The 144,179-nt window shown below is 43.8% G+C and overlaps 2 protein-coding genes and 1 pseudogene across 5 annotated transcripts; 1 reads left to right on the forward strand and 2 right to left on the reverse strand.

Moving 5' to 3' along the window:
* Window positions 1-2,251: 2,251 nt before the first annotated feature.
* nsl1 (NSL1 component of MIS12 kinetochore complex) lies at window positions 2,252-22,916 on the reverse strand. Its single transcript, XM_078557036.1, has 6 exons — window positions 22,659-22,916; window positions 17,544-17,628; window positions 13,695-13,825; window positions 10,379-10,436; window positions 5,418-5,488; window positions 2,252-3,415 (listed from the first exon to the last, which is right to left on the reverse strand). Exons 1-6 carry the CDS (start codon window positions 22,899-22,901, stop codon window positions 3,134-3,136), a joined length of 870 nt encoding a protein of 289 aa, XP_078413162.1. The 5' UTR covers window positions 22,902-22,916; the 3' UTR covers window positions 2,252-3,133.
* A 197-nt stretch (window positions 22,917-23,113) lies between these two features.
* On the forward strand, window positions 23,114-119,092 carry tatdn3 (TatD DNase domain containing 3). Of its 4 annotated transcripts, none has more exons than XM_078557037.1 (10): window positions 23,114-23,212; window positions 43,649-43,681; window positions 47,387-47,460; window positions 55,348-55,432; window positions 56,169-56,231; window positions 89,182-89,291; window positions 107,033-107,088; window positions 109,478-109,590; window positions 111,591-111,671; window positions 118,910-119,092. In XM_078557037.1, the coding sequence occupies exons 1-10, from the start codon at window positions 23,114-23,116 to the stop codon at window positions 119,051-119,053; spliced, it is 858 nt and encodes a 285-aa protein (XP_078413163.1). In that variant the 3' UTR covers window positions 119,054-119,092. The 4 variants fall into 4 exon arrangements, with proteins under 4 accessions (XP_078413163.1, XP_078413165.1, XP_078413166.1 ...); XM_078557039.1 differs by having other exon boundaries at window positions 111,594-111,671; XM_078557040.1 differs by having other exon boundaries at window positions 111,597-111,671.
* Window positions 119,093-136,555: 17,463 nt separating this feature from the next.
* On the reverse strand, window positions 136,556-137,301 carry LOC144689326 (alpha-(1,3)-fucosyltransferase 7-like; annotated as a pseudogene).
* Between the last annotated feature and the right edge of the window lie 6,878 nt (window positions 137,302-144,179).

Raw genomic sequence — 144,179 nt, forward strand, 5'->3', positions numbered from 1 at the left:
AGCCTTCAATTGTTCCCACAGGAACCTAATTCTGAACTCATAAGGTGAAAATGCTTTTCCTGGTGTCTGGTTAAGCCTATGGGTTGCTGTTGCCTTAATGGAGGTTAGCTTGGAAATTTGTTAAAAGTTAAACTTCTCATTTACAATCTGTACAATAAGAAAAAAAAATTATAGCAATGGAAGAATGGAGATCCAGAGCTAAAACCTGAACAAAGTAGTCAGACTTGCTGAGTTTTTTCAGCTATTTTTTTGTTTCAGATTTCCAGCATCCGCAGTATTTTGCTTTTATCTTAGTGTTTAATTGACTGCCACTTCTCTTCCGGGAATGCCTACCTTGAAGAAGTATTGCTCTTTTCTCCGACAGGATTTCTCCATAGATGCTGTCAGACCTGCTGAGTTTTCCCAGCTATTTTTATTTTTGTTTCAGATTTCCAGCATCCGCAGTATTTTGCTTTTATAGAAGTGGTTCACAGACTATGTTTACAAGTCAACACCTGTTGACAATGTAAAGTCTCGATTCTAAAGAAGAGCAATACCACATACTGAACCCACATGAGAAGAGATTTCTTGTGGTATTGCTTTTCAGGTAGAGTCTAATCTGACGTGGTTGTTGCATTCTGGATTCAACCTGACCTGTCCCTTTCAATGAGCACTTAATTCTCTTGGAACCAGTCCAAAGTCGTTTACGATAGTTCACTTTTTTCCCCCCCTTTTCCAGGTGGATAGTTTCTAATCCTCAAAACTCACTTGCACGGTGAGGGTTGCCCCAGAGATTCCTCCCTCCAACCAAAGAGCAAAGAGATGGAGAAGTTGGTGGGCATATTGATATCCGGGGTGGGGGGGGGCAGTAAACTTACAGAAAGGACAAAAACAAGAGTAATTGCGGAAACTATAGGTTTTTTAAAAAATGGAGCTAGGGAGATGGACACCAAAAGTAGCAAGTTTGAGTTTTTATTTAAATTCTATATAAAATACATCTTGGAGCAGTTACACACCAAACATATTAAGTACAAAATTATATATTTTGAAGTTATTGACCTGTAATTTATTGATCAGTAATTAACCTGAGCAATTCTCATACATTTGTTTGCTTGGATTGCCAAAGGGAGCACATGTAGCACTGGTCTTAAAAGGGATAAATTTGGTTGGCTCCAGAACAGAACCATTTCAGACTCTAGAATAACTAAAAGCAAGGCCACAAGTCCACTATAGCATTGTGTACTATATGAGACGACAGTGACTGTCCTTGACATAAAGACAGCATTTGATGTAGTGTGGCATCAAGGAGCCCTAGTAAAATTGAAGTCAGTGGAAACCAGGGGGAAAATACTTCAGTGGCTAGAGTCATATCTAGGACAAAGGAAAACTGTTGGTGTTGGAGCGCTATCATCTCAACCCCAGGACATCAACTGCTGGCTTCCTCAGGGTAGTATCCTAAGCCCAATGTGCCTGCTTCATCAATGACCTTCCCTGTAACATAAGCTCAGAAGTGGGGATTTTTGCTGATGATTGCCAGGCAATGACCATCTCAACAGCAATACCATTTCTGAACACCACCACTCTCCTCCCACCTCCCTGCCTGAAAACACCACCTTGGGAGTCACCATTGACCAGCCATATAAATACTGTGGCTCCAAAGGCAGGTCAGAAGCTGGGAATTCTGCAGCATGTGAGACTCTCCAAAGCCTGTTCACCATTTACAAGACACAAATCAGGAGTATGATGGAATACTCTCCACTTGCCTGATGAATGCAGCGCCAAAAACACTCATGCTCAACACCATCCAGGCCAACACATCCTGCCTGATCAGCACCCCATCCACCAACTTCAAAATTTTCACTCCCTTCACCACCAGTGCAGTGTGGCAACTGCAGCGACTTGTCAAGGGTTCTTCAACTGTAGCTTCCAAACCTAAGACCTCTACCACCTAGAACAAGGGCAGCAGACGCATGAGAACATGACCACACACCATCCTGGCTTGGAACTATATCGCTATTCCTTCACTGTCAATGGGTCAAAATCCTGGAACCCACTCCCTAATAGCATTGTGGGTACACTTACACCACATTGACTGCAGTGGTTCAAGAATGCAGCTCACCAGCACCTTCTCAAGGGTAATAAATGCTGACCTTGCTAGTGATGCTCACATCCCATGAACAAATAAAAAAAGCTACAATGTTCCTGTTATAAAGCATTGCGCCCTCTAAAAAATCTGCCAGCTTTTAACTAAGAAAAATATAGCTTTACAATATATTTTATATTTCATAAATTTATTTAAAATTACAAAAAAAGGAAACATACAATCAGACAGACATTGGGAATATACAATTTTTGATCTTTATAATATTTCAAAAAAATTAGGCACAATTAAAGTTATGCCATTTTTTATTAAATAAACCTTATCTTATACAAAAGACATCTGAGTTAGAAAGTCACCATTCAACACTATTACATTTCATAGCGTCCATTTATATTAACAATTTTCATTTCTTTAGATTTTCCATACATTTATACAAGCTTACTTTAACCGAATCAATGTTTGCTGAACGTGAACTGGCATGAGTCACAATTATACATTGCTTGAGAACAGAAAATCACATAGGTTCAGTTAAAAGTGAATAAACTGACAAAGCAGAGTAAAAGATAAAAAGTAATCAATACAAAAATTAAGCCATTTTATACACATTAAAAATCTTGTCTACAGGGGATTTTGTAGTCTTAAAATAGAAATGGATCTCTATAACATTATACAGAATTGAATCAAGGGATTTTTGAAATACAAAAAACCTGAAGTTAAACTTAATGTTTAATTCAAATCTAAGTCAATCTCCTTTTGCAAATGTAAATAAGGTGGGAAATTTGCTTTAAGTTGCATCTATTTAGACAATTCTTAAAACTACTTAATTTTCCATTTTCTCACTTTTAGACCTCTGCCTAGTGTTGCACACTATCACTTGGCTAACATGAATAGGATATTTTGGTCATATACCTCTGCTGATAGTACTCTAACCACTTGCAAACTGAGCTACCTAACTTTTGTTGAACTGGGCTAGAAACACCTAAAAAAAAATGTAATTGTATGCTATATACAGAAATGGACAAGTTGTCTTTTGACATTGAATATTTTGCAGTTTTACTGGCTGAGATGCAGTCTTCGCTTTGGGTATTTTTGATTAATGCAAGAATCCGCTTTTCTTTTCTGTGACCTACGATTCTTCAGCAAATTCTTATTATTAGTCTCTATGGGAGTGACATCGGTTTTTCCAAATGGAAGAGCTTGTTCATTGCTATTTTGGAAGCACACCTTTGTGTGGGGTGAGAAGATTGCCTTATTTGTCTGGGATTGCTTCATAATGGGAACGAGACTTAGGGTTTGCAAAAATCCTTCCGCTTTCTCCATAAATGTTGGTAAATGCTTGGGGAACAAAATGGCATAGTTATTAGTACTTTTACATCACAATTATGTACACCAGAAAGAACTACATAACACTTCATCCTCACTGTGTATACAATTGCACAGGTGTCAGTCACATTCAGTTAGCCTTTATTCACATAAGTTTCAACAGCATTTACAGAAGATCATTTTTTTTTGTTCTTGAGCTGTGGGACAACACTGGCCATCTGTTTACTGCTCATCCCTTTTTGCCCCAGGGACACTGAGAATTAACCACATGGTATGGGGCTGGATATAAGTGTATAAGCCAGTCTGGACAGCAGGTTCCTTTACCTGACCAGTGAACTAGTTGCATTTTTGCGACAATCACGCAGTTTATCATTAATTTGTGGCGTTTGCCAACAAATAATTAGATTTATTGAATTCAATTTCACAACCTGCCACTATGCGATCTTAATGCTAGTTCAGTATTATAACCACTAGTCCATTGCATTGCATGGGACATCATGGCCAAACACATTCCTATCTACATATGCTTACTTTCAGCAGGAGCCATTGAACAACAGTAGGAAGCCATGCCAGTTTATGCCATTGATGTTGAAGCCAATTGATGCGCCCTAGCTGAAATTAGCTAATTCAGTAACGATTAGGGACTGAACCTAGCACCTTATTGGTCAGAGTGGCCCAACTACTCATTGAGCTAATGAGGGTTCTCATCTAATTTACTTTCTGTATTTTTCAAACTTTTCATTTCATTTTAGAAGAATGCGCCTTTTGAAATGATCCTATTCAGGAAGCTTTACAAAATTAGTACTCAACTCTTGCCACTGTAACAGACTTTAATAATGAGATATGGGCTGAGCCATAACTTACGATGGAGTGGAATTGAGTCGGATTGCCACTCACTCTGCTCAAAATTACTTCCAGGCAATCCTATCTCACCCGACCTTCTGACTCAGACCGGGCGAGATCCGTGTAGTGCAGCAATGTCCCAGGGTCTAAAGGCAAGGGCAGCTCAGTCGCAGGTAAGGAAGCCAGGCCCCCATTTTTATGGTCGGGTGGCGGGAGGGTTTAGTCGGAGTCCCATGGGAGGGTGGTGGGGCGGGGGGGTTGGAATGAGTCAGTGCTATAGTTATCCAGAAGCTAGAAATGGTTTTAATTCTTCTAACTTTTCTGCGTAACTATTGCAGACAGTTGGAACCACTAAACGTTTGTGGTTTGAATCTCATTTTCGGATGGTTTCCAGTGCAGGGCAATTGGAAGTTTAAATTTCCCGGGCAATTGCCATGCAATCCTTACCTGGACTTCCCGGGCAGGGGGTTTCCCTAGCACATCTTCGGGGCACCCCCTCCCCACCCAGATGCACAGCCCTGGAACATGAAAGTTATGGCTCATTGTTTCACTATACAACCCCAGTCATTGGGTGGAGCTGTACATGGGTACAGTTGTAGTTTCTGATTTCTTAAAATTACCACTTAGTGGATAAAATTATTTGTGCAAATTTTTTAAAATGTGAATGCTTCTAACTACAGGCAAAATTATGTACTGCAAAGGAAGAATCGGCTCTTAATTCAAACCAAACTGTACATCCTGGACTCAAGACAACCAATTAACACACACACAAAATTTGGAAGTTTCTTTTGCTACATCCACTACAAGAATGTATACATACATAGTTATATCACTGGACACAGTATGTGAACACAGCCACTTTAATTCTCAACTATCCATTTCATTTTAAGGAAATCTTAGCAACCTAATACACATTTAATAGTGCAGTATTATAATTAGCCAAGAACACTGTACTGGAGAAGGAATTAAAACAATACCAGATTAGAGGTAGGGTGATTTGTCTAAAGTTGTCTGAAACTAAATGCTTGTAAATGGTTCCTCCAAAGGCTCCAGTTAAGATCTTACAGTCCAAAAAAAATTGGAACTCCTGAAATTTGTTAAGCTGAACTACTAATCGAACCTCCTTTAGATAGATGAAGAATTAATAAACAGATTGCTCTTGAATTCTTACCTTCATAACATCACTCATATCTTGAGAAAGGTTTGATGCAATTCTCACCAACTCTGTCTCCTTGGGCGCTACTAAAAATGCATTTGCAAAATATATTAGTTAAAAATATATTACACATCAGGTATATAAAAGTTGGCAATCACCGTGGCTCAGGATTTTTCTAAAATCAGGAGGAAACTACTCCGCAAAGCCTCAAGCTCAAATCTTTCCACAAAACACATTATCTACCCTGTAAGGGTACTTTATGGATCCATTTAATCACCTGAGTAAGTAGTTCTTGACCCCAAAGATAATCAAACAGAACTCCATAATTATCCATCTAGCCCGTTTATATTTATTCTACAACAATTGCTACAGTTTACACACAATTTTTGTCCTAGAAATTACATATTAAAGTTACATCTACAATAAATGTGCTCAAAACCACGTGTCAAATTTTTGTAACAAATGCTCACTATACAATTGACAGATCAGACACAATATTGAATATTATCTGTGCAATAAGCAAATTTAAACTTAAACAAAAACAAAAATATCACCACCGTCAACACCTCTTGGTCCTTTTGTCTATGACATCTTTTGGAAATCCCCACCTATCACTAGCCCTCTATCAAGCTCTACCGGTCCCACCCCTCCTTAAACCATCTTATATTTCACCTCTTTTCTATTTTTCCTTAGTTCTGGTGAAGAGTCATACGGACTTGAAACGTTAACTGTATTCCTCTCCGCAGATGCTGTCAGACCTGCTGAGTTTTCCCAGGCATTTTTGTTTTTGTTTCGGATTTCCAGCATCTGCAGTTTTTTGCTTTTATCTTAAAGTTAACTTAAACGTAACTATTTAAGAAAAAATGATTGCGCTATCATTGTTTTCTAAAAGGACACCCCAATAGAATAGTGGTATAATAGAGCACCAACATTTGCCCCTAGTGCCCCTATTTCTCATTCACACACTTTCTCTTGGCCACACTGCCCAAAAATGTGAAGTTTTTCAAGTATGCTGATGATGCTCAGGTCTGCCTGACTACTTGGGGTGGCGGTGGTGTCGTGGTAATGTCACTGAATAAGTAATCCAGGGTACCAGGCTGATGCCTGGGGTTTTGGTTCAAATCTCACCAGGGCAGCTGATGGAATTTAAAAAAATACTTAATAAATTTAATTAATAAAAGAATCTGGAATTGAAAGCTAATCCCAGCAATGGTGTCTTGAAACTCTCTCTTCGATTGTCATAAAAACCCATTTGATTCACTAATGTCCTTTAGGGAAGGAAACCTTACCTGGTTTGGTCTACGTGACTCCAGACCCATAGCAATGTGGTTGACTCTTAGCGCCCTGTGAAATGGCCTACTCAATCATACCAAACTGCTACAGAAAATTCAAAAAAATTCAAAAAAGAATAAAACTGTACAGACTGCCTGGCATTGGCTTAGCCATCAGAAATGACAACAGCACTGCCAGCATCATCGACCTGCCAATCCCTCTTCACTAATATTTGGGGGCTTGTGTCAAAATTGGGAGAACTGTCCCACACATTTGTCAAGTAACAGCCCATCATTGTCATACTTGTAAGATCATATCTTACAGCCAATGTCCTGGACACCACCATCACCATTCCTGGTTATGTCCTGTCCCACTGATTAAGGAATGGGCTACAAATGTTGGCTTTGCCAGCAACACCCACCAACCCATGAAAGAATTAAAAAATAACCACCTTGTTCAACCCCTCTACTGTCTCTGATTTGCCAGATGAGTGGAAATATCCTCAAACTAAATATTGGAAAGATCAAATCCGTTGTCTTCAGTCCCACCACAAACTGCACTTTACAGACACTGTCTCAATCCCTCTCCCTGGTCACCATCTGAGACCCAAACAGAATGTTGGCATCCTATTTTACAGAGTTAAGCTTTTGAACTCATGTCCTCTTCGGTGCCAAGACTGCCTATTTCTGCCTCTGTAACATTGCCTGTCCCCATCCCTGCCTCAGATCATCCACTGCTGAAATTTTCCTCCATGTCTTTGTTACCTTTAGCCTCAACTATTCTGATGCTATCCTGGTCAGCCTCTCACCTTCTACTCTCTCTAAACTTGAGCTCATTCAAAACTCTGTTGCCCAACTCATTCTATTTCAACTCATCCTAACTCCTGGTCACCAATTAACTCTGTTCATTGTACATTAATTTATTTAATTGCATGCAAGTGGTGTGCATTAACTAGAAATTCATTAATTTCCCAATAAATGCACATTTTTTGTGAGAAAGGCCTAAAATAGGTAAAAGCAAAATACTACAGATGCTGGAAACCTGAAATAAAAACAAAAAATGCTGGAAAAATTCAGCAAGTCTGGCAGCATCCGTGGAGAGAGAGAAACAGGGTTAACATTGAGTCCATATGACTCTTCTGAGCTAAAGAGAAGTAGAAATGTGATGGATTTTATACTGTTTAAGGTGAGGTGGAGCAAAATAGAAGGTCAGGGGGAGGTGGGAGCTCAGGAGAGATTGACAAAGATGTCATGGATACAAAACAAAGGGAGTGTTGATGGTAGCGTTAAAGACTAAAGAAGGTGCTGGCAGTGCCATAAAGGTAGTATAGCAGAATGTGTTACTAGCAGAACAAGTGTCAGTGCTCTGAAAGAACAACATAGGGACAAGTGACTGATGACTCTGTGGGGAGTGGGGGTTGGGGAAAAAGGGATAAAAAAAAATGAATAAATAGATTAAAATAAATAAAAATAAAACAATTGGATTAAAAAAGGGGTAAAGATGGAGAAGAGAGTTCATGGTCTGAAGTTGTTGAACTCAACATTAAGTCTGGAAAGCTGTAAAGTGCCTATTCGGAAGATGAGGTGCTGTTCCTCCAGTTTGCATTGGGCTTCACTGGAACATTGCAGAAGGCAAAGGACAGACATGTGGGCATGAGCGCAAGACGGTGTGCGGAAATGGTGAGTGACAGGAAGGTCTGGGTCATGCTTATGCACTGAGCGAAGGTGTTCCGCAAAGCAGTCACCCGGTCTGCGTTTAGTCTCCCCAAAGTAGAGACGAGCGCTGCTTCACCTGAAAGGGGTGTTTGGGGCCTTGGACGTTGAGAAGGGGGAAGGTAAAGGGACAGGTGTTGCACCTTCCGTAATTGCATGGGAATCTGCCGTGGGAAGGAGATGAGGAGTGGACCAGGTATAAAAAAGGAACAGACTAAAACGGTGCTTGTTGGGTTAGGAGATGCCTGTTAGTAATGTGTATCTCTTGTAAATAAATACTTATGGAAAGAGGTAAAGAATGGCTTCAGTTTTTACCTTATCACCTGGTTTTCTGGAGTGTAACATTCTGTACTCATTGACCTACATTAACTCCTAGTCTTGCAATGCCTTGAATTTAAAACGATCACTTTTGTTTTCAACTCCTTCCATTGATCTCACCCCTCTCTTCTCTGAAATCTCTAAGATCGCTGCACTCCTCCAATTCTGGTCTCTCCCACATTGCTAATTTTATTTCAAACTACCATTAAAGACCTTGCCTTCAGCTTCCTAGACCTGAAGTTCTGCAATTTCAGCCTTAAATGTCTCATCTCTACCTCTCTTTCTTTAAAGATGCTCCATAAAATCTACCTATTTATCAAAGCTTTTTACCATTGGTTCAAATTTTGTCCGATAACACTTCTGTAGATGTTTGCACTACATAAACGCAAGTTGTTGAAATGTATGATTTTAGCTCTTATTGGACAGGGAGGTGCTGGGTAAAGGCCAAACATTTTGCCCCTTCGCAAAAGAACGAAGGGAAGAAAAATGTCATTTAGTAGCTGGGTAAAAGAAAGTTAGTGTCTCGAGAAGCTGGCAATCTACCATACACATGGTTCCAGAAGATTATTTCAGAAGAGCAAGAGACACAACACCAATCCACAAATACAGCTAATATTCATTCTTAATTTTTTCTAATAAAACTAATATTAAAACTAATAGGTTATAGTTTAGCGGGTAGCAAATAACTAGGGTTTTCCTGATATATATTAATCAATCATCTAGATCTTGGTGTGCAGGGAACAATTTCAAAGTTTGTGGGTGATACTAAGCTTAGGATTGTTGTGAGCTACGAGGAGGACAGTGTGGAGCTTCAGGAGGACTTAGGCAAGTTGGTGGAGTGGGCAGATAAAGTTCATTGCGGAGAGGTGTGGGGTGATGCATTTTGGTAGGAAGAACATGGACAGACAAGGGGTGAAATTTTGAAAGAGGTGCAGAAGCAGAAGCCCGGGTGTATATGTACATAGATCATTGAAGGTGGCAGGACAGGTGGAGAGAGCAGTTAATAAAGCATATAATATCCTGGGCTTTATTATCAATAGGTGCATAATGAACAACAGCAGGGAGGTAATGCTGAATTTGTATAAGACACTTGTTAGACCTCAACTGGAGTATTGTGCACAGTTCTGGGCGCCACATTATAGGAAGGATGCGAACACATTGGAGAGAGTGCAGAAGAGGTTTACAAGTATGGTTCTTGTACTTCAGCTGTGAGGATAGATTGGAGAGGTTGGGACTGTACCCCTTGGAGAGAAGGCGGCTAAGCGGAGATTTGATAGAGATGTTCAAAATCATGAGGGGGCTGCACAGAGTAGATAGGGAGAAGCTGTTCCCACTCATAAAAGGATCAAGAATGAGAGGGCGCAGATTTAAAGTGATTTGTGAAAGAAGGAAATGCGACGTGAGAAAATTTTTTTTCACACGAGTGGTTGGAGTCTGGAATGCAGTGCCTGGAAGTGCGGTGGAGGCAGGTTCAATCGAGGCATTCAAGAGGGCATTAGATGATTATTTGAATAGAAACAATGCGCAGGAGTACAGGAAAAAGGCAGGATAATGGCACTAGGTCATAATGCTCATTTGAAGAGCCAGTGCAAACACAATGGCCTCCTTCTGTGCCATTAAAATTCCATGATTCTGGAGCCTGAAAGAAAAACATACAAGTGCTCACATGCTTACCTTGTTCTAGTTGGATCTCTGGTTTCATTTGGGAAGTTGCAGTAGGCTGATAAAGCTTCTGCAAACAATGAAATATGCATTGTATTATCAATGATAAAACTAAGTTAAAACATTAATTATCAAAATAACTCCTTTCCTCTGGCTCACTTTTAAGACCCTGCAGGTTGAACAGTTGAATGGTCTAAATTGCAGCCCCTTCTGTCATTCATACAAGCTAACAGGAATCATAGATTCTTACAGCATGGGATGCCATTGTCCCATTGTGCTTTAGCTGGATTACTGAAAGAGCTGTCGACTCAGTCGTCCTCCTTCTTGCAACTCTCCTTGTAACTCTTCTACATGACCGTTTCGATTTTTCTTTTTCAACTATTTAACCACTTCCTTATAAAAGCTATTACACATTGTTTTCTTCACTGATTTGGATAAGGCATTCCATGCGCACACTACATAACACACTACATAAGAAATATTTTTGTAACTCTCTCTTTCAGTATCACATGTAAGAACAGGAAGCAAATTGGATCAGTTTTTCCTCCCATAAAAGCAGTGTTCTTAATCACAAAGACCCAGGTTTTATGGTAATAACGGTGAGTCTATCAGCACTCACCATTACTATGGGACAAATCAGACAACAAATCCTGGAGCACACGCATACACATTTAAATGTGGAAACTCAGAAGTTGCTCTTAGAGATATCCTGCACCTCAACAGGGTGTGCAGTTGAAGTTCTCACAAATAGACTCAGCAGTGAGAGCACTGTAATAATATTAACTTGCTGTACTTGCCTACTGGTTCTGCATTAAGACCTTGGAAAAAATTAGGGCTAGCACAATCAAGAGTAAATGGAGATTTTCATGGTGTAGAAGTTGAAAATTAGTGCTGTACCAACTTTCTGGGACATAAAAATAAATTTCAGAAGTGAGAGTATCATTCCCTCAGAAAAAAATTAATATTGCAGATTTAAGAAAATTATTTTTACATTTTCTGCCTGTTTAATCCCATCTGTCCTTCACATTCTTTATTTCCAGGTACAGTAGCATAGTGGTTATGTTACTAGATTAGTAATCTAGAGGCCTGGACTATCAACCTGGGGAGACAAATTCAAATTCCATGTGGCAGCTAGCTGGGGAGTTTAAAGGCTGTTAATTAAGTAAATCTACAAGAAGCTAATAGCAGTAATGGTGACCAGGAAACTACCAGGTTGTCATAAAAACTCATTTGGAATCAGAACAGACCTAGCAGCTCAAAAGTGGGCATCAATGAGATGCTGTGGGCCATCAACAGCAGTAGAAATTGTATACTACCTCATGTCCTGGCATAGCCCACATTCTACCATTATAAAGCTAGAGGCCAACTACTGGAGAAGATCCATGGACATCCCCATTCTCAAATGATGATGGAGCCATTATAATGAGTGCAAAAGTCAAGGCTGAAGCATTTGCAACAATCTTCAGTCTGAAGAGTCAAGTAGATGATCCCCTTTGGCCTCCACCATCACAGAAGCCAGTCTTCAGTCAATTAAATTCATGCCATGTGAATCAAGAAACAGCTGAACACACTGGACACAGCAAAGGCTATAGCTGCAAACATCCCTGCTGTGGTGCTGAAAATTTGTGCTTTTTAAAAAAATTCTTTCATGGGGCATGAGCATTGCTGGCAAGGCCAGCATTTGTTGCCCATCCCTAACTGCCCTTGAGAAGGTGGCAGGAACCACCTTCTTGAACCACTGTACTGCACCAGTGCAATTACACTCAGATTGCTGTTAGGGAGTGCCAGGATTTTGATCCAGCAGCAATGACAGAATGGCGATATAGTTTAAGTCAGGATGGTGAGAGGTTTTAGGAGAACAGCATGTGGCGCTGTTCCTATGCGCCAGCTGCCCTTGTCCTTCTAGGTGGCAGAGATCACAGGTTTGGAAAGTGTCTTAGCGAGTTGCTGCAGTGCATCTTGTATAATGGTACACACTGCTGCCACTGCGTGTCGATGAAGGAAGGAGTGAATATTTAAGTTGGTGCATGGAGTGCTGATCAAACCAGCTGCTTTGTCCTGATTGTGTTAGGACAATCAGTTTCCCGAATGTTGTTGGAGCTGCACTCATCCAGGCAACTGGAGTGTATTCCATCATGCTCCTGCCTTGTAGATGGTGGGCAAGCCTTGGGGAGTCAGGTGGTGAGTTAATTGTTATAGAATTCTCTGCCTCTGACCTGCTCTTGTCGCCACAGTATTTATGTGGCTCGTCCAGTTCAGTTTCTGGTCAATGGTAACCCCCGCCCCAGGGTGTTGATAACGGGATTCAGCGGTGGTAATGCCGTTGAATGTCAAGGAAAACGATTAGAAACCCTCTTGATGGAGATGCCTTATGTGGCAAAAATGTTACTTGCCACTTATCAACCCAAGCCTGAATGTTGCCCAGGTCTTGCTGTGTATGGACATGGACTGCTTCAGTGTCTGAGGAGTCGCAAATGGTTCTGAACACTGCAATCATCAGCAAACATCCCCGCTTCTGATCTTCTGCTGGAGGGAGGTTATTGAAGAAGCAGCTGAAGATGGTTGGGCTTAGGATACTACTCTGAGGAACTCCTACAGCAATCTCCTATTGTTTGATAGCGCTGTTGACAACACCTTTCATTCACTTTCTGATGCTTGAGAATAGCTTGATGATGGTAATTGGCCAGATTGGTTTTGTCAAATATTGTATGCAATTTGAAGCGAGTGATGGAAGAAAGTTTAAATAAAAATAGTGGACAATTTGAAAGCTTAAAATGAAAATAGCAATATAGAAGAAGATAGCTATTTGAGCCTAATAAGTTTTAGATACTTTGTTTTAGATTTGGAGATAAATGCTTGTACCAAGAGTTACCCACCTCCTTAGGAGTACATACAAAAAGGTTCTGTTCTAATTTACGTAGCGTCCGTACCCACAATGTTAAGCTATAATTTTCTCTTAAATTCAAACATCCACTATTTAGCTTTTTAAAAAAAAATCAATGTATTTATAATGGCTTCCAGTGCCAAAATAGGGTATTACAATTTGTTACTGCCTTGACAAAACTGCTTTGCTTAAGTGGTAATTGAGTTTAGAAGACTGCCCCCTTTTAACATGTATACCCATGCTTAAGTGCAGAAAGGATTTACTGCTATACAACAATTGAAGCAGTTCTCCTGTCATGTTTCAAAAAAAGTATGCAATTGAATTTATTTACCAAGTACAGGAATTAAATGCTATCATATATAAAGCACAGTACTCAAAACACTTGTAGCAAACAAATACAAATTGAATTCCAAGGCAAATGATACCAAAAAAAGGTAAACATACTAGTGACTCCCTTTCTGCTTTCATGGTCCTAGCAAGATGTCCAACAATCTTCCTTGGAAACTGCTTACGTTTTGAGGCTGTCTCTTTAATACATTCATCCAAGTCATCATCTAAACTCCTTATGTCGTTACCTGGAAATAAAATTGTGATACAGGGTATTTCATTAAAAAAAGTACAGTATTCATTTGCCAGACATTAATGTGTTATTGCCTTTTTGGAATTGGTGAAATAACCTGTTGAAATCAGGTTCTAGAGACATAACAAATACAAAAAACATGTGGTTTTTAATAATGTGATAAAGTATGGAGGTTTAAAGATTAGAGGGGTCAGTATTGGCCTCTTGAACTTCCAAAAGTAGAACTGAATCAAGAGTGGTTAACAGATTCAGTTTAGTAGAAGTAAGAGTCAGGAAGAAAGAAAATAATGTACTCAGGATATTATAGTGGCACTCAACTGAACATTTTAGCTTACAAGGTAATTCAAAATTCATCTAAATAGATTTAGTTACAACCAGGAAACTCAAATTCTGTTCTAATAGTAATTTTCTGCTGTTGGACATTAATATTCATTTGTAGTTACTTCACTGTTAAAATGTATAAAAAACATACTAGCTACACAGCAATTGCAGACTTTATGGACAGACCAGTCACCTAAGATTTGCTGCACAGAAACTGGCCATTTGGCCCAACTGGTCTCTGCTGTTTATGCTCCATGTGAGCCTCCTCACACCCAATCTGCAAATCCTATTACTTTCCCCCTCACTTATATATCAAGCTTCCTCCCACCACAACCACTCTCTGGGTAAAGAAATTCCTTCTAAATTCTTTATTGAATTTATTAGCAACCATCATATTTATGGCTTCTAATCTAGACGTCCCTCATAAGTCCAAACATCTTTAAAATTATGAAGGGATTTGTTATGGTATAGACTACTATAAGGTCACCCTTTAGCCTTCGATTTTCTGGAGAAAAGAGCCCCAGCCTGGTCAGGCTTTCCTGATAGCTATAACCTCTTAGTTGATATCCTTGTAATCTTTTTAGCACTTTGAGTACCTCTAAATCCATTTAGTAATATGGTGACCAGTACTTTAAATGTAGTCTAACCAAGGTTCTGTACAAGTTTAAGCAGAACTTTTCTACTTTTCAATCCTTTTCTTCCAGAAATGATCTTCAGTGCTTCATTTTAATTTTTTTATTGCCTTGTTAAATCATTTAAAGTAGTAATGCAAGTTGTGAATGTGTACCCCTAGATGCCCTTGCTCCTCCTCAATTTAGATGCTATTTACCAATGAATAAGCGGCCTCCTTACTTGCCTTATCAAAATGCACCAACTTATATTTGCTGGGTCATTAGTCATTCATGTGTCTGCTCTGTAAGTTTAACATAATATTTTGCAGTTTTGTTCAGTACTTATTGTTAATGTTGAAACATTATCAAGAGCTAATGGCTAAGGGAGTAAACCTGACAAAATCTGGATGGAGTCCCCATTAGGTGATAGGCGCTTCCCTCAAATTAGCAAATTCTGGCAGCTCCCGCAACCGACTGGGCCTCACATGTACAGGCTTTCACCTTTCCTGTGGAGACCAGCCCATGAGGTCGACAGGGAAGTACAGATGTTAGGCAAGTCTGCACCTCATAAAACCATGGCTAGGCCGAAAACAAAAGGTAACCTTTCAGCTTGGAAGCTGGAATGTGACAACCACGTGGCCTGACATGAACAACAACCCACAATCCACAGCAAGTGCACGGAAGACAGCCCCGAGTGATCGTGAGTTACATAAGCTTGGTGTCAACATTGCCACTCATTGAACCAGGTTATCTGCCAGAGTCTATTCAAGAGGCTAATTACACTTTCTACTGGCAAGGAAAGAGCATTGTAGACCGCTGAGAGCAGAGTGTCGGCTTCGCAGTGAGCAACCAGCTGACACAGTCAATTGAGTCGCTAGTAGTGACCTTGCAGCGCCTCATCTCCCTGCAGCTATCATCTTGAAGTGCAATCAACATCATACATGCCTATGTACCTATGTTGTATGCCAGCATCTCAGAAAAAGGGCATTTCTATGATTCCCTTGGTGATGTTCGGAGGAACATTCCAAACGGTGATAGGCTATTCATTCTGGATGGCTTCAGTGCACGAGTTGGGACAAACTGTAATTCATGGTCAACGTGCCTCAGCCTTAACTCCACTTTCCTGCCAATTCTATATATATTTCTCAAATCCCAGAAAGGCCAAAACCCTGTCTTTCTCAGCCTTAAATATATTCAACGATCAAGCATCCACAAACTTCTCAGGTAGAGAATTACAAAGATTCACAACCCTCGAGTTCAGAAATTTATCCTCACCTCTGTCCTAAATGATCGGCCGCTTACCCCGAGACTCTGTCTGTGTTCTAGATTCCCCAGCCAGGAGAAACAACTTGTGTCTACCCAATCAAGTCCTTTCAGAATCTTGTACGTTCCAATGAGGTCACCTCTCATTCTTCTAAACTCCAGAACATTTAGGTCCAATTTACTCAGCCCCTCATACCAGGAACCAATCTATGCTGCACTTCGGTGCAAGTATGTCCTTCTCTAGATACAGAAATCAAATTAAAGCACAGTGCTCCAGGTAAGGCCCTTGTGGGGGGTTTAGTCATTCATTGAGATTAGAGAGTTCCTTACAGCAAAACCTACACCTTGATCACTCATTTCCTCTGAACTTTTCCTCTGCCAGATGAACATGTAATGTTTTTCTTTCAGTGATCCACTTTCGGCGAGCCTGGTCACTGGTAGGGAAGCTATGTCAATGTTCAGCCTATCAAGTTCCATGGCGATCATGCTGTCTTGTGCACATTATCAACCAGCTGCAAGTCACCCAACAAGTCTCATGCACATGGTCCTGACATTCCAGTTCGTTAGTTGAAGAGTTGGCATCTTTTTCCTTTTCATTTGTTTCCCTAGTGTGACAGATCCCATCCACTTGTTTAGTGGACACTCTAATCTCAAAATATTGAAGCAGATGAACCAAGGAGGGTCAGCACCAATCTAGTCCTGGTGCCCACCTTGAGGTGGGTGGTGACTGACCAGTGGGACATGATGGTCCCTCCCCCCGTCAGAGACAGCACGTAGCACCCATTCTCTAAACCAATTGATATTGAAAACTTTACTATTTGCCTCAATTAATATAAATATATTTGTACCGAAGACTATTCACTCGTGCATAATGTTAAATAAATGTGAAATGTGTCTGCTCATTTATAGACTGAGCCTCAGCCTGCATATTTACATATCAAAATGAAAGCAGCTAGTAATATATTTCAATAAACTGGAATACAGTTAAATAGGTTTTCTAGTTCAACCTTAAGGTCTTGCTATACTTACCTCAACATTGGGCAACTGAAAGGAATTTAAGAATGATTTACTTCTATTCATTCACAGGACGTGAGCTTCGCTGGCTGGCCAGCATTTATTGCCCATCCCAGATGCCCTTGAGAAGGCGATGGTGAGCTACCTTCTTGAACCGCTGCTGTCCATGATTAAGAGAAAATGTCTTTCTCAATTTATTTAAGTGAACAAAACCAAAGATGGACTGATACAGGAGAATTGTGATCAAGTTGCATAGGAAGGTTTTGGTTTCTCTTAAAGCAGAACATCTGATGGTTCAATTTGCACTAAATATTTTGATTATATACGAACATATGAATTAGGAGGAGTAGGCCATTCGGCCCCTCGAACCTGCTCCGCCATTCAATAAGGTCATGGCTGATCTCAATGTAACCTCGACCCCACATTCCTGCCTACCCCCAATAACCTTTCTTTACTATCTAGAGATTACAAAGAAAATTGGGCTGAATTTATTTTGTTCCATACCATATCTCAGCTCCTCTTCCTCAGAGACCTCTTGCCATAACAGCCCATTGACAAGGATATTCTCTTGAACAGCAGTTTCAAATATCTGCAAAAAAAATTATTGCACATGTTCAAGCCGAAAAAAATCACTATATAGGGACAGAATTTGCTGGAGAAACAACAGCAAGTCTCACGCCCTTATTAATATGCAAATCAGACAGCAACTTGTGGTGAGGAAGATACTCCATGAATTGTGAATCACCACAAGTTGTTGGCTGATTTGTGCCGCTCCGTCATTAGCTTTACAAAAACGGAATCTGGTCCTTACTTCATGATTTTTGTGAAGTTGGTGCTACTTGCGCATCGTTTCCCATTAAACTTGCCAAGTATCTCTGGTAGGGTGCATATATAAATTCAATATATGTAACAATAGGGAAACAAAATCAAAATTAAAATAGACTGAACTGTTATCGTGTTTTTTGACATTTTTACTCTGATTTTGTCAGTATAGTCATCTTTAAAACAGGCTAACTTACTGTGTGCAGAATGAAGGTAAATTTTTCAGCTATTGTATCTCATGATGAAAAATAGCTTTTAATAGCACATTCAAAATAATTTAATTTTAGGCTGTTTCACGTTAAAGCAATCCAACGGGAAAAGATTGGGAGCCGCAAACGAGATGTTAAAAAGCCAGATTGCTGACCCCTTGTCTATAAATTATATAGAGACTATACGGATTAACCAAGCATATTTTGCATACAGTGCATTATACAGTTCAAGAACAAAGCTGGCATTGCATTTATACCAGACATTATATATTACACTGAATAATACACTAAATATTATATATTGATTGGGTTATGCACATTGTATATATTAGGCATTCTATTATGTACGTTACTTAAAGCTAAGAGTATACAGATATTGCTTACATTACAGATTATGTTACACAGGACAAACTACGTATATTTTAGGCATATGTATTATAGAATGTCATATATAGTTTCATGTGCCACACAATGATAGATTACATTACACAACTATAACCACAAGGATCCTCAAACACTTTCACCCTCTTCTCTCCCACCCAATAGTATAAAGGTTCCCTATAACATTTATCCCTCCTCTTTGCCCCACACAGGGTACACTAAGAAACGTCTTCCATGAAAATATCGCACCGATGAATATTATTTCTTTGTTACCCCATGCTCAGTCCATTACATTCCCTCCTTCCACATATGGGGTTTACTACAACAGTTCATCCACAAAAAAACATTGATTATTTAACTCTTGTACTGTTTGTGGGATCTTGTATGTAAACTGGTCGCTAACAATTACTTACATTTAATACTGCCTTTAACATAGAAAAACATCAGGCACTTTACAGAGGGCCCTGAACCTTTTGAAAGGGTGGCAAGTTAACTTAAATCTTGAGTGGAGATATGTTTGGAGAAGGCTTTTTAAAGGTGATCACACTTCCTCTCACTCAGTTTTCTGAAATGACCCTAATCCATTCACCCAAGTTTTTCATTCACATCTGATCTAACAATGTGCCTTTCATACCAATGCCTCAGATATCTTTTGCCCTCAGCTGAAGATTACCCTCCATTGTGGTTGATAAGACTCTTGACCACATCCAGAACATTTCCTGCGCTTCTGCTCTCACCTCTTCCCCTCCCTCTCAGAACCACAATAGAGTACCCCTTGTCCTCACCTTCCATCCTACACCCTTTGCCAGTTCTGCCTCCAGCAGGATTCCACCACCAAATACATCTTCCCCTCTCCTCCCAGCATTCCAAAGGGATCATTCACTCAGACACCCTGGTCCACTCTCCAATCACACCCATCTGCCTCTCCCCATCCACAGCACCTTCATGCAGAAGTGCAGATGCAACATCTACACTTTTCCTTCTTCCCTTGCCACCATTCAGAAGCCTAAAAACTCCTTTCAAGTGGAGCAGCAATCTACTTCTACTTTTTTTCAATTCAGTATACAATATTCATTGCACATGATGCGATCTCTACTTTGAGCGAACCAAACAGATTTGATGATCATTTTGCAGCACACCTGTCCAAAATTCAAGTGTAACCCTGAGTTTCTGGTCCATAGTAGGAGCAGAAGTAGGCCATTCGGCCCATCGAGTCTGTACCATTCAATGAGATCATGGAGGATCTGATAATCCTCAACCCCACTTTCCTGCCTTTTCCCCATAACCCTTGATTAAAAATTTGTCTATCTCAGCCTTGAATATACTTAACGAACCAGCCTCTACAGCCCTCTGTGATAAAGAATTCCACAGCTTAACAACTCTCAGAAGAAATTCCTCCTCATCTCAGTCTTAAATAGGTGACCCCTTACTCTGAGATTATGCCCTCTGGTCCTAGACTCAACCACAAGGGGAAACAACCTCTCAGCATCTATCCTGTCTAGCCCCCTAAGAATCTTATTTGTTTCAATAAGGTCACCTCTCATTTTTCTAAGCTCTGATGAGTACAGGCTCAACCTATTCAACCTCTCCTCATAGAAAATCCCTCCATACCCGGGATCAACCTAGGGAACCTTCTCTGGACTGCCTCCAATGCCAGTATATCTTTCCATAAATAAGGGGACTAAAACTGTTCACAGTATTCCAGGTGTGGTCTAACTAGTGTCTTGTATAGTTTTAGCAAGACTTCCCTATTTTTATACTCCATTCCCTTTGAAATAAAGGCCAACATTCCACTTGCCTCATCTATTACCTGCTGAACTTGTATGCTAGCTTTTTGGGATTCATGCACGAGGACCCCCAAATCCCTCTGCGCTGCAGCTTTCTTCAGCCTTTCTCCATTTAAGTAACATTCAGCCCCTTTATTCTTCCTGCCAAAGTGCATAACCTCACATTTTCCCACATTATATTCCATCTGCCATGTTTTTGCCCACTCACTTAGCCTGCCTATATCCCTCTGTAGACTCTTTTTGTGTCATCCTCACCACTTGCCTTCCCACCTATTTTTGTGTCATCTGCAAACTTGGTGATAGTACATTCATTTCCCTCATCCAAGCCATTAATATATATTATAAATAATTGTGGTGACAGCACTGACCCCTGTGGCACTCCACTAGTTACAGTTTGGCATCCTGAAAATGCCCCTGTATCCCAACTCTCTGTCTTCTATTAGTTAGCCAGTCCTCTAACCATGCTAATATACTACCCCCAACACCATGGGCTCTTATCTTATTAAGCAGCCTTATCTGTGGTGCCTTATCGAACGCCTTTTGGAAATCCAAACATATTACATCTACTGGTTCCCCTTTATCTATCCTGCTTGTTAACTCCTCAAAGAATTCTAATAAATTTGTCAGGCATGATTTCCCCTTCATGAAGCCATGCTGACTCTGCTTGATTAGATTATGCATTTCTAAATGCTCTATTACATCCTTTATAATAGACTCCAACATTTTCCCAATGACAGATGTTAAGATAACTGGCCTATATTTACCTTTTTTTGTCTCCATCACTTTTTTGAATAATGGTGTTACATTGGCAGTTTTCCAATCCTTTGGGATTTTTCCAGAACCTAAGGATTCTTGGAAGATTACTACCAGTGCATCCACTATCTCTGCAGCTATTTCCTTTAATATCCTAGGATGCAACCCATAAGGTCCAGGTGACTTATCTGCCTTTAGCCCCATTAGTTTCCCTAGTACTTTCTCTCTAGCGATAGTTATTGTATATATTTCCTCCCCCCACTTTTGCCCCATGATTATTTAGTATTTTTGGTATGCTATTAGTGTCTTTTACTATGAAGACTGATACAAAGTATTTATTCAACTCCTCTGCCATTTCCTGGTTCCCCATTATTATTTCCCCAGCCTCATTCGCTAAGGGGGCTATATCGACTTTGGTCTCTCTCTTCCTATCTATATATTCAAAAAAGCTCTTACTGTTCGTTTTTATATTACTTGCTAGTTTACCATCAAAGTTTATTTTCTCCCTCTATTATTTCTTCGGTTATCTTCTGTTGGTTTTTAAAACTCCCAATCCTCTGGCTTACCACTAATCTTTGCCACATTGTATGTTTTTTCTTTCACTTTGATACTATCCTTAACTTCCTTGGTTAGCCATGGTTGGTTTATCCCCTTCCTACAATCCTCCTTCCTCATTGGGATATATCTTTGTTGTGAGCCATGAACTATTTTCTTAAACACCTGCCATTGTTCATCAACTGTCTTTTCTGCTAAACTCCTTTCCTAGTCCACTCCAGCCAACTCTGCCCTCATTCCTTTGTAATTACCCTTACTTAAGTTTAGCACAGTTGTTTCCAAAATAAGTTTCTCACTCTCAAACTGAATGCTAAATTTCACCATGTTATATCACTGTTTCCTACTCTGAGATCATTTATTAAACCTGCCTCATTACACATTACCAGAGCCAAAATAGCTTGATCCCTGGTTGCATCCACAACATATTGTTCTATGCTGGTTTCGAATTCTCTGTCCCACTTCCACTAATTTCTCTGGCTTCAACCTCCTACCCGAGGGACTGGCAACCCTGTTTTAAATCTGAAGAGCATTTTTTTAAAAATTGCCCAAAATAAAAGCTATTAGGAGCTGTAGGATGAAAATTCAGCATTCCTAAACCAAATACAGGACACAGGGCAAAGTGCCAAGTGGCTCTGGTAGAATGCATAATTTGCACATACAATAAATAAAATGCATATATTGAATTTATGTATCAATTGCAAAAAAAGAAAAAAATAAAAGAGGTCTAACAGAATTATTGCATAGACTTTTTAAACTATAATTTTGACAGTAAATTCACCTTTAAAACAAACTTTAACTTAAGATCTGTAGAATTAAGATAATTTTTTCAGCTATTGATTCAACTGATTTAAACAAAGCTTCCAATAACACATTCAGATTAATTTATCATCTCAGCAATACTAGAAACAATGATGGTTGCAACTATAAATCCTGTTCCTTGAATCAAAGGGATATCTATAGTCATGGCACAGCTTTACTATTGAAACAGGTATTTAGAGTGCATTATTCCTGGTCCCTCCAAACCCCCGCCCCCCGGTCCCCATTCCTGCTCCCTCCAAACACTCGCCCCCAGTTTCCATTTCTACTCCACCCCAGTCCCCGGTCACACTCACCTGCCGGGCCTCCCACTCCCCCTCCTGTGGGATATTTTCTAGCCGTTTCTGTAACGGTCCCACCAGCCGCTCAAGCGCTGCCATCACCGCGCGCTTGGAGTGACAGCGCACGCGCCCGTCCCGCGCCTCCATCCTCCCTCCCGCTCGGTTCAAATCCTCAAACCGCCAGGGCCACGAACCGAATTTCCCGCCGCTTTCTCCCTTTGTGCCTCTTTCAGTCAGACTTACATCCGCCCGAATCATCACTCGGCAGTTCCGATGGGAAACACGTCCTGTGATAACCGTTCCGCCCGACCTGACATTACATTCATTAATGAACTAACGTACGTCACGTAGTACAGGTTCGACCTAATTTTGTGGGAACTAAATCCAGCGGTATATTAGCGGAACAGAATATAAGACACAGGCATCAGGAAAGGATGCTGCATCTTGCTAAGTATAAAGGACAATGAAAGATGTTTCTGAGGCGGAAGTGCGTCAGTTTTTGTAGTCCGGGCAACATGAGTGGATTCATCGATTGTCACTGTCACCTTGCAGCACCGGATTTCCTCACAGTAAGAGCCGGGTCTGGGATTCCGGACCCTTTCACTCACAGTAAAGGCAATGTTTTCTCAAAGTGATTACAGTGCTATGTTTCAGATCTGCGCTTCCTACCGGCAGAGCAAAGGGCCCCAGGCTTTATCCCTGATCTATTTTGTGTCAGTGTGGTGATAGGCGCTGCAGTTTCGGAGGGGCTAGGGTTCCTGCTCCTGGTGTTCCGCAACTGCTGTAGAATAACTTCTTAGTAGATGTCGGGCAAGGCCAGACTGAGCTGTGATTCTTCCTTTGGTTGTAGAGGTTCTCCTACCATTCGGAACGTAAATGAACAATGAGCTCTTGGTGGACTTTAGCCGAGAGACGACCTTATTGAAATATATAAGATTCTTAGGGGGCTTGACAGGGTAGATGCGGAGAGGTTGTTTCCTCTTTTGGGACAGTCTAGGACCAGAGGGCATAATCTCAGAGTAAGGGGTTGACCATTTAAAACAGAGATTAGGAGGAATTTCTTCTCTCAGAGGGTAGTCAATCTGTGGAATTCTTTACTGCAGAGGGCTGAAGAGGCTGGGTCCTTAAGTATATTCAAGGCTGAGATAGACAGATTTTTAATCAGTAAGGGAATCAAGGGCTATGGGGAAAAGGCAGGAAAGTGGAATTGAGGATTATCAGATCAACCATGATTTCATTGAATGGCGGAGCAGACTCAATGGGCTGAATGGCCGACTTCTGCTCCTACGTCTTAAGGTCTTATGATCAATTTATCAATGCCTTAAGGAGAGGGAAGAAAAATCTGCTAGTTTTCCTTCGCTTCAATTAGTACTGCAGTTATCTACACAATGCCATTTAAAACCATGCTCTAGCATTGGCGATATTGCATTTTATTTTCAAATAATCCCAAAATATGTTTTTATATGGATTCAAGGCAATTTACAGACTGACACTTGCTTTAAGAGTTTTCATTTTGTTTACGTCTGTGCTATGACAATATTTTCATGATTTTAAATTCGTTTTTGAGACCAGTAATAGCTCCACAGATAAGTGCGCAGCCTGCCATAACACTGAGTCATTTAGACCAGAATGGCCCAGCTGGATGTAAAAGATCTTGCAGCACTAGTTCAAAGAGAAGGAGAGTTATCCCCAGTGTCCTGGCAAATATCTGTCTCTCAAACAATATCACAAAAATAGATTATCTGATTGTTGTCAGATTGCTGCTTGTGGGAGCTTGTTTGTGCATAGGTTGACTGCTGCATTTCCTACATTACAACAGTGCTATACCTAATAAGCACTTCATTGGCTGTAGAGGTCCTGAGGTTGTGAAGGGCGCAAGAGAAATGCAAGTCTTTTTATTTTTTTATATATGCTTATTATATATATAATATATATATAGTAAACAAGAGTGGCACAAACACAGACTGCTGTGAATCATCACTTACCGCACATTACTATTCCTAGAAACTTTCTGTTTACCTCTAACCTTTGCCTGCAACGACCTATATATCCTTATGGCCACATTTGCCTTAGACGCATGTTCCATTATCTTTGTCACAAATCTCTTCTACAGTACCTTGTTACATGGATGTACAACCACTTTGACCAGATACTTATATGAAAACCAGTGATTAAGCAACATCCACATATGCAGTAATGAGAGTTCCTGCTCACAGAAATGTAAGTCCCAACATCCTATTTGCTCTAGCTATTGCTTCATGGCATTGCACATAAACGTTTACAGATCTGTGCAATAGGACACCCAGATCTCTTTCTGCACCTTCTTTAATGCTTTTCCCTGAAGAGTGTAGGTACAATAACAAAACGACATATATCTATATAGGGCCTTTAATATAATAAAATGTCCCAAGGCACTTCAGAGGAGTATTTAAAAACAAAATGTGACACCAGCAACATAAGGTGATATCCAGCTCAGATGACCAAAAGCTTGATCAAAGGAGAAAAGCAATGTAAAGAGACAGAGAGGTGTAGGGAGAGTATTTCTGAGCTTAGGGCCTAAGCAACTGAAGTCACAGCCATGAATGGTGGAGCCATTAAAATTGGGGATGCTCAAGAGGCCATATTTAGAGGAGTGCAGATACTTCAAAGGGTTGCAGGACTGGAGGAGATTACAGAAATTGAGAGGGGCGAGGCCATGGGGGAATTTGAAAACAAAGATGAGCATTTTAAAATAAAGATTTTGCTTGACAGGAGCCAATGTAGGTCAGCGACCACAGGGATGATAGGTGAACAGCACTTGGTGTGAGTTAGGCCACAGGCAGCGGGATTTTGGATGATCTCAAGTTTATGGACAGTAGAATGTGGGAGACCAACCATGAGTGCATTGAAATAGTTACAGTTAACGAAGGCATGACTTAGGGCATCACCAGCAGGTGAGCTGAAATGGGGCAAAGTCGGGGAATATTACAGAGGTGGAAATTGGCTGTCTTAGTGACAGCGCAAAAACAAGATCGGAAGCTCATTTTGGAGTCAAATGAAATCAAGGTAGCAAACAGTCTGGCTTAATGTCAGACTATTGCCACAGAAAGGAATAGAGTTGGTAGCTAGGGAACAGATTTTACAGCAGGGACAGAAAACATTGGTTTCAGTCTTCCCAATATTTAATTGAAGAGGTGGTGGTGAGCTAGCGCTGGGTGTCCTCAGTGCACATGTGAAAACTAACGCTGTGTTTTCCGATGATGTTACTGAGGAGCAGCATGTAGATGAAAAATAGAAGGAGGCCAAAGATAGATCCTTGGGGGACACCAGAGGTAATGATGTGGGAGCAGGAAGAGAAGCCATTTTAAGTGATTCTCTGACAACGATTACATAAATATGAATGGAACAAGGTGAGACCAGTCCCACCCAGCTGGATGACTGTAGAGAGATGTTGGAGAAGGATTGTGTGGTCAACCATGTCAAAGATTGCAGAAAGGTTGAGAAGGATGAAGAGGAAAAGTTTACCTTCATCATAGTCACAGTGGAAGTCATGTGTCACTCTGATAAGAGCTGTGGCGGGGTGGAAATCTGATTGGAGGAATTCAAATATGGAGTTCTGGGAACAATGTGAATGGATTTGGGAGGCAAAAAATGCATTCAAGGATTTTGGAAAGGGAGGGAGGTTGGAGATGGGACGGTAGCTTGAAAGGATGGTGGAGGCAATGGGGTGATGACGGCAGATTTAAAGGAGAAACGGACAGCACCTGAAGAGAGAGAACTGCTGATATCAGCTGATCAGGTGGGGAGGTTGAATGGTCAACAAGTTAGTGGGAATAGGTTTGCGGGAGCAGGAGGTAAATCTTATCAACAAGGTGAGCTCACAGGGAGGGCATTCGAAGCGATAGGAGAGAAACCAGAGAGTGAAGTGAGAATAGTAAAGTAATTAGGGCTACCTTTGTGTTCCAGTTTGATCCTGGGATAGTCCTGGAATGGTAAGCTCTTTTAGCTGTTGAGAGCAGGACCTGATAGTATTTTGAGTGGTCTGGCCAGATCTGGCAGTGGATGGCTAAGCTAATTTTTTGCCATATCCTTTCAAATCTGGGTCCCTTAGACTTAAGGGAGTGGAGATTAGGGCCATTACCAGAGGGAATGGCCAGGTTGAGAGAGATTAATGGTTTTATTGGGGACTAGGGCATCAAAGCAAGGTCTTGTGGTGCACTGGTAGCGTCCCTACCTCTGGGCCAGAAGCTCTGGGTTCAAGTCCCACTTCAGGACTTGATGGCCATGTAAAGTGCTTTTATAATGTGGCCATTCAGGTTGATTATCAGCCTGTATATGCTTCCAATACACCTGATGGTAGGCAGTAAGAGTGGGAAAATTTCCTGGTCAGCCGTACTGCAGAAGGCAACAGCAAACCATGGACTAATCCAATGGAAGTCTATGATTGCCAATGCCATGGTACCTGAAGGAGGAGGAGGTGAGGCTGTGATTGAGCAGATTAGTAGCTGCACAAAGGTTGTGGCAAATGGAGGGCCAAAGATTAGACATTGCGATTTGAAAGTGCAGTTGTAAGTGAATAGTTTTTTTTTCAGGAACAGGTTGGGTGTTGGAGGGGGATGTGGGTGGTAAGTGATACATCAAGGTGATCAGAGATGGCCTTAACAGTAATCGATCTGATGGGGTAGCAAGACCTAGTGAGATGGCAAGATCAAGGGGGTACCATGAATATGAGTTGGGGTGTTTACATGGAGGGAGAGATTTAGGGAGGATAAGAGGACAGTGAACTCAGAAGAGGCAGAACATGTTGAGTTGAGATGGAGGTTGAAATCACCGAGGATGAGAGTCACTTGGTGCAGAGGCGAGGGAGGAAAGCAGTGAAGATATCTAGGTGAGAAATTTTTATCATACTTGAAAGGGTGGTAGAGAATGATGATTTTGAAAGAGAAATGAGAAGGGTGGAACAAGGTGAGATGCTGAAAGGAGGAGGAAGTGCCAGAGCGGTAGTGGGTCAGGTTAAGGAGGATTTGACGATAAGAGTCACGCTGCCATCATGACAGTTTTAGCAAGGCAAATGGTAGAAGATGTAGCCAGGCGGGGAGGCGTCATTCAGGGGAAAGGTGTCATCACCCCTCTGCCTGGTTTCTGTTAACGCCATGATGTCAATACAATCATCCATAATGAATTCATGGATGGCAAGGGCCTCATGCACAAGTGATCAGACAATCTGGAGGGAGATGCATAGAAGGGTTGCAAGAGTTGATCAACTGGCAGAGTCCATTGGATCAGCAGTGGGTGGGCAAATTGGACAGGAAAAAGATTGGCACTGGGCAGAAAGGTTGATAAGAAAGTGGGATTGGTGCAAATGGGGTTGCTGTTCATAATATGGTAGTGCAAAGTTGTTGAAGAATGTAGGTATGCTGAGCATTCAACCTGCCCCTATGCATAACAATGCACGTTTTCAAACTGAAGATTATTTTCCTATCATGAAATCAACCCCTTAACACTTAAAGATCCACATGAAGCAGTAGGGCATCATTTACAGCCCAGCACTCGTACAATTCTTAATAATGTCTATGAATTTCTCTGGTATTTCATCAATTTGCTAAAGCTACTGTGGGAGATTTTGATTAGAAGGCCTGAAAGACTGGTAAAGGTTACTCATTGAATGGTCAAAATCCACCAAACTGGAGTAACTTTCCAGTCCTCCAGGCTCAAGAACTTAAACCAGCCAAAGTTCAAAGTTGCTGAAGAAATCTTTGTACACAGAAGTGACAGCAGCAGCATGGGTCAGATCAAAATAGCTTGAAGGCTGCATTTGGCCTGCAGGTGGCATCTTGGTGTCTATACCCTATCAAATGGTTCTTTGAAAATCTGCATAAGTCTGACTCACTGCATTTCTTTTTCTATTCCTCTTGTTATTTCTTCTAAGGAATCGATAACAGTGGTCAAACATGACCTGCCCTTTAGAAATCTAATTTTCACTAGCTCACATTTTACAAAATATTTATGTAATTTCCTTCTGTATTTTAGGCTCTCGTAGTATATCAGTAACTGAAGTAAGACTGACTGGTTAGTGACAAACCGTGGCTCTTTTTTGGAAAAGAAACAAATCACATTTTCCCCATTCAGAGAATTTCAATCAATGCCTTTGCCTTTTCTTCCCTTGTTCCCCTCAGGATTCTTAGATATAAACCAAGATGTACCAGTGATTGAAGTAAATTAGGTTTGAGTAACTTCTTTAATACCATCTACTCTTTGAATAATAACCTGCACCAACTAGTCTATACCCACATTTACCGGTTCTACAATCCGAATAGCCTCCTAACCTAAAAACCACGGCCAAGTGTGTACTTTGTATCTCCATCATTTCCTCAATCTCTATTGCAAGCTTGACTCTTTAATCTCTTAAATCCTGCTGCAACTTAACTATCCTCTTTTGCTATATTTTTCTGACTCTCCTTTGCTTTTCTAATCTTCCTTTTAGTAGTTTTTCCAAATAGTTTGCTCTGGCCGCCTCCTTCTTCTGTATAAACACCAATTGCGTTTTTTATTAGTTTCAAGTTTGTTCTAGTTTCCCTTTTCACCCATGGCACCAGTGCCTTTCATACACTCTCCTTCCTGCTCCTTACTGCAATGTACTTGAACTATACTCCTTCCATCTCCTGTTAAAAATTCTCTATTGTTGATCTATCATTTTATTCCTTCTTCTATTTAATCTGGGCAAGATCCCATTTTATCTCACTTGCAACTTTTTGTAGTTTTATCTCCACCTTATTTTTCCTCTCTTGTTCTTATTTTGGATCTTTTTATATTGTGGTCACTTCCACACAAATGTCCCTTACTTTTAGGGTGCCTACATGCTCTGCACTATTACTCAGTGCAAGTCAAGTAGTGGTTTCTTCCTTGTTCAAAAATAGCAGCTGCAAAAACATTTTAACTGAGAAAATAATCATGAATTAATTGCAAATAAAATACCATTCTTCTCCCACCACAATCATTTTCCTTATTCCAACTGATATTTGGAGAATATCTACCACATTTATAACTATTGTTAATATAATTTGTCACCAGACCTCATCCTCAATTAGCTTTGATGCTGTAATATTTTCCAAGTAGCTATTCCTTAATTCAATTTCTCTATATAAATCCTCATGCTCCACTGCTGTGATTTTTTTTTATTGAATGCTGCTACTTCTCTTTCCTTTATTTCTTCCCTATCCCTACTGAAAGTTTTATACTCAGACATATTTAATTGTCATTCTATTCACTATTCCAGCTGCAGTCATGTTTCAGTTACTGCTATCATGTTGTGTAATTTTATTTTAAGCAATTATCTTAAATCACCAGTTTTGTTTCTTACAGTCAGTGTAAATACATATTTTAGTCTGAATTCCTGAGTGTTGCAATTTTTCCTTTCTTTTGTCTTTCTGTGTGTTGATTTTTGTTTCTAGCCCGCTTGGCAGGTTAACTTCAACTGTTCTACCTCATTACCTGCACACCTAAAGCTTACCTTGCCTTCCAAGCTGTGCATTACTCCTTAGACAGACCCTTTTACATCTCAATTTAAATACAGTCCAGACTGGTAGGATCTCTCTGTTGCTCGTAAGGATTTCACATGAAAAAAATTTGGGCAATCTCAAGCTGATTCCTAGTAAATATAAGTCTACAGTGCAAAACCTTCTATCTGATGCAAGTTTGCACTGAACAGATCTGTCAAAGGTTGTTTGAAAAGTTCCAATCTCAGGCGTTTGGGCCCTAGGACAACAGGACAGGATCTGCCTCGTTCCCATTATGTTAAATAGTCTGTCAGCTGTTGCTGTGACACACAAATGGTGGGTGCTTAAGTAAGTTACCAGAGGGTTGCTGGTACCAATAGAATTATGTACTCCAGAATGCCAAAATGTTCAGGAAAGGCAGGGTCAAAATTGCATGGAAAAAGTCCTTAACAGTGACAACACTGACTAAGTAGGCATTTCACCCAACCCAGCCATAAAGATAGCTGGGGTAAGAAATGGAAAGGTTCACATTGACGTAATAGGAGTTGCAGTTCTATTTGTGGGGGTGGAGGATCTTCACCTGGATTGAGCTTGCACAATGCTGAAGCTGACTCAAAAGTGGGTCACTGAGTCAAACCTGTGGCATCCTGAGCCACGTAGACCTATGAACTTTCAGTTTCAAATCCCAATCTGTGGTTCGTTATCTGATATCAGCTGACACTACAATTAGCCTTTATACCCTGGAGTTAGGAAGAGAAAATCAGCCAGGGTTCCTGCTCTTGATCATTCTTCAGTAATTCCTGCTGTAAGTACGGCTGTGCACACAGTAAATGATGATCAGGTTTAGCGTGATAAGAACACAAGAAATAGGAGCAGGAGTAGATCATGCAGCCCCTTGGCCTGCTTGCCATTCAGTACGACTATTGCTGATTTTCTGCCTCAACCCCATTTTCCCACCTGCTTTCCATATCCTTTGATTATCTGAGAGACCAAAAATCTGTCCATCTTGGCCTTACTCAGTGATGGAGCATCCACAATCCTCTGTTGTAGGAATCTCAATGATTTGCAACCTTTGAAGATATTTCACTTCATCTCAATTCTAAATAATTGTTCCCCCTATCCTGAGATTGCGTCCCCATATTCTGAATACCCTAGTTCAGAGAAACAACCTCTCAGAGTTCACCCTTTCAAGTCACTTCATAGCCTTGTATGCTTCAATGAGATCATCTCACATTTTTCTAAACTTCAGAGAGTATATAGATACGATTTACTGAGACTGTAATCAAAGGATAATCCACTCATACCAGACACCAATCTAGTGAACCTTCGCTCCAGTACAAGTATATCCTTAGATGTGGAGACCAAAATAACGCATGGTACTCCAGGTGTGGTATTGTCACTGGACTAGTAATCCAGAGACTCAGAGTAATGTTCTGAGGACCCGGGTTTGAATCCCATCTCGGCAGATGGCGAAATTTGAATTCAATAAAAAAAATCTGGAATTAAAAGTCTAATGATGACCATGAAACCATTAACGATTGTCGTAAAACCCCATCTGGTTCACTGTTGTCCTTTAGGGAAGGAAATCTGCTGTCCTTACCTGGTCTGGCCTACATGTGACTTCAGACCCACAGCAATGCAGTTGACTCTTAAAAGGTCTCTGAAATGACCTAGCAAGCCATTCAGTTCTCAAGGGAAATTAGGGATGGATAATAAATGCTGGCCCATGAATGAATAAAGGAAAAAAGCTCCCCCATTTGAATGGTGTCTTGCACCATGATGCAATGGTCAGTTTTCCCATCCACCCTGCTGTCCTTGTTCTCATTCACACAGTAGCAAGTACCTGCTAAAGTCAAGGGCTGAGGTTTCTCCATCACTACATCATGCATCCCCATACCTGCCTGACTCACAGCCACACCCTCCTGTCCCTGACAATTGAACTCTAAAGTTCTCCTTTCCCGAAGGGATGTGATTGCCTCCTGGGCCAAAGTGTTTCGGTAACTGTTTCCCTTCCTGATGCCCCGCAATGACTGCAGCTTGGACCCCAGTTCAAAAATTCTGAGCCAAAATTGCTCGAGCTGTAGACACTTACTGCAGATTTGGTTGCCCGGGATTTCAGTGCTCTCTACAAACTCCCAAGTGTTGCATTTCTAGGACGCCAGTTTCCCTGTCATATCTATCTAATTTTATTTATTTATTTGATTATTTAATTAGTTACTAGTTTATTAATGTAATATCAAGTTACAGTCTCCTAGCTTAGAGACAAAAGAAAAACACTCACCAGCTACTGGAGGCAACGAAGGAAGGATAAAAAGCAGCACCTCCTCCCCCTTCTGCGTCAGATTCCCACTTGCATCAAATTTCCGACTTTAGCACTCTTTACGGAGCATCCTGTTACGTGATCACTCTGTGCTGCATCCTTTAAGTTAAGTTGCCTGCGGACTCAGCCAAAGATCATGAATGAATAGTGACCGTTTGGGTACCAGAGAGAGATGAGAGCCATGGAATCACACTCCAGAAAAGAGTAGGTGCCTTTAAGAAGAGACGGATGACAATTTGCAGAGAAAATTGGTAAAAAGACTGCCACTCTTTCTTCTGATAAATGGTAAAATAAATTGGTACAAAACACTGCAAGCTTGAATACATATCTTCCGAGGTAACAGAGAATGTTCTCTGATAATGTTGTGATTAAGTTCTATATAGATACTTTTTCCTTTGTTTTATTCTGAAGTCTACAGGAATTATGATAAGTCCTATTGGTAAATTCATAAACAACTTCAGAAAGTTGTGAAGAAACTAAACAGAACACAGCACCTGAATAAACTGAAATGTTCTGGACTAAAACTAATAGACTTTATTTAGGTAAGATTAGCAAAGATATGGAGCAAAGCAGGGTAAATGGAGTTGATGTACAGATCAACTATAACCTAATAGAATTGTGGCATAGGTTTGAGGGGCTGAATATTCCAAAATTCATATGAGCAAAGATAACATTTGAGAGATTTTTTTCAGTAAAGGAAGTACAATGTGGAAATTCCATTAATGATTTTCATTGGGAAAGGGATTTCAGAGTGACCTTCACCCAGTCTAGAATGCATGTTAATATTAAAAAAGAGATGTGAATTTAATGCTTCAGTTCTATTCTATTGCCTATTCCCTTTTAATACATTTAAAGTTTTTATCAGATTATATTTAAACTTATTCAGCTTCATCAAGTAAGAACATAGGAGCAGGAGTAGGCCATTCAGCCTGTCAAGCTTGCTTCGCCATTCAAACAGATCATGGCTGATCGTCTACCTCTACACCATTTTTCCCCACTATCCCCCTATCCCTTGATGTTATTAATATCCTGAAATCTATCGATTTCTGTTTTGAACATGCTCAATGATTGAGCTTCCACAGCACTCTGGGGTAGTCAATTCCAAAGATTCACCACCCTCTGAGTGAAGAAATTCCTCCTCATCTGTCTTAAATGGCCTACCCCTTATTATGAAACTGTGTCCTCTGGTTCCAGACGCACCAGCCAGGGGAAACAACCTATCCACATTTACCCTGTCAAACCCTATAAGAATTTTGTAAATTTCAATGAGATCACCTATCATTCTTTGAAACTGGAGAAAATACATCACAAAGCCTACGAAGTTTATAATTTTTGGGTGAGAACCAGCCAGCAAGTATGTAAAATTGGTCTAAGCAGTAAGATAATTTCCTGCTAGGGTTAAGGAAACTTTGACTGGTTTACGCTGTGTAAACATAAAGAATTCCCTGTTTCTCAAAGTATCGTCAGCTTCTTAGCAAATTATCCTGTCCTGCCTCACCCAGGGTGAGATCCCACTCTTCCCCCTGTTCTGCCTCACCCAGAGGGAGACCCCATTCTCTGTCATCCTGCCTCAGTGAGGTTTAACAAATCACCCAGGGAGGATAAATGCTGGTCAATGGGCCATCTCCCCTGCAATAGGTTTGTAAGTTTTTCATGCAACCATTTATGAATATTAGGAGCACTAGAGGGCAGTATAAACACACTTTCTTATGGAGGGCCACAAGTTAAGTTGGAAGGATACAGGCCTTCAGTGCCTTTGATCTCATCTTTCCAGCATGTCATACGTATCTTCTACACATCACAGCATTAATTCTTTTTGCAAAAGAATCTGGTGTCACCATTCCAACAAGCAACCCACTCTGGCTGTTGATTATCCTCTGCGTATAGCATTATTTTTTGAAACTGTCCTAAATTTGTCAATCCCATGTCTGAGCTTGTAAATTCTTGCCCAATTCTCTGGCACATCTGAAATTATTATTTCTGGTTGATTTTATCTATTGATTATCTTGTTTAACTCCATGAGGTTTTTTTCTGTAATGCTTCTTTTTGAGCTTCAACAGCTCTATTGCATCAAGTCATTCTTCAGAGCTCTTAGCTCTGGTACCAGGTTTTAAACTTGTTGATTTTCTCTGCCCAGGAGAAGCATAATTGTTATATTACCACCCTAGCAATCCAGAGGACTGGATTCATGACTGGGAGACATGAGTTCAAATACTACTGTGGCAGCTGGGAAATTGAAATTATGTGAATTAAAGAAATCTGGAATAAAAAGATAGAATCATTAATAGTGACCATGAAACTTCCAAATTGTCGTATAAAATGCATCTGGTTCACGAATGTTTAGGGAAAGAAACCTTCTGCCCTTACCTGCTCTGGTCCATATATGACTCCAGGGGCAGAATTTTACATCCTTGGGCGGGCATGTGCCTGACTCGATTGGGCGTAAAATTGTGCGAGGTGACGTTGGGTGAGTGTCCTGATATCGTTGTGCACTTGCACGATATTTCACTCGGTGGGTGTGCGCAAAAGTTGGAGGCGTGGCTGCCAACAATTACGAGAGCAATTAAGCCCATAAGCCCAATTGTCTCCGACAATTGGCGCTCGCCATGGGTAAAATTCAGGCCCAGATCCATATGTGGTTGATTCTTAACTGTGGAAAATTGCAGCTGGGCGAGAGTGGCCAATAATAGGCTATTTTTGGGCCTCAATTGGGGCAAGGACGGTCTGGCTGCCCTAGGCCTCACCTGTCCCCTGTAAAATACCTGGGGTATTTTATGGGCCACTTAGCCTGCAGACCCACTGGAGGGAGACTGTGCAATTCTGTGCATGGTGTCAGGTTGACCCCTCTAAGGCCAGGCTGTCCAGTGTGATGAATTTGAAAGGATGCATGCATGACTGTTTCATTCTACGGATGGGTAGAGTATTCCAGTCTCCACTGTGGCAGATTTGATGGCAGCAGAGGGGGAAACAATACGACAGGAGCTGAAAAATTGGTTTCCTGCCGGTGTAAAATGATGGCGGGATCTTCTCCTCCTGCCTGGGTTGCGATTCCTGCCAGTTGGTGGGAAACTGATTTGCATCTTATTAATGGGATGCAGATGAAGGCCCCACAATCGCTCCTCCTCACCCGACTGTCCACATCGCCAGTGGGAAATCACGCCGGTCCAGAATACGTCTAGACCAATGTGACGTGTACATATTGGCACTTACCTTAAGAAGGCCTGGGGCAGCTCGCGGAGATGAGGAGATGATGGATGCTTCCAGCGACTGGACCCTGGAACACCATGTACACATCAATCACGTGGATCTTCTCTGTGCAGCAGCATCCAGGAGGTGGTTGTTCTCGGCACAGCTACTTCTTCCAGGGTTCAGATGTTCAACCAGCCACTTCTTCCAGGGTTCAGATCATCAAGCTGCAGATGGAAGGCTGCAGGAAGTACTGGCAGTGAGGGTCTGTGGCGGTGGGGGAAGAGAAGCAGGAGAGGAATGAAGAGATGGGGTGAGTGCGCCTAGAGGGGGCGGGGGAGATTGGGAAAAGAGAGATTCAGTGGGGGCTTTGCAATGGTCACCAACGGTCCACCCTGGTATGGAGCAGGAGGATGGGAGGGGCTGTGTTGGGTTGCGGGCAGGGGGTGGGCTTGTGTAGGTGTGAAGGGGCAAGGGGGCTTGTGCAAAGGTGTGGACGGGCATTGGTGGGCTACCAAGGGGAAAGGGGTTCAGAAGGAGGGTCAGTAGAGTCAATGGAGAATTCCTGGGGGGCAAACTGAGGGCACCAGTGGTAGGAGGGGATGGTGATGTTTAAAGGGGGCCGTGGGAGCCGGTATGCTGGGAGGGTGAAGGTATGACGATGTCGTGTGAAGGGGTGCTGAGGGTTGTTGGTGGGATGCGGAAAGTGACTCGGATTCGGGGGGTCGGAAGGATGAGGACAAGCATGTCTATCGTTAGTGGGATGGGATTTTCGGGAATGAAGGGAACCTGAACATTTACCTGGACGGGTGAAAGGTGATGGGGGTGGTTTAAGTGGTGATGGCGAGGAGGTCGAAAGTGATTCCTGGGAGAGTCAATGCTTATGGGGAGAGGGTGTGGGTGATGGGGGGAGGGAAAAGATTGCACCTCAAATATTACTACCACAATGGCTGTTTGCACTATGCAGAACCTCGTGGTGGTGATCTTGAGATGTTGCATGGGGGTTGGGTCATTGGGGATCGGCGGAGATGCAGGTCATCTCCACTGGATTAACTGAAGGCGAACCCCAGCATGCATTATTTACAATGCTAGGGCCTTGGGACAGATGAGAGCGTGAAGGTCAAAGGCTCAGTGTGCGCGGGAGACTACTTGTACATGGTTCACAAAGGCCCTGGCAAAGAACTTTGCCTCCCTGCAGATGCCTGATTGGGGTCTCCCTCTGAAGATGTTGGCGGGGGTGGGAGCACAAAGGCTTAAGGACTATTGCAAATAAACCACATCAGTGTTACAACAGTGGACTAACGGTACCAATCACCTACGGGCAATTTGAATTTTTAAGGAAGACCTGTGTTTTTTTTTAAAAAGAAATATAAGTAAAGACACTGAGTAAAAGATGGCTGATAATGTAAAGTGACTGCTTTCTGGAAAGTTCTTATGTGGATTATACTTGACTGACTGGGCCTGAGGGGACATGGAATGTCGCACCTGAAAGGTGTCATGGCCTTCTTCAAACAGAGACACTTGAAAGCGAGAAAGGAAAGATGCAAAAGACTTAACTTTAATCTCCTGTGGTTGTGGAGACAACAAACTAATTTGCACATCTCAGCAGACATCCGAAATCTATCTCCTGTTGATTTATATCTCAGAATGTGTACATGGTCTGAAATGAAAAGAACATGGACTCTGGGTGCGAGTCATAATTTTTTCCATTCAAGAGTACACAGGGAAAAATCAATTAAAAAGCTGGCGTGCTGGTGTGTGACTGTGTGTGATACCAAGCAGAAGAACAAGTCAGTCACCCCCCACCTGCAGCTTGCAGGCAAAAGGTCTCTCCCTCTCTGTTGCTGGAAGCAAAGCTCAGCAGAAGCCACAATCTAAAGGAAATGGGACAGCCTTTCAGCAACCCTGCAGAACCAGTGTCTCCAAACTAACTGTGAAACTGCCAAAGTCAGCTCTACCGGTATCACCCAACTTAACAGCCACAACAGGCACATCTATGCCTCACAGGCAAGCCAAAGACTGATTTATATGTTTTTTAAACTTTTATTTGGACTCTTACTGTCTCATTTCTGATCTGTGTGTATTGTTGCGTTTTTATTATTTTTCTCTGGTTTTAGTAACTAATAAACTTACTCTTTCTTTAACTCAAGAAAGCCTGGTTAAATTGGCTCCTTCTAAAAGAAAATACATTTGGACTGGGAAACGGTATCGGGGGGGGAAGGGATCCCTTTTGAATTAACCTTGTTGCAACCAACCTAGGGGTTGACTATAGAAGGGGAGCCAGCTCATTCCTCCTCACCTGGGAGCATATCAAAATTGGGGCCCTGTTTGGGAAGTTAACAAATGGGGGAACTTGCCCAGGGACCGGTTGTAACATTAGACATGAGTAAAGTGCATATGACCTATATTTACAAAAGTTTGAAATGTGTAATAGTCATAGTGCACCGTGTAACCACTTGTGATTTCAGTACTTCTTAATTTTTCTCTCCCTACCACTTCTTCTCAGTGTTCCCCCTACATCCGAAGTGGGGGTAGCAGCCTGCTGACCATTGGCCCTGTTGTCTTGAAAGACCTTGGCAGCCATCTAATGGAGGCCTGAGGACTGGTGGGCCCTAGCTTACTTTGACTGTCCTGCTGTGGGACACCTGCTCCATCTGTGGTGACAAAGGGAAAAGCTGAAGGGGTCACAGGCAAAGGATATTCAGAGGGGCTGGACAACCTCAGAGAGTCCTGAGTGGAAGTCCCAGGGGTGTCCAGTTGCTGCTCCTCCTCCTTTTGGATGCCCACAGGCCCCTCCCTGACTCCTTGAGGGGAAGGGTCACCTGGAGGGAGGGCGAGGTGCCCCATCCCCCTCTTGTGTAGCGACTGCAGGCGCTCACCCATGACTACTGCGCTGGAGTGCAAGTCTGCGCATACCTCTGGCAGAATCTACTGGACCAGGTTGTCCATGGAGTCCGCCACCAGAATGTGAGACTTTTCCTAAACTAGAACTAGTACCCACTGAGGCGTGAGTCTCTGGGCTGGTGGAAGGTATCTGCTGTGACGCTTCTACAGATATACTTTGTTCGTCAGCAATGTCCTCGTTCCTCTCCGGGTTTATTTTCGAGCAGGACAGGCCTTCCTCAGTTTCTGGCCTTGCCCTCTTCCTGGTGGTACCTGTAAGTAAGAGAGGAGAGAACGTGTGACTGCATGAGCTGCCTCCAACATGGAGGCACCCTTGACCCTGAGGTTTCTATGACATGCACGGATCCTTACTGATTGGAGGCTGCAAGCCAATCTCTCCATCTCTGATGGCTCTGTGCCACTCCACACCTGCCAGCTGGGCTGCCTGCTCCTCGAAGTCTGTCAGTTGTTTCAATTGTGGCTGACCCCTTCCCATCTTCTCCCTCTCTCTATGATTATGGCTTAACTTCTCTGTGCAAAGAGAGAAGATGGGGTTGAGAGCAACTCATGTATCTTTCTCATGCTTCCAGTCTTACAAAAAACCCAATTGATTATGTGGCATGTGATTGATGCACTGCAGGTTGTCCACAAGAGTTCTGGGACAGCACGCTCCAGAGCAGTGAGCCCATGCAGATACAAGGATAAGGCTCAGAGAGGCATGAAATTTGTGGTACTTGCTGGTGCCCTCAACACATGAGCCCATTTCCCCCATCCCTTCTCCCCAGACCTTCCTCTCTCCCCGACACCATGTGAGCTCTCTGTGTGGAAGAATGAGGGACCCACAGTGGCCTGCCCACCTGCAGAGTGGATGGACTGCAGTGGGGCTATGGGGCATGGCCTTATCACAGTGACACTGAGGCCCATGTACCCTGTAACATTCATTGAGGTGAGTGTGAGCAGCTGAGGATTCACTTACCCTGGTGGCGCAATGAGGTCATTCATCCTTTTACGGCATTGCAGGGCAATCCTCTCCTGGAAGCCCTGGGCACTGACTGCCCAGGAGACTTGCTCCCATGCAGGGTTTATCTCCCTGCTTGGCCACCTCCTCCTACCCGCTGGATAGAGGACGTCACTCCTGGCCTCCACTTGGTTGAGGAGGATGCCCAGAGAGGTGTCGCTGAACTTGGGTGCCAGAGCTCAATGTCCTCTACTGGCTATCTCCTCAATCGGCATGGTGGGTAAGTTGCTGTCCGGGCGCCTTTTAAATATGGCGCCCGGATATGATGGCAGACGCGTGCCATCCAACCCATCTCCACACAAAATGTCAGGAAATTCCCCCACTGCATAATTAATTAAGCTGGGGTCGCGCAATACGGCTCGAATTCCCAATGGCTTCTGCAGCGGGAAACACTCCCGACCCCGCCACTGCCACGGGACTTGGCCCTGGAAGGGAAAATTTTTCTCGATTTGTTGGATCAGGGCTTGCCAAACTGTGGGTCGCAACTTCAGTGGGGTCGCTAAATGGGATTTTGGGGTCACGAACTCTGAGGCAGCAATGGCTGCTGTGGAACTAGGACTGAGTGCAAACAGCTGTGAGGCTCCTTTCACATATTGTGGACGTGGTCTAATGGACTGTTCTCTGAGGCCCAATTGCTGCTGCAAACAAAAGGCCTGTGAAAAGAGTTTGGTTTTTTTTGGAGAAATTCAGCTTTGTCATTAATCCCCCCACCCCCCAGAGGGAGATAGTTAGGGGGTGAACGAGGGGAGCTGAGAGGGTGAAGGAGGGGGAGATGGGTGATGGAGGGAGGATGGGATGTAAAGGAGGGGAGATGGGGGTGAAGGAGTGATAGTTGGGGAAGGTGAAGGGGAGGGAGATGAGGGTAAGGAAGGGGAGATGGGGTGAAGTAGAGCGAGTTGGGGGGTGAAGGACAAGGAGTTGGGTGAAGGAGTGGAGATGGGGGTGAAGGACGGGGAGATGGGGGTGATGGGGATAGATGGGGGTGAAGGACGGGAAGATGGTGTGTGAAGGGGGTTTGGGAGCGGGCGATGGGGTGTGTTGGAGGGGGCGATGGGCGTGTAGGAGGGGGCGATGGGGGGTGAAGGAGCGGGCAATGGGGGGTGGTGAAGAAGGGGGCTGTGGGGAATGAAGGAGGGGGAGATAGGGCTGAACTCACCCTCCCCCTCTCAACATCTCTCGTAAGCCTCAAATTTTCACAGGGTCACAACACGAAACTGGGGCCACATCAGGAAAAAGTTTGGGAAACACTGGGTTAGATTGTCTGGAAAGAAGGGGTCATGAACCTCCATAATGCCTCCATAATGGCATTCAGTAGAAGGAAAATATACAACATAGTTCATATGTGAGGACTTTTTTTATTCTTTCACAGGATGTGGGCATCGCTGGCTAGGTTGGCATTTATTGCCCATCCCTATATGCCCTTGAGAAAATGGTGGCGAGCCACCTCTAGAATCGCTACATTCCATGTGGTATAGGTACACCAACAGTGCTGTTAGGCCGTCCCCAGGATTTAGACCCAGTGAAGGAATGTGATATAGTTCCAAATTAGGATGGTGTGTGGCTTAGAGGGGAACTTGCAAATGGTGGTGTTCCCATGCATCTACTGCCCTTGTCCTTCTAGGTGGTAGAGGTCGCAGGTTTGGAGGGTGCTGTTGAAGAAGCCTTGGTGAGTTCCTGCAGTGCATCTTGTAGATGGTACACACTGCTGGCATTGTGCATTGGTGGTGAAAGGAGTGAATGTTGAAAGGGTGAAATGATGGATGCAGTGCCAATCAGGTGGGCTGCTTTGTCCTGGATGGTGTCGAGCTTCTTGAGTGTTGTTCGAGCTGCACTCATGCAAGCAAGCGGAGAGTATTCCATCACATTCCTGATTTGTGCCTTGTAGATGGTGGACAGGCTTTGGGTAGTTAGGAGGTAAGGTACTCGCTGCAGAATTCCCAGCCTCTGACCTGCTCTTGTAGCCACATGATTTATGTGGCTAGTTCAGTTCAGTTTCTAGTCAATGGTAACACCCCAGGATGTTGATAGTGGGGGATTCAGTGATGGTAATGCCATTTAATGTCAAGGGGAGATGGTTGGATTCTCTCTTGTTGGAAATGGTCCTTGCCTGGCACTTGTGTGGCGCAAATGTTACTTGCTACTTATCAGCCCAAGCCTGAATGTTTTCCAGGTCTTGCTGCATACGGGCACGGACTGTTTCAGTGTCTGAGGAGTCACGAATGGTGCTGAATGTTGTCCAATCATCTGTGAACATCTCCACTTCAGACTTTTTGATCCAGGGAAGGTCATTGATGAAACAGCTGAGAATGGTTGGGCCTAGGACACAACCCTGAGGAACTCCTGCAGTAATATCCTGGAACTGAGATGATTGACCTCCAACAACCACAACCATCTTCCTTTGTGCTAGGCGTGACTCCAACCAGTGGGAAGTTACCCCCCCTTATTGTCATTGACTTCACTTTTGCTAAGGCTCCTTGAGACCACACTCGGTCAAAGCTGCCATGATGTCAAGAGCAGTCACTCTCATCTCACCTCTGGAGTTCAGCTCTTTTGTTCATGGTGAGATCAGGAGCTTAGTGGCCCTGGCAGAACCCAAACTGAGCATCAGTGAACAGGTTATTTCTGAGTAGGTGCTGCTTGATAGCACTGTCGATGACATCTTCCATCACTTTGCTGATGATCGAGAGTAGACTGATAGGGCAGTAATTGGTCTGGTTGGATTTGTCCTGCTTTTTTTGGACAGGACATACCTGGTCAATTTTCCACATTGCCGGATGGATGCCAGTATTGTAGCTGTACTGAAATAACTTGGCTAGGGGCGCAGCTAGTTCTGGAGCACATCTTCAGTACTATTGCTGGAAAGATGTCACGACCCATAGCCTTTGCTGTATTCAGTACCTTCAGCTGTTTCTTGGTATCATGGGGAGCGAATCGAATTGAAGGAAGACTGGCATCTGTGATACTGGTGACCTCAGGAGGAGGCTGAGATGGATCATCCATTTGACACTTTTAGCTGAAGATTGCTGCAAGTGCTTCAGTTTTTTCTTTTGCACTGATGTGCTGTGCTCCACCATCATTGAGGATGGGGATATTTGAGGAGCCTCCTCCTCTAGTGAGTTGTTTGATTGTCCACCACCATTCATGCCTGGATGTGGCTGGAATGCAGAACTTAGATCTGATCTGTTGGCTGTGGGATCACTTAGTTCAGCCCATCACATGATGTGTCTATTGTTTGGCATTCAAGTAGTCATGTGTTGTAGCTTCATCAGGTTGACACCACATTTTCAGGAATGCCTGGTGCTGCTCCTGGCAAGCCCTCCTGCATTCTTCATTCAACCAGGGTTGATCCCCCAGCTTGATGATAATGGTAGAGTGGGGGACATACCAGGCATGAGGTTCCAGATTGCAGTTGTATACAATTCTGCTGCTGCTGATGGTCCACTGCACCTCATGGATGACCAGTTTTGAGTTGCTAGATCTGTTCAGAATCTATCCCATTTAGCACGGTGGTGATGGAGGGTATGTGAAAATGTGACTTTGTCTCTACAAGGACTGTGCGGTGGGCACTCCTACCAATCCTGTCATGGGCTTTGCAGGGTCGACAGGGCTGGGTGTGCTGTTATCGTTTCTGATGCCTAGTTCAATGCCAGGTGGTCTGTCCGGTTTCATTCCTTTTAGACTTCGTAGCAGTTTGATACAACTGAGTGGCTTGCTAGGCCATTTCAGAGGGCAAGTAAGAGTCAACCACATTGCTGTAGGTCTGGAGTCACATGTGGGCCAGTCCAGGTAAGGATGGCAGATTTCTTCCCCTAAAGAATTAAGTGAACCAGATGGTTTTTCCGACAATCGACAATGGTTTCACGGTCACTATTACCAACGTCAGCTTTTACTTCCAGATTTATTAATTGAATTTAAATTTCACCAGCTGCTGTTCGAACCCGTGTCCTCAGAGCATGAGCCTGGGCCTCTGGATTGCTAGTCTAGTGACATTACCACTACTACACTGCTATCATTAATGTCCAATGGGATTATAAATTTGCACAATTATCTTTGTTAAATTAACTTTGGTAAAACCATCATTAGGATATGGATATGATTACTAATCTTGTTGCTTTTATTTTAGGATATCAATACAGTGATAGAGCAAGCTAAAAAGGTATAGTTTATTTCAATTAATCAATTCCTGAATGAAATAAAACAGTCAAATATGTTCATTTGCACATAAGCATAGAAAACAAGCATTCTTCAATTGGCATTGCTGGTATTTTTTTCATTCGTTCATGGGATGTGGGCATCGCTGGCTAGGCCAGCATTTATTGCCCATCCCTAATTGCCCTTGAGAAGCTGATGGTGAGCTGCCTTCTTGAACCACTGCAGTCCATGTGATGTATGTACACCCCCACAGTGCTGTTAGGGAGAGAGTTTCAGGATTTTGACCCAGCAACGGTGAAGGAATGGCGATATATTTTCAAGTTAGGATGGTGAGTAGCTTGGTGGGGAAATTCCAGGTGGTGGTGTTCCCATGTGTCTGCTGTCCTTGTCCTTCTAGATGGTAGTGGTTGTGAGTTTGGAAGGTGCTGTCTAAGAAGTCTTGATGAGTTCCTGCAGTGCATCTTGTAGATGGTACACACTGCTGCTACTGTGCATCGGTGGTGGAGGGAGTGAATGATTGTGGATGTGGTGCCAATCAAGCTTGACCTGGATGGTGTCTTGCTTCTTGAGTGTTGTTGGAGCTGCACTCATCCAGGCAAGTGGAAAGTATTCCATCACACTCCTGACTTGTGCCCTGTAGATGTGGACAGGCTTTGGGGAGTCAGGAGATGAGTTACTCCCTGCAGGATTCCCAGCCTCTGACCTGTTGTAGCCACAGTAGTTATGGCTAGTCCAGTTTAGTTTCTGGTTAATGGAAACTCCCAGGATGTTGATAGTGGGAGATTCAGCAATGGTAATGCAATTGAATGTCAAGGGGCGATGTTTAGATTCTCTCTTGTTGGAGATGGTCATTGCCTGGCACTTGTGTGGCGCGAATGTTACTTGCCGCTTGTCAGCCCAAGCCTGGATATTGACCAGGTCATGCTGCATTTGGACAGGGACTGCTTCAGTGTCTGAGGAGTCGCAAATGGTGCTGAACATTGTGCAATTATCAGCGAACATCTTCTTATGACGGAGGGAAGATCATTGATGAAGCAGCTGAAGATGGTTGGGCCTAGGACACTACCCTGAGGAACTGAGTGATGTCCTGGAGCTGAGACGATTGACCTCCAACAACCACAGCCATATTCCTTTGTGCTAGGTTTTACTCCAACCAAAGGAGAGTTTTCCCCCTGATTCCCATTGCCTGCAGTTTTGCTAGGGCTCCTTGATGCCACACTCGGTCAAATGCTGCCTTGCTGTCAAGGGCAGTCACCCTCACCTCACCTCGAGTTCAGTTCTTTTGTCCATGTTTGAACCAAGGCTGTAATGAGGTTAGGAGCTGAGTGACCCTGGTGGAACCCAAACTGAGTGTCAGTGAGCAGGTTATTGCTAAGCAAGTGCCGCTTGATAGCGCTGTTGATGACAACTTCCATCACTTTACTGATGATTGAGAGCAGACTGATGGAGCAGTAATTGGCCAGGTTGGATTTGCCTGCTTTTTGTGCACATGACATTTCTGAGCAATTTTCCACATTGCCTGGGAGATGCCAGTGATGTAGCTGTACTGGAACAGCTTGGCTAGGGGCGTGGCAAGTTCTAGAGCACAAGTCTTCAGTACTATTGCCAGAATATTAACAGGGCCCATAGCCTTTGGAGTGCCTTCAGCCATTTTTTTGGTATCACATGGAGTGAATCTGAAGACTGACATCTGCAATGCTGGGATCCTCCAGAGGAGGGCGAGGCGGATCATCCACTCGGCAGTTCTGGAGATTGTTACGAATGCTTCAGTCTTATCTTTTGCACTGATGTGCTAGGTTCCCCCATCATTGAAGATGGGGATATTTGTGAAGCCTCCACCGCAGTGAGTTGTTTAATTGTGCACCACCATTCACGACTGGATGTGGCAGGACTGCAGAGCTTAGACTTAATCCGTTGGTTGTGGAATCGCTTAGCTCTATCACTTGTTGCTTATGGTGTTTTGCACACAAGCAGACCTGTGTTGTAGCTTCACCAGGTTGACATCTCAATTTCAGGAATGCCTGGTGCTCCTGGCATGCCCCCCTGCACTCTTCATGGAACCAGGGTTGATCCCCTGGCTTGGTGGCAATGGTAGAGTAGGGGATATACCAGGCCGTGAGCTTACAGATTGTGGTTGAGTACAATGTTGCTGCTGATGATGATCCACAGCGCCTCATGGATGCCCAGTTTTGAGTTGCTAGATCTGTTTGAAATCTATCCCATTTAGCACAGTGGTAGTGCCACACAACATGTTGGAGGGTATCCTCAATTTGAAGACAGAACTTGGTCTCCACCAAGGCTGTGTGATGGTCACTCCTACCAGTACTGTCATGGACAGATGCATCTGCAGCAGGCAAGTTGGTTGGGATGAGGTCAAGTATGTTTTTCCCTCTTGTTGGTCCCATCACTACCTGTTGAAGACCCAGTCTAGCAGCTATGTCCTTTATGACTTGGCCAGCTCAGTTTGTTGTAGTGCTACCGAGCTGCTCTTGGTCATGGACAATGAAGTGCCCCACCCAGAGTACATTCTGTGCCCTTGCCACCCATAATGATTCCCCCAAATGGTGTTCAACATGGAGGAGTACTGATTCATCAGCTGAGGGTGGGGCTGGGGAGGGGGGAATGGCGGTGACGGCAGCAGGGTGGCGTTCATGGTTACCAGCAGGACGTTTCCTTGCCCATGTTTAACTTGATGTCATGAGACGTCAAGGGGTCTGGAGTCGATGTTGTGGACTCCCAGGGCAATTTCCTTCCAACTGTATACCACTGTGCCGCCACTTCTGCTGGGTCTGTCCTGCCGGTGGGACAGGACATACTCGGGGTTTGTGATGGTGGGGTTTGGTACATTATTTGTAAGGTATGATTCCGTAAGTTTGATTATGTCAGGCTGTTGCTTGACTAATCTGTGAAACAGCTCTCCAAATTTTGGCACAAGCCCCCAGATGTTAGTAGGGAGGAATTTGCAGGGTCGGCAGGGCTGATTACCATTGTCGTTTCCGGTGTCTAGGTCAATGCTGGGTTGTCCATCCAGTTTCATTCCTTATTGACTTTCTAGCGGTTTGATACAACTGAGTGGCCTTCTAGGCCATTTCAGAGGACATTTAAGAGTCAACTACATGACTGTGGATCTGGAGTCACATGTAGGCCAGACCAGGTAAGGACAGCAGATTCCCTTTCTTAAAGGACATTAGGTTATTAACCCTAGTCAGAAATGTGCTCAGAGCTTCTCCAGCTCCACTGCCATAACTTCTTGGGAAATGTGGTGGCAACCCAGAATAGGGCTTCCGCTGCACTTCCGGCGAAATTACAACAATGGAGTCTGAACATTTCCGAGGAAATTCCAGGCCTGCAATTTAACAGTCTGTTAAGTATGAATTTTACCCTGATTGACCAATATTTTCAACGTGAATAGTTTGATGAGAATGTGTTGAGAATGATGTGTTTCTGCCCATGTGCGGTCTGGATATTTCACAGACAGCTCATGGTATAGTAAACAATGTAATAGACTCCGTATCACAACTGGCACTCCAGCTGATGTGGAGAAAGGTGTGGCAAGCTGGGTTAGCACCTTAGCTACCATGCCTGTTGATTGTTTAGTCTTTAATTAGAGCTGAGCAACAGTGTTTCTGGATTACATCCTGTAGGCATACATACAGCTGTTGTTGATGTGAGTATGATTATCCATTGCAGCATTTTTTGTTCTTTACAGGCTGGACTTCTAGCTCTTGTGGCAGTAGCAGAGCATTCTGGAGAATTTGAAAGGCTTATCGAGCTTTCAGACAAGTATGTATCCCATACCTTTTGCACATTTATTTGTAAAATATCTAAGCCATAAAGCATCCTGATAATTCAGTGGTAAATGTGATGTGAGTTTGCATGGAAGGGGTAAGGACGATGGGTGGAGGGCATGGTTTGGCATGGGGGTGTGAGGGGCCATGGGGGCTGGGTGGGGGGCAATGAGGTGGCACAGGTTGGCAGGAATGGGACATGGGTAATGTGTGGGGGGTGTGAGGTGGTGTGGGCTGGAGGGATGTTTTTTGTTTAAATCATTTTAAAAATAACTTTAAAAAAGTGCCGCAGCACTTCAGCAGGCCCTCTGCACAGCTCACCTCTGCACCCAGCAGCCCCATCTCTCGTCCTGGGTAGCGGCAGGCCCAACTTCTAATCTATCCCAGAATGAAAATTGATTGCAGGCAGCTATTTTTAAAGGTCAGGTTTGCAGAGCTGGGAATTCTCCCGTCTCTGTGCACCTGACCTGGGAGGGAAAATCTGGGCCCAAAATAACATGGCGTGCAACCATTTGGGGATCAGTTGGATAGTGCTCAGCCCATACTTGAAGGAAATCACTTGAGCTAATTATTCATGGTGAATATATATCTTAACCATACATGAACCATTATTGAAAACTACATCTTCAGTGTTGAAATTGCCATGTAGCTGCATGCCAAACCCATCTGATTTTGGCCTCTTGTGCAATGTTCCTTCCTTTGCCCCACCTTTGGCTGTGCTTTCAACTGCTTGAACTTCACTCTCTAACCTCTCCACCTTCCTCTTCCCCTTTATGACCCTCTTTAAAATCCACCTTTTTTATCAAGCTTTCTCTCCATCTATTATCTTCTTTGGTTCAGCATCCTTTCTTTTTAGAAGCATCCTTTATATGGTTCAGCATCCTTATTTTAGAATTACATGTCTGGGACGCTTTTGTACTGTAAAGATTCAATATAAATACTAGTTGTTCTTAAAATACTTCGTTTCTTAGTTGTGAAATGTTTGAATGGAATCTTGCAAATTAAGAATTCAAAATTCAAATAAACTGCAAGTCTATCGGCATAATTTAAATTCCTTTGCATTTCAAACGGACTTATGAAAACAGGTCAAGGCCATATCATGCGGTTTAATAATAAGTAACATAAGAGTACCACAAGAGCAAAATGACCTACTTGATAGAAGGACTGTTACACTCTTTCATTTGACTATTCAAGTGTAATGTGTCTTCTTTTTGAGCTACATCTTGGCGAGCTCAATCCATTTGAAACAAAGACAGATATTTAGAACAAGCTAGCAAAATCTTGAATCAAATTTTATGAGAAAATGATTTAAACTAATAGAATGTGGCAGCTATTTCAAAAGTAATACCTTTTAACAAATTTTCTACTTTCTTTCGCTTTTCTTCTTCTTAAAGGTGTTGGCACTTTCAGGCACTATTCTTTCGGGCACTCTTCCTTTGGCTTTGGCAGCTCCTGCAATCAGATTCACCTAAAGGATGCATGTTCAAAGTAAACTAGCCGTAACAGCAGTGAACTGCAAAAAAAAACCTGCCAAAGCAAGTGTTTTGCCACTGGTACACTGAAATAAAATAGCACAGATTAACCCTTTTGAATACTGAATGTCTTTTGGAACTTGCATGTTTGTTAACTGCCAAAAATGAATTTGGTAGCCCCTTTGACCCCATGGCCATTTTTCATATGTGAGCCTTGACACTTACTATTCGAAGGCTGTTGAATCATTGGCACACCACAGCAGGGTTTCATTCTCCTCATTGTAGAAATGAAAATTGAGCAGTTTCTATAATGGTTGGCCGATCGCAATACCCCTGGACCTTAAGTTGAAAATCTACCCTGAATTCTGCACATTTGCACCTTCTGGAAGTAGTTACTGATTAAAAATTAAGAGGACAAGCCATTGCTAGTTTTTACCCCTTTCCTAGAAAGGAGAGCATTAGCATTGACTTTTGCTTCTGAGGGCAATTGTAGTGCCTCCACCGTTGGTCTGGCTGAAATGGTCTGAAAACACAAACCATGGGCTGATTATGCACTGGAAGTGGGGTATGCTCTCGTCAGTGTGAAAGTTGGTGGTGAGCCTGCCTGCGCTTGGCTGGCTCGCCTGCAGCGATTTAATGGCTGTCAGGTCTTGAATTGGCTCAAGGCAGGCATTCTTCCCTCATCAGAGAGGATGCCCTGTCTCAGAGAACTGCTGGCCAATCAAATGGCTGGTAACTCTCTTGTCCCACCAGCATCACCAGGAGTGGTGGCTACCTCTGGAACTACAGTGAGTCCCCGAAGATGTGCAGCATGGAGCCCAGACAAATAAGTCCAGGGTCTTGCTGGGGACAGGCTGGGGGCTCTGGCCAAGGGGGTTGGGGGAGCAGGATCGACATGGGGAGGTTTGCAGGGGAAATGTGATGGAGGGGCGGGGTGAAATATGTTGAGGGAGGAGGGCCTCTGATGGGCACAGGGTGTCCAATGACAAGGCACCCCACCCCGGCTCAGCCCAATCACAAAACTCTCAGGTTTTGCTGGGTGGCTGGGACTCTTGGCACTGGCTTCCCCTGCCGTAGGTAAAACCTTAGTGGCACTAGGAAGAGGCTCATAAGTGATCATTAATTGTCCGGTCAAGGGCATCAGTTGACCCAAGGGCAAGGGGGCCACCTGAAGCTTCCTCCGTCATGAGTAAAATACCCGTGGGGTGGGGGTGGGTGGATATGTGGTGACCATGATGCCCAGTCCCAATCCCCACCAACCCACCTCCCGGGAAGGGTGAAATTCTACCTGGGATCGTCATGTTCTGTTTAGCTCATTATCAGACCAGGTGGTACATTTACTAAAGAGTCATTAAGGTACTCAGTGTTCTTCATGCAGTTTAGATGGGAATGTTGATGGCAGAATTTTTTTTTCAGTGAAATAAATAATGGCACATATAGTATAGGTTTGTCTACAATTTAATGCTGTGGTTTTCCAGTACCAACTGGTACAGATATTCATCATTTTCTGCCTCTAAAATTATGAATAATAGGTTGCCCTCACATTTCCTCTCCATTCTCTATTTCTACCTTCTTATGTTATCACAAATAACACATTTGTATACAAGATAGCCATCTCATTGTCTCACCTAGTATCACAAATACTTTAAAATGTTCTTTTATGGTTATATGGTCTCATAGTTCCTCCCTACCCAACAATCCCACAAGGCACCTATCTAATTGTCTCCCCTAATATCACAATTAGTGTTAATAATTACTTTACTGTTTTTCAATCATATAGCTCCTCCCCATTGGGTGTTGTCGCCAATTGCATATTTTTTGTACAGGTTGCCTATTTAATTGTTTCCCCTAATACCATAAACATTTTTAATCACTCTTCTATTGTTGTTTGTTAAATTTCTGAGATAAACATAGATTCAAGTTCCTTGGTTTTGATGATGCTCCTTTCTAACTTGTGTGGAGAGAACAGCCCATATGTCATGTCAGAACTTGAGTGATGCTATGGGATGCCATTTGTTCAGAAATACCAAACATATTTCATCACTGTTAACAAATCTAGTCACCGAATCTATTCTAATTGTGTACTCAGCCCCGCCCAAGGGAAAAAAAATTGCTCCTTTGATTTCGGACAAGAAGAAAATTTATTGAAGTTGCTAGTCTGGCAGAAGGTTTTGGTTGTATTCTGGCCTATTATCCTGGTTGATATAATCTGTGTATCATGATTATATTTTACAAATTGCGTGACTCTAATTTGAACAGAAACAGAAAGCTATACCATTGAATGAGTGAAAGCATTGTGTGATATGCATTGAGCTATATATCAAAGGAAGCTCACAGATTTGATTTCTGGTCTGGGATAAATCATTGATTTAAACCAGGATGACGGTGGGAGTTGTCAGGAAAATATAATAATTTGCATAATGTTATTGGAATTTATTGGAGGGTAAGAATAGTGGGGTCTGTGTGTGGGACTTAGTTGAATTAAAGGCAGCTGGTCTGAAGACCTTGATGTATCAGAAGATAAGCTAGGTTTGAAATGTTAAATAGGTAAACATGGCTGAAGTTTTAGAATGCGAGATATAAAGGGAAAATTTGCATTTTTAGATAAACCAGAGTAATTTGAATTTCAAAAGAGTTGGTGAAATGTTACACTGAGCCAGAAGAAGCCAAACAGTGTGTTTATTTTTCCCAAAGCTTACTGATAAAATTGGTACTATGAAAGATTTTTATTATTAGAAAAGTAGAGTTGAAAACACATATTGGGACAATGGGATTTACATTAAAATGGGAGAAACCTGTATAAAGGAGATGAGGTCATGTGTAAGAGAAAACATTCTAAGATCTAACAAATGTGAAAAGCCTCCAGCCTCTAAGCCTCAAGTTGCTGTCTACATGAACTGAAGTGAAGAAAACTCACTTTGAATTTGACTGTTCAGGGTATCGTGTTGCTTTGCCTGGGCCTTTTAAAATCTGTGTTTTACTGTTGCCTTAATGGAGGTGTAACTGGGAGTTAGATTAACTAGGGGAGCTAGGAGTTATCATATTAGTAACTTTTAAACCTATTTATGTGCTTAAGATCATTTTTTTAATCAATAAAGGTTTCATTTTGTTTCGTAAAAAACCTATAAGACTCCGTGGTCTTATTACTACTGAATTCAAGGCATGCACCTCGAAATAAATATAAATTGTAAAATAGTTGTGTTAGTTGTTTCAAGTTTCCCTGTGGAATTTGAACAGCTCAGCATTTACCATCCGCTGTGCCATAACAGAGTCCTACTTCTGACTTTAGCCCTGGGAAGAAAGGAAAGGTCTGATTCCTGCTGGAAGAGTATTCATATGTAAATGTTGGGAGAAGACAGGATCAAGCTTAGTGTTGTTGGCCCACTTCCAACACTCACTAATTAGTGTTTCATATGAATGATTTTAACAAGCTGCTGGTGCTCGTGGAACCATATCTAGTCTGAACCACTGACTTTTAAAGAAGGAAAACAGTAATCTTCAAGCAGACTCAAGGTCTTGAACTTACTTGTGTTCAAGAAAATCATTTAATCATTTTTTCCATGGTTTAACATTTCTGACATTTTTACACTACTTATTTGAAGGATCTTCAGCTGTCATTTTGTTGGATAGAATTTTCTTTTGATAAAATGAGTGATAGAGCAGTTGAAGCACATTTTATTATTTCTGATAGTTATTTCCTGCATCATTCATATATCTGTGGTATTGATTTTTTTTGTTGGTTGCTAACATCAGTGATTATTGTTTTGGACAGCTTGTTCTCATAAATTCCTCCCTGTCCTGTTCCATCTTATTTCACCCTGTTAATTGGCTGCCTTTTGCACATTTTGTAAAATTGCATGTAGATTCACACCACTCTGTTATGAAGATGCTACTTTCTCACCAGTGCAGAGAAAACCACCCATATATTCCTGTCAGAACTTGCAAAGTATTGAATAGCGTCTGGAAATATGTAACCTTGCACTGACTTGACAGTATCAACATTGCAATCAGATACAGTCATAGAATCTGTTAAAATTACATTGTAAGCAAGTGAAGAAGGGAAACTGCAGAATAGATAAAGCATTTATACTGCTTCAAGTATAAACACCAAGATCAAAGTAGATCTGATCAGGTGGACATATCATTAACCAGTCTTACATTTTAGCTGGATGCCCTGTGATCTGTTGACTTTTATTATTTGATGGATTTTAAATTTTATGGCATCCAAGGCATACAAAATAGGTGACCTCAATCATATGGCTTGCACTAATGTGAGACTCCAGACTTATGCATTGACATATTTAGATTTGCTATTGCATGGAGTAGTTGAGGCAATAAACATAGATGCATTGAAGGGGACACTAGGTAAATGCATGAGGGAAGAAAATGTTGAGAGGGTAAGGTGAAGTAAGGTGCGAAAAGACTCATGGGGTATAAACAGCAGCATAGACCTTTTGGGCTGAACAGTCTGTTTCTGTGCTGTTAATTCTAAGTAACATTTCAATTGTATGAAGGATTTGCTGATGCAATTAACTTGTAAGTACTAGTGAACAACAACACTCTGAGGTATTGTGTAACTGGTTCTTGAGTAGCCTGACACAACTGTTGAAAAAAAGATGGTGTCTAAACAGCCTAAACAATGACAGGGAAAAAAACAAAAAACTACTGCGGATGCTGGAAATCCAAAACAAAAACAGAATTACCTGGAAAAACTCAGCAAATCTGGCAGCATCGGCGGAGAAGAAAAGAGTCGACGTTTCGAGTCCTCATGACCCTTCAGCAGAAGGTCATGAGGACTTGAAACGTCGACTCTTTTCTTCTCCGCCGATGCTGCCAGACTTGCTGAGTTTTTCCAGGTAATTCTATTTTTGTTAAACAATAACAGGCTCTGTTAAAGTGAATTAAATGCAGGTTAAGTCATTGTGAAGATTTCATGACTGAAAACACTAGGGCCGCAACTGCCGAGCTTCAGGGTTTTGTAAGGGGTGTTCCCCAAAGATGCGCTGGAGAAATCCCCTTCGGAAGTGCACAAGTAAGGTTTGCCCAGCAATTGCATAAGTGCAAACTTCCCCTGGGCAATTGCCCTGCACTGAGAACCATCCAAAAATGTGATTTAAATCATTAACTTCACATGGTTCTGACTGGGTCACGCCAATAGTTACTCAGAAAAAGCTAGAAGACTTAAAACCTCTTCTAACTTCTGGGTAACTATTGCACAGACCCACACCGACCCCCTCACAAGACTCCCCCCATCCCCGAACCTCCAGGGGACTTGCCCTAGTCCCAGTGCCCCCCCATGGTACTCTTCCAAACCCCCAATCCCCCAGGGGACTCCCCCACCCCGCCACAGGAGCCTCCCTCCACCCCCACATGCCAACATCATCCCCCATGGGACACCCCTCACCCCCAAGGCACCACACCTGAGACAGGAACTCCCCAACCCACGGGATTGCTCCACCCAAACACCCCCCGAGTCCTGACCTGACCCACCCCCTGAGGCCTGACGCCCCATGACACCCTCCCCCCCGGGCCCCACCCCCACCTCCCATGAGGCCCAGCCCCCTTCATCCCAAGTCTTGGCACAATTCCTCGAGGGCTCCACCTCCCATCGGATCCCTAAGGCTTGACACTACACCCACCCCCAAGTCCGAACATCCCCAAAGCATGCCATCCCTCCACCGAGTCCCAACACCCCCCCAAGGTCAATCCCACCTTGCCACCCCCGATACTCCCACCCCCGAGGCCCGAACTCCCCACATCCCTGAAGCCTCCCCCCTGAGACCTACAACCCCCTGAGGCCCAAGCCCTCCATCCCATCACCCCTTCGTTAGGCCACAACCACACACCCCCCCCTCCACCCAACCCCCTCCACCCCTTGAGACCCGACTCCTCCACCCCTCCCCTGAGGCCTGACGCCCCTCCCCCCTGAGACCCGGCCCCCCCCACCATCTCCCTGAGGCCCAAACCCCAACCCACCCCCGAGGCCCTCACCCCCACCACTAAGGTCTTCACCCCCCTCAACTACCCCACCCCTGCAAATCCTACCCACTTACCTTATACCCATATTTTCTCCCTGGCTTGTCAAAGATCTTTAAACTGCACTGGACCTTTAACTTACCTGCCTTATGTCAGCTCGTGCCATAAAAAGGCTGTGGCTTCCTTCCCTTCGACAGCTGCACTCAATGCTAGGCCCTGGGGATGCGCTGCACTGCCCAGATCTCACCCAGCCTGAGTTGGAAGGTTGGGCAAGACAGGATTTCATGTAAGAAACTGGGAGCAGAGCAACAATCCAATGCTGATTGCCACTCCGAGGAAGTTCAGGCCCTATGATACCCTTTCTGTTTACCTTCTATGGTTTCTTTATGTAGCTTATACTTATTGATAATATAACTTTAAACTCATATTTTCAGGTATTCTGGGTTTGTGCTCCCATGTCTTGGTGTTCATCCAGTGCAAGGAAATCCACCACATGAACAACGTGCTGCCACTCTTCAGGTAATCTCAAGGCAAAACACATTTTTCAAGATTTTTTGCCTAATTGACATTGATGGAATTTCTGATAAGCTGATATGAAGATGCTTTTTTATCAGTAAGCTAGTGCACAGGGGTTAACTCATATGAAACATATTATTTGGGAGTTTGGATAGATTCTTTAGCCAGGGCAGGTCAGAGGCAGTAGCCAAATACTCAAGGTTCTACACAAATTAATTTTAAAATAAGAGTATAAAATAAGAGTGCCTGTTAGCAGATGTGACTACCAATCAACCTCGCTTGTCCAGAAAGTAAACAATTATAATTATAACAATTATAATGGCTTTAGGTTGTGAATTGTTTGTTGACAATGTTAAAAATGCTGCTTTTAAATTTTAGAAATATTTTTTTCTTTCGATCTGTTTTTTCCCTCTCTTAATCTAACCTTTCTCTTCCCCTCTCCATTTCTTTCTGTGTCTGTTTGACAATGAATTCAGCCACTTTAATTCAGCCTCCCCCTCAATCCTTTCTCTGTTTATTGCTCAATCTTTTTATCTCATTGGTTAAGGAGATACCCTTTTTGTTCTGTTGTTTACTAAGATCCCAGATGACCTGTTGCCCATGCTGTGCTCAAACTGCCAGCAAGTTTGTGGGCAAAAATGTTAAACCCTAGAACTAATGGGGCACACCATGAGATGTTCCATTTCTGCAAAATCTGAAAAGACGTTCTCTTTATTAAAAATCATTTTCTCTTTTCCAGGATTTGCAGGCTGCACTTCCATTGATAGAAAAATATAAAGAATATTTACTGGCAATTGGAGAGGTAATTTCAATTCAGCATTTCAGGTTTTCTATTCTATTCTTGGGATATAAATCTTGATTACAAGGAAATCAGTATCAGCTAGAAATAAGTTGTCTGATCAAAATGAAGTTTATTGTTGTGATTATTATACATTGTTGCTGCATCAATGGTGTGGTGCACTACTGCTCCCAAAAAGCAAAACACATGGAGGATACATGAGTGCGTTATGTAGGCCAGACTCACTGGTGGTTTACTTTTGCATAAGAACAACATGCATTTATACGCTTTCACAGCCATATTTCCTTTCTCAGTGACACCCGCTTTCACAGCCATATTTCCTTTCTCAGTGACACCCACTTTCACAGCCATATTTCCTTTCTCAGTGACCAGCTTATATTTCACCCCTCTCCTAACTATACTCAGTTCTGTTGAAGGGTCGTGAGGACTCGAAATGTCGACTCTTTTCTTCTCCACCGATGCTGCCAGACCTGCTGAGTTTTTCCAGGTAATTCTGATTTTGTTTTGCATTTATAAAACATCTGTAATTTACATGTGATATAATTTAATCACGTAATCTCATTGTGTAACTTTTATATCCCTGTAATTCTAGAGCTTGAGATGAATGAGTTTTTTTTAAAAATTGAGCTTTTTTCACAAGATAACATTTTGGCATATACTAAATGAGTACAGTAATTTGAGACATGACATGTAATATGTGCAATATGCTGGGGAAGAAAAAGTTGACTTTGGATATTTGAATACCATTGTGATTTTCTTTGTATTATTTTAGGGTTTTTGTAGACTAATTGATAGCGATTGATGGTTATATTAGTCAATAACTCCATTAGCATTGCATCATGCAAATACCGGGATGGTAGAAGGCAAACATGTTCCTGTGAAAGCAGTACAATGGCAAACCCAGTGGGTATTCCACTGTTACTGATCATGATGAATGAGCCCAGATTCTATACTTCATGGATCAATAGTGTTGGTACATTTTTTATGGCTACCCACTCCTTTACTTCTTGAAGACCAATACAGCAATTCCCAAACACAGCTGGGTTACTCGTTGTATGGAGTGGCTTCTTATTCTTAATGATTTCAAACTTCTCTGAGTTCATTGTCCTCTTATCCTTCTTATGATCTCGGTGGAGACCATTAACCTTTAAAAAGAAATTCAAACTCCCAGTTATTAACTGAAAGAATTACACCACAAGATTTCACAAAGAGGGTTTTAAACAGAAACTTTTAATTACAAGACTTAAACAAAGCATGTACTACTAACAACATTATGTTTCATAAACACTTATACTTTAAACCCAGAAATCTTAACAACACACTCCTCGTTTTGCTTTTATTTCCGCCCAAGAGTTCCCCTATATTCTACAGGATCTTGAGGGTTCCTTCACTTATCCTGGGACCAAACCAAGGTGTTCCACAGTGCTCATGAATTCACTTTGATTCTCCTTAGTGTTCCTGTTATTGTCTGAAGTATGAAATTTCTTAGGGTCCTTTCACTTGCATCAGGCTAGGTGACCCTCCAACTCTCCTTCATCACTTCACGACTGTGGACTCGCCATCCCAAGCATGAGTCTCACTGCATTCTTGCTTAGTGACTCCAAATCAAAAAACACCCTTGGTTTCTGATAGCCCTCTGCTACTGGTCTACAGCTCCTGGCAGATGCTCTCTCTGCTTGTCTAAAGCTGCTCCCAGACTGACCCAGACTTCAACTAACTGTTTCTGTGAGAAATCTTAGAGATTAAACACAAAACCAAAATAGCTTCCTGCATTCTATCCCCATGGTGACGTAGCCCACACGGGATGTCCCAGATAGAAATTTAAACTAATTATCCCCAATTCTCAACCCTTCCCTTTGTTTGGGGAAGCCATATAAATAATTTACACCACTTAATGAGACAACTGTAGCCATCCCGTCTCCACCAGGGAAATCAGAGAGGGTCACCCATTGATTAGTGTTTTCCCACTTCCAACTCTAACCTTATTAAATAAACATAGGCCATCCTTTAAATTGCAATTAATCCAGGTCTGTTTAACTAACTTCTCGAACCGGGAGTTTTCATTTCACAGAATCACAGAATTGTTACGGTGCATAAGGAGGCCATTTGGCCCATTGTGTCTGTATCGGCTCTCCGAATGAGCAACTCACTTAGTGTCATTGCCCTGCCTTCTCCCCGTAACCCTGCACATTCTTCCTTTTCATATAACAGTATAATTCCCTTTTGGATGCTTCAATTGAACCTGCCTCCACCACATTCTCGCAGTGCGTTCCAAATCCTAACCACTCACTGTGTAAAAAAGTTTCTCCTCATTTGCTTACTTTACTAATTACTTTAAATCTGTGCCCTCTCTTTCTTGACCTTTCATGAGTAAGAACAGTTTCTCCCTATCTACTCTGTCTAGACCCTTCATGATTTTGAATATGTCTATCAAATCTCCTCTCAACCTTCCTTTCTCTTAGGAAAACAGTCCTAACTTCTCCAATCTATGTTCATAACTGAAGTTCCTCATCCCTGGAACTATTCTTGTGAATCTTTTCTGCACCCCCTCTAATGCCTTCATATCCTCTCTAAAGTGCACTGTACAGAACTGGTTGTGATACTCCAGCTGAGGCTGAACTAGTGACTTACACAAATTCAATATAACCTCCTTGCTCTTGCACTCTATGCCCCTATTAATAAAGCCCAGGTCACTGTATGCTTTATTAATTGCTCTCTCAGCCTGTCCTGCCCCCTTCAATGGGGAGAATTTTCTGTTGGACTTGCAGGGGTGGGCCCCGTACGCCGACGCGTGGTGACATTGGGTGTGCATCTCGACGTCACCACGCATCATTCGATCCTCTATTCAGCAGGTGCGCACCAGAGTTGGCTGTGCACCCGCTGAAATATCAAAGGCCTGTTAAGGCCATTAATAAATCAATTAAAGATAATGACAGGGCTGCCCGTCCAACCTTAAGGTTTGCTGCATGCGTGGAAGAGCGCAGGCCCTGACTCTCTCTCCTCCCCCTCCCTGCCTGCAGAGGTAGCGCTGAGCGCTTCCGGGCACACGTCACGCTGGGTGGGTGTTAATTGGCCTGCCCATGTAAAATGGCGGCACGTAGCCAATCGCGGGCGGCGATCGGCTCCGCGCCCGCTCCCAACCGGCCCGCCCAACGGGAGAAAATTATCCTCAATGATTTGAGCACATATACTCCCAGATCCCTCTGTTCCTGCACCCTTTTAGAGTTGTACCCTTTATTTTATATTGTCTTTCCATGTTGTTCCTACCAAAATGAATCCCTTCACATTTCTCAGCATTGAACTTCATCTGCCATTGGTCCACCCGTTCCACTAACTTGTCCATGTCCCTTTGAAGTTCTACACTATCCTCCTCACAGTTCACAATGCTTCCAAGTTTTGTATCATCTGCAAACTTTGAAATTGTAGCCTGTACATCAAGGTCTAGGTCATTAATATATATCAGGAAAAGAAAGGGCCCTAATGTTGGCCCTGGGGAACTCCACTACAAACATTCCTCCAGCATGAAAAGCATCCATTAACCACTCTTTGTTTCCTGTCACTAGCCAATTCCATTTTCATGTTACTACTATCCCTTTTATTCCATGAGCTCTAACTTTGCTCACAAGTCAGTTGTGCAGCACTGTATCAAACGCCTTTTGGAAGTTCATGTACACCACATCAACCGCATTGCCCTAATCAAGCTTCTCTGTTATCTCTTCAAAAAACTCCAACAAGTTAGTTAAACATGATTTTCCCTTAAGAAATCCATGTTTTTTTTCCTTAATTAACCTGCATTTGTCCATGTGACTATTCATTTTGTCCCGAATTATTGTTTTTAGAAGTTTCCCCACCACTGAAGTTAAACTGACTAGCCTGTAGTTGCTGGGGTTATCTTTACATACTTTTTTGAACAAGGGTATAATGTTTGCAATTCTCCAGTCCTCTGGGACAACCCCCGAGTCTAAAGGAGACTGAAAAATTATGGCCAGTGTCTGTGCAATTTCCACTGTCATTTCCCTCTGTCTCGTTGGATGCATCTCATCTGGTCCCCGTGTCTTATCAACTTTGTGTACAGGAAACCTATCCAATACCTCCTCCTTTTCAATTTTAACCCCATTCAGTGTCTGAATTACCTCATCTTTTACCATGCCCTGGGTAGCATCTTCTTCCTTCATAAAGACAGATGCAAAGTATTCATTTGCCCCCATGTGTAAATCCCTGTTTTGGTCCCTAATTGGGCCTACACCTCCTTTTACCACTATTTTACTATTTATATGCCTATAGAAGACTTTGAGATTCCCTTTTATGCCAGCTGCCAGTATCTTTTCATACTCCCTCTTTGCTTCTCTTATTTGCTTCTTCACCTCTCCTCTGAACCTTTTAAATTCACTTTGGTTTTCAATTGTATTTTCTAACTGACACCTGTCAGAAGCACACTTTTTCTTCTTTATCTTAATTTATCATCCAGGGAGCTCTGGTTTTGTTTGCCCTATCTTTCCCTTCCAAGAGACTATACCTTGATTGTGCCCGAATCATCTCTTCTTTGAAGGTTTATTAGGTACCATTTTTCCTATCAACCTTTAACTTTATTTGGTCCAGATCCATTCTTACCCCATTGAAGTTGACTTTTCCCCAGTTATATTTTCTTACTCTGGACTGTTCTTTGTCCTTTTCCATAGTCAGCCTAAAACGTATGATACAATGATCAATGTCCCTAAATGTTCTCCTACTGACACTTGATCCACTTGGCCCACCTCATTCCCAAGAACCAGGTTTGCAGGTCTCCTTCCTCGTTGGTCTGGAAACATACTGCTGAAGAAAATTTTCATGAACATACTCAAGGAACTCTTGCTCCCCTCTGCCTTATGTGCTCCAGCCAGACCTGGCAGTGATTGGCCATATCTGTTCAAGTGTCTACCCTTTGGACTTAAGGGAGCGGAGATGAAAGCCTTACCAGGGGGTTGGCTAGAGTGAGAGAGGGTATTGGTTTCAAAGGAGACTGTGGCATCAAAGGTTGAGTTTAGGGTGTGGTTGAGCAGAACAATAGCTGCAGAAATATTGTGTTTAATGAAGGCCAAAGGCTCGAGACATTTGTGATTTTGAAAATGCAGTTGTAAGCGATTTGGGAAAGAGATTTTTTCCAGGGGTATATACAGAAGGAGGTAGGGTTTGGAGGGGAATGTGTATAGAGAGTGATACAAGGAAGTGTTCAGAGATGACTATATCTGTTTCTGATATAAGGGAATACCGAGGCCACGTGAGATAACAGGGAGAAGGGGATGGCCCTGAAATAGGATTCGGGAGTTTACATGAAGGATAAGATTAAGGGACAATGTTATTCATATGTTTCAGGAATATAACTTTTAGTTTGGAGATTGAAATTTTTAACGTCACTGTGCAGCTGCAGAGCACCCTGAGGTGGGAGGGTGAACAGCTAGCAGTTGTAGTCCACATCGGTATCAATGACACAGGTAGAAAGAGGGATGTGGTCCTGCAGTCTGAATTTAGGGAGTTAGGTCTGGCTGGAGAACATAAAGCAGCATGGTCTCCTGCTCTTGTCTGCCAAAACTGCTCACTATCTTAGGATCATCCTGAAAGGTAAAGGGAACACCTGACTTCTTTTCTGTACAGAAAACCATGTTCTTAAACCTCTCTCACCCGTCTCCTTTACCCTCGCCTCCAAAAACATGTCTGAGGAGTTCATGGACTTCATTGTCACTAAGATTGAGACCATCCGATCAACTGTCTCAGCCAGTACCCACTCTTCCTCTCGCCCGCCAGGTCAAAGTTCCCCTAAAGTTTTCCCTGGCTCCAGTCCTGAACTCTCATTTTTCTCTGGTTTCTCTCCTATCTTCCCTCATGTCCTCTCCGAGCTCAACTTGTCCACGACACCAACCTCCTGCTCCCTTGAGCCTGTTCCCATTAAATTGTTGGTCACACAACTTCGCTTCCTGGCTCCTATGTTAACTGAAATTGTTAATGTTTCGCTCTCCTCAAGTTTGACCCTCCCCTTCAAATCCACCATCATTACTCCTCCCAAATTTACAAATTAATCTTTAAAATTACCACCTCATCTCCAACCTCCCTTTCCTCTCCAAAGTCCTTGGACATGTTGCCATCTCAAATCTGTGCTTGGCTTTCTAGAAACTCTTAAGTTTGAACCCTCCAATAAGATTTCCACCCTGCCACATTATTGAAACAGCTCTTATCAAACTGACAAATTACATCCTGCATGACTGTGACAAAGGTACACTCATCATCCCTGACTTGTCTGCAGCCTTTGACAAGGTTGCCGACACTATCTTTCTACAATGCCTGTCCACCGTCATCCAGGTAGATGGGACTGCATTTACTGGTTCCACTCTTATCTCTCTAAATGTAGCCAGGCAATCACCTACAATGGCTTCCCTCCCTTCCCCTCCTATTTCTCATCTACATGCTGCCCCTTGCCAATATCATCTGAAACAGGCATCAGTGACCATAATTATGCTGACAACACTGTACGCCGTACCTCACCACTATCAATCTCCACTGTCTCTAAATGGTTAGACTGCATGTCCCACATCCAGTATTGGATGAGCAGAAATTTCCTCTAATTAAATATTAGGAAGACCAAAGCCATTAAAAATTGAATGAGAATTTAGCTCACTCAAAGTCCATTCACATAGAGTTAAAATTGCGCCCATTAATTTTGGACCCTGTCATAATTTTCATTCCCAAGCCACCAACTCCATCCCTCACCTTTCGACTGCCTGAGACTGAACCAAACTGTTCACAACCTTGGTGTTATGTATGACCCTAAGATGAGCTTCTGACCTCATATCTGCAACATCACTAAAACTACCTGTGTAAAATCGCTTGATTCCATCCCTGCTTCAATCAATCTGCTGCTGAAACCCTCATTTGGGCCTTTGTTACACCTTGACTTGACAATTCCAACACACTCCTGGCCAGCCTCTATTGCTTTATCCTTCATAATCTTGAGGTCATCCAAAACTCTGTTGCCTGTGTCCTAACTTGCACCAAGTCCTGTTCACCTAACACCTCTGTGCTTGCTGACCTACATTGGCTCCAGGTTAAGCAATATCTCAATTTTAAGATTCTCATTTTGTATACAAATCCCTCCATTGAACTCATCCCTCCCTGCTTGTGTAATCTTCTCCAGCCCTACAGCCCTCTAAGATATCTGCACTCCTCTAATTCTGTCCTCTTAAGCATCCCCAATATTACTTGCTCCACCATTGGTGGGAGTGCCTTCAACTGCTGAGGCCGAAGCTCTGGAATTCCTTCCCTAAACTTCTCTGCCTCTCTACCTCACTTTTTCTCCTTTAAGAGACTCCTTAAAACCTACCTCTTTGACTAAACTTTGACTAAGGCTAATCTGTCCTAATTTCTACTTATGTGACTCACTGTAAAATTTTGCTTATAATGCTCCTCTGAAGTGCCTTGGGATATTTTATTACGGTAATGTTGCTTTATAAATATAAGTTGTTGTTGAAAATATAGTGCAATGTCAGTACTGAGCATAGAAGTCCAATTAAAGCCATTTGCTGCCAAGCCCCTCATTGCAGCAATTTCTGGCCCAATATAGTGTTGTTTTTAAAACAAAATTGATGGCTTTGAGACAAATCAGAGATAAATTTTCTGTCTTCATTAGTTAAAGTATATAAGCTCTTAAACTGTCCAATTTCAGCCTGGAGTAACACCTAAATAACAGAATCATCTGAAAATGATATTAAATTTTGAAACTAAAGATAATACACATACAAAGCCGCATCTGGCATACTGATCCTAAAATATTTTAGTACTGGACTATTTGAGCAGATAGTTTCCAAAAACCAGTTCATAGAATCATATAGCATGGCAGAAGGCCATTCAGCCTTTCATGCCTGAAAGAGCGATCCAATTAAGTCCATTCCCTGCTATTTCCCTATAGTGCAGAAAGTCTTACCTGTTCAGATATATATCTGATTCCCATTTGAAAGCTACTATTCAGTCAGCTTCCACCATCTTTTTAGTCAGTACATTTCAGATGTTCACAACTCACTACGGAAACAAAATTCTCCTGATCTCCCACTGGTTCTTTAAAAACTTATCTTAAATATGCAAACTCTGGTTATCAAGCCTCCTGGCAGAGGAAATAGTTTTCCTTAATTAATGGATGAAAATCCCTCCTAATGTTGAACCTTTTATTGAATCTCCCATTAACGTTCTCTGCTGTAAAATGGTGGCATAGTGGTAATGTCACTGGACTAGTAATCCAGAGGCCCAGGCAAATGCTCTGGGGAATAGGGTTCAAATCCCATGATGGCAGCTAGTGGATTTTAAACTCAATTAATAAATTAGATTAATTAATCAACAAAAATACCTGGAATAGTGACCATGAAATTATCATTGATTATTGTAAAAACTGGTTCACTAATGCCCAATGTGGTTCATGCTTAACTGCCCTCAAAAGGCAATTAGTGGTGGACAACAAATGTTGACATTGCCAGTAATGCCCAAACCCATGAAAGAATACATAAAAATCTCAGCTTCCCTAACCTGTCTTCCAAAAGTGAAATTTCTCATCCTTGGCATAATTCAGGTAATTCTCCTCTGCAGCTTCTCAAAGGCCTTGACATTATTTCTAAATTTGACACAGTATTTAAGCTGATGCATAATCAGTGATTTACAAAGGTTCAGCATAACTTCCTTGCTTTTGTACTCTATGGCTTCACCATGTGCAGGATTTTATCATCGGCGAGCGGGGACAGGGCCCGCTCGCCGACACGTAAAATGACGCACAATGAAGTTGGGCGGAACTCCCGACGTCACCGCGCCCCATTTAAATTTTCAGGAAGGCGGGGGTGCAGCAAAATCAGCTGTGCGCCCACCGACCTGTCAATGGCCAATTGAGGCCATTGACAGAGGCAATTAAAGTAATTAGTAGACCTGCCCGTCCAACCTTAAGGTTGGCAGGCAGGCCAGGAGCCCCGGCAGGAAGTAGAAAAAACATGAAACCTCATCCACAGGCGGGATGAGGTTTCATGTAGGGTTTTAAAAATTTTAGTAAAGTTTTTTTGGAAATTATGAATATGTCCCAACTCATGACCTTGTCACATGAGGGGACATGTAAGGGAATGTTTTCTTTTCTAATTTTAATATTTTTGAAAGTAGAGGCGATCACCCTGAGGCAGCACTTAGCCTCAGGGAGATGAGTGCGCTCTTTCGTGCGCATGCGCGAAAGAGCCCACTCTCGATTTTAGGCATTCTCCCCCAGCCACACAGGGAGCGCATAGCGCTTCCCTGCGGATGTCACGCTGGGCGGGCCAATTAAGGCCCGCCCACGTAAAATGGTGCTGTGCCTCCGATCGGGGGCGCCGATCGGAAGTGCGCCCACCCATCAACTTCCTCCCTGAAGGGGGGAAAATTCTGCCCCATGAATTCCACATGCTTTTTAAATAGCTTTCTCAACTTGTCCTTCCAACTACAAGGATTTAGATATGTGAATCCACAGATCTCTCTGGGAAGAATATTCCCCCTGTTGCGGGGGAAGTGCAGGAGCGGGTGCGGGCAGGCGTGCCTCTGATCGGCGCCCCCAATCGGGGGGGCACCGCCATTTTACATGGGCGGGCTAATTAAGGCCCGCCCAGCATGATGTCTGCCAGGAAGCGCTATGCGCTCCCTGTCCGGGCTGGGGTGGGGGGATGGCAGGGGGGTGGGTTCCTTCAGCCGGGAGTGCGCTTTCTCGCGCATGTGCACGAAAGAGTGCGCTCATCTCCCTGAGGCTAAGTACTGCCTCAAGGAGATCGGTGCCAAATTTAAAAATCGTAAAGGCACACAAACAAAATTTCCCTTACATGTCCCCTCATGTGAGTTGGGACATGTCCATTACTTAAAATTTAATAAATGTTCGATTTATAAAAACCCTCATGAAACCTCATCCCGCCCGTGGATGAGGTTTCATGCTTCTTTTGAAGCCTGCCAGGGCTCCCAGCCTGCCCACCAACCTTAAGGTTGGACGGGCAGGTCCATTAATTTTGTCAATTACTTTTTAAATGGCCTCAATAGGCCATTGACAGGTCGGTGGGCGCACAGCTGATTCGGCTGCTCCCCCGCTGACCTGAAAATTGAAATGACGCAGGGTGACATCGGGAGTTCCGCCTGACGTCATCCCGCATCATTTTACGTGTCGGCGAGTGGGCCCCGCCCCCCACTCACCAAACTAAATATCCTGGCCTCTATTTCCATACACTCTTGAAAATAGCACTATTTAGTTTATATTGCCTTTCCTCATTCTTCTGCTCAAAGTGCATTATATTGTTGTGCTGCTAAAAATAGATTAAGAACATTTAAACTTCCGTTGTCCTTTAGAATTGATTTATGTATTGAGCGTGAAATGGTTCATGGAACTTAGTAAAACAACAGAAGGCTTTGTCTTTGTTGACAAAGAAACAATAACATGAATAAATCATCTGGAAAATTGCTATTGTCATATGTAATGTTCTTTTTTAAACACCAGGTAGTTGTCTGTATTAGTATTTGGGGATCAAGGCTTAAACTCTATTAATTTTATGATAGTGATATTTTAGGCAATGTACTAATATACCCTCAGCTGTCTGAATGGTGCAGTACTACATTATTTGACGTTGTTCATCAGTGGAAGACAAGAAAAAATCTTTAGAGTCTGGCTTCTATTAAATCTATTAGAAAAAGTTTGTTTCTACGTTTATAATGCTACTCCAGGTTGTTCTCTAGCAACCACAAAAAAATGGTAAATAATCACATTCAGAAAGAAGATTTTTGAGTGTACAGTCATCCAGTGAAAAAAACTTGTGGTGCTGAGAGTTACTTACTGATTAATGGGGGCAAAAGGTTACTCTTTTAGGGACCGAAAGGGATTTTAAACAGCAGCAAAACCCATGGCTGCAGTGGAACATACAAATATATGGGGCAAAATTTTTAGCTCAGTGGGCAGGCGCGCACCTGACGCTCTCGGACGTAAAATGACGCATGTTAACGTCAGGCGAGCGTCCGGACATCAATGCGCAGTCGCGCGATATTTTGTTTGGTGGGCATGCGCCGGATTTGGCAGTTAAAAAGGTTGTTAAGGCCTTTAACAAGGTTAGTAAATTAAATTTTTCACTACACATCCAATTTTACGGTTGGCGGGCAGGCGAAAAGGCCAAATGGCCTTTGCACTTTTTAGGAAACCTTATCCATGGGCGCGATGATTTCCTAAAGCAAGTAAAAATAAAATTTAAAATTTAATTAATAACAGGTCCCTGCTCATGTGACAGAGTCACATGAGGGGACATGTTTTATTACATTATTTATTTCTTCATTTTTTTTTTGAAAATGCTTCATCTCCCTGAGGCACAGGGCTGCCTCAGGGAGATTATGAAGCACACACTCACCCACATGCACGAAGTTCGCGCTCGGCTCGCTTGCCCTCCTCCCCCGCCCGCACAGGCAGCGCTGAGCGCTGCTGCTTGCGTTTCATGCTGGGTGGGCCTTAATTGGCTCGCCAGCGTGAAATCGCCTTCCGGCCTCGATCGCGGACAGTGGTCGGCTTCCTGACCACCCCTGCCCTCCTCCGCCGAACCCGCCCGACAAGGGCAAGGTTCTCCCCATGAATTAGGAGCAGGAGTAAGCCACTTAGCTCCTCAAGCCTTCTCTGCCATTCAATAAGATCATGGCTGATCTGATTGTAACCTCAACTCCACATTCCTACCTACCCCTGATAACCTTTCACCTCCTTGCTTATCAAGAATCTATCTGGCTCTGCCTTAAAAATATTCAAAGACTCAGGCTTTTGAGGAAGAGAGTTTCAAAGACTCATGACCTTCTGAGAGAAAAAGATTCTCATCTCTGTCTTAAATGGGCGACCCCTTATTTTTAAACAGTGACCCCTAGTTCTAGATTCTCCCATGAGAGGAAACATCCTTTCCACTTCCACCTTGTCAAGACCCCTCAGGATCTTATATGTTTCAATCAAGTCGCCTCTTACTCTTCTAAACTCCAGCAGATACAAACCTAGCCTGTCCAACCTTTCTTCATAAGACAATCTTCCCATTCCACATATTAGCCTATTAAACCTTCTCTGAACTGCTTCAAACCATTTACATACTTCCTTAAATAAGGGGACCAACACTGTACACAGTACTCTAGATGTGGTCCTGCCAATGCCTTATATAACTGAAGCATAACCTCTTTACTTCGGTATTCCATTCCCCTCACAAAAAACAATAACATTCCATTAGCTTTTCTAATTACTTGCTGTACCTGCATACTAACTTTTTGTGACTCATGCACTAGGACACCCAGATCCCTCAGCACCTCAGAGCTCTGCAATCTCTCACCATTTAGATAATATGTTACTTTTTTATTCCTCCTGCCAAAATGGACAATTTCACATTTGCCCACATTATACTCCATTTGCCAGACCTTTTCCTACTCACTTAACCTATCTATGTCCCTTTGTAGCCCCCTTATGTCCTGTTCACAACTCACTTTCCTATCTATCTTTGTGTCATCAGCAAATTTAGCAACCATACCTTTCGTCCCTTCATCCAAGTCATTTATATAAATTGTAAAAAGTTGAGGCCCCAGCACTGATCCCTGTGGCACACCACTCGTTACATCTTGCCAACCAGAAAATGACCCATTTAAGCCTACCCTCTGTTAGCCAGCCAATCTTCTATCCATGCCAGTATGCTACCCCTACACCATAAGCTTTTATTTTCTGCAGTAGCCTTTGATGTGGTACCTTATCAAATGTCTTCTGGAAATCTAAGTACATTGCATCCATTGATTCCCCTTTATCTACATCACATGTTACCTCTTCAAAGAACTCCAATAAATTGGTTAAACATGATTTCCCTCTCACAAAACCATGTTGACACTGCCCGATTACCTTGAATTTTGCAAAGTGCCCTTCTATAACACATTTAATAATAGCTTCTAACATTTTCTTTATGACAGATGTTAAGGTAACTGGCCTGTAGTTTTCTGTTTTCTGTCTTCCCTCCACCCCCACCCTTTTCACTATTTTCCAATCTAATGGAACCTTCCCCAAATCTAAGAAATTTTGGAAAATTTAAACCAATTCATCAACTATCTCACCAGCCACTTCTTCTAAGACCCTAGGATGAAGTCCATCAGGACCTGGGGATTTGTCAGCCCGCAGCTCGAGCAATTTGCTCAGTACCTCTTCCCTGATGAGTGTAATTTTCTTGAGTTCCACCCTCCCTTCCATTTCATGATTTACAGCTATTTTTGGGATGTTACTTGTATCATTTATAGTGAAGACTGATGCAAAATACCTGTTCAATTCACCTGCCATCATCTTATTTTCCATTATTAGTTCCCAGACTCACGTTCTATAGGACCAATGCTCACTTTTATTTTTTAAATATCCAAATAAACTCTTACTATCTGTTTTTATATTTCTAGCTAGCTTTCTCTCATACTCTAATTTTCCCTCCTTATTAATCTTTTAGTCATTCTTTGTTGTTTTTTAAATTCTAGTCCAAACTTCTGACCTGCCACCCATCCTTGCGCAATTATATGCTTTTCCTTTAAGTTTGATACCATCTTTAACTTTTTTAGTTATCCACAGATTGTGGTTCCTCCCCTTGGAATTTTTCTTTCTTGCAACCTGATCGAGGTGTACAAGATTATGAGGGGCATGGACAGAGTGGATAGGGAGCAGCTGTTCCCCTTAGTTGAAGGGTCAGTCACAAGGGGGCATAAGTTCAAGGTGAGGGGCAGGAGGTTTAGGGGGGATGTGAGGAAAAACTTTTTTACCCAGAGGGTGGTTACGGTCTGGAATACACTGCCTGGGAGGGTGGTGGAGGCGGGTTGCCTCACATCCTTTAAAAAGTACCTGGATGAGCACTTGGCATGTCATAACATTCAAGGCTATGGGCCAAGTGCTGGTAAATGGGATTAGGTAGATAGGTCAGGTGTTTCTCACATGTCGGTGCAGACTCGATGGGCCAAAGGGCCTCTTCTGCACTGTGATTCTGTGTGATTCTGTTGGAATGTATCTATTCTGTGTGTTCTGAAATATCTCTTTAAATGTCTGCCACTGCATCTCTATTGACCTATCACTTAACCTAATTTGCCAGTTCACTTTAGCTAGCTCTGCTTTCATGCCCTCATAATTGCCCTTATTTAAGTCTAAAGTACTAGTCTTAGACCCACTCTTCTGTCCCTCAAACTGAATGTAAAATTCAATTATATTGTGATCACTGCTATCTAGGGGTGCCTTCACTATGAGGTCATTAATTAAACCTATCTCATTGCACAATACCAGGTCTCATATAACTTGCTCTCTGGTTGGCCCCAGCACATGCTGTTCTAAGAACTATCCCGAAAACATTCAATGAACTCCTCATTTAGGCTACCTTCACCCATCTGCTTTTTCCAGTCTATAAAATCCCCCATGATTATCACCATACCTTTCTGACAAGCTCCCATTATTTCTTCCTTTATTCTCCATCCTACCGTGTGGGTACTGTTGGGGGCCCTGTCTACCACTCACGAGTGACTTCTTGCTTTTATCAATTCTCGTCTCTACCCAAACTGCTTCTATATCCTGGCTTCCTAAACTTAGGTAGCCCCTCTCTATTGTACTGGTACTATCATTAATTAGCAGTGCCACCCCTCCACCTTTTCCTAGTTTCCTGTCCTTTCTAAATGTCATGCACCCTTCAATATTCAGGTCCCAATCTATGTCATCCTGCAGCCATATCTTTGTAAAGGCTATCAGTTGTACTTATTTGAGCTATCAGTTCATTTGCTTTGTTTCAAATGCTACGTGCATTCAGATACAGACCCTTTAGTTTCGTTCTTTTATTATTTCTGTAACCTTTAGCCTTATCTGCTGATTTACTCTTAAATTTGTACTCTCTAACCCTTCCTGTCATGGTCAGTTTATCATTTTCCATATTCGTAACTTTCTCTTTTGCCTCGCCTCTACTCTTTGACTTACCACATCTTCCCAAATTTGATCCCTTGCCCCCACTGTTTAGTTTAAAATCCTCTCTCCTTCCCAAGTTATGTGTGTTGGCTAGAATACTGGTCCCAGTACAGTTCAGATGTGGACTGTCCCAGTGGTACAGACCCCACTTTCCCCAATAGTGGTGCCAGTGCCCACGAACTGGAATCCATTTCTGCTACACCAGTCTTTGAACTACAGTGTCACTTTCATTGCATTCCTCAGTATGAAAACAACAGATCTAAAAATTGCTGATCCAGCATGTCACAAATAGTTGTATAAAAAAAATCCCACTGTCAACAATTAGATAGTAGCTCCTAAGCCTGTGTCAATTGCAGCAATTTTAGGTCACGAACCTCCTCCAAGTCAAAGTTGTAGAAAAAAATCCATGTATTCAGATTACTAAAGTTAACAATGGAGGATTTAAGACAAAAAGAATGTGATAAAATAGCTCATTCTATTGTCAGCCCAAATAAACATTAAAAATTGACAATAGATTTTAAAAATTGTCAACGTTAGCTATAAAAAACACCTTTACTCAAGATCTCTATATATGACTGCTCCCGTGATAACTGTGTAAATTGAGCTTGCTACATTTGCTATCATGGTGATGATATACAGATTAACATTCTAAAGGCTAGAATTCACTACATTATATGGGTTTGAAAGAATAAATAGGTTATTTTGGTGAAAAATAGAATGAGAATAAACTAGCCAGGAATATAAAAATAGGTTGTGAGAACTTCTACAAGTGTGCAAAAAGGAGAGTAGCTAAAGTAAATGTTGACCCCTTAGAAGCAGAGACAGGAGAAATTAGCATTGGGAATGAGGAAATGGCTGAGATATTGAACAGGTACATTGGGCAGAATTTAATGTCCTCCCTCAATGCCTTGCTGGATATGGACAAGGATTGGTGGGGTTGGGAGGAGGCCTTTGTTGGGATGAAGGGCTCGAGGATGCATAGGGCGTAAACTTGACTAGGAGAGAAAAGTCAAAATGTTAGCGATTGAAACAAAAGAAAAGGGCATTAAATCTTTTCTGACTACATGTGCCGACACGCAGAGGGTTATAGCTTCAAAATTCTCCTAGCATCATCCCCTGGCCAGTATATTGTGTTATCATCCACTCTTCCTGAAACAATGGGTGGAATTTTCCCAGATTTGCACTAAGTGCAGTAACGGGCAGGTAAAACAACATTTTACCTGCCGGCTGTGATAACGAGTTTTCACGCCGTATCATCCCAAACCCGCCTCATTATTTATGCACTCCTGGGAAACATGCTATTTCCATGGTGGGTGGGCTGTCATTCGCCCACCAGCCATCACCCCGCTGCCGCATCACGCCAGGCGCCATTTTTAAAGTCCAGCCGCAAGCACAGTGCTCATTGCTTCCAGCTCACCACTGCTGCATGGAAGACATGGCCAGCAAAGGAAAAAGACCACAGCCCCCTGCTTCAACGACGGGTCCCTCGAGCAACTGCTGGATGCCGTGGAGGCCCACCGGGATGTCCTGTACCCCGGCCTTGGCCGCAGGATGGGCAGCAATGTGACCAATCCAGCTTGGGAGGTGGCGGCAGCAGAGGTCAGCACCAACGCCCTTCAGAAGAGGACAGCTACCCAGTGCCGCAAGAGGATGAATGATCTCCTCCGTTCCACCAGGGCAAGTCACTCTTCTCATCACTCTCAACTCACATACTCACAAACCCATCACACATCCACAGGGCCATCACTCACTGCCAGTTCAAGGGACATCACCATTCACTCTCTCTCACACACACTGTTGTCGTCCTCATCCCGTCCATGGGACCACTCACCATCCACATAAATCAGACATATTTATCATCTGGCCCGGCAGCCATCTTGCTTATTATTTCTCCATCTCTATCCATGCAGGACAAGCTGGCACACAACAAGAGAGAGAGGTCGCAGACCGGTGGCGGAATGGCCAAAATCAAGGTCCTCATGGACTTTGAAAACAGAGCCATCCGGCCGGCCGACCATGATTTGGACCAGTTCTGTGCTGATGGTGAGGTTGGTGCTGCTCTACCAGTGAGGATCCAGCAGTGCAACATCCATTAGACAACCATGCCATGAATGATGTGTCCTGTTTCACAGACCACTGCCATGCACTAATTATCTCTCCTTGCTTCCACAGGCACATCTGCCAAACAACTGACAGAGTCCATGATCCAGGGCCTCCAATCAAGCCCCAAAGAAACCTCTGGAGAGGAATCTGGAAGCACCCTCCCTGAAGTCCCGTCACAGCGCTCACCCACACCCTCCACCAACGCAGAGACACACACCTCAGTGGGACCTAGTTTTAGAGTAGCTCCAGGATCACAATCTGGTGAGCACATCGCACTGTCTGATCCACAGCAGGTGACAGCAGGGACTTCCCAGGTGTCTAGCACTCAGAGGACTGCTGGAGGCCAGAACATTGCTGAGTCCGAGTCATATGACGAGCCTCTGGAATCGATAATGTCACAGTTGCTGGATCTGCAAAGGCAAGCTTGGGAACATCAGGAAGGGATGTCTGCTGCGCTCCTCAGATTGCAAGGTACGATGGAGGAGTCCGTCCGCCTTCAGGCTGAGGTGATAGCTCTGGCATGCCAACGCGCCAAAGTCAACATTGGTAGGGTGGTGGCCGCCATGGAGACCTTGGTCGAGGACTTCGCTCCTGCACTGCTGCGCAGGCTCAACTCCATCGCTGATGCCATAGTTGGCCTCCAACAGTGTGTATGTAAGAGGGGTTCCGGACAGTTCAATCTCACTCCAGCTACACCTCCTCCTCAAGGAGTCAGCCTGGGGCGCCCGGGCACCCACAGGGAGGAGGATCAACAGGTGCACACTCTGGGGCCCACCCACCCAGATGACTCTTAGAGTGTCCAGCCAATCCAACCCCCCTCTTCCTGTGACCTCAGCAGCTCCAGCTCCACAGGCCAAGGATTGTGCCACTGCCACATAGCATGACCCCGAAAGCAGGCTGGGGCCCTCCAAGTCTCAGCCCTCCAAAGTCATCACAACAGGGCGTCACAGTCAATAGGCTGCCTCCACCTCTGCTGTGCATGTCCGGGGAGCAATAAGACATAGCTGCAGGGTTAGGAAAGTTAAGGAGAATTAGTTGCATAGCCTGGGCATGGGTGTCAATCACTTGTACATAATGTTCACTATTGTCAATAAACTCCCAAGAATATCTCCCTGCCTATGGCTCCTTGTTCTGATGAGCAGTGTCCTTGTCACTCAGATGTGAAACCTTTCTGCACAAGATAAAGGCAGGTGTCTCAGTCCAGGGCCTCTTCCCTGTGCTCTGTGCAGCCTTCAGACCACAGTAATGGTCCAGCCTCACACTCCCTGGAAACATTACTGATGCCTGCACCTCTTCAGTGCTGGTCATTGCTGCCAGAATGTAGTGAGCAGGCGCCACAGAGTTCTCTCATTCTCTCGATGTGCTCTCAGCACCTTTTAAGGAGGGGCTGTCCACCATCACACCAGCATCTGTGACCACTGATGCTGTGCTCCAGCTCCTGAAGGGCTCAGGTGCTGAAGGTGGACAAAGCGTCAGATGCTTCTAAAGTTTTATGGCTGCGTCTCTATAATGTGACCCTGATCACGGAGCACAAGCGAGCTGCCCTTGGCCAGACAGGAGTCAGACATTCTTAGAGACTGTGTGAAGATTTATGGAGTGTCCTCACTACATGTTGTCATCATTCTCCTGAAATCCAGCGACTATTAGGGCCTCCACTGCATCTCCATGACAGAAGCATTCTCACAGAGGGTATTTGCGCTGCTATAAGCCAGACTGGAGTCAAACATTCACAAATGTGATGTGAGGATCTATGGGGTCACCTCACTGCATGTCGTCATCATCCTCCACAAATCTAGCACCTATGAGGGCCTCCCAAGCACGCCTACCTCACCCCCGTCGGCGTCCTCCTCCTTAGCCTGCTCATCCCCCTGTTGCAGCACCAGGTTGTAAAGGGCGCAGCAGATGACAACGATGTGTGACACCCTCTGCGGACTGTACTGCAGGGCTCCACCAGACTGGTCCAGGCACCGGAACCTCATCTTCAGCATCCCGATGGTCTGCTCCACCAAGTTGCAAGTTGCAGCATGAGCCTCATTATACATTCGTTCTGCTGCAGTCTGAGGCTGCCGCACGGATGTCATCAGCCATGGCCTCTGTCCCCGAGCGTCCCTGAAGCCTGCAAAGCAACAGGCAACCCTGGCAAGCTCTGCAGAACGATGCTATTCACTCACCTCCAGTTCCCCCAAAGTGAAGGCCGCCAAGTGTGCTGTTGCAAAACACATCAACATGGACGGACGATCCGGCACGGGTCCAAGAACATGGCGGACCTTTTAATGATTTGCTGATGTATTACAATGAGCTCCCTGATGACTGTTGGTGGGAAACACTGGCTCGCCGTTGGCAGACTGAGCGGATGATTGCGACCTGTCTTCACGCCTCCGTGAAACCGATCGCCCCATTTTGTCCACGCATGCCACCTATCACGCTTGCTGCCAGAGGGTACGGAAAATTCCACCCAGTGATTCCGCTCCATTCAACCCTCTTCCCAGTCACCCGATTTCTAGACTTGGCCTCAGGCTGCAACCCACAGCAATCACCAAAAACTCCATTATTCCACACCAGGGCCTGACCCTGCCTTGATATGCCCAAGCACGCACACATACACATATGCACAAACACACATACACTCACAACTGCACACATATGCACACACACGCACGCTCTCGTGCAGTGGCGTTACTGGATCTGAAGTGGAAATCCTGACATTACATTTTCCCTCCCCTTCCCCATGATCCTGGATTTACTGAAGTCAATCACAGCCCCTCCCAAACTTTTGCCAACGGCATCATTGGCCTCAGCATCAAGCACAGAAGGAATCTGAGGGAAAACTTTGAAGGTAGCTGCACGAACATTTCTCTGTCAGCATTGCAAAAGTTGGAGCGTTAACAAAAAGCGTCACCCTGAGGCCAGACTGGACAAGTGGCGGGAGAAAGAAGGGATTTGCTCCATTGGGAATGTGTACAATCAGAATGAATGGGAAGGGGTTTGGGTCCATTGGAATTGTGTACAATGGGAGTGAATAGGAAGAGGTTTGGGTCCATTGGAATTGTGTGTAATAGGAGTGAATGGGAAGGGGCTAGGGCCCATTGGGATTGTGCGCAATAGGAGTGAATGAGAAGGGGCTAGGTCCATTGGGATTGCATACAATGGAAGTGAATGGGAAGGGGTCTGATCCATTGAGATTGTAGATAATGGGAGTGAATATAAGAAGGGGTTTGGAGCATCTATATTGTTTCCAGTGGGAGTGAATGGGAAGGGGTTTGGAGCGTTGGGATTGTGTACAATGGGAGTGAATGGGAAGGGGTTTGGAGCGTTGGGATTGTGTACAATGGGAGTGAATGAGAAGGGGTTTGGTCCATTGATATTGTATTTAGTGGGAGTGAATGGGAAGGGATTTGGAGGATTGGGGTTGTGTACAAAGGAAGTGAATGGGAAGGGATTTGGAGCTTTGGGATTGTGTGCAATGGGAGTGAGTGGGAAGGGGTTTGGTCCATTGGGATTGTGTACAATGGGAGTGAATGGGAAGGGGTTTGGAGGACTGGGATTGTGTACAATGGGAGTGAGTGGGAAGGGATTTGGAGCTTTGGGATTGTGTGCAATGGGAGTGAATGGGAAGGGGTTTGGTCCATTGGGATTGTGTACAATGGAAGTGAATGGGAAGGGGTTTGGAGGACTGGGATTGTGTACAATGGGAGTGAGTGGGAAGGGATTTGGAGCTTTGGGATTGTGTGCAATGGGAGTGAATGGGAAGGGGTTTGGTCCATTGGGATTGTGTACAATGGAAGTGAATGGGAAGGGGTTTGGACCACTGGGTTTGCGCCTGACAACCGTTTTCTGTGATTCGTCATTGGTCCACAGTCTTGACGGTAATAGAAGGGTAACAAAAGGAAAACTAATGTTTCTACCTAGTTGGAGTCTAATAATTCCACCCATTTGAAATGACCTAGAAGCATTTGCATTTCACCACAAATCATAAAAAGTGCTATAACTACATGATTCTTTGTCAAAAAATTTTAAGACCTGTTTGTCTTCGGCCACTAATTCTCAGACCTTTTTATCCTTGGCCACTCTCACCCCTGGTGGGCAACAAAATGGCTGTTGGAGTATAATGTGGGGAAATGTTATTCACTTTGGTGGTAGGAATAGAAAAGCAAAATATTTTATTAAAGGTGTGAAACTTGTAAATGTTAATCTCCAGAGGGACTTGGGTGTACTTGTACAAGGAACATAAAGTTAGCATGCAGATACAACAAGCAATAGGAAGGCAGTAGGGATGTTGGCCTTTATTGCAAGGGGATTGGGTACAAAAATAAGGAAAGCTTCCTACATTTATACAGAGCTTTTGGTGAAACCACACCTGGAGTATTGTGCAATTTGGTCCCCACAACTAAGGAAGGACATACTTTCCTCAGAGGCGGTAGAGCAAAGATTCATTAGATTGGTTCCTAGGATGAAAGGGTTATCCAATGATGTGCAAATTGAGCCTAAATTGAGCTCTGGAGTTTAGAAGAATGAGAGGTGACCTCTTTCAAACATAGAAGATTCTGAAAGGGCTTGATAGGGTAGACACTGAGTGATTTATTTCCATTGGCTGGAGAATCTAGGACACAGGGAATAGTCTCAGGATTTGTGGACAATTATTTTGAACTGAGATGAGGATAATTTCTTCACTCAAAGGATTGTGAATCTTTGGAATTCTCTACCCCAGAGGGTTGTGGCTGCTCAGTCTTTGAATATATTTAAGACTCTCAGAGAATCAAGGCAAATTGAAAGGGTGTGGAAAAGTGGAGTTGAGCAAAACAGCCATGATCATATTGAATGGCAGACCATGCTCGAAGGGCCATATGGTCTACTCCTATTTCTTATATTGTTATTTTCTTATGACCTGGAACTCACTGCCTACAGAGATGATCAATGATTTCAAAAGAGAATTGGATAGGCATTTGAGGGAATTAAACTTGCAGGGCAATGGGGATAGAGCAGGGATATTTGGATTGGTCTTCAGAGAGCTGGCATGGTCTCGATGGGCTGTGACCTCCATCTGTACTGTAACGACCCTGACTGCAAGGAGGAAGGAGTCCACTTGACTCTCCTGTCCATCTCTCTTCCTGCAGCTGATGCTTTTCTGCCTGGCCTCTTCCCATTCTCCTGTAGAATAAGAAGGACCACTAGCAAGATACCCATGATCAAGCACTCCCTTTCTCCTGATGGCTCCTTTAAGGTGCCCGATAAGGTGGAATAGCACAGCACTTTACCATTTTAGCTGATGTCCTCAGTGAATTTACTGCCTTAAAGGTTGGACGGGCAGGGCATTTAACAAGCTTAATTATCCTGTCAATGGCCTTAATTGGCCACTGACAGGTCAGCGGGCAGACAGTTGATTTCACTGTCCGCCCGCCTTCCTCAATATTTAAATGGACCGGGATGACGTCGGGGGTTCCTCCCGACATCATCCCGCGTCATTTTCCCGTCGGCGAGTTGGCCCCACCCCCAAATCGCCGACGGGAAAATTCTGACCAAAGTTTACTCCTAATCAGCTGGTTGCTATTAGTAGAGTGTGTTAGGTCAAGCACTATCCACCAAAATGCCTTGGAGGTGTCAGCTGTGGCTCAGTTCATAGCACCCTCGCCTTTGAATCAGAGGGTTGTGGGTTCATGTCCCACTCCCGGAAACCAAGAACTGTGATTGTACTCAAAAGAGTTGCAATCTGTGACTGTTGATAACTCGAAAGAGTATCCACCAAAATGCCATGTAGCCTTCTTAATGAGTGCTAACAGGCAGCTTAAGTGACAATTGGTCATTTAATGATCCTCTGGTGGTCATTCCCAGCAAACTTCAACTTCTTTATAAAATGGTGTCTTGCACTTAATGCGGGTTAAACCAGCGTTTCAGTTTATGACCCCACGTTTGACAGCTCTTTAATGTCTGAAGTATTCAGGGAAAATCACTCCTTGGGGGTGGGTTTAGGGAGTAACATTGAAAAAAAATGTTTGATACCTGTGTTTTTTTTTCCTGATGTATTTTAGTAGGTTTAAAACCATTTTCTATAGCTATTAGCAGTGGTAATTACTGATACAGGTTTGTTAGTGCACTCACTGCTAGCATTGTCATGTCTGTATTAAGTGATAAATAATTTTAAGTTTAAAACTGACAAAAGAAGCTGCAGTTGATCAGGACAATATTTCCATTGTGGATCCATCTGAACCAAACAGTGAACTGTTGACTTTTATAATCAACAGCAGACAAACCCACACACTTCTCCATTGAGTCATCCATCATTCACAATAAAGCTTCTGATTATGATTTCATCATCAGTCAGACAATTAAGTTATTGAATTCTGAGTGGAAGGGAGGTATTTGTACAACATCAAACTAAAATAACAGTATATGAACACCTAAGTCAGCCTTGTAGAATCATGGAAGTTTATGGCACAGAAGGAGGCCATTTGGTCCATCATGTCTGTGCCAACCAAAAAAAGAACAATCCAGCTTAATCCCACTTTCCAGTTCTTGATCATAGCCTTGTTATTTTATAGCATTTCGAGTGCATATCCATGCACTTCTTAAATGCAATGAGAGTTTCTACCTCTACCACCCTTTCAAACAGTGAGTTCCAAACTCTCTGTATGAAAATATTTCTCAACTCCCCTCTAATCCTTCTGTCAATTACTTTAAATTATGCCCATAGGTTATTGACCTTTCTGCTAAGAGAAAGAAAACCTTCCTACCCACTCTGTCTAGGCCAAAATAATTTTACACACCTCAACTAAATCTCTCCTCAGTCTTCTGTGTCTCAAAGAAAACAACTACAGCCTATCCAATCTTTCCTCATAACCAACATTTTCCAGTCCTGCCAACATCTTTGTTAATCTCCTCTGTGTGCTCACTAGTGCACTCACATCCTACTGTAATATGACCACAACTGTATACAGTCCTTTAGCTGTGGCCTAACTAGAGTTTTTTACACTTCTAGCATAGCCTCCTTGCTCTTATAGTCCTTTCCTCAGCTAAGACAGTAAAGTATGTCTTCTTAACCACCTTTCACATATGAAAATTTCTACCGTTTGGCTGAATTCTGACTTTTGGATCAGGGATTTTTCTGACCCTCTGCCCAGGGATGTCACCACGCAGCCTCGCACCAGCCCAGACCTAGCTGCTATCCACATTTGCAGCTCGAACTGCTTTCACTGCTAAGACCGCAGCGCTGGTAACAGTTACCGGTTGCTGGCTGCTCCTGCAGCTGCCCCAGGATATTGGTGGGGCCAAGCTGCTCACTCACCACTTTGAGTGCAAGTACAGTTTCAAGGGGCCACACCTAGTGCACAGCAATGGCAGCAAACCCTTCTGAACACACAAAGGTAGTAAGTTGTTTCTGGCTACTAGCAGTGAACTTCAGAGTGAAGTTGCTTCCCTCAGGGTGGGAGTGGGAGACAGGCAGCAAAGTCCATGTCAATCAGTGCATCGCCACTTGCTGCATGTCACCACTGTATCTTTCCCCTTGCGGCAGGCTGGCGCAGTCTATATGACCAGCCCATCAGTCTGTATATAAAATGTAACCAGCCTGCCACTGAAACTTACTGAGGCTTGGCTGAGAGCCCAGGCAGCTATTAGAATACTAGAACACCTGCTCCCTGCATTGTTTCATTAACAGCTCAGGCTCTTTGATCTCTGCATCCATTTAGCAATGTTTCTTTACACAAGTTAAATGGTTTCAAGGGTTTGTGGTTTGTGGTTTCTGAAACTTCAAAGGGTCTGGATGATTGACACTTTATTAGCTTGTAGGATAGACTTTTTTCAAACATAGGAGAAAGTTCTCAATTAATTACTTTCCTCAAAACTATTTTTTTACACACCCCACTAGACACTGTTTGGTTCATTGGTTCTAGAAATTGTACAGTGGGTCAGTGGGCATGCAAGAGGCATTGAGCATGAAGGGCCATGGGGCTGGGTAGAGGGGAATGGGGGCATGAGCAGACATAGGGGGATGGGTAGAGGGGAATGAAGGGACACAGGGTGGGTAGAGGAGCATATGGGTCATGGGGGTGCATGAGGTGGCATGGATGGGGCATGGAGAGTGTTTGGAGGATGAAAGGGGTATGAGGGGTGAGGGATAGAGGGCCTTTGTGTTTTTTTTCACTGGGACATGTCACCGAGGTGGGCCTTTTAAACAGCCTGCTTCCGCACCTGGCAGCCCTTCTGGCTGCCTCTGCCCTTCTTCCCGGATTGGCTGGCCCAACTCCATACTGCATCCATCCCCTAGCAATGAAGATCCTGCATTTGTGGACATTTTTGCCTGAAGTGGGCAGGCTGAGCTGGGAATTTTCCCAACTCCCCCTACCCACCTCGAGGATGAAAATCCAGGCCTGTGTGTGTGTGAGAGAGACATCTCACACCCAGTCTCAAGGTGCTCACTCACTCACCTTCAACCACTGTGTGTGTGTGTTGGTGTGTGGGGTGAGGGTGAGTGAGAATCCTGAGATTGGGAGTGAGCTAGACACACACACACACATGCACATGCTCACTCTAGAACATAAAAACATAAGAAATAGGAGCAGAAGTAGGCCATTCAGCCCCTCAATCCTACCCTGCCATTCAATAAGATCATGGCTGACCTGCCCCTGAGCTCAACTCCTCTTTTTTGCCAGCTCCTCATAGCCCTCAAACTCCCTGATATTTCAAAAATCTATCTACTCTTTAAATACTTTCAGTGATCTAGCCTCCACAACTCTCAGAGTTAGAGAATTCCAGACATTCACTACTCTCTGAGAGAATAAATTCCTTTGCATCTCCATTTTAAGTGAGTGTCCCCTTATTCTGTAACTATGTCCTCTAGTTCGAGATACCCCAATAATGGAAACATCTTCTCAACATCTACCCTGTCAAGCCCCCTCAGAATCTTGTACGTTTCAATAAGGTCACCCCCACTCTTATAAACTCTAATGAATAAAGGCCTAACCTGCTTAGCTGTTCTTGATAAGTCAACCCCTCATCCCAGGAATCAGCCTAGTGAATCTCTTTTGAACTGCCTCCATTGCCAGTATATCCTTTCTTAAATATGGGGACCAAAACTATACACAGTACGCCAGGTGCGTCCTTACCAACACCCTGTACAGTTGTAACAAGACTTCCCTATTTTTAAACTCCAACACTCCAGCAATGCAGGCCAAAATTCCATTTGCTTTCTTAATTACTTGCTGCACCTGCATGCTAACTTTTTGTGTTTCATGCACAAGAACACCCAGATCCCTCTGTGCTGCACTTTTTTGGAGCCTCACTCCATTTAAATAATGATTCTTCCTATCAAAGTGCATGACCTCACACTTTCCTACATTAAACTCCATCTGCCAAGTTTTTGCCCACTCGCTCAACCTATCTATATCCCCTTTCAGATTCCTTATGTCCTCATCACAACATGCCCTCCCACCTATTTTTGTATCGTCAGCAAATTTGGATACATTACACTCTGCCCCCTCCTCCAAGTCATTAATATGGATAGTAAATAATTGAGGCCCTAGGACTGATCTTTGTGGCACTCCACTAGTTACGTCTTTCCAACCTGAAAAAGATCCATTTATCCCGACTCTCTGTCTTCTGCATGTTAACCAATCCTCAATTCATGCTAATACATTACCCCCAATACCATGAGCTCCTATCTTGTGCAATAACATTTTAGGTAGCACTTTAGCGAATGCTTTCTGGAAATCCAAATACACTACATCTACTGGTTCGCTTTATCAACTCTACTTGTTATATCCTCAAAGAGCTCTAGCAAATTTGTCAAACATGATTTCCTTTTCACAAAACCATGTTGACTCTGTTTGATTGCATTAAGCTTTTCTAAATGTCCTGTTGTCCTATGGCTCCTCATGCCCCCAACGCCAAGCTATGGCACTTCCATGCCCATTGACCAGCTGTACGCTATATAGAGCCAATGAATCCTATAGTGACAGTAGGATGTGTAAAAAAAACTTTTAAAAGTTCATTCATAACTTTCTACTATGTTTAAAAAAAGTCATTCCACTAGAAGGCAATGAAGTTGTCAATCATCCAGACCATGTGTCAATAACAAGGAACAAGTCCCTGAAACCACTTCCGCACCTGGCAGCCCTTCTGGCTGCCTCTGCCCTTCTTCCTGGATTGGCTGGCCCAACTCCATACTGCATCCATCCCCTGGCAATGAAGATCCTGCATTTGTGGACACTTTTGCCTGAAGTGGGCAGGCTGAGCTGGGAATTTTCCCAACTCCCCCTACCCATCTCGAGGATAAAAATCCAGGCCTGTGTGTGTGTGAGAGAGACATCTCACACCCAGTCTCAAGGTGCTCACTCACTCACCTTCAACCACTGTGTGTGTGTTGGTGTGTGGGGTGAGGGTATAAATGTAAAATGAACAATGTGAAATTGACCGCAGAGATCAAGTAATGTTTTCTCTGGGGCACAACTATTTCAACAAGAGTAATTGTTGTCTGAACTCTCAGCCAAGCATACATAATGATCCTGCTTTTGCGGGTGCTTTCTCCCGAGGCGGAAAGGCCAAGCCAGGAATTTTCCCAACTCCCACTACCCACCTTGAAGTTGAAAATTCAGGCCGTACAGTTCAAATTGAAGTTGCAGGTTATAACATATTTTATGCTTATGAAAGATACAACTAATTATATATTATGTGCACTAATATACTGAACTCTGTTATAGTTAATGCTTGCTTTATTATGAAATCATTTGATAAGATTATACTCTGCTAAGACCTTTGAAAAAAATGTAAGAACAATGGAAAAGATAAGATGGAGGCTTTAGTGCTTGCTTGCAGAAATTAAAGGATAAGATGAATGTTGAATCTACAGAAGTTGAGCTCGTAACTGAAATGTGAATCTTAGAACCTATGGAAAAACAGGAAGCAGCTGTAAGTGCCTACATATAGGGGCAGACGGAGTCCAAGGACCAATGACCTCAACTTGATCTAATCATACTGACCAAGACAAACTAAGGCCTAATATGGCATGGTGAGGGTCTCTTGATGAGGATAAAAGAAAGGGGGTTACAAGATATTATTGGCACACCTAGAAGAAGACAAATAATGGTCAAATGAACACAGCAATGGAAAAGACTGCCCCCAGAGAGCAGGGAAGCAGGAACTGCTGGAGTCGAGTCTCACTGTATATCTATTGCTGTTGTTGGGTGTTAACTTTGTCTTTCTTTGTGATATTTAATAAACTCTCTGACTTGATTTTAAAAAATGCGAGTCTATACCTTGTAGTCAAGAATCCTAAGTGAGACAGGTTGGGGTATCCTCTGTCTCACATAGATTATCATATTTGGGTGTCTTTCTCTCTGTGATATCTTACAGCAGTCCACATACATCCAAATCTGTACTTGCTCTTTGTCCTCTACTTACTGCCAAAACTTAAAGCAAGAGGGCTTGAGTTTTTATAGATATTTAAAGTGGCAGGAAAGCAGAGAGCCGAATGTGTATTAAAGCCATCATACTGATTGTCTGCCTTTGTCAGTTCTGTAGTTTAGTCCTGGTGTCCACATCGCTCCTGGTGCCACCCCTGAACAGAACACTTTTGCCTAATCTAATTCACCAAATTAGCCCACCACTTGACATTCTTGCAAGGGAAGTATTTTGTGAGATTCAAATTTTATATCTTGAATTTAATTATGTTTAAGAAACTACAAATTTCCACGTGTTGGTGGCGTTCATCTGCTATGGTTGATGTTCTTGACTGGACTGTGGTAACTTGGCGAGCTCTGTTAGCTGTCATATGAAGGAGGCACAGCCCACCCTCATCACTTGGATATACTTTGGTAGGGTTCATATTCTGTTACTTTAAAATGAGGTAACTGGAAAGTCAGCATCCCGGCCATATCAGGTGGCTGTTTGGTTTAGAGTCCAAACATGAGCCCAACTGCATTCATTTCATGGTACTTTTATAATTCCTCGTTCGTCAGATGTTACTTTCAATGATTTTTAACAGTTTATTGGTTCAATGATACCAGTTTACAGTAGTTAATAGATGGAGAAAACAATTAATTAAATCACCAGCAGCTGCAGTAGTCACTAAATGGTTGTTACTAGTATTTAGAGCAAACCACCCAGATACTCTTGCGTGGAATGTGGTCAGATACAAATATTTCTCGTAATTTTGCTGATTTCCCTTTTGACCTGAAGTTGTTCGTAAAATATTTTGTCCTGCTGAGCAACCACATATTAAGAAAACATTTTTGAGCAACTTAATTAGAAATTGTCTCTAACCACCAGCTAATATACAGATGAAAATGCTCTCTAATAATAAAGATATTTTTTCTTACAATATAGGCAAAATGTACTCTTGGATGATTTGATGGGGGCTGTGATTTTTTTTTCCTTTTGTTATTTCAAGGTTTGTGGCAGGTTAATACTTACAAAATACAGTTTATAATGTTTACATTGTCAAGATAAAAATCTCTGGCCCAGGACTTAAACATGCACCAACAAAAACAAAAATACCTGGAAAAGCTCAGCAGGTCTGACAGCATCTGCGGAGAGGAATACAGTTGACGTTTCGAGATGAAGAGTCATACGGACTCGAAACGTCAACTGTATTCCTCTCCGCGGATGCTGTCAGACCTGCTGAGTTTTTCCAGGTATTTTTGTTTTTGTTCAGATTTCCAGCATCCGCAATATTTTGCTTTTATCTTAAACATGCACCATTAGCTTGCATATCTGACAAGATATGTCCCTTAGGGATGTGATGACTGCTTGTTTAACCTACCAATACAAAATAAGTTTGATGAAGTGGCCCAGAAGCATTTGCATTTCATTACAAATCATAAATGCTACAAATTTCCAGCCCATTGCGCTGCAGTGACTTTGCTGCTTTGCTCTATAAAGTGTACTTGATACCTTGTCACAAAAAAAATTCAGACCTTTTTGTTTTTGGTCTCTAATTTTCAGATCTTTTTGTCTTCGGCCACTCTCATCCGTGGCATTATCGACCTGTTCCATTACCTTCAGAGATCTATAAACATTCAGTCCTAAGTCTTTACACTTCTCAATATCCTGCCATTTATTGTGTATTCCCTTGCCTTGTTTGCCTTCCCCAAATACATCACTTGATACTTCTCTGGATTGAATTCCTTTAAGGAAGGAAATCTGCCGTACTTAACCTGATCTGGTCCTTACCAGTGACTCCAGACCCCCAGTAATGTGATTGACTTAACTGCCCTCAAAGGACACTTAGGGATGGGCAACAAATACTGGCATTGCCAGTGGCACCCACATCCCATACAAGAATAAACAAAAAAAAAACCCAGCTTCTCTAGTCTCTCCACATAAGTGAAATCTCTCATCCTGGTATAATTCAGGTAATTCTCCTCTGCACCCTCTCAAAGGCCTTGACATCTTTCCTAAATTGGACATAGTATTTCAGCTGATGCATAATCAGTGATTTACAAAGGTTCAGCATAACTTCCTTGCTTTTGTCTCTGTGGCTTCACCATGAATTCCACATGTTTTGTAAAGCTTTCTCAACTTGTCCTTCCAACTTCAATGATTTATGTATATGAGCTCCCAGGTCTCTCTGTTTCCATACATCCTTTAAAATAGTACTATTTAGTTTGTATTGCCTTTCCTCATTCTTCTGCTCAAAGTGCATTATATTGTTTTATTCAACCAGGCAATTAGTTGTTTTGAGCTGCTAAAAAAATTAAGAACACTTAAACTTCCATTGTCCTTTAGAATTGATTTATGTATTGAGCATGAAATGGTTCATGGAACTTAGTAAAAAAACAAGGCGTTGTCTTTGTTACCAAAGAAACGATAATGTTAACAAATAAATCATCTGGTACAATTGCTATTGACATATGTAATTTTCTTTTTTAAATACCAGGTGGTTATCTGTATTAGGGGATCAAAGCTTAAAATTTATTGTGATAGTGATATTTTAGGTGCTGTACTAATATAGCCTCAGCCTTCTTAAAGGTGCACTATTGCTTAATTTGACATTGTTCATCACTGGAAGAGAAGAAGAAACCTTCAGAGTCTGACTTCTAGTAAATTTGTTAGAAAAAGTTTGTTTCTATGTTTATAATATTTCTCCAGATTGCCCCTAGCAACCACAAAAAATGCTAATAAATCACTTTGAGAAACAAGATTTTTGAGTGTATAGTAATACAGTGAGGAATAATTGTGGTGCTGATAGTTATCTACTGATTAATGGGTTCATAAAATTTACTAATTTAGTGACTAAAAGAGTTTTCAAACAGCAGCAAAACCCAGAACTACAGTGGTATAACTAAACGAAGTATGAAAACAACAGATCTGAGAAATGCTAGACCTAGCATGTCATAAATGGTTGTATAAAAATCCTACTATCAACAATCAGTCCTGTGTCAATCACTCTCTGGGTGAAAACATTCCTCAACTTCCCTTTGATCCTTCTGTCAATTACTTTAAATTATGCCCACAGGTTATTGACCTCTCTGCTAAGAGGAATAGATCCTTCCTATCCACTCTATGTGCCCAAAATAATTTTATACACCTCAACTAAATTACCCCTCAGCCTTCTGCGTTCCAAAGAAAACAACGACAGCCTATTCAATCTTTCCTCAAACTAACATTTTCCAGTCCTGTCAACATCTTTGTTAATCTTCTCTGGATGCTCACTAGTGCACTCACGTCCTTACTGTAATGTGGTGATGAGAACTGTACACAGTGCTCTAGCTGTGGCCTAAATAGTGTTTTATACCATTTTAGTATAACCTCCTTGCTCTTATGTTTACTCCTTCAGCTAATACAGGATATCATGCCTTCTTAACCACCTTATCTACTTGTTCCACTACCTTCAGAGATCTGTGTACATTCAGTCCAAGTCTTTACACTTCTCAATATCCTACCATGTTTTGTGTATTCCCTTACCTTATTTGCCCTTGTCAAGTGCATTAACTCACACTTCTTCGGATCGCATTCCATTTGCCACTTTTCTACTCATCATGTAGAAATTTTCCTGCAGTCTACAGCTTTCCCCCAAACTAACAGTCACCTGGCCAATTTTGCATCATCTGTAAACTTCTTAATCATACCCCTTCATTTAAGTTTAAATCATTGATAGATACCATGAAAAACTATGGACCTAGTACTGAGACCTTTGGAACCCCACTGGAAACAGCCTTCCAGTCACAAAAGCACCCATCAACCATTACCCTTTTGCTCCTTGCCACGATGATAGTTTCGGATCCAACTTGCCACTTTCCCTTAGATCCAATAGGCTTTTTTTTTTCTGATTAGACTCCCATGTGGGACCTTGTCAGAGGCTTTGCAAAAATCCATGTGGACTACATCAAACATGCTACCTTCATCAATGCCCTTTGTTACCTCCTTAAAAGTTTCTAATTAATCAGGCATTTCCCTTAAAAAGTTCATGCTGACTGTTCTAGATTAACCCATACCTTTTTAAATGATGATTATTACTGATCCTCAGGACTTTTTTTTCAACAATTTGCCCACCTCTGAGATTAGGCTGACTGGCCAATAATTACTCGGCCTATCCCTTTCTCCCTTTTTAGACAATGGTACAAAGTTAGCAGTTCTCCAGTCCTCTTAGCAGCATGACTGTCCTAGGAAAGATTGGAAAATGATGTTCCGAGCAGATAGAAGGCCAAACAATCGGAAGTTGGTAGTTTATGAGTGCCTAAAACATATTCACAGGATGGGTAAAGGTAACTGTATGGGTGACTAAACCTTGAATTTGTAAATGCTATTGGAAAGTGAAGGCACTTCATTATTAATGGACTGAAAAATAATGTTTTTGACAACTTACATTAATATAGTAGATTATTATGTGTAATCTGAATATGTAATTTTGAATCAAAAAGTCTCTCATGTTGGCCTCTGATTTTATTCCAGGTTGGATTGGATTTCACTCCACGATTTGCCAGCACTGAGGCACAGAAAAATGAACAGAGAAAGGTCTTCATTGAACAGATTCAAATTGCAAAGCGACTGGATTTACCATTGTAATGTAAAACCTCTTTTCTGTGGGAATTGGGAGATAGCTATAGGAAAGTCCAAGTTACTTGTCATCTATTTATGGCAAAAACAAATGCTTGTATTAGCTGACAGTTCAAGTTAATCAGCTATTTGATACTACAATGATCCAGTTAAATAGTATCATAAAACAAAACTCACCCATCTTTTTTATACCACTGTTAGTAATAATGGTACAGTATTTACTTTGTGCCTCATCAAGTTGCAATTTGCTTTGAACAGATATATAATAAAATCAAGACTTAGAATTTGTCTCATAAAGTCCTTTACAGAAGGAGCCAAGTATACTTTGGACCCATAATTCCTGGTTTGGGGGAATGCTAAAATTATGGACTGAATTATACGAGCTGCCAGATTTCCCGTGCCCCCCAGCTAAAGATTTGAGGGAGCCCACCAAGGGAAACACTGGCCGCGCTGCAGCCATTTAATTACCAATTAGCCTCTGTCCTGAAGTGCTGGAGAACTGGCTGCCCATTGGCCTTTAGCTCTCTGAGACAGGATTTCCTGATGCAGAAGGGTAGAGATCACACTTCCAGCCTATTTACAGTCAATTAGCCCTTCCATTCTTCTGGATCAGGAAGTCCAATCAGAGCCTGGCAGCTCTCCAGCACTTCGGGCCAGAGGTGTGTGATGTTGGATCAAAGTGTTGGTCAGTGTTTGGTGGTCTTGCCTGGTGCCAAGTTATCAGGCCAAGGTGAGGGATTAGGTGGCTGTGGTTTGAGAGGCCATGGGGGTTGGGCAACCCGGGTGGGGCCCTTGGTAGGGCCTTCCGATGGGCCCAGGGAGCTGGTTAAGGAGGAACCGCATCCGCCTCCTGTCACCAACCCGTGCAGGGAAACCTCCCAGGTTGGCTGCTTGGCATGGGCCTCTCCTGTTGTCGGTTAAATCCCAGCGCTGGTGGGACAAGGCCCTTAAGTGGGCATTAAATGGCCCACTGGCTGGCTGGCTGCTGACATCACCCCCACTGCTGGTATAATTGCAGTGGGGGCAGAAGCGGGTAGATAGTGAACAGGTCACCTGCTGGATTTAACAAGCCTGTTGGTGGGGGAGTGTTAAATTCAGCCGTAGGATTTGTACCTTTGCAGGACCAGGAATTTCTGATGCAGCCAATTTACGCTGAGGTTCCACAAGACAAACACTGTGGTCGTAGTTCCATTTAACTTCATTGCACACTGATGAAGCATGGGATTATAACACCCATCCTAAATTGCACTGTTTAAAGTTGCAGTTTGCCAGGACCCATTTATCAAAACAGAAATACTTGGTTAAGGAATCAGTGTTGAATTAAATTGCTTGTAGAGCCTTTCAGCTGCATCTTGGGAGACACAGCAGTTATTGTAAAAAATAAACTCAGTGTTATGTTCAGAAAGCTTCATCTCTACATTCCATTTGAAGAGAATTACAAAGCTAAAATCTAAAGACTGCTTAACAGTGGTGGATAATTGAACAAAAAATAGGAGGAGGGGAGGCCCCATGAACATCCCCATCTTTAATGTTGGCAGTGCCCTGCACATGAGTGCAAAAGACAAGGTTGAAGTCTTTGCAACCACCTTCAGCCAGAAGTTAAGAGTGGATGACCCACCTTGGCCTGCTCCTGATGTCCACACCATCACAGATTCCAGTCTTCAGCCAATTTGATTCACTCCACATGATATCAAGAAATGGCTGAACGCACTGGATACAGCAAAAGCAATCGATTCCGATAACATCCTGGTTGAAGATTTATTCACCACAGCTAGCTGCACCTCAAGTCAAGCTGTTCCAGTACAGCTACAACATTGGTATCTATCCAGCAAACTGGAAAATTGCCCAAGAATGTTCTGTCCACAAAAAGCAGGACAAATTCAATCCTGCCAACTATCACCCTTTCAATCTGTTCTCAATTATCAGCCAAGTGAAGGAAGGTGTGGTTAGCTGTGCTAGCAAGCAGCACTTACTCAGCAATAATCTGTTCACTGATGCTCAGTTGGTTCCACCAGCACCACTTGGCCCCAGACCTCATTAGAGTCTTGGTCCAAACATGGACAAAGCTGAGTTCTAGAAGTGAGGTGTAAGTGATCACCCTTGACATCAAGTCTGCATTTAATTAAGTGAGGTATCAAAGAGCCTTGGTCAAATTGAAGTCTACGGAAATCAGGAGGAAAACCCTCCACTGACTGGTGGTCCACAACCATTCACAACTGGATGTGGCAGACTGCAGAACTTAGGCCTGATTTGTTGGTGGTGGAATCGCTTAGCTCTGTCTATCGCATGCTGCTTACACTGTTTATCACACAAGTAGTCCTGTGTTGTAGCTTCACCAGGCTGACACCTCATTTCTAGGTATGCCTGGTGCTGCTTCTGGCATACCCTCCTGCACTCTTCATTGAACTAGGGTTCATCCCCTGGCTTAGTGGTAATGGTAGAGTGGGGGATATGCCGGGCCATGAGGATACAGATTGTGGTTGAGTACAATTCTGGTGCTGCTGATGGCTCGCAGCGCCTCATGGATGCCCAGTCTTGAGTTGCTAGATCTGTTCGAAATCTATTCCATTTAGCACGGTGGTAGTGCCACACAACACGGTGGAGGGTATCCTCAGTGTGAAGGTGGGACTTTGTCTCCACAAGTACTGTGCAGTGGTCACTCTTACCTATACTGTCATGGACAAAAGCATCTGCGGCAGACATGTTAGTGAGGATGAGGTCAAGTATGTTTTTCCCTCTTTTGGTTCCCTCACCATCTGCCGCAGACCCAGTCTAGCAGAGATGTCCTTTAGGACTTGGCCAGCTCAGTCTATGGGAGTGCTACCAAGCCACTCTTGGTGATGGACATTGAAGTCCCCCATCCAGAGTATATTCTGTGCCTTTACCACCCCCAGTGTTTCCCCCAAGTGCTATTCAACATGTGCGACAGGACATACCCAGACATGGTGTCTGGGACATTATCTGTAAGGTATGATTCCGTGAGTATGACTATGTCAGGCTGTTGTTTCACCAGTGTGTGAGAGAGCTCTCCCAATTGTGGCTCAAGCCACTAGATGTTGGCACAGAGGAATTTACAGGGTCAAAAGGGCTGAGTTTGCCATCATTGTTTCTGGTGCCTAGGTCAATGCCAGCTGGTCCATCTGGTTTCATTCCTTTTAGACTTTGTAGCAGTTTGGTGCAGCTGAGTGGTTTGCTGTGGGTCTGAAGTCACATGTAAGGACCCTTGTCTCATTGATTTTAATTCCAAATTTTTATTGAATTAAAATGCCACCATCTGCCGTGGTGAGATTGGAACCCGGGTCCCCAGAGCAGTACTCTGGGTTTCTGGATTACTAGTCTGGTGACAATACCACTATGCTACTGCCACCACCTCTGCTGCTGCTCACCCCCCCACCCCGCCATCTGCTATGGTATTGTCTCTTCATGCCACATGAAAGATTTTCAAATTGTATGGTTGTAGCAATAAACTCCAATGAAACAGTGTCAGATTCGTGGCATGAAACTTTGCCAAATAGGTTTGAGGATTACAATCCATATAGATAACAGTCACTGCAGAGTTGGATATGTAGACTTCAAAACGTTGTAGAGCCAACGTCAAACTCAAGGTCTCTTTTTCTACAGTTGAGTATTTCTGCTGACAAGAATTTCACTTTCAAGAAAAGTAACTGACTGGCCGTTCGATCCCCATTTCATCCTCCTGTAATCAAACTACACCAACACCTAGGTCACTGGCACAAACGGCCAGTTTAAATGGCTTAGCATAATTTGGTGCTGCTAAGACCATTGCGGTAGTCAAGCTGTTTTCAAGCTGTCAGAGGCACTTTGACACTCCTCTGTCCATTTAAATTTCTTGCCTTTCTTTAACAAGCTTGTCAGGGGAACCACTACAGTGCTGAAATTCGGAACGAACTTCCGATAAAATCCACTCTTGCCTATGTACCACAAAAGCTCTTGTTTTGTCTTAGAGGCATTGGAAAATCCAAGGTAGCCCTTATTTTTTTTTCTCTAGGTGCCTTGCCCCACAGTGAGGCCCAAGTAAGTCACTTTTGCTTTGGCAAATTCTCTTTTTGCTAAGTTTATGACCAAATTGGCTCATTGTAACCAATCAAACAATTTGTTCAAATGTTCCTCCTAGGTTTGGCTGAACACAACCAAATCATCAATATATACAACACAGTTGCATAATCCTTCAATGACCTTGTTGGTTAATCTTCGAAAAGTTGCAGGTTTTTCATTCCGAAAGGCATGGACTTTACTTTGATGAAGTCCATCCGGGTTTATGAAAGCTGATATTTCTTTGGCTGCATTGGTCAATGGAACGTGCCAATATTTCTTTAATAAATCAATTTTTATAACGAACCTTGCTTGTCCAATCTTCTCAATATAGTCTTCTAATTGTGAATTTGGATACAAATCTGCTTTTGTTACTGCATTGACCTTGTGATAATGTGTACATAATTGTTGTGACCCATCTGATTTCAGTACCATTACAATAGGTGAGCTCCAGCTACTGTGACTTGGTTCAATAATGTCATTTTCCATCATTAACCTGGTCTCCTCCCTCACTTGGGCTAACTTCTCTGGTTGCATATGTAAGGATGTTGCTTTATGAGTAATGCATCCCCTACATTAATGTCATGCATGGCCAAAGACATTTTCTCTGGCCTATTCACACAAATCGATTTATGAGTTTGTAACAGCTTTCGTAAGTCACCTCAACGGGTTTTTGCAAGATAGCATAATCTATCTAAATTTTTGAGCATCTCCGTATTATCCAATCTGATTACTGGAGGGCCAATTTTAGAATTTTCGATTTCTGATTTATTCTCAAATCACTCTGATATTTTTATTTCACTCGCTGATATTTTTATTTCACTCCCTACTTCTTTACCACTTTAACCACACTCCTCCCGCCTACTATCTTCCCTGTCATAACATCACTTTAACATATTAAAGTGATTCAAATATAAATTAAACTTAGAGATAAAAACAAAAAACTACTGCAGATGCTGGAAATCCAAAACAAAAACAGAATTACCTGGAAAAACTCAGCAGGTCTGGCAGCATCGGCGGAGAAGAAAAGAGTTGACTCGAAACGTTTCGAGTCAACTCTTTTCTTCTCCGCCGATGCTGCCAGATCTGCTGAGTTTTTCCAGGTAATTCTGTTTTTGTTCTAAATTAAACTTAGTTGTACATTGTCCCTAACAGTTGACATCGCAATGCATTCAGTGATCCCTTAGGTCAGTCATTGTGATTGATGTTGATCGAGCGCTCAGTGTACTTGTTCCAATCTTGAAGATCAGAGGGGTAATTTTGACTTTGGGAAAATCAAGAATGTTGTATAACAGGCTGATCCGGTATCACCTGTTTTCTACTGTCCCCAAAGTCAAATTTACCACACATAGTCAAAGTTACTCCAGGCATTAATTTCAAACTGCTGCCTCCATTGTAATGGTGCCTGCAGTAATGGTGGAAGCTTAGAGCACCACTGTAAAATCTTTTCATTTACTTTGGTGGTGTTTCCTGCCATGCATTAATGAACTCCCTTCTGATGTGGTATTAAAAGAAATAGGTGAGAAAATTGCAGATGTAATAATCTTTCAAAGCTTTCTTGATTTGGAAATTGTGCCATTGGATTGAAAAACTGAAAACATTTCTCCATTATCTAAGAAAGATCAGAGAGAGAAACAGACAACTACAGGCCTGTTCATTGAACATCAGTTGTGGAGAAATTATTAGAATTTGTCATTAGGGGCAGAGTGACTGGGCACTTAAGAAAATTTGAACTGATTAGAGATAGCATGGATTTGTAATGGGTAAATTGTGTCTGACTAATTTTATTGAATTTTTTGATGTCAGTAAAATGGTGGGTATGGTAGCATCTATGGATCTTATCTGTATGAACTTCCAGAAGACATTTGATACAGTCCCACACAAGTGATTATTAGCAAAGCTGAAAGCACACTGGATTGGTGGCAACCTAGCCTTGTGACATACCTTGGAAATTGGAATGTAGAAGATAGAGGCTGGAATTTTCTAGCCCCGTTGGTGTCAGGCATCATGGCGGACTGGGGTGAATATGGTGAAAAGGCCAAAAGTCGGTTTTACGCCAGCGTGAAAGCACAGCGGGATCATCCGATGGTGTCCATAAGGCGGAACGCCAATCCTGCTGGAGGCTGGTGTGAACCCCCTTTGCATCCCGCTAATGGGATGCAAAATAAGGCCCAATCAGAATCGTGCCCCCATGCTAGATTTACCATTACGCCCGTGGGAAAACACGCTGGCCCAGAAAATGACAAGCATGGCATGCAGAAGTCGGCACTTACCGTTAGGGCTTTGTTCAGATCACAAACATCTGAGCAGCAGAAGATGCTGGAGCCCTACAGCTACCGGACCCTGGAGGAACACGTACATCGCATGCTGGATGGATTCTCATGGAGTTGGCTCTGCCCGAAGCAGCTCTTGGAAGGTGGGAGGTCTCTGTTGATGTCTCAGGTCTGCTTCGGAACATCATGATCTTGGCCATGGGCTGCTACGGATGATTGGTGAAGGGACAGAGGAAGGTCCACCTGTGAGGAGGAAGGAGTTTGAGGGGGGAAAGAGTCCAGGGAGAGGAAGGAGTCCGGGGGGAGGAAGGAGTCCCTGCTGGACCAGGATCTCCATGTGTGCACATGTGGACACCACATCATCAGAGAGCAGGCGGACGCATTCCTCTGACTCATATGCCACTCTGTTGAGGGCTTCCAGCAGCTCTGCGTGATGTTCCCCTGCCTTCTGCTGATACTCCACAATGAGTTGGAAGAACAAATCCAGAGGCTCGTCACTTGACTTGGACCTCACGTATGCCTCTTCCCCATAAGTCCTCTGAGAGCCGGGGAGCTCGGCTGAACTTGCCTCCTCCTGCTGCGGACACATGTCCATGCAGTGACCACCAGATTGTGAACCCAAGCCTGCTCTAGATCTAGGCCCCAGCGAGGTGTGTGTCTCTGTGCTGGTGGAGGGCAAGTGCTGTGATGGGTCTTCCAGGTTACTTATTTCCAGCTCTTCAATGAAGGAGACGTCTTCGTGGCTGGACGACCTGGATGGAGCTGAGGGACTAGCTGGCTAAGGGTGTCAGAACTCTTTGTGAACCAAAGTAGAGGTAATTAGTGCATGGCAGCAGAGTCAAAAGCAGGAGAGAGAGCACTCACAATTGCGTTGAGAGAGAAGGATGATGGGGTGCAAGATCCTCACGTGGGTGTTTGCTGCTGACCTCACCATCACCGCAGGCACGGTCCATGTCCTCACCAGTCAGCGTGATGGCACAGTCCTCAAAGTGAGTGCGGGACCTAATGTGGGCCAATCCACCCCTGGTCTGGGACCTCTCCCTGCTGATGTGACCCACCTTCTCCTGTATGAAAACAGATGGAGAGAGTGTGAACAGGATACATGGCACTGCATGAAATGTTTGTGTGGTGGGTGGAGCCATAGACAGGATGAGGACGTGAGCTCCAGAGGATATGAGCCTGATAGAGATGTGAGGATGAGTGTGAGAGTTAGTAGTGTTGTCCCTTGAGGTGTGAGATCCCTTGAGGTGGTTGACGTATCCTGGCGGAACGGATGAGAGCACTCATCCTCTTCCTGCACTGGGTGGCTGCCCCCCTCTGTGCTCCACTGGTGCTGACCGCTGCTGCCACTGCCTCCCAGGTCAGATTGGTGACTATGGTGGTTCTCCTGTGGCCAGAGCAGGGATAGAGGTCATCACGGCGACCTTCCACTGTGTCCAGCTGACGCCCCAGAGAGGCATCACTAAATTTGGGGGCTGCTATCTTCTTTGCTTTCAGGGCCACCTGTCACCTGGAGCAGTCCTGGTTTGAACGTTAGGCATTGGTGGGCTCTGGTGGGCTTTAAATATGGTGCCCGAGTGAGGAAGCGTTGAGGTCATGACGTGGCGGACAAATCCGAGCTCACCCACCAGCAAACTGGCATGTTCTCTGTGAATGCATAATTAATGAAGCGGGACATGCCAGGAATGGAACAATATGGCAGCCAGCAAGTAAAACATCCTTTTTCCTGCCCGCTACTGCACTTTGGGACGATTCCACCCAGAGAGTAAGAATAAAAGATGGTTGTTCTAATTAGTGGGATGTGACAAGTGGTGTTCCCAGGGGATCTGTACTGTTCAATGATTTGGATGAACTAATAAAAACATGTATCTTAAAGTTTGCAGCTTACTTTCAGTTGGGAGGCAGAGTAAATTGTACAGATTGGAGCAGGAAGTTACAAAGGGAAATAGATAGATTACATGAGTGGGCATGACTGTGGCAAATGGAATTCATTGTGGGGAAGTGTGAGTTCATCCACTTAGATTCATTAGAGACCTAAGGCGTATTTTCCAAATGGTGAGAAACTAGGAACAAGGAGGAGCAGAGATTTGGATGTCCATGCACAAAAATCACTAAAACTTTTTGGACAGAATCAAAGAGGCTAATGGAATGCTGGCCTTAATCTCAAGGAGGCTGGAATAAAAAGGGATGGAAGTTATGCTTAAGTTGTGCAAAACTTTGTGCCCATCCCATCTGTGGTTCTGCGTTCATCTCTGGCCAGCTCACATCAGGCAGAATATATTGACCTCAGAGGGGATGTAAGCACAGAATAAACAAAATAACACTGAGCTAAAAGAGTTAAATTACAAGGAGGGGTTGCATAAACTTGGCTTATATTCGTTTTAGTATCAAAGATTGATTGGTGATCTAATCATAGCATTCTAAAATGATAAATGGATTCAAAAGGGTAGATAAAGAGAAACTATTTCCTTTTGCGGAGGAATCAAGAGCTTTTGAATAAGGGGATATACTCTTAAAATTAGAGCCAGGCCATTAAGAAGTTACATCAGAAAGCCCTTCTTCACACTGAGGGTAGTAAAAATCTGGAACTGGGTCCCAATAAAGGCTGTGATTACTGGGTGAATTAAGGCTTTCATGACAGAGATTGAAAGATTTTTGTTAGGTAAGCCTAATAATGGAGCAACGGTGAGTAAATAAGGTTGATTATTTATTTAATAATTGATAAATAAGGTTGATTATTTATTTATAAATAAGACTGATTTATAAAAATCAGTCATCATCAAATTGAATGACCGAAATGTGGCTCTCCACAGTGGCAACACAGATCAAAGTCCTAGGGCAGAATTTTCTGCTTGACGTGCAGGGGGGGTGTGCCCTGCATGTCAGCGTGTAAAATGATGCACGGTGACGTCGGATACTCACCCGACGTCACCGCGCGCCATCGCAATATTTCGCTGGGCGAGCACGCGATGAAGTTAAACGTGTGCCCGTCATTAATTAACGGGCTAGTTAAGGCCCTTAAGTGGTCAATTGACGCCGATTTTGAGGCACCCGTACGATCTTCGGGTTGGCGCACAGGCGCAACGGGCAGGCGGGTAAGAGAGTTTTTAATAAAACTCATCCGCAGGCGGGATAAGAGGGCTCAGTGGGGTCGTCAATCTGGTCTGTGAGTATTTATTGCGGAAAGTCTTTTAAACTTGCCTGTGTGATCTGTAGCAGTTCAGCATGAACTCCAGCAGCTTTCTGTGTACTTTGAACCTTCAAGTCAGCACTCTGCAGTTAGTAATATTTATTGGGCCTGCAGCTTTCCGGAGGCCTCCCTTTAGCCTGGGTATGGGTTCTGACATGTCCACTGGAGGCAGCTCCTCTGAGGAGGAAGGGAGGGCTAGAATAAGAAGGAGGCCAGGAGTGCACAATCAGCCTCCAGGGGAGCCACCTTTGGGAGTACAGGCACAGGCACAAGGGGCGCAGGGTCAAAAGGTAGTCCGAGGCAGAAGGGGCCACAGAAGACGCCACGATCCTGCTGCCAGGGTATACAGGTGGCGAAGCAGCAACCTCAAAATGACTTGAGGTGCAGTGCCGAAGGAGGCTCCGACTGTCAAGGGAGACAGTCAACTATATCTGTCAGATGATTGGCCCTGAGATCTCTCCTAACTGTGTGGGTGGGCACCCCACGCTAGTGGCTCTGAAGATCACAGTTGCCCTCAACTTCTATGCCTCTGGCTCCTTCCAGGGTTCGGTGGGTGATCTTTTGGGTGTCTCCCAATCAGCTGTGCACACTTGTGTCAAGCAGGTCACAGATGCTCTGTTCAGGAGTGCATTGACGTTCATTCACTTCCGTTGGGACCAGGCAAGTCAGGCACAGCGAGCCAGAGGCTTCGCGGCCATTGCTGGCTTCCCCCGCGTCCAAGGTGCAATAGACTGCACACATGTGACCATCAAGGCGCCAGCAGGTAAGCCCGGTGCCTTCGTCAACAGGAAGGGCTTCCACTCCATGAACGTGTAGATAGTGTGATCACAGTATGCTGATTCTACAAGTGTGTGCCAGGTACCTAGGCAGCTCCCACGATACCTACATCCTCAGACACTCCCAGATGCCAGGACTCTTCAGTGCTTGGGCTCGACTTGATGGATGGCTGCTGGGTGACAAGGGCTATCCCCTCAGAAGGTGGCTCATGATGCCTCTCTGCCATCCATAATCAGAAGCTGAGCAGTGCTACAATAGGAGCCACGCCTGCACAAGGACTGTGGTGGAGAGAGCCATCGGTCTTCTCAAGATGCGCTTCCGATGCCTGGACCGCTCAGGGGACACACTCCAGTACCCCCCAGATCGTGTGTCAGTGATAGTGGTTGCATGCTGCGCTCTCCACAATCTTGCGCTGGAAAGGGGGGACGCAGTGGACGATGAAGACGTTGACGCAGTGGATGCAGCTGCACATGATGAGTCCATTACTGATTCTGAGGATGAGGAGGCACAGGGGAATGATGAGGGGCTAAATGCTGACCCAGGACTACACCAAGGAGGCAGGGACAACTGGAAGACTTTAATCCAACAAACCTTCAGATAGCTCCACACAAATGGATCAGCAGGACCAGCCTTTCCTGGCGCTTCCATACTCGGCACCTAAGTGCTAAATCTGCCAGGTCATCAGCTGCAGCTAAGGGCTTTGGACATAAACTTCAATGTCCACTCAAACACTCATGACATGTATGTAAAACATACAAATGCAGAACAAAGGAGCCACCCTCAGCCATGGTAACACATCTGGTTTTAATTTTCACCATCAGAAGTTCACACAAAGTCAAAACAAAACATTATTCAAGCAGAAAAATTTTAAGTACCTAATCTAGGGCCAACAGAAAAGCACCACTGAGAAACCCGTGGTGTGCCTAAGGTGCCTTATGCTTACATTTATGGGTGCTATGTCTTGGTGCCACCCCATCACTCGGAGTGGCATCTCAGACAGTCTGCTGACTCTGCTGTCCTGTTGGCCTCGATGACCTTGGCAGCTGTTCTCTGGCCCGTGGAGCCTGTGCCTGGGAGGGATCTGCCAGGTCCACAGCTGGCATCTCCCTAGTCGCTGCAGCCTCACCCGATGAAGTGGTCACTGGGAGAGGGGCAGAGCAGCTGTTGCCCTCATCCTGAGTGCCGGGAGAGGAGCCCGCAGATACGACAGGCAGCTGCTCCGTCAATGTGAGGTCACCCCGGACCTCCCTGCTCATCGTTGATGGCTGGGCAACTTGCTGGGATGCTTGAAGCCCACACCATCTCCCACATTGGCAATGACCAGCTATGGCCACTGGCGCTGTGAGGGCTTGCAGGTCCGAGTGTAACCCCAGGAGAAGCTGCTTGTTCTCCTGGAGGCCCCTCTCCACAAGAGTAGCCACTCTCTCCATGGAGGAAGCATGATGCTCTGCCATGAGGCACATTGCATCAGTGATGCTCCACATGGACTCCTCCACCACGGACACCAAGCAAAGCATAGTCTCATGCAACACTCCCAGATGCTCCCACACACCCGGCCGCATTTCCTGCAGCTGATGCATCGCAGACGACTCCAGAGGCACATCATCACGCACCGACTGAGCATATGCCTAGTTCCCTGCAGTCCTCCGACTGCTGGCACCATCGGTACTCTCTGTCTCTGCCAGCTCCTCCAGCGATTGTGAAGTGCCCTCTCCACTGTGCCCCGGGACACTAGCCAATGTTGCAATGCCCACCGATGCGCTAGCATCTGCGCTGGTGCCTGCCTCGCAGAAATGGTGTGACGCAGGTGACAGTTGAGGGCCCTCAGGTGTGAGAGGGGGCATCTGGAATTGCTCCTGGTGGACAGGCTCTGATGATGCTGAAAATAACAACAAGGTCAGTGGATCAGTTAGCGTGCACACAATGACACACCTCATCCCTTTCCCCCTGGCTCATTATGCGCTCAACCTTCCAGAACCTATGGAGACGAATATTGGTGGGGTGGCAAATAGTGAGGAGGATATCCTTACATTACAGGCGGATACAGATAGGCTGGCCAGATGGCCTAAGGAATGCCAAATCGAATGTTATGTGGATAAGTGTGAGGTGATGCACTTGGGCAGGAGAAACAAGGTACAGGAATACACGAGGAATGGTAGGACCGTGGAAAGTAAGGAGGATCAGAGGGACTTTGCTGTGCATGTTGACAGGCCCGCTAAGGTAGCGGGACAGGTACTTAAGGCATTTAAGAAGGTAAATGCCTTACTTGCCTTTATCAGCCAAGGAATAGAATATAGGAACAGGGAGGTCATGTTGCAAGTGCAGAAAACGCTGCCTGGGCGACAGCTATAGTTCTGTGTGCAGTTGTGAAATGCGCTTCATGGGAGGGATGTGATTGGAGTGGAGAGAGTGCAGAGGTTGTTGACCAGGATGCTGGCTGGGCTGGAGAGTTTGACTTATGAGGAGACATAGCATAGACTGGGGTTATTTCCCCTGGAGCAGAGGAGATTGAGGGGTGACATTATTGAGCTTTATAACATTATGAGGGGCATGGATAGGGTTGACAAGGGGAAATGTTCCTTTCTGGCAGAGGGATGAGTAACCAGATTGCATTGATTTAAGGTAAGGGGCATGAAGTTGATAGGTGATGTGATGATCAACTTTTGCACAGTGTGTTGGGAATGTGGAATGCACTGCCTGAAAGGGTGGTGGATGCAGAAACCCTCCTAACATGTAATAAGTATTTGGATGTGCAGTTGCGATGCCATGCCATACAAGGCCATGGGGGTAGTGGTCGGAAATGGGATAAGGTGCTTTGGAAGGTGCTTGACACACGCATCTTCAAAGGGCCGAGGGACCTTTGTCTATGACCCACACCTCTGACTCTATCACTCTGTGACCGAGCAATGTTGCAACAATAACAAATCAAACAATCATCAGTGCTATGGATGGTGGGAAGACAGAGCGGATGTCACTGTTGACCTCAAATACCTGGCTGTTCCACCCCAGCCTCATCGACACCAGTGGACCTGGGTGCATGGCGCCTCTCAAGCTCCAGGGCCTCCTGCTCGAAACGGCTTAACATCATGAGCTGGGCCTGACCGCCTCCAGTCCTCGAACATTCACAGGCATTGTGAGCATTCTTCCCCTGAAAAACAGAGAAGACCATTCATTGCGGCTAATCGCACATGGACTCTGCATGTGCACGCCGCACCCCAACCACAGTGGCCCATTTCAGGCCTCCAGTGCCTCCTCTCCCCACCACTGCTGATCAATCACACAAAGATGGTACATATGCTCCCAAACCCCCCAAACGGCCACCTTGGACACATTCTGCGTCCATCGCTTTAGGAAACACACAGTCTTTGCTCCCATAGCAAGGAGGTGCAACTACGTGCAGCGTCGAGGGCAGCAGATGGCTCTTGGCCACGAGACCTTGAGGCTCCCCTTCCACAATCTCATCACTGTGGATAGGACATGTGTTGGAGTTCTGAGTATGCGCCTAGCTGCATCTCCTGCAGGTTGCCCCCAGACTAGTCATGTGCGACTAAGAGCAACACATGGTGCGGGGGAGAACTCATCTCCTCATCAACCACTCAGACTGATGTAAGCATGGGCAATATCTGTTTGCCACCCAGCGTACGAGAAATGCCCAACATGATTCAATGCAGTCACAACAGTAAGACTTGGGGGGGGGCCCTCAAAGGCTAAGGCTACCTACTGGGTTAAATGCCCAATGCCAACATGGTGCTCACCCTTCCAGAGCGCAACAAATCGTTGAAGCGCTTACGGCACTGGATCCAGATGCGCCGCACCACGTCGCGGGAGCTCACCACCTCCGCCACCTCCTCCCAGGCACGCTTGGTCATCTGAGGGGCCTCCTCTTCCCATCCTGGGGGACTAACGCCTCCTGCCGTGCTGCCACCTCCTCGAGGAGGGCAGCAAGGCAGTAATCAGAAAAGCGAGAGGCGCATTGGCCCCCTGCTGGCCTACCCTGCAGCCTGCCCTCCTCCTGTGGCAGATCCTGCAGCCTGCCCTGCTCCTCTTCCCTTCCCTCCAGTGTGCTCTGCTCAGCTGACCCCCTGCAGTGTGACCTGGATGTGGCCATTGTGAGCAGCCTACAGGAGGCTGCCAGGCTTTCCTTTAAACAGACTGCTGGGTCGCCATTGGACCCAGCAGTCTGTGCACGCCTGCCGCAGCCCACATACTCCCTCTATTCACGGGAGTTGGAAATGGGCTGGGCGGGCCTTAATTGGCCCACCTGTGCAAAATGGTGGTACGGTCCCGATCGTGGGCGCTGATCGGGTCCGCGTCCACCCGCAGCCGTTCCAGCTCCGCCCGCCCGACAGACAGAAAATTCTGCCCCTAATGTTGGTCAATATCTGTGGAACGTTAATTACATTTTGTCCATAACATCTGGTTCAGTGTTGACATACCCTACAACTCATAGGGCAGAGTATTCGGGTTGACGGGCAGCCGCGCTCAGCGGTCCCAGGAGCGGCCAGGGAATGGACCACCGACTGCGATCGGCCCCTGACTGCGATTTCATGCTGGCTGGCCAGTTAACAGCCAGCCAGCGTGAAAGGTGCGCTAAAAGGCTCAGCACTGCCGGGATGGAGGCGAGAGGAGGGCGAGTGCTGAAGTCAGCGTGGGCGCAGGATTGCGTGGAAGGAAAGCTCCCTGAAGGCAGAGAGCTGCCTCAGGGAGCCGACGAATTTAAAATCAATAAAAATAGAATGTAAAATCAGGAGAAAAACTCCATGTGCCAGAATGAGACACCTCAAGTTACAGATGATGAAAATTTTTTCAAAACATTTTTAAAATTAATCATGGATACTTCATCCCACCCTTGGATGAGGTTTCTTCAAAAATGCAAAGGCCACCTGGCCAATTCACCCACCCGCCAACCATAACATTGGACAGGCAGCAAAAAATCACTGTCATTCAGTAGACAAAAGGGCTAATCTGTACTATTTCACTTCAGTGATGTGTGCCAGTGGCAAAACACATGCTTTGGATTTATTTTTTTAGCTGTGCACTGTTGTTGTAGCTAGTTTGTCTTGAGCATTTTCCCTTTTTGTGAATCAGGTTAGCAAATCAGGAAGTTGAATTTGCATGGCCTTGCCCTTTTCATTACTCTCAATTCGAATGTAAAGAATAGAGTTTGGTGAGATAGCATGCAACATGTTCAAGACTTCCATTTCTGGTTTGTCGGGAACAATCTAAATGCTGTTTGGCCTGGTCTGTTGATGTTTTCTTTCTAACAACACAGACTGTGACCTAAAGGTGTGCGTATATTTATTAAGAAAAGTATTAAAATATTTATATGACACTGGGTGGGGGTAGGGGAGAATAGAGCCATAAATACCAAGATAATAATTGTGTGCGTTACTGAACTAAAAACAAAAGCACATATGATTTAGAACATGCACTTGTCGTTCTCATGTGCCGAAACAAACAGTGTTGGATCGTTTGTCAATGTTTAATTAAATGACAGGTTCGTATAGGAACAGACTTAACATTACTTAGAGGTGGAAGAGTAGTTTTAACATTATGGACTGGTGTACACAGGTGCAATACTGGAATTTCTCTGCATGGACTCCTTGTAATAAACATCCAAGTGATTTCTGAAAGGTGGTGTGGAGGAATTTAAGGACAGTCATTCCTGAAGTTAGTGAGATACTTTCAACTCTGTGCGTCTGTTTAGACTCTAAATAATTTGAGAGGTTTTAAAGCAAAAATGGGAGCAAAATAAACCAAAACAGCAAAATCTATTACCAGATGGGCAATCTTTTAAGTTCTTTATATTTTGAAAGTACCTAGCTGCAAGGGGCAGGAAGTAGTGTCACAATGTTTCCACCAAAGAATTGTTTAAAAAACTGAAACAGCTTAACACATGTTTTTTATTATTTGTTCTTGTGATGTGATGTGAGTGTCATTGGCAAAGCTAGCATATATTGTTCATGTCTAATTACCCTTGAGCAGATGGTTGTGAGCCACCTTCTTGAACCACTGAAATCTGTACATGTAGATACATCTACAATGCTGTAGGGAGGAATTTCCAGGATTTTGACCCAGTGACAGTGAAGGAATGACAATATATTTGCATGTCAGGATGGTGTGTGACCTGGGCGAGACTTGCAGTTGGGGTGTTCCCATGCAGCTACTGCTCTTGATCATAAAACTGGTAGATATTGAGGGTTTGAAAGGTGCTGGAAGGTGGAAGGAGTCGTGGGGAGTTGCTGCAGTGTGTCTTGTGTATAGTACATACTGCTGTCACTGTGTGCCGATCATGCAAGCTTGTTTGTCTTGAATGGTGTTGGCTTCATGAATGTGGCTAGAGCTGCACTTATCCAGGCAACTGGAGAGTATTTGATCACACTCCTGACTTGTGCCTTATGAATAGTGGACAGTGTTTGGGGAGTCAGAAGGTGAGTTGCTTGCCACAGAGTAACTTCCAAGGTGTTGATGGTAATGCCATAGAATGACAAGGGAAGATGGTTAGATTCTCTCTAGTTGGAAATGGTCATTGCCTGACACTTGTGTTACTTGCAAATGTTACTTGCCACTCATAAGCTCAGACCTGATTGTATTCCAGGGACAGAATTTTCTGCCTGTCGGGCGGACGGGCCGGACCCAATCTCCAGCGGGCGGAGAGCCGATCACCGCCAGCGAAGCGGGTTGCACCGCCATTTTACGTGGGCGGGCCAATTAAGGCCCGCCCAGCATGACGTCCAGCGGGAAGCGCTGTGCCCTTCCTGTGTGGGCGGGGGATTCCCTAAAAGCGAGAGTGCGCTCTTTCGCGCATGCACACGAAAGAGTGCACATCTCCCTGAGGCTAAGTGCAGCCTCAGGGAGATCGCTTCCACTTTGAAAAATATTAAAAATAGAAAATGTCACATGAGATGGGACATGTTCATAATTTACAGAAAAACTTTAATAAAATTTTTAAAACCCTGCATGAAACCACATCTCGCCACTGGATGAGGTTTCATGTTTTCTCTATTTGCCGCCGGGGCTCCTGGCCTGTCCATCAACCTTAAGGTTGGACGGGCAGGTCCTTTAATTGTTTAAATGATCCTGTCAATGGCCTCAATTGGCCATTGACAGGTCGGTGGGCCCGCAGCTAATTTTGCAGCACCCCCGCCTTCCTGAAAATTTAAATGGGGCGGGATGATGTTGGGGGTTCCGCCCAACGCCATCCCGCAACATTTTACACGTCGGTGAATGGGCCCCGCCACCTGCTCACCAATGGCAAAATTCTGCCCCAGGTCTTGCTACATGTGGGCATGAACTGCTTCAGTATCTGAGGAGTTGTGAATGGTATTGAAAACTGTGCAATCATATCATATCAGATTTTTAGCTAGAGATTACCATTTAAAATTTATTCTAATCGATCATTCAGTATACTGCTTGCATTGTGTTATTCTAATTATTCATTTTTTCCTTATAGAAATGTACATTCCCGCTCTGCTGGGCGTCCAACCATTAATCTTCTGAAGGAACAAGGTCTAAAATTTAAATTTCTTGTTTTCAGTTTTATAAGTGTCATATGTATATTGAGGCCTGAGTTTTCACAGAGACGGAAGGGCTCCGTGCCTTAGCTAAAATAGCGGCACAGCCCCAAATCCAGAAGCTCTACCCCCATTTCTGACAGATGCTATTTTTGCCGGGGGGGGAAACGGGGGGTGGATATGATTCACATATGAGAAATCCGAATCCCAGCAGGGCCGCTTGAACTCAGTGCTGAGTTCAAACAGACCCCATTTTCACTGGAACCAGGTCTGTTTCCCACGGTATGTGACTTATGATTGTTAAGAGTAGATGTGAATGTGTGTAAAACGTGATTAATATCTCTGGATATTTTACCCCCCTGCAACTACGAAACAAAGATTCAGTGGTTTGGGGCACTTTCTCCTGAGTCGGGTCCACAGAGTCGAGAAATTCCCAACTCTGTGCACCTGACTTGGGAGTGAAAATTTGGGCCTGAATATTAAACAGAGGTATGTAGAACCAAATTGAGTTGTCACATTTTTATAACCATTACTTAATTGATTTTACGCAGTCTTTTCTTACTCCATCGCATATCTCTATCAAGCGTAGTATGCATTGTTGTTTAGTCCTCGTGTCAAAGCTGTGGCATCTTTTTCCAGGTATGGGTGCTAAATTTGTTTGTGTGACAATGGAGTGCTTTGTACGTCTTCTGCCATCCATAACATCATGCTATCCAGATAGTGAAACTGAATTAATTGTCTAGCTCAACATTGTCCCACTCATATCAAATAAATACTGGAAGCATGCAGCAGGTCAGGCAGCAAGTGTGGAGAGAGAAACAGAGTTAACTTTTCAGATCAGTGACCTTTCATCAGAATTGGGAAAAGTTAGAAATAAAATAATTTTTAAGCAAGTGAAAGTGGGAAGCGCAGGGAAAAGAACAAAAGGGAAGTTCTATGATAAGGTGGAAGTCAGGAGAGATTAAATGACAAAATGGTTGATGATGCAAGGCCAAAGGGAGTAGCAATGGACAAGTAAAGAAACAAAAGTTGTGCCTCGAGAAGGTGGGAATAGCAGAATGATGACTGGCTACTGTCCGAAAGCAAAAAAAACAGAAAAACAAGAGAGCCAAGCCAAAACCAGCCAAGAAAAAGAAAACAAAATGGGGACAGAGGTTACAGTCTGAAATTGCTGAACTCAGTGTTGAGGCTGAAAGACTGTAACTAATCGAGAGATGAGATGCTATTTCTCAAGCTTGCGTTGAGCTTCACTGGAACACTGCAGGAGGCTGAGAACAGAGAGGTCAGCATGGGAACAAGGAGGAGAATTAAAATGAGAGGTGACCGGAAGCTCAGAGGTGTTCCACAAAGGAGTCACCCAATCTGCTTTTGGTCTCTCCACTGTGGAGCAGACCACATTGTGAGCAGCAAGTACCAGAGGCTAAATTGAAGGAAGTAGACATAAATCGTTGTTTCACCTAGGAATATTTGTGGCCATGGATGGAGAGGACGGAGGAGGTAAAAGGGCAGGTGTTGCATGTCCTGTGTTTACCTGGAAAAGTGCAGTGGGGAGGAGTTGTGGGGGTAATTGAGGATTGGATCCTGGTGTTGCTGAGGGAACAGATCCTTCAGAATGCTAAAATGGGAGGGGAAGATGTGTTTTGTGGTGGCGTCACACTGGAGGTGGCGGAAATGACGGAGGATGATCCATTGAATACGGAAATTAGTGGGGTGGAAGGTGAGGACAAGAGGAAATGTATCATTATTCTGGGAGGTGGGTAAGGTGTGAGAGCAGAAGTTCAGGAAATGTGATGGACGTGGTTGAGGGCCCTGTCAATCACTATGGGGAGGGTGCTCAGTTGAGGAAAAAGGAAGGCATATCAGAAGTACTGGTATGGAAGACTGCCTCATCGGAACATTTGCAACAGAGATAGGAAAACTGGGAGAATGGAATACAGGTAGTGGGGTGTGAAGAAGTATAGTCAAGGTAGATGTTGGAGTTGGCTGGCTTATTCTGAATATTTGTTGATAACCCATGCCCAGAAATGAAGACAGAGAAGTCAAGGAAGGGAAAGGAAGAATTGGAGATGGGCCATGTGAATGTGAAAGAAGGGTGGAAATTGGAAGCTTCTGTTGGTCTGTCCACAGATGCTGCCTGACCTGAAGAATATTTCTAGCATTTTCTGTTTTTATTTCAGATTTCCAGCATCCACAGTATGGGTGGGATGTTTCCATAGGGGATAGAAAATGGATTGCACAAACATAAACTCTACTTATGTTGATTCCTCAGTTTCTTCTGGCCTGATTAAACATGGTATTGAGTTGTCACGAGCACTAGACTTATTCTGACCTGAAAGAAACATGTATAAATTATTATATAAGGTGTAATTCTTTTGTTTTTCTAGGAGCTAAGAAAGTGTTGCTTCATGCTTTTGATGGAAAACCCTCCGTAGCTATGGAAGGGGTGAAAGCTGGATTTTTCTTTTCAATTCCACCATCTATCATAAGGAGCGAGCAGGTTAGATCAAATATAATAATGTTCCAAAAAGCATACATGCTAGATATGTAGCAGTTATATTAACTAAAGCAATGAAAACTCTTTTGAAGGCCCAAAACTTCATTGCTATGTTTAAGGTGCAGTATATGTGAAAAACAAAGTCCAAGATGCTTCTACAACTGTCAGTTTACTCAGCCACTCATACACCTCCACCTTCAATGCTCTTGCTGCCAGCAAATCCTTACTGCCTCTTGTGCTGGTCATTGCCCTGGTATGGCTCCTTTCTTCACTGCCTCAAATCAAAGTGACATAAATTTGAGCATATCTGGTGCACAACTGATTTAGCTTATCCAGCACCTGGCTGAAATGCATCAGCTGCCATTGAACCTCATACTCTTCTGTCAAAACTGTAGTCCAGGATCATCCTGAAGAGCAAAGATAACCCAGCTTCTTTTCTGCTATGCCAACTGTCTCCTCAAACCCGTTCACTCCTGTCTACCGTAACCTCCAACAACAAATACAAGTGGCTCTTAAACTTCTTTGTCACTAAGATTCCCTGCTGCTTTGCTCTCCGATTGCCTTTCCCATCAAGTGTAACCTCCCCACAGGCTCCCCACTGCCCTACTCCTGAATCATTGTTTCTTTGTATTTCTTTCCAATTTCCCTTCCTGCCTTCCTTGAGTTTATTTTGCTCATGAGATCCATGAGCTGCTCTCTAGACTTCATTTATACTAATTGCTAATCACTCAATTTTCCTCCCTGGCCCCCATGGCTAGCTAACATTGTGGATAGTCTCCACAACCCCCCTACCCCTTTCAAAACCGTTGTCATCAACCTTTCCTCAAAACACCCACTCTTGACCCCTCTGTCCTTGTAAATAACCACCCTATCTGCAAATTCCCTTTCTTTTCAAAGCCTTGAATGTGTTGTGATATCCTATATCTATGTTCATCTTTGCTGCAACTTCCTGTTTGAATCTCTGCAATCAGATCTCTGCTCTTGTCACAACACGAAAATGGCCCTAACAAAGATTGCGAATGACACATCCCTGTGACTGTGGTGCATCATCTGTTCTCATCCTCCTTCACCGCTCTGCAGCCCTTAATGTGGTCCACCACACAATGCTCCTCCAATGTCTCTTTAACATTGCCTAGCTCATTGAGACTACCATCACTTACTTCTATTCTTAACTCTCTGATTGTAGCCAGAGCGCCTCCAGCAATGACTTCTCTCTCATCCCAGCAGCGTAGCCTTTAGATTCCAGCTAGGCTCTATCCTTAGCCGCTTCCTCATCTTCATCCGTATGCAGCCTCTTGGCAACATCATCCATAGACATGGGGTCAGATTCCACATAGATGCTAATGACACCTACTTGATCTCTTCACCACCTCTCTCAACACCTCTGCTGCCTCTGTGTTGCCTGACTACTTGTCTGGATGATGTCTGAATTTGGATGAGTTGATTACATCTCCTGCCTCAGCTTCTGCTGTCAGGCTGAACCAAACTGTTTGCAACTTTGGCAACTAGGGAAAATCTTCCTCCATATAAGGACAGAATCCAACTTAGTGGTGGTAACGCCTTAGTTTAGAACCTTCCAGTACCCACTATGTGGCTCCCATATGAAGTGTGATCATGTGGATGAGATACTGAAGGGCTGTTGCCACTCTTCCACAGCATGAGAATAATATCCTCATGACTAAAGGGCAGAAAATTGCAAAGGGCAAAGAGAAAACTAAGAAACTAGTCATGTAGCACATATGTAAAACTTAAATGTTGATTTTCAGCATCCATTTACAGCAATTTTCATGTATCAAAACTTGCTACTACAAGCCTGTGGGACAGACAGAATAGGTTTGTCACAGGAGATTTTTCTTAGAGGAATTATCTTTAAGCTATTACAATGAATAGTTTTCTGTGGATTTAAAAGATTTTGGAAGATATTGTTCAATCTGAATTTTGTGGATCAGTTTTGGATTTGTGTAATCTGCAGACATACTCATTTTCATATTGTTTCTCCCAAGAAGCAGAAATTGGTGAAGCAGCTGCCACTAGAGTTTATCTGCTTGGAGACAGACTCTCCAGCATTAGGGCCAGAAAAACAGGTAACATTTGTAATTCTATGTGTAATTGTCTCTCTCAAATCAAAGGGCTGAATCTTATGTGCCCCTGGCAGGTGTGTTTCCGGTGGGGGAGGGAGCATGGGCATGTAAAATGGTGTGGGGGGCGTTCCCACCCCACCACCTTTCTGCCCACCCCTAAGCTCACCCCCATAATATGAAGGGTGGATGTGCCAAAATCAGCAGTCCACTCACCTTATTTAAATGAGTACTTAAGAGTCAATTAGGCTTATTATCAAGCCAGTTGACCCTGATAATACACTGCCCATGTCATAAAACAATTGGCATGGGCAGCCGGGCGGAGTGGGCTGCCCAATTATTTTCCCTGAGATTGTTAAAGGGCATGAAGGTAATGGGTGGGGGCAGGCTGGTGGTCGTACTTCGGGGACTACCCTTTGCCGATTGCAGGGAAATTCCCCCTAAGGTCGAAGCCTCCCCCTTCCTTGCTGCCCAGTCCCTCTCTTAAACCCACCCCTCCCCCCACCCCGCCCCTCTCCTTAACCTATTCAAACCCTCCCAGCTCAAGACCCGGACTTACCTGCTTCAGGTATCCATCTTCTTCTGCCACAGTCTTGGCAGCAGCCACTGATGCCATCGTAGTGCTGCCAGGACTGAAGGACTGCCGGCCAGCCATCAGCCCTCTTAATCTGCCCTGCAGTGCTTTACTGCTGTGGGGCAGATCGGCATGGAGCATGTTGGATCCACACTGATGTTGTTTCCAGGGGACCGTACCGCTGGACCTCCCCGCCCCAACCCCATATTATCCTCGTCAAAGAAGGACATTATAGAGGAGGACATTGTAGAGGAGGTGAATCCAGTAGTGGTTTAGAGCAAGCCAACTGATAGTATGACACATAAAAAGAAAATTTTAGATAAATTAGGCTAAAGGAAGGCAAAGTGCCAGAGGCTAACAGAACATAACCTGGGATTCTTGTGGAACTGAGAAAGAGAGAGAGAGAGACAACTGCCGAGGGCCAAAAGTTATGGGGGGGATTTTAACCCCCCCAAAAATGAGTGGGTTTGAGTCAGACAGTACGTAAAAAGGAAAAAAATCTGAAACCTGCCCCCACCCTGCCCACATCCAGTTTTGGGGAGGCGGGGGCAGGCGGGCAACCAACCTGATGGCAGCACCCCCCACTCCGCACTTCCTTCATGCCCTTTAACAATCTCAGGGAAAATAATTGGGCTGCCCACTCCGCCCGGCTGCCCATGCCAATTGTTTTATGGCATGGGCGGCGTATTATCAGGATCAATTGGCTTGATAATAAGCCTAATTGACTCTTAAGAACTTATTTAAATAAGGCGAGCAGGCTGCTAATTTTGGCACACATTATAATGAGGCTGCAGGCCTGAGAATTAACCAGTTTTTAAATCTATCTGTCCAGGTTCTCCTGGCCTCGGGAAATATCTTAACTAAAGGGAAGGTAGGGCTGCTGGATCCAGAAAGTAAACACCTTTCCACTCACCTGCTGGATCCAGTTTACCAGCTTGAAATAGCCTCTGTGGTTAGACAACCTCTGACCCTTCCAATCTCGCCTTCCCAACCCTTCCAAGCCTGCTCCCCCCCAAGTCTTCTGATCTCGCCCCCACCCCCCGACCTTCCAATCTCTCCACTCCGACCCTTCTGATCTCGCCCTGACCCCCCTGATCCTGCCTTTGACCCTTGCAATCCCATCCCAACCCTTCTGATCCTGCCCCGTGATACATCCAATCTCAACCCCAACCCATCTGATCTCACCCCTGACCCTTCCAATCTTGCCCTCCCCCAACCCTTCCAATCCTGGCCATTACCCTTATAATGTCACCCCCCAACTTTCTGATCGCACCCCTTACCATTCCAATCCCAGTCCTGAGCCTTCTGACCCTTGTAATCTTGCACCCTGCCCCTTTTGATCCTTTTTGACCCTTCCAATGTCCAACACCCCCACCTGATCCTTCTGTTCCAAATACCCTCCTGATTTTGTCCCCTGATCCTTCCAATCTTGCTTCCTGAATCTTCTGATCTTGTCCCTGACTATTCCAACCTTTCCATCCCTGACCCTTACAATGTCCAAATCCTACCGAACCCTTCTGTTCCACTAACCCTTCAGCCTCCCCTTACATGTGCCCTTCTGATCTCCTTGACACTTTTTGATCTTTCCCTGTGGCCTCCAAATGCTCTCTCTCACCCCTCCGCTCCCCGATTGCAATCTGTTACTGAAGGTCTACCTCACCCATAGCCAGTCAGTCTCTCAATCTGGGGCCTGGAAATGGAGATGAAACATATTATCAGGTTCTGCCATTTAATTTGACAGGATCTCAGGGAAACCCATTCTTCCTTGTTTTTCAACCTCAAAACAGCCCCTTCATTCACTCCAGCTCTGGAGTTATATCCCACTCTAAATTTCATGGCTCTACTAAGTCCAGATGCCAGAGGACTGGAAAGTGGATAATGTAGTGGGCATTTTTAAGAAGGAATCTGGAGCTCATCTGGGTAATCAATAGTCAGTTCGCTTAACATTTGTGTTGGGGAAAGTTTTAGAATCTTTAATTAAGCGTAAAATTCTGAAATAACTAGATTTTAAAAATAGTTAGAAGTATTCGGCACATATTTCAAAAGGAATGATATGTTTTACAAACCTGAATGAGGATGTAACAGACATGGTAAACAGGGGAAATGTAAGTGGATGTGATGTACTTTGGGAAATTCTTTGACAAGGGAAATGTAGTCCACCCCGCCCTCCTGTCCCCCTCCGCTGCAGCAGCTGGCCTGATCTCTTGCTCCCATGCCTTCTGCAGTCTAAGGGCCTCCCAGCAAGGTACCCATGACCAAGCATTCCTTTTCTCCTGGTGCCTCCTTTAAGGTAGAATAGTACAGTGCTTACTCTTTTTAAGTGAAGTCCTCAGAGAATTTTGAGAATAAATATTGATAGAGTGTTGGTGAAGTCTTAACAAACTGATCCAGAAAGTTTCCCAATGTGTTTTAAAAGCCCTTCAAACCTCCAGCAGTAAATGAACAGTAAACAGTGAATATGCCTTTAAGTCAGCCATCATATTGGCCTTCCAGGTAACGAGCAAGAGAATGCTGCATTGCTCAAGTAGTTATGTATGTATTGTTCATGTTTTTAATAATATTTATCAGAATTTTGTAGGTGCAGGAGGGAGGGATATTGGGACCTGTTCTGAGGGAGATGGGGCCTATACAGGCTGGACAGGTTCCACCTGAACACAGCCAGGACCAGTGTCCTTACAGGGCGATTTGCTAGTGCTATTGGGGAGGGTTTGATCTAACTTGGCAGGGGGATGTGAACCAGGAGGCAACATTAGAGAGGAAAAACATGGTACACAAAGAATTGGGAGAGGTAGAAAGCTCTAGAATAAGAAACCATAAGGAATTAAGTAGTGTCAGTGTAATGATATATAAGAAGGTCTAAATTAGGTTTACTCTGCATATATGTGAATGCAAGGGGCATCCTAAATAAGGTTGGTGATCTGAGGCACAGGTAGCTATATATAAATATGACGTTGTGATAATGGAGATGAGACCTGGCTCAAAAAAGGGCAGGGCCGGCTACTAAGTATTCCTGGATATACAGGTGTTCAGGAAAGAAAGGGAAGGAAAGAAAGGAGGTAGGGCAGAAGTATTGATTAAGGATAATATTGGTGCTGGAGAGAGAGAGGATGTCCGGAGGAGTCAAGAGCAGAATTATTTTATTAAGAGATGAGAAAGAAGGTACCATTACACTACTGGGTGTATTTTATAGGCCTGCAACTGGTGGGAAAGAGATAGAGGAACAAATTTGCAAGGAAATTACAGCGAAGCGCAAAAACTATAGAGTAGTTATAATGGGAGACTTTAATTATCCTAATATAGACTGGGCAAGTAGTAATGTAAAGGACAAAGAGGGGGAAGAGTTTCCAAAATATGTTCAAGACAATTTTCTATAATAGTGGGCTGAATATTAAAAGGGGGTGGACAGCTCACACCCTCCCCCAGAAGCAAAGTCAGCGTGGAGCCAACCTGCTGCATGCTAGCTCGCCCTCAGCCATAATGCACAGCAGGTGGGTTAAACAAGGGCCAAGTGGGACTTCGCCCCTCATTAGGGAGGAAGTCCCGTCCTCAGGAGCTGCTGGCCAATCCGATTAGCTAGCAGCTGCATCAGTCCCGACAGCGCCAAGAATGCATTAGTGGATGCTGCCAGGATTGCAATGGGGAACAAAAGAGCAATGGATACCTGGAAACAGTTAAGTCCAGGGTCTTGATCAGGGAGGGTTTGGACAGGTCAGGAAGGAGGGCAGGGCGGTGATGGGCTTAAGGCTGCAGGTGGAGAGGAAGAATGGGGAGGAGTTCTATCTTAGGGGGGCTTTCTCCCTGATCTGCAAAGGGCAGCCCCTGAAAATAGAACCACTCCCTTCCTTCCCACCCTTTGAAAAATTTATTTAAAACATCAGGCCAGCCTGACTGCCCACGCTAAATGTTTTATGGTGCGGGCAGCATATTATCAGGGTCAATTAGGCTTGATAACAAGCCTAATTGACCCTTGATTACCTATTTAAATATGTTGGGCGGGTTGCCAATTTCGGTGCCGGCCAACCCCCTCGTATTATGGGGGTGAGCTCAGGTGGGTGGGAAGGTGGTGAGGTGGGTCTATATTACGAGGATATAAGTCGGGTACAGTCAAGGTTCATTATCGCAAGGGGGGAAAGCAGGGCAAGCAAAACTAAGGCTCCTGGGATGAGAGATAGAGAGTAAAATGAAGCAGAAAAAGATAACTTAGACAGATGTCAGCTTGATAATACAAATGTGAACCAGGTTGACCACAGAAAGTTCAGAGGAGAAATTAAAAAGAAATGAGTAGCAAAGAGGGAGTATGGAAAGAGACTGGCAGCCAATATAAAAGGGAGTTCAAAAGTCATATAGTAAACGATGGCAAAAGGAGTAGGGCCAATTGGGGACCAAATTAAGGCTGAGGGCATGGCTGAGGTAGTAAATGAGTACTTTATATTTGACTTTACCAAGGCAGAAGATACTTGTAAAATCATCGTGAAAAAGAAGCCACTGAGACACAGTATGGGCTAGAAATTGATAAAGAGGAGGTAATAGAAAGGTTGGCTATACTTAAAGTTGTAAGTCACCAGGATCAGATGCATCTGAGGATACTGAGGGAAGTAAGAGTGGAAATAATGGAGGCACTGAACATAATCTTCCAATCATCCTTAGATATAGGGTTGGTGTCAGAAGACTGGAGAATTGCAAGTAATACATCCCTGTTAAGGTGTTAGGATAAACCCAACAATACAGGCCAGTCAGCTTAACTTCTGATGAACCTTTATAAAATATTGGTTCAGCCTCAACTGGAGTATTACGTTCAATTTTGGGCACCACACTTTAGGAAGGATATGAAGTCATTGGAGAGGGTGCAGAAAAGATTTACAAGAATGGTCCAGGGATGATGATGATAAATTAGCAAAGCTGGAGCTGTCCTCTTTAGAGAAGAGAAGGTTGAGAGGAGACTTGTTAGAGATGTTCAAAATCACAAGGGGTCTGGACAGAGTAGAAAGAAAGAAACTGTACCCATTGGCAAAAGGGTTGACAACCAAAGGTCACCAATTTAAGGTGATTGGCCAAAGAACCAGAGGCAACATGAGGAAATGATTTTTTTATGCAGCTAGTGGTTTTAATCTGGAAACACTCTGCCTGAGGTTGCCGTGGAGGCAGATTCAATCATGGCTTTCAAAAGGGAATTGGGTAATTATGTAAAGTGAAAATTTGCAGGGTTATGGTGAAAAGGGCAGGGTAGCTCTTACAGAGAGCTTGCACAGACACAATAGAGCAAATGGCCTCCGTCTGTACTTGAATCACTCTATGGTTCTATAAAAACAGTAATTATAGGTGTCATGAACTTAACCACACATACAAATCCAAATAGGATGAATCAGAAATACTCTAGGGAAATAAATAGTACTGTGGAGCCTAACATACAAAAAGATTGTAGAAAATGGGGCACAAGAAGAAGAAACGCAATAGCCATTAAAATAATATTGTGCAAATAGAAAGCAATTATGATTAATAGAAGAGAAGTCAAAATGAATAAACACTGAATGATCTTCAGACTAAGTAGCTGGGCTCTCCAATAAAACCATTACTCATAAAAAAGAACATTTTGAGAATGTTATTGGAATGTTTTACGTTCCCGCATATCTGTTGCAAATCATCCTTTCATTACCATATTTTCTCTGTCCCACCACATACATTTCTCAAGTTTTTAAAGTGTGTTCAATCTTTAACTCAGGTACAAGTGAAGCTGGTTTAGAGTAGATGAGTTTCCCTTTGGGAATTCCACTTGCCTTCAGGGAGCTGGAGAATGAGGAGATGTTTACAGCCATGAACAGAGAAAGGTGCACCAGTATCAGAGTAGGTCTTAGCAAGCTCATGCCTACTAAAGAAGCCAAATAGTTGGACTATGCAACAGTTGTTGAAACATGTTGGAGGAACTGTGTCCTTGCTGTTTTTACTTCACCAAGAATGTAGTTGTAGAATTTGCTATCCATCCAAACCTCCTGCAAGCTAGAATAGCTCTGCCCATTGTAGTGAAAGTCTCAGTTGTCTTGAACTTTTGTGCCTCAGCTTTTAAAGTGAAATTTGCCATCTCAGCCATTTGCAGTGCATCAGGTCAATAATGTACTGTTTGTCAGAGCCAACACAAGTGGCTTTTTAATGTGGAGTAGCTGCAATTGCATGGCCCAATCAGTGCAGATAATCTCCATAGTTATTTATTAAAAAAGGCATTTCAGAAAATCCCTAGAAGTTTTCTTTCCATACCAATGGTGTGAGATGTATTTCTGGGCATACTACCACTTTGTCTCTAGTAGAGAATCTTTCCACAGGTTACCACCACTGCTGATATCTGCCAACTCAACATTGCCCAAGGTTCAAATCTAGGACCCTATATGCTTTAATTCTACACTGGGCATTGCATTTATTAACTGGGTGACTAGGATAATGGATTTTCATGAAAGATAATTAGTGTCACTGCAGATTAAATCTACTGTTTATACTTTGTGATTTAGGAGAAAAGGGGAAAGGTTTGAAGAATCAGTTTGGAAGAGCATTGCATCTGATCACAAGTGCAATTTTTTGTAAATTTAGTCATAGATTAATTGATCTGGTTCCTTCACTGCAACCTACAACTGCACTGTATTGTGGCGAAAGTCACTGAAACACACTTATTACTGTTTTACAGATGAGAAATGAGCCTAAGAACATATCCATCTCCTGTAAATACATTGCACAGGTTAAAGGGCTTTCATTGGAGAATGTCATGGAAGTGACAACGCAGAATGCATGCAAACTTTTCCCAAAGCTTCAAAAATTATTCTGCCGATAACCCAGGTTAACTCTGCAATAAAAAGAAAAGTAACAAAAACGAGTAAGAATGATTTACTTCCTGGAAAGAGAGATTGAATGATTTTACCCTCAACTATTTTTCTTTGCACATCCTAATTAAGAAGTCTTAAGTGTCTTAAAATAAGATATGTTAAAGGCAACCTCAAAGTTCATTTTGGCAGTCCTGATTTACTTCGTTATATTTAATGTATACTGTACATACATTAAAACTAAGGTAAAAATTATTTGCAATATTCACTAATTTGCCAATCAGTGGTGATGATAAAAGTAACAAACTGCAAATCTAAAACTAAAAGCAAAAGAACCTGGATATACACTACAGATCCATCATTATCAGAAACAAAAAAAAATAGATTAGCATTTGAGTGTACCTCTCTGCATTTCCACCTCACTTTCCTCCTTTAAGACACTCTTTAAAACCATACTTTTTTGATCAAGCTTTTGGCTATCTGACTTATCATCTGATGTTGCATTCAATATCATATTTTGTTTTATAATGCTCCTCTGAAGCACCTTAGGACGTTTTATTACATTAAAGGCACTATATAAATATAAATTCTTCCTAACAGCACTGTGGGTGTACCAATACCACATGGACTGCAGCGCTTCAAGATGGCGGCTCACCACCACCTTCTCAAGGGCTAATAGGGATAGGCAATAAATACTGGCCTAGCCAGCGACACCCACGTCCTGTGAAAGAATATTTTTTAAAAGTTGCTGTTATAGATCATTCATCAAAGGAATATTGTTTCATCTACCTTAGAAGCACATATAATTTTCACATTCATACCCATCTCCTCTCCATCACCAATACTGTAATATTGTCCACCCACCCCTGCCTCAGCCTATCAAGTACTGAAACTTTCTTTGTTAACTCCAACTGTTCCAATGCTTTCTTGGCTGGCGATCCTCCAATTCTGTCTGGCCTCTTGCAAATCCCCAATTTCCTTCTGATGCCTAGACCATAAGATCTGGAATTCCCTCCTGAAACCCTTCTCATTCTCTACCTTTCCTCCTTTAAGACACTATATAAATATACTTCTTTAGCATTCTTTAGTTACCTGTCCTAATTTCTCCTTATGTGGGTCTGTAGTTTGATAACACTTGTGCCTCGGGACATTTTCCTAAGGTAAAGACAAGTTGTTGTTGTTGAAGGGAGGGCAAATAAGTTAATCTTTTATATAAACTATATAAAACAAGATGACAAAATAGTCTGGTTTCCAATCCTTAAAATGTTGATTTGTGATAAATAAGTACACCAGAATTTAACTTTAAAGGCTTATCTATTTAAGTTTTCAGATGAGACATATATTTGAGGGCCTGTCTGCCTGCTAAGGTAAAAAGATCCATGGCACTATTCAAAGAATAGCAAGGTAGTTAATCTAATTTCCCAGCCAATACTTATCCCTTAAGGAGCAAGCAGGGAAGTGGAATTAATGCCACAATCATTTCATCCATGGTCTTATTGAATGGCGGAGCAGACACAAGGGGTCTACTGGTCCACTCCTGCTTCTATCTGATCATTGTTGTTTATTGTTCCTTTCCGTGTGCAAATTGCTTATAGAGTATCGCAACTTCAGAGTAATTTATTGGCTTGAAATGTTCTAGGACATCCTGTGGTCATGAAAGGTGCTAATTAGATGGAAGTTCTCTTTTTCTTTGGATAGGCTTCACATTAAACAGTCTTTGATTATAGTCAAGGTTCACTCTTCACAGTGTGAAACATTCTTTCAGGCGTTTTCTATTAGGGGATTCACTGAAAACATTTCTTTCTTTAATTAATTGGATATTCAATTTAGTAGTTCCAATTAAGTAAGTCAAAACAGCTGCATCTATGATAATTATACAGGGAACAAACCATAGGCATGTCAGCTCTAGTAACCTGTATAACTAGTACAATTTATTGTATCTGACTGTTTGTATTTGACGTGAGTCAAAACATAGGGTGTGTGGATGACAGCAAATGTAAAAGCTCATATCCAATTTTTCCCTGTATTAATAGTTGTCATTGGAATGGCATGTAGAATGGACAAATTATTCATTTGAAGGACTATCTGCCCTCTTCACATACAAGTTGTAAACATCAGTTTAACTTTTATCCACAAAAATCCTGTATAATATAAGATGGCATTGCTTATAACGAGCTTTAATATACAATGTAATGTGATGAGAAGATAAGTAATCATAGTTACTTACCAAATTACATCCATTGGATAATGATCCAAAATTGCTAACTGTTCAAAAATGTTGTATTTCCAGTTGCTTTAAACAATGCAACAAAGAGAAGTGTCTGACAAAATAAAATAGATGTATAGAATTCTAGATGCCTAGCTTGCTGGGAAGCCCCATAGCAACACCCTTCTTGTAGTGTTCTGACCTAGCTATACAAAGATTTTGGATTTTGAATTTATGGCACAGGCATGGTTGGGCTAAATGGCCTCTTTCTGTGTCATTCTCTGAAATGTTTTACATGCAAAACAACAGACAGCAAAATTATCAAAACTGTAGAATATAAAAATATGATTTGGTTTTCAAAAATGTGCTATGAAAGTACTCAGTCAAGGCGTCACCTATATTTCACGATTCATGTTTATGATATATTTGGAAATCCTAAGAACATATACCAGCAAAATAAGACTCAAGCACAAGAACAAAATATTTGGTTACCTTACATATTAAGCCACTTTTCTGGATTATAAATGGAATGTAAAAGTTAAAGACAGAAAAAACAAGGTCCTTGCCTTAATCTGTCACAGTCCTTAATTAGGCCAAATATTCAGATTGTGTAAATGGAATAATGCCTGCAGAAGGGTCACCCAGAGGATCAGAGTTGTTTTTCCCACAGACTTCAATGTGCCGAAATCCTTCATCAGTTTTAAGAAACTAACTTGAGATAGCACAAAGAATGCCAAATAGATGCAGATTTATTTCTTTAATAAAGCAGAAACATTTCTTAATACTTACAAAGTACAGATTGAAATTTTGAGGGATCAGATGATCCATTATCTCGGCTTTGTTATTGTGCAGGTAACTTTAAAAGTGAAGTTCATCCAAGTTACATCTGAAACCTAACAGCAAGAATTAAGCTTCAGTACAGCACTTAGATGCATGCTTACCCGTGTTATTACTTGGAGTGATGCTAAAGACCAGTCTAAAGACCTTGGAGAAGGAGAAATAAATATCAGGTGCATTTTCTATTTGTCATACATTATTGCTCCTGTTTTAACGAGTGGTTAGGATGAATTTACCAATGTGAGGCCTGGGATATTTTAACTCCTGGGCTCATTTGAATAAGTTGGGCCTGGCCCTGGCCTGAACCCGTTGTCAGTGACATGACACCCAGTGGACCAGCATGGCAGGAAGCTGCTGTCATGAATCAATGGGTACATTCCCTGGCACATATAAATCATGAGGGATTTCTGGAAGCGATTGTAGGGAGGGCTAAAGTTTCCTTGTGGGCCCTACAAAGCATTTCTATTCCTGGTCCATGTGGAAACTTTAAACAGAAATGAAAGTAGGAAACCCCCTAGGCCTCTTCTGTGGTACAGAACTTCCTTGGTGAGACCAGCATCGGGTGCCGAACACACAACTGCACATTAAAATCCAGTTGGAGGTCAACTTATGTAGTGGACCGTGAGGGGAATACCCTCATCTCCCCAAATCTCTGGAATTAAAATTACGGCTGCTGAGAATGCAGTGCCAAGTTGGAGGGCAGGACACTGCCTCTATGTTACCCTCCCTCTGACCTTAATTTTTGTTGATGTGGAGATTAAAAATGGCCCTCATAAGTCTTAAAAAAGTATTATAAAGTAGCATTTATTCTTCTGCTGCATTAATACTTTTGCATCATGTTTGTCATACTTTTCTATCGTGATTAAACGTATTAATTATAACTCACCTCTGATTGCGTCTTCCAGGGTTGATCTCCAAGGTTGTTACTGTTGTTGCTCATTTATCTCCAAAACCTCCAAACTCTGTCTTCAGGCTTGTTGGTGCTATTTTCTGCAGTACTACCCACATTTGAGCTCATCGCAACTGCTCCTCTCTTTCCTGCCAGAATCCCGTGTTGTGGTCTCCCTCCCCCCTGCATCTCTGCTACATTCCACTCTATTCCATCCCGCCACAATCCCCTACTGTGGTACTTCCACTACCCTTGCCCCCCCACCTCCGCCCCCCCCCAACAGTCCCCTACAGCCCGCCACTATCTCCTGGTATGGTACTCCCCTACAGCTTTCCCACAGTCCCCTGGTGTGCAAGGCCCGGGAGTGCACATGGTGCAAAACACCAGGGCCTATGCTCTATGGGGTCCTGTGTTACAATCTTCAAATTGACACAATGAACACGTATGCACCTGATAACAAGGTGGCATTGGGGCGCATGGGTGCCTGAGTCTGCACAGGTATGAGGGATGTCATTTCTGGCTGGGCAAGGTGAGTCAGAGATGCTTGTTAACTGGTCAGCGCAGAGCATTTACTCATCTGCACTCAACCATTTCTCGGCCGCTCTGTCCGGCTCCAGCAGTCACACTTTGCATAATCCACCAAGAGCTGGCAATGTGCTTGCTCCGGTCACAGCCTGGCACTGGTGTCAAAGACCATAGCAAAACCACTAGAGTCTGAGTATGTCGATGAGGGAAGACCGAAAGAAAACCGGACAAACTATTCCTCAGCTCAGCCTAAAGGGATTCAATCTGGGCTCTTTTTGTATTTAAATTCTATGCTTTAATGCTGTAGTATTATGAGTGACATCTATCCCAGTGACCTGTTCTCTTGACTTTACCACAGTATCCAAAGTCAGATACATATTGCCGGCAGGCACCCACGGCATTCAGGGTGTATCTTGGGTGGCTACCATATCAAGGGAAGGAGAAGAAGCAGCCAACAACTCTTTCCACTTATGGGGCCACCAGCAATGAATGTATTTTTTTATTGGCAGGCCCTTAACTGGATTGCATTTTTGTTCGGGTTGACGGATGGCAGTGGGAAATCCAGGTTAAGATACTTCTGAAAGCTGGGAGGTTAACTTACCTCCGTGCATTCAGCATTCCAAGTGTCCAACAGATCCCAGGTCGGGATCAGGAAACACCCAACCTCTGAGTTCCCTTCCTGGCTGTGCAAGGTCTGCAAAGCACAGATTTCCACTGGCTTTTGTAATAAATGGACTCAAGGTACTCAGAAATCCAAACAGCTGGAAGCAGTATCAAGCCATTTCAGTGCTGACATCCAGTTCAGGCCAAGCTCCTTGTACTCACTCGCTACCTTTATGGTTTTATTTTAATGACTTGGCTTTTCCCTCAAACCTGTGACCTTGAAGGCAACCAAAACAATACCACAACATTTGTACTAAGTTAGGCTGGGGACCTGGTCTTCAAATAGTTAGTTTTTGAAACTATTATTATAATTGAATTAAAGGTAATTACCAAGGTAAAACTAGGAAAAATAGTTAATCTTTGCTACCATTTCCCTAGTACATTAACTCTCCCATCAGAACATCTAATTGTACTTTGAGAACCCTACTTTGTTAGCCTATTTTAACCCATTTGGTAGACTATTCCAGTTATCACTCTGAAAGAAATGTAATCTTAACTCGTGTTTTCTTTACATTTGCTTTTAGTTAATTTCTATTTTATGTCCTCTAATTCTTCTTTCTTCGCATGCATCACAGTAACAATCTGGGTGCACCTTATTTATAATCATTAATATTTTATATACTTCAATGAAGCATTTCCTTTAATCTTTTCTTTCTAGACTGTAAAGCATAAGCCTCTTTAATCTTTCTTCATAGCTCATCCACTCTGACGTGGTCCATCAGTGGGTGAGCTCAGCCTTTGTAGAGCAGTTGTGATGAGCGCACTAGGCTTGCATAAGAGTTCTCACTCTTTTGTCAGCTCTTCCCTTGCCATCAATTTGCTCCAGCAATGATTGTTAAGGATGAGAGTATGGTAAATAATGAAATATAAATATAAAAAGCAAGCAATGTGATGGTGGGTAGGGGCTGGGTTGGAAGGGGGACAGACACTGGCAGCAGGCAAGAGGGCGTCTGCCTTCCCTCCACAGACTGCTGCAGTCCCACAGACTGCACTACCAACCTGCATCACTAATAAACTTTCCTCTCGCCCCTGCTCCGATCCTAAAATCCTGCCATCTCCCTGCCTCTGCGCCAGGGAAGGTTGGAGGCTGAGGTGGGGTGCGGTGACTGGATCTGTCCCTGTGCCATCCACTGGCAGTTAAAGTGTTGAAAGCACCTGGAGCAAATGCAGAAAGGCTCTTCTTTTTAAAAGTAACTTGTAGATTTATTGACATCTCTTTTTTAAATAAAGTGAAAGGCAGCTTTTCAGATTTTGTCTGATCACCTTAAATACCTGAGCATTGGGGGAAGTAAGGGCTTTTTCTGAGAATAAAGCATTGGCGCAAAGTTTTGTGTGAAAATACATTACCCTGTTTTTCTCACCATTATTATTTGAAGTGCACTTGACACAGATTTTACTGAAATTGGCGGTGGGCGGGGAGGGCTAAAGAGGGGTGGGGGGAATAAGGGGCCCAGAAACAAGAGAAGCAACAGGGCCCATGATTTCTCTCCCTGGCCCTGCTGTTGTGGCACTACCCTCTCAATCCCCACAATCCCCTACTGTGGTTATTCCCACCCCCTCCCCATCCCAGCCACAAACCCCTACTGTAATTCTCCTGCTTCCCTCCCCCTTACATTCACCATATTCTGCTGATGTGGTACTGTCCCCACCTTACCCCCAAAATCCCTTGTAGTGGTTCTCTCCCCGACCCACACCACCCGAGCCTCAATGTCACCTGTCTGAGTTTCACTCAAAGCTGAATGTGCTTGCGACACAGGTTTCTATCTTGAGTCACCTGATTGTAGCATCCATTGAGTTGGTGGCACACTCCATGTTAGACGACAGGGTGCTGATAAATTGCAGCAGAACACCACACGAACTGAAAACAGATACCTCCATATTCTCATAGTGTGACAGTCCTATAAAGGCTTTCAAATATCTCATATATTTGCGAGCGCGCAGAATGCTGAGCCCCTAAAGTCAGCACCCTCTTAGACCTGAACTTGTCTTTTGGCGAACTGTCTCCTAGACTGTCCTTTCCACTAGCCTTGGCTCCTACTCATCCCACCAGGACTGACGATTTATTTACTGCTGTTAGGCAGTAGCAGATGTCTTGCATTATCAGATTGCCATAGCATACTCAGTCTACCCTCCTTTTAGGGGAGCTGTGGCCACTACAGTATTGGCTCAAATATGCACTATTCTGACTCAGAGACAATAGTGCCACCAACTCACTAATATGGAAGGATTAGAATAAAGAATTTTAACCTGTCATTTGAACATGTCCCTAAAGGCCATTTAAATAAGCATAGGAAATAAGAAGCTCTATGCTACCCAATAGAAGCCCTTTTCTGCATTTAGGCAGATTACTGAGTTTAGTGTATTTGTGTTGTTACTGTGCTGCATCAGTTCTCATGTGGTATCAGTTTAGTTGGATTAACTATTCTAAGGACTACTTTGTCCAGCCTGAAGGCTGGGATATTGTCATTGCAGTTTAAGAGAATATAGGCCTGTTGGATGTGTACATGATGAGACACTTGACTTTTCTGTGGATTAAGATGATTGTGGCAGAACTGTGGGATTCTGGATTGTGTGGTGGAAGAGCAGAAAAGCCTAATCAGTAGAGTGGGGCGGTGGGGGGGTTCAGTTCAGATAGCGGGTTTAGATTGCTTCTTTGATTTCGATCCTAATTCCAAAGGCAATCTGCAGAGTGGAAAAACCTCAGAATTATCACAGGGCTACTTGCATACAAGCAATAATAGTTTGTATCTTAAGGAATGCAGAATTTTAGGGAAATATTTAACTGCTATTGTTTTGTATGTATTTAGGTGGGTATATGATGAAACAGTTACCTTTGCAATGGAACAGTACACAGGAAGCAGCTGACACCTGTGATGATCACACATGGCTGCCTTGAAGCATTCTATGGCATAAAACCTGGGGGAAATCATTGACCTTCATTGCTATGGGTACTATAGAGTAGGTGGTTGACTGTCCCTGCAGCTGTTTCTGAACCAGGTAGCATCATCGATCCCATTCTATCCTGTTAGGCCTGCACCTCATCATGCAGTGCTCCTCCTCCATTAAGCTCAAATAGCTGCTTCGGTTGCACTAGATCCACTGCCAGTAGTAGTACATTTGCCACATCATTTACCAGAGTTTTTCATGACAGGACTCTAAAGCAACCTCCAAGAGTAATTTTTTAAAACTTTTAATAAATGTTTGTTAATCCATTTTTGAAAGACTAGGAATACTCTGAGCAGAGTTATACAATGGTGTATAGCCTATTAATGCTTTATACCTCTATAGAACCTTTAACTCATCTACCTTTTTGCTAAAATGAACAGACAAAGGAAATAAAGGGGTAAACTTTTAGTTTGGACTCCAAATCGGTGCTATATTAAGAAGAGTGCCCACCCAGTTGACAATTGGGAGGCTCAAACTACTTTCAGATTCGAGCTTCATCATCATTTTGTCAGCTAACTATGAGCAATCCACTACGGTTCACCACCTTCCTGAGGCAGAAAATTGGCTAGCTATGGCATGCAATCAACCTGCTGGTGAGACACCATTATTGCACCTCTATCCAGTATCGATACAGCAAGAAGTGGTAACCTTGTGCTAATCTCGAAACCATCTAACTAACAATCAGGTGTGATGTGGCACCATGCCATTTCCAGACAATCAGCAAGATATCTTTTCCAAGCAATAGATCACATGATATTAGCAGCTTACACATTACTAAGAAGGTTATAAAGTGCTAATGTAAGAGGGGAAAGAGTGTATCCAGCTAGTTCAAGGAAACAGAAAATAGCATTTTAATTTCTGGCTGAATTACCAAAAGAAACTCCATTAGGTGAACTTTTCCACCAGTAAATGGGTCCAGATTTTGCTGTAGAATATATGGTAAGAGTCACCATTATCAAAGACTAAATTGGACTACAATTTCCAGTGACCCCATATATGCAGTTAAACATGGAAATCAGGAAGTATCTATCTGAGATGCCCTGCTTCACCAGAAGCTTCACTGTAGCAGCATCTCACTGAAAGACTCAGCATTGAAACACATGGAACATGGTGAAGTTGTGGGCTTGTGGTACTTACATAATAGATTGCCACTAAACCTACCAGAAAGCGGTATTACTTCTCCATTGATGTATAAGCAATTTTTTAATGGCACACCAAGTCTTAATTACTGCTAAACAACATCTCTGACACTGAAAATGAACTACCACAAATGTGGAGTTTCACTCCAGATGTTAATTATTGTTTGAGATTTTAAAAATTAAAAATGTACATAAAAATGTAATTTTACTTTTTCTGTTTCTTATCTCCCATAACTCTATCTTGTTACCTTCTCTTTATTTTGCTTTTTGCGCATGATGTGGCTTTGAATTAAATATCCTAATTTACACTTCCTGGTTCTGCTGAAGCAGTCCATGTTCATATGCAGCAAGACCTAGACAACACTCAGGCTTGGGCTGATAAGTGATAAGTAACATTCTCACCACTCAAGTACCAGGCAATGACCATCTCCAACAAGAGAGAATCTAACCATTTCCCCTCAACATTACCATCGCTGAAATCCTCCACCATCAACATCCTAGGGGTTTATCATTGACCAGAAACTTAACTGGACCATGATTACAAGAACAGGTCAGAGGCTTGGAATTCTGTGGCAAGTCACTCACCACCTGATTCCCCAAAACCTGTTCACCATCTACAAGACACAAGTCAGGAGTGTGATGGAATACTCTCCACTTGCCTGGATGAGTGCGGCTCCAACAACACTCAAGAAGTTCGACACCATGCAGGACAAAGCAGCCCACTCGATTGGCACCTCATCCACCACTTTAAACATTCACTCCCTTCATCACAAATGCACAGTTGCAGCAGTGTGTACCATTTACAAGATGCACTGCATCAACTCATGAAGTCTGCTTTGACAGCACCTTCCAAACCTGCAACCTGTATCTCTTAGAAGCACAAGTGCAGAAGATGCATTTGAATGCCACCACCTGCAATACCCCTTCAACTCAGACAGCACCCTGACTTGGAACTATATCACCATTCCTTCATTGTCCCTGGGTCAAAATTCTCGAACTCCCTAATAGCACTCTGGGTGTACCTACACCAAGGCAGTTCAAAAAGGGGACTCACCATCACCTTCTTAAAGGCAATTAGGGATGGGCAACAAATGATGGCCTAGCCAGGGATGCCCACTTCCTGTGAAAGAAAAAAAACTTTTTATTGGTCATCATGCAGTAAACATATTCCACGTTATGTAAAACATTCTGAACAGTTTGTTCTTTTAAATGCCCAGGAACATTAATTCTCAATCTATTGTGAATCATTGAGTACAGGAGGAGGCCATCTGATCCATCACTTTTGTGCCAGCTTTTTGAAAGAACTTTACATTCAGTTCCACTCCCCTCTCTTTGCCCATAGCATGTAAATCTTTCCTTTTCTAGGAAATATCCCTCTTGAAAGTTACCATTGAATCTGCTTAAACGAACTTTTCAAGTAGTGCATTCCAGATCATAACAATTCTGCTGTGTGAAAAAAAAGTTTGGTTCTTTTGCTAATTACATTAAAACTGTGTCCTCTGGCTATTGATTCTCCAGTTAGTGATGAGACCAGTATTTTTTCAGTTTCAGGAAGATGAAATACTTTCGCTTCATGTCAAATGTGTGATTTAGTCATGTCAACTTCAGTAAATTTGCTGCAATAATGATCAATAAACCTCTCATGGTTTGGGTTATAGCCCAACCACAATAAACATCAAAACTGCACTCCACGCTGGATTACACTCAGGAGTTCTACATGTTTTAAAACAATTGTGCTTAATCAGTCCTGTCGTTGTATTTCTGGAATCAGTCCTACTGGAAATTAAAATGTTGCTACAAATTATTACATTGGATCACTGCTTTGAGAGAGATCATATCTGCGAAAATGAATGCAATCTAACATCAAAGATAAAAATATAGTTTGTGAAATCTTGCAAAATCTACTGCATATCAATAAATGAGATTATATGTGATATTTGTTGCTGTACTATACTAGTCTATACTTGTTGAATGATGATGAATTTCACAAATATCTCTCTTCCAATACATAGTTGGATCTCATTGACACACCTTAAAGATTTATCTGAATGAGGCTCTTCCCTCTTTGCACTCTTGCTGACAGCCAATGCTAAGCAAGGTAGAAATGAAACTGAAGTTTATACCAAAACTTGAGTTTCTTGCACACACTTCCTATTAGGGTTGCCCACTCTGGCTGGATGTATTTCTGGAGATTTCATCATGTGACCTGCTTTCAATTATCCTGGCTGCACGTTCCTACCATTGGTCACCCAACATGTCCATCCTATTGGCACACTGCTTTTCCATGCCAGGTAAGGGTGTGGTCAGATGAGGGGTGGTTAGGGAGTAGTCAGGTGAGCATTCATTTGGGGGATAGTTGGAGCTTTGGGGTAGTCAGGTGGTCGGGGGAGGTAGTGGTGTAGGGGAGGTAGTCAGGAGGTCCAGGGGTAGTCGGGTTGGGAAGCATAGTCGGGTAGTTGGGCAGTAGTCAGGTGGGAACGTAGTCAGGTGAGGGAGTAGTCAGGGTGATGTGGGGGTCTGGGGTAGTCAGGGGCTGAGGTGATAGTCAGGTGGTGGTGTTCCCATGTGTCTGCTGCCCTTTTTCTTCTAGATGGTAGCTGTTGCTGATTTGGAAGGTGCTGTCTAAGGAGCCTTGGTTAGTTCCTGCAGTGCATTAGTGCATCTTGTAGATGGTACACACTGCTGCCACTGTGCCCTGGTGGTAGATGGAGTGAATGTTTATGGATGGGGTGTTAATCAAATGGGCTGCTTTGGTGGTAGTCAGGTTGTGGAGGGGTAGTCAGGTCAGGGGGTAGTTGGGGGTCAGCAGGATAGTTGGGGGTTCGGGGGTAGTTGTGTGGTTGGGGTTGGTAGTCGGGTGGGGAGGGGTAGTCAGGGGGTGTAGTCAGGTGAGGAGTAGTCGGATGATCAGAGGGGTAGTTGGGTGGGGGGCATTTGCATGGTACTTGGGTGTTCGGAGGTACTCAGATGGGTGTTGATTGGGGAGGGGCAGTCAGGGGGTCACAGGTTGGTTGGGGGGTAGTTGGTGGGGTCAGGGGGGTAGTCGAGGGGTTCAGGGGTAGTTGGGTGGTCAGGGGGTACTTGGGTGAGGGTGTGGTCGGGAAGGTACTTGGGTGGGGACGCCCTGACTACCATCCAGGAATTATCCAGGAGTTAGAACTGGGGGTGGGTGGGGGTCAGTAGTATAGTTATCCAGGAGTTAGAACTGGTTTTAATCCTAATTTTTCCTGGGTACCAATTGTGCTAAGGAAGTCAGAACCATCCAGAGCCTCTGATTTTAACTCAGACTTTCAGAGGGTTCCAGACACAAGGGAATTGCCCATTGGAAGTCCAGATTTCTTGGGCATTTCCCCTGTAGCCAGTGCATGGGGATTTCCGAGGCGTTCCCCAGCACATCATGATGGGTGTACCTCTAGGGTACAGAATTTCTGGGCCAATATTCTCTGTCACATCCTGTATCAAAGCAACAACACTACAATTAGATAGATTTCTCCTTACACAGTACTGAATAAACAGTTTGAAAACCTGCTTTTATTCCTCCCTTTTGTTTTTTTCTGATTATGTTTTTTACTTCCATTTCTTTTGTAATGTTTTTCTGAGATCTTTCACTTTGATACTTCTTTTAATGGATGGCAAATCTGACCAGGGATCCAGTCAGATTTTGGATCATGATAATGGGATAATGAGATGGAACCAGCAAAAAAGGTATCTCCATCCATTACTACTTCCCACTACACGATCGCCTCCCAAACTTTCATTCCCTCCAGCCTACATTCTTCTTGCTCCCTTTTTGTGTGCCCTCCCTCCTGTTTCCCATGTCATGTCCCACCCATCCACCTGCTATTCCCTCCAACTCCTTCACTCCCACTGTTACCACAATGTCCCCAAATTTGAGCCCATGTGTGGGGCAGTAGGGTGGGCAGGGAATATCTGGCTATTACAGAGGATAACTTTCTCCAGTACACTATTGCCAAAATTGTCTTGTAATCTTTATGCTTACCCTTTTTCCCCTATATCCTAACCTCCATCTTACCCACATCAGGCCTTTCAGTGCCACTCCCATCCTATACCTTCCTATTTCCTATGTCACACCCTTTCCCAATACTGTATCTCTTACCCTTCTAGCTCCCATCACCTTCTCATCCCCACCACTGTCATACAAACAACATCTCCACTTTCTCTCCTCCACTTAATTGCATTCCCCTCTCCATCTCACTCCGAATCCTATAGCAGGTTGACCTGAAATGTTTTAACAAAAAATTGTGCTTTAAAGTGCATTACAAAAATGAATCTCCTGTTGCTTTGACAGCTGAGTATTCAGCAAGAGGGAAAAAAAGGTTTACAATCCAGGTTGATGTCACCTCATGTGTGATTTTAGGCCAAGTCTCAATTTGCACAACCAATTGCAAATACTGCATATGAAGTCAGTGTTGGAGGGATGGATGGAAGCATTGGCTTCGCACCACGCTCACTTGTCCTGAAGGCACTTGACTCTTCTCCTCAAATGTCGAAATCACTTGTTTACAAAGACTTCTAAATTTGGGTAAGTTCAAAGTTTTTTCGCCCCATGTATTGGGATCCAGCTTGCAAGCTCTGAGATTGACTTTCAGGTTGTCTGAATTTGGCACGCTCTTTGATGCGTGTTCCTGTGTTCAGCTGGTTGCAGAGTACTGCCTTTAGTATAGGGGAATCCTCCATACGAACCACGTGAACAACCCAACGAAGCTGAGCTCTGATGTGCATGCTGTCAATGCCAGGTATGCAGCACTTTGCAAGAACCTTGATGTTGGGATTTTGTCCTGCCACCTGATGTTGCAAATAAATCTCAGAGAGTGAAGATGAAAAGCTTCTAATTGCTTCATGTGATGCCAGTTTTAAGGAAGTGAAATAAGAACCACTGCCTGGTAGACTGCGATCTTTGTTCTGAGACAAACTCCATGCTCTTTCCAAAGTCTGAGTGAGCCTGCCAAGTGCTGAACTTGATTTTGCCAGGTGATGGTTGATTTTGTCATTTAGCGCATTGTTATTGGAGAGATACTCCCAAAACTTATGTACTGAAAGGAGAGGTGTGTTATTAATAATGACTGTGGGGCTGTAGAGTACATAGCTGGGGTGGGTTGATGCAAGATCTCTGTCTTCTTCATTGTCAGGCCAAAGTGTTCTGAGTCTGGGGCAAAGTGGTCAACAAGAGCTGAATGTCCTATGGAGTATGTGCTATGAGAGTGCAGTTGTCCGTGAACGAGAGTTCTTTCAGTAGCTGTTCAGTAACCTTTGTGCAAGCTTTGGGCTTTTGCAAGTGAAAGAGGTTGTTCTGAATTGACTGTGTACTCCTGCGTCAAGATCTTTGAGTGTGTACTGGAGCATGGCCGGGAAGAATATGGCAAACAGAACTGGAGCCAATACACAGCCTTGCTTGGTGCCATTAGCAACATGAAAGACATCCGATGACATACCATTTTGCATCGTGCAGGCCATTATGTCGTCGTGAAATGAGTGACTGACACTGATCATCTTTTCATGGCAGCCATATTTGTACAGAGCCTTCCACAGGCCTTCCTGGTTTACTATGTCAGAAACCTTGGTCAGGTAAACGAACACCATTTAAAGGTCCATATTCTGTTCACGGGACCTTTTTTGAATTTGACATACTGCAAAAATCATGTATCCTGTTCCCCATCCTGCACAGAATCCATAGTGCGATTCTGGGTAGCAGAGTCAATGAGGTGAGTGACAATCTGATTAAGAATAACCCTTGCAAGAATTTTTCCTGCTGTGGAATGAAGTGATATTGCACGATGATTGGCACAGATAGACTTGCTCCCTTTCTGTTTGCAAAGATGAGTTATGGAGCAATACTTAGGGCACAGCACTCTGGTTTCAGATTAGGCAGAAGAGACTAGTGAGTTTCCTAACCACATGAGTCCCTCCGTACTTGAATACTTCAAGTGGGATGCCACCAGCTTCCAGCAACTTGCCCATAGACAGCTGCTTTATGTCCTTCCACTTGAGGAGGATCGAGAGCAAGTGCTTTCAGGTTGTGGTGCTGTTGAAGTGACTCAATGGCATCACTGTACTATGTACTATGGATTCTTGGTTTATGATTGCTGAAGTGCTCTGCCCAATGAGAGAGAAACTCATGCCTATTGGTTAGGAGCTGATTGTCATCTGGTGAGAGGATGGGTGTTACACCATTAGTTTTGGGGCCATAGACTGATTTCAGACCTTCATGTAGAGCCTTCAGGTCATTTTTATCAGCAGCTGCTTAAAGCTCATCGGCCTTGTTTTCTACTATCAGTTCTTCAACTCTCTTAGCTTGGCTTGCAGCATGTGTTTTGCATGTGATATTTGGCATTCATTGCTGGTGATTTCTTGTCAGATATGTAAAATCTGTGAGCATCTTGCACTTTATCTAGAAGCTTGTCTATGTCTTGGTTGTTGTTGTCGAACCAGTCTTGGAGCTTCTGTTTAACGAGTCTTAAGACCTTAGATGCTGTGCTGTAGGTAACATCCTTTTACTTTTTCCAGGAATCTTCAATGGCAACATTGTCCTCCAGGATATCAATGATTCCTGTGGCTAGTTTGTGTTCCAGTTCTTGTCTCTTGGTCCTGTCTTTAAGAACAGTTACATCAAACTTCCTTTATGGCTTTACTGTGTGATAAAGCATCTTAGATTTTATCTTCAAAGACAGAATATTCCTGATAAGCTGATGGTCAGACCAGCATTCTGAACCTCTAAGGAAGTATGTAGAGTGTAAGTACCAGAGATCGCTGTTCTGCAGTAACATAGCCCACCATGTGCCAGTGTTTGCATCTGGGGTGCATCCATGTTGTTTTCAGTTTATCTGCTGGACGACTGTGTTTGTGATGGTTAGATCAAATTTTCTGCACTTAGAGAGAAGGAGCTGGCCATTGGAGTAATACTGCTAGTACTCCTCTCCATGGGCTGAATTTTCTGGCTGGTGGGGTGGGGTTGGAGATGGAGCGGGCACGGGTGCGGGTGGGCGTGGACCTGATCGCCGCCCACGATCGGGTCCGTGCCGCCATTTTGCGCGGGCGGGCCAATTAAGGACCGCCCAGCATGAATCGTGGCTCCCGAGGACAGCGGGATTGGGTGGGCGGCAGCGGGACTGCAATGACTGCCGGGTCCAATGGCGACCCCGCGGCCTGTTTTAAAAAACTTGCTGCGGCCTTTCAAAGGCTGCGAATCACGGCCAGTGGAAGGGCTCCCCAGAGCGCTGCTGGTGAGCTGGCCAGGCAGGAGGGTAGGGCAGGGGGGCACTGTGCCCCTTATTTTTCAGACGATTGCCTTGCTGCCCTCCTTGAGGAGGTGGCAGCACGACGGGAGGTCCTCGTTCCGAGGGACAGGAGGAGGAGGCCCCCCATGACCAAACGTGCCTGGGAGGAGGTGGCGGAGGTGGTGAGCTCCTGCGACGTGGTGTGGTGCACCTGGATCCAGTGTCGCAAACACTTCAATGACCTGTTGCGCTCAGGAAGGGTGAGTGCCATGTTGGCATTGGTCACTTAACCCAATAAGTAGACTTTCCCCCCCTGGTCACCCCTCCACACCACCCCCCCCAACCCCCCCACCCCCCACCACCACCCCACGCCAAGTCTGAATGTAGTTATTGCATTGAATCATTGATGGCATGTGTCCTTCGCTGGGTGGGCCAGCAGATATTGTCTGCACCTAGGCGCAGTGCTGGAACTCGAAGACATGTCCAAGTCAGGGTGATGACATGCTGGGAGGGGAGCTTCAAGGTGGCGTGGCACCGATCGATCTGCTGTCCTCTGCGCTCCACATGCTTGTGCCTCCTTGCTATGGAAGGTTAGACCATGTGGTGCCTGATGTGATGTAGGCAGCATTTGGCCAAGGGGCTGGGAGGTGTGGGGACAGGCCTAGCATCTTTGTGTGAGTGTTCGACAGCAGCGGGGTGAGGAGGCACTGGAGCCCTGCAATGTACCACTCTGGCTGGGGTGGGCCGTCCGCGAAGAGAGTCCAGGTGCAAGTAGCACTAATCAATGCTCTTCTCTCCTTTTCAGGAGGAGTGCACATAATACAGCTGAGCAGGTAAGGACCGGCGGCGGGCCGGTACAGTTAGCGATTCTCAGCTGCTTCGAGCAGGAGGCCCTGGATTTGGAGAGGCGCCATGCAGGTCCACTGGTGTCGGTGAGACACCAAATCACCACAAAGCAAAATATCAAAATAGTGACATTTCAGAATAGCAACAGTAATTTTGCATAAAGTATATAAATCTACTGATTTAAAGGAATAAAATTTTATTCTATGAGATAGATTAAAAACAAATCTCTACTGATGAAACCAAGCATGTAAATTATGATATACTTTTGGCTGAGGAAGGCTATGAAATTTAGTGCAAATGTTACAAAACCTCTCTGTCCAGTCAGTGGAAACCTTGACCACATACTTTCTCCTCCAGTTGAAATACTGCTCATATTGAGTGCTGTTCTCCCAGAGACCTATAAGGAAATTGGTCAGTTCTTTTTCAGAGACAAAGTCATTCACGTGAATGAAGGAATCCGGTGAGACAAACTGTTCATAGTTAGCCAGCTGGGGCCCCAACTTCATGGGAACAGACCCTTCCATGAAAGCATTTCTCCAGATCTTCTCTGTGCTGTAGTCCTCGTGTATGGAGTTCTCAAAATCCAGGTAAAAGGCGTAGTGAGAGATGGTTGGCAGTAGCATTTCATCAGGGAGGAATTTCTGGCTGCTTTTCCATAAATGTCTATTTTCATGTGCTTGGATAGGTTGGCATGCACCTTTGCCCTCAGACTAGTTTTGTGTTAATTGCTAACAACCCATGTTGAAATGCCAGATTTCTTAGGGATGGTGAAATTAGATGGTTGGTCACTTTCTACGAGTGTCCCATAAGGGAGGAAGATGTCAGAATCTGTCCTGTAGGTCATAGTCCAGTTGAAGTAGCTTTTGAGCTGATGAATCCTTTTTGTGTTAGTTGGTGACTCCAAAGATACCCAGAGCCATTTCTGGTTGGGGTGCCACAGGCAGGTATGTTTGCCCAGCACTGAGGTCACCATTGTTCCCCCAACAGCCATGGCAGTGCTGAATGTTCATTGATTGAAGTTTTCAACATGGCTTGACCATTGCTTATGGAAGGATGAGTGCATAATGATCCGGGGGACAGGGATACACATTGACATTGTCTCCACGTTAACTGATCCAATGTCCTTGTTCTTCCTTTCAGCATCAGTGGAGCAGGGCCGGGAGGAGGAGCAGCAGAGGTCCCCTCTCACACCTGAAGGCCCTGAAGTCTCACCAGCGTCTCTCCATCTCTGCCAGGCAGGCACCAGCACCAGATATTAGCACCTCGGTGGGAATTAGAACATCGGCTAGTGTCCTGGGGCACAGCGGTGAGGGCACTTCATAGTCGCTGGAGGAGCTGGCAGAGACAGAGAGTGCCCATGGCGCCAGCAGTCAGAGGACTGCAAGGGACCAGACACATGCTCAGTTGGTGCCTCTGGAGTCGTCCACGATGCAGCAAGCTCAAGAAGTGCTGCTGGGTGTGCAGGAGCATCTGGGGGAGGTACATGAGGCTATGCTTGGCTTGGTGTCCGTGGTGGAGGAGTCTACGCGGACTATAAACGAAGCAATGAGGCTCATGTCCGAATGCCATGCGTTCTCCATGGAAAGAGTGGAGACTCTCGTGGGGAGGCTCCTCCAGGAGACCCGTCAGGGCTTCCTGGTGATGCGCTCAGACCAGCAAACCCTCACATTGGCATTGACCTCAGCTGGCCAGTGCCAGTGTGGGAGATGGTCTGGGCACCAAGTTTCCCAGCTCGTTGCCCATCCATCCGCGGTGAGCAGGGAGACGAAACCTCACGTTGGTGCAGCAACTGCCTGTTGTCTCTGCAGGCACCTCTCAGGGTGCTCCGGATGAGAGCGGCAGCTCCTCCGCCCCTTTGCCAGTAACCATTGCATCCGGTCAGGCTGCAACGACTGGGGTGATGCCAGCTGTGGAACTGGCAGCTCCCTCCCAGGTGGGGCCAGCACAAGCTCCCCAGGCCAGAAGGCAACCGCCAAGGTCAACAAGACCAACAAGACAGCAGAGTCAGCAGACTATCTCAGGTGCCACTCCCAGCGAGGGGTCAGCACCAAGACGTAGCACCCGAAAACATAAACATAAGGCACCTTAGGCACACCACGGGTTTATCACTGGTGCTTTTGAGGTTTTTATGAGTTGGTGTGATTTTTAACACCTTTTTCATTTTATTTCATTAAGTTTCTTTGGTTGTAATGTTAAATTCAGACATGCCACCTTGGCTGAGGTTGCCTCTTTTGTTCTGCAGTTGGATGGTTTCCAACAATGTAATGTGTGCTTTGTGGGACATTCAGCTTTATTAACAAGGACCTTAGTTAATGTTCCTAACCAGGTAGATTTTGCACTTAGGTCTCGAATATGGAGCATACAGCCCAGGCTTGTCCTGGAGGTCCATATGTGGTGTGCTGGCTGAAGGTTCGTTGGGTTAAAGCCTCCCAGGTGTCGCTGCCTCCCTGGAGTATGCTCAGGTCAGCATCTACCCCCTCAGCATTTCCCTCTGCATGCTCATCCTCGGACTCACTGCTGGACTCGTTGTGTGCAGTCGCAGCAAATGCATCTATGTCTTCATTTTCCACAGCAGTCAGTGGAGATCTCAGGCCCAATTATCTGACAGATATAGTTGACTGTCTCCCTTGAGATACGGAGCATCCTTCAGCACTGCACGTCAGACATATTGAGGTAGCTGCATCGCCGCCTGTATACCCTGGCAGCAGGATAGTGGCATCTTCTGCAGCCCCTTCTGCCTTGGACAACCTCTTGGCCCTGCACCCCTTGTGCCTGAACCTGACCTCCCAAAGGTGGCTCCTCTGGAGGTTGAATGTGCACTCCTGGCCTCCTCCCCCTTTTAGCCCTCCCTTCTTCCTCAGAGGAGGTGCCTCCAGTGGAGAGTTCAGTTCCCATTCCCAGGCTAAGGGAGGGCTTCCTGAAACATGCAGGCCCAAAAAAGATTCCCCACTGCAGAATGCTGACCTGAAGGTTGTGAGTCCAGACCAAGCAGCTGGTATGTGTTTTAAAGTATTGCAGATCACACAGGCAAGTATCAGTAACTTTGAAACATCAATATTTGACAGTGCACACTCGCGACCCCGCTGAACCTTTTTATCCCGGCCCTGTGGATGAGGTTTATACAAATGTGTCCTACCCGCCTGCCCGTTGCGCCTGTGTGCTGACCCGAAGATTGCACGGGTTCCAAAAGATCGCAATCGATTGGTGCCTCAAGGGCCTTAAGTGGCCATTAATTAATGGCGGGCACGCATCAGAGAGTATTGCGTGCTCACCAATGAAATATCGCAATGGCGCGTGGTGATGCTCGCCCGATCTCACCGCGCATCATTTTGCCCCACACACCAACGGGAAAATTCTGCCCCATGTATTACAGTCTGTGCTCACTCAGACATTGAAACCACCAAGAATAATGAACTTTTCCTGGTGGGGTACTCTAATTACCTTGCTGCAGTCATCTTTGAATGTTCTCTACATGTATCATTGTTGGAGCACATGCACCAATGAGTGTTGCATGCTGGCTATTGGCAAGACTTAAATGAAGAACCATGAGTCAATCTCTGATCTCCATTGGAGGTGAGTCACGCTAGTGTGCCAGTTCAGGTAGAATGACAAAGCCCACACCTGACTGTTGAGACTGGTCCTTGGACTTGCTAATCCAGTAGAATGTGTAGCCTGCACCAACCTCCTCAAGTTGAGACTCCTCAGCAAGCCTTCCTTAGCGGGGTTATGTCGATGCTGTACCTGCCCAGAATTTTGGCTTTGAGGCCTGTTCTATGCTCTGATATCGTATTGTTGGCTTGAGATGTTCTGACATTCCATGAACTGAGCTTCATTCAATGACCAGTAGTCTTGTTCTTAACATTTCAACAGGGCTTGGTATGCCTGGTGCTTTGGTTGATGATGACTTGCTGAACAACCTGTTTGGTGAGTATATTTAAGTGGGTAGGGTTTGTGCAGAGCTTCTCCCACTCCCTCGTTGAGGCAGATTAATACTGCACTGGTGAAAAATGTAGGAACTGCAATGTAAAGTGTATAAATTGCCATTAATAGAATGAGACGTCACAGGGAACACAGCGACTTTATGAAGAGGCCATAGAAATCATGGGAGGGATTGGAAGGAGGCATGAACAAGAAGGCGTAGATGAATAGATTATCTCTCAGACATTTCATTTCAGGCTGAACTGCCCAAGTCCCGCCAGTCTTTTCTCATAACCTAGGCTGTTGACAGTCGAAGAGAGTTCTTAACTTGCTGCCCAGGTGCAAAACTGGTGTTGCCGAGCAGTTGCCTGTTACAGCAACAACCCGATTTTCATTTCCAGTGAAATCAATGGGTTGAAAATCAGGTGGTTTCTACGTCAGGTAACTATCCCACAATATCCCTATTAGGCATATTGAAAATCTATCCCAGAGTTCAGCATTTTGACCCTTCTCTGTATTGCTTATAGCTTTTGAATGCCTCCTTGTTTCCTGGTGAGCAGAACTGGACATGCTACACAAGGTGTGCTTGGAACAGTGCAAAGCACAGCATGACCACAATTTTCTTTGACATATTTTGGCTACATAGTTCAGCATTCTACTGGGTTTTTTTTTATCGTTGCACTGCATTGGCTGGGCATGTTAAGCATTTAAATGTATTAATACCTAAAAAGTCCATTGACTTAGGTGGAACTGGAAAATCCCGCCACCCAGAGGGGCCATAAAATTCTGCCCTTAATTTCATCCTCTGCTTTCTCAACATCATTCTTGAAGTATGTATGATATCCATGTTTCCTTCCTATCTGCAATATTTTACACTCATCTGCATTAAATTTAATCTACCAATGTCATGCACCATCAAAATATCATCTTTTCATCTATAGTTGTTATCTCTTACCAAATTTAAAAGTTAGGAAAGGGTTGTGAAGAAAAATATGGCTTAATCCTGAGATTTACTTTGGTGTTGGTGAAAATTTATCTCAAGAGGAGTACTTCATATTCAAAACTCTTTTTTTGAATATTAGAATATAAATTAAAATTCTTTGACTTTTTAAATCATTAAGTTCATTTCTATTGTAGAAATCACTACACAGTAGGATTCCTTTGTATTGGGCCACTCCAGTGATGTCATCGACAGGAAGTGTTTGGTGCAGGGAGGAAGTACACCTTCCAACATTTTCTCTTTTTGTAGAGATGGCCAACACAGGAAACCATGCTACAAATGTAGAAGTTCCCTCCTTGTAATGTGGTTTCACTCCAGAGATTCGAGCACAAATTTAGGCAGACACTTGAGTGCAGTACTAAAAGAATGTTACACAATGTTGGAGGGGCCATCTTTCAGGTGAGAGGTTAAATTGAGGCTACTTGTCCTCTCAGGTGGGCATAAGAGACCCCATATTGCTTTATAGGAGAGTTCTCCCCAGTGTCCTGGTCAATATTTAACTCTCAGCCAGCATAATTATTGCATTGTTTTTATATGAGTTAACTGCAGTTTCAACATTTCAACAGTGACTGCAATTTAAAAGTACTTAATTGGCTGTGTTCTTTGGGACTGAGTATATGAAAAGCACTGTATAAATGCAAGTGCTTTCCCAAATTAATGGATATCTGGGCTCTCAGCCTAGAATACATAGTGAGGCTTGGCTGAGTGCCTGGATATCCATTACTCTGTTAAAACAGGTGCATCCCAAGGAAACAATTGCTTGATTGACAGGTCTTTCTGTCTGATCTGTTCTGTCAATTGTACTATGTTTACACAAGATAAAGAGGTTTCAAGAGCTTGCAGTTTCTGCTATCCATACTTTAAAGGGTCTGGATGATTGACACTTTTATAGGACTGTAGTAAAAACAATTTTTATGACTGGCTGTTTTTTTGAAGCTTTTTCACACATGCTATTGTTACAATAGGGCTCAGTGGCTCTGTACAGAGTGTATACTGGGTGAATGGGCATGGAAGTATCATAGGCTGGCATGAAGATTTTGAAGAACCGTGGGCACTGGGTGGGGAGCATAAGTTGGCAAAGGGGCATAGATAAAACCTTCTGAACCTTTCAAAAGGTTAAAAAAAAATACTGCGGATGCTGGAAATCCAAAACAAAAACAGAATTACCTGGAAAAACTCAACAGGTCTGGCAGCATCGGCAGAGAAGAAAAGAGTTGATGTTTCGAGTCCTCATGACCCTTCAACAGAACTGAGTAATATTAGGAGAGGGGTGAAAAGGTTCCCTCATCCAGGCTATGGTTCACGACACCTCTGAGGGGCCGTGAACCACAAGTCCTTGAAAAGCTGGCCTGACTCTATTAAAATTGCAGAGGACTAGGAGATGCCTATCCCTGCAATGGAGCCAACAGGTCAGGAGTGCAGGGTGTGGGCTCACGAACCGCACCAGTCCATACCCTCATCCCATGCTGATGAAAATTGGGGGCACCCAGAATGGGACCAGGAATCCTGGAATCGGGTCCCAGCCACCATTTTTAAAGGTCTGCGGAGTCTCCCCGGCTCTCAAAAAATCTAGCCCTTTAACTCTCTCTCTTTCCAGAGATGCTGCCAGACCTGCAGCACCTTTCCAGCATTTTCTGTTTTTATTTCAGGTGGGATTTACGTCCTTGCCTAAAAATGAGAGAACTTCTAATATGTCAAAAACTCTCCCTGTACTGTAACAACGAATGTTTCCTAATCACGCAGAAAGTGAGGTAAATAATTACATATGTTGCTGGTTTAAATGCAGCCGGACTGTCACTCTTTCGCCATATTAGTCATAACCTTTGTAGCTGGAGCCGCTGCTGGCCAAAGCGAGTGGAGTTCGGCTCTCCCTCTTTGTGGAAGACGGGAAAATGAAATAACCAAATATGGGTTTCCGGCAGCAAGGCGATAGGCTTGTTATGTTCAAAGAGAAATTGCATTAGTGAAATGAGGAGCGGTCACTTTGGCTAGGCGGGGCACCATCTCTTGCACGCCTCCCTGCACAAACGCCTTAGTGAAATGAGGAGCGGTCGGTTTGGTTACTCTTTGGCTAGGCGGGGCACTATCTCCTGCACGTCACCATTTACAGTCATGAGTCAGCGTGCAAACTTTCCACTCGCTTCACATGGGTCTAATAAGAATGAAACAAGCTATCGCTCTTCAGACAACCCTATCTTTTCATTGTATTCGCAGTTAGTGATAGATTAAATACAATACATCCTTCGTTCCTTGAGCCAATTTAATACACAGTGCCCTTTCCTTACTACTCGTACAGGAATTCAGCTGCAGAATTGCTCAGCCACTCAAATCGTTGATGTCTTTGTCCCCTGTAAATCTACTCCCCTCTCCTATTCTGGCTGTTCCCCACATAGGGCTTCCAGCTGTGTTTTCCCTCAAGTCCAAGATGTGCATAGCATGGGTTAGAAGAATGGTTTATGTTCTCCATCAGGGCCAGAATTTTGCGTCCAAGGTCGGGCATGCACCCGGCCGGAACGCACGTAAAATTGTAAAAGACATCAGGCCAGCATCCCAACATCATCGCGCAAGCGAGCAATATAGAGGTCAGTGGGTGCACGCAGGAGTCAGGGCAGCACCCACTGACAATTAAAGGGCCAATTAAGGCCATTAAAAAGCCTATTGACTGCAATTTTACATTGTCCATGCGATTTTTAGCTCATCGCATGGACAAAACAGGTGGGCGGAAATCACATTTTAATCATTTCCTCATCCACGGGCAGGATAAAAGGTCCCGGGGCAGCAGCACTTTCTCTCTGAAGAGTCATACTGACTCGAAACGTTAACTGTATTCCTCTCCGCAGATGCTGTCAGACCTGCTGAGTTTTTCCAGCTATTTTTATTTTTGTTAGCACTTTCTCTGTAATTGCCAGTCCTTTGCTGTGTGAGTACAGAGT

The sequence above is a fragment of the Cetorhinus maximus genome, chromosome 14 (assembly GCF_964194155.1).
Source record: "Cetorhinus maximus chromosome 14, sCetMax3.hap1.1, whole genome shotgun sequence".
Classification (NCBI taxonomy): Eukaryota; Metazoa; Chordata; class Chondrichthyes; order Lamniformes; family Cetorhinidae; genus Cetorhinus; species Cetorhinus maximus.

What these genes read in the sequence shown, in the direction of transcription:
- nsl1 (XM_078557036.1), bottom strand. Translation starts at nt 22,901, where the DNA reads ATGATTCGGGCGGATGTAAGTCTGACTGAAAGAGGCACAAAGGGAGAA. An exon ending in GGAAGAGGAGCTGAGATATG is followed by an intron (nt 13,826 to 17,543) that starts GTATGGAACAAA and finishes TTTTATTTCCAG; the next exon opens with GTAACGACATAAGGAGTTTA. An exon ending in AGAGATCCAACTAGAACAAG is followed by an intron (nt 5,489 to 10,378) that starts GTAAGCATGTGA and finishes ATGCATTTTTAG; the next exon opens with TAGCGCCCAAGGAGACAGAG.
- tatdn3 (XM_078557037.1), top strand. Translation starts at nt 23,114, where the DNA reads ATGTTTCTGAGGCGGAAGTGCGTCAGTTTTTGTAGTCCGGGCAACATG. An exon ending in TGATAGAGCAAGCTAAAAAG is followed by an intron (nt 43,682 to 47,386) that starts GTATAGTTTATT and finishes TGTTCTTTACAG; the next exon opens with GCTGGACTTCTAGCTCTTGT. An exon ending in CATTAGGGCCAGAAAAACAG is followed by an intron (nt 111,672 to 118,909) that starts GTAACATTTGTA and finishes ACTGTTTTACAG; the next exon opens with ATGAGAAATGAGCCTAAGAA.